At 44.2% G+C, this 144179-nt stretch overlaps 1 protein-coding gene across 1 annotated transcript; it reads right to left on the bottom strand.

Annotated features, from left to right (window-relative positions):
• Positions 1-2244: 2244 nt before the first annotated feature.
• On the bottom strand, positions 2245-117261 carry MRPS5 (mitochondrial ribosomal protein S5). Its single transcript, XM_083176010.1, has 11 exons — positions 117117-117261; positions 95341-95478; positions 73619-73744; positions 73262-73495; positions 58716-58750; positions 25540-25630; positions 9541-9587; positions 9081-9138; positions 7094-7156; positions 4872-5008; positions 2245-2682 (listed from the first exon to the last, which is right to left on the bottom strand). The coding sequence occupies exons 1-11, from the start codon at positions 117163-117165 to the stop codon at positions 2458-2460; spliced, it is 1203 nt and encodes a 400-aa protein (XP_083032136.1). The 5' UTR covers positions 117166-117261; the 3' UTR covers positions 2245-2457.
• Positions 117262-144179: the final 26918 nt, after the last annotated feature.

Genomic DNA, 144179 nt, shown 5'->3' on the forward strand with positions numbered 1-144179 from the left:
CCCATAATATCTCAAATTAAAAGCAGAGGGATGTCACTTTTTCCCTGTAAGAATTGTCACAGCAACGTACCCAGTAGGGTTTGTATGAAGATACTTAAGTGAATATAAAGGAGTGACACCTAAATGCCGGCTCCTCTACAAGGGTTCAGTAATATTTAGCTATAGTCAAATCCCAATGATCAAATTATCAACCTCCATTGACCGATTGGTCAAAATATCGACATGTTCAAAATGCCGTCATTCATAATAGTGAAACTGTCAAAATGTCGACATTTGAAATGTTGACAGGGCAAAAAGTCCTTTTTTTTTGTGTCTATGTCAACATTGACACCGTATAAATGTACCACTGGCAGCTTACAGTGATTGCTGTCCTGTTCCCCCCCAGCAGATGCCTTTATGTGCTCAACACTGGAAGGGCATCCGGCAAACAGATTAGTGCCAGTGCTGCAGCGATGTGGCATGAGAGGCGCAGACTGGGTATTTCTCTGAGTGTCTGCAGCCAATCAGTGAAAAGCAGCCTGCACGATCTCGGTGTATTAGTCACACACTGGCTGTGAAGGCTGCACTGACAGGGGAAAGATGTGGCAGGCAGCTGGCCATGGAGACATGTGAGAAGCAAAGGTGCTGCTGGGACACTGCAGCTGTGCTCACAGACATCAGCTGAGGCAGCTCCCACTGTGGTAAGGAAGATGATAGAGCAGAGGACATAGGCTGTGTGAGAGATTAGGCTAAAGGGACATATTCAGACCTAAACACACGGCTATGAATTTACAAGCAGGGCGATAATTGAACAACTGCGCATGCGTATGGATTGTAGTACGCACGCGTGAGGCCATCCTGTGATAAAATCCTGCTATTATTTTATTTGTTCACAGAACATAAGTTGATTGACAGGAAGCTGGTGTCTGTGGGTGGTGACCAGCCATGCTGGCATCAGCGAAAACGTAGGTGTGCCCAGTAGTTTGAAGGGAAGTCGAGTGATGTCAGCTCTGGCCCCGAACAGCCTGTTTCTATTGCAAGAAGCCTGCTGGGCTCCAAGCTGGGGTTTAGCCAGCATCTGCGGTTGCAGAGCCTGCCACGTGACTCAGGAGAGTACAGTGGCTTCGAGCAGGTAGTCCCTGGGTGCCGTCAGGAACCGGGACAGGGAGAGGCTGCCTCCCCCAGGAGTACCACCCACCCTGCAGCATAGTGTATAACCCAGCAGCCTGCCTGCCCCAATGCCCACATTGCCCTGTCCCAGCCACAGCAGGTGCTGTGCCATGACTCTAACCCAGCAGTCCCAGACCTGGTTCCCCACCCATGTCATGCTAAAAATAGCCTGACCCCAAAAAGGAAAGAAGCAATGCAAGGCAGAGGGGGAGGAAGGTGCCATGCTCACAGTAACACAGCTATGCCTCCCTTACATATACTGCACAGGGTTGTTAATATATGGCTGCATTTCAAAGTGGGAACCTGGCTTTTGTGGGACTAGTAGGTGAGTTTGCAGCCTAGCCATATGGGCATAGGGGTAATCCTATAGAAGGGAGAGGAGAATTTGCATGTGCTCAAAGACCCACCAACTGGGTCACAGCAGCAGGTTTCCCTAGGCTGGCATCCAGCAGCAGAAGGTCCTTCACAGGGCAGGGAATATATAGATACCTTAGAAGCTGTATTGTTCCCTGCCAGTGCTGTGCTGCCAGGCTGGCATGAAGAACCATATTGGTATCCTAGGATAGAGCTAAGGGGTAAATATTGCACCAGAATTACAGTAGTTATAGTAAAGCTCTTTCCCTAACATAATTTTTTTTTAATGCCAATTAGATCTTTTTAGTTGAAAGAAGTTGGTTGCAGAATGATAACTGGATTACAGAAAACTGTAAAAATGTCAGACAGGATCACACCTGAGGAATGGGAGGAGGAGTCGTCGGGACTGGGAAGGGGAGGAGTTGGGACTGGAGTCCCAACTCCTCCCCTTCCCAGTCCCCCCCCCCCCCCCTCCCTAGAAGAAAAGTCTAGATCTACCACTGGGTAAAAGCAGGGTAGTTCAGACTCAGCAGACTGATCGAAGTTTTAGCGTATGTGGTGTAAATGCTGGTTATGGGGGAAATGTTGATAGAGATACAGCATGAACCCATCACCTCCTTTCATGTTAGTTTGAAAACTGCCATTTAGAAGCAGATTGGTTGCCAACTATCTCTCTCCAGGACTTGATACAGCTCCCCCTGTATCTTACAAATCACCACAAGAACTGAAGCAGAACAATGCTGGCAAAGAAAGTATTGTTCTTTATTAGGTCTAATGCTTTATTTCTTGTTACAGGTATATCACACATGTTTGCCAAGTGTGCTATGAAATGGACACACATATCTCAGCTTCATTACATTTGGTAAAAAAAAAAAAAAAAAAGAAAGAAAAAATTGAAGATGGCTTGTATTTGGTATTGTGGTTTCCGTAAGAATTACATGTTTATTCTTGCTTTCACCAAATTGTCCTTTTCACATTGGCCCAGATGGAACGTTTTAATCCCTGGGTTAGTTTCACTTCATCCCAGTCTAGTTTGGTATCTGGTATCTCTCCTTCAGGCTCTGGAACGGTTGAGAGTGCACCATGAGGTGATGCTACAATTTGGGGGAAAGGGCCACGATCTTCTCTGAACTCCACAACATGTAAGCGTTTCCTATTGGCTAGGTCTTCATGAGTTTCCTATTTTAAAAGAAACAAGACAAATTAGAAAAGTATAATATAATTATGCAACATAAATATAATCCCTTGTACAGTATGTGAATGTACATACACGTGGTGCCATTTGAGCTTCTAATGTGATTTTAGTCTCCTTAGGATTGGCATAGTCAGAACAAATATACAGTGGAGGCAAGCCAATTTTGACTGTGACTGTGTACAATCTAGTGTTCTAGAATAGTAAAAATCACCCATAGTCAAGACTGTATGGTTCTGGGCTTTGGGGAGTTCAAGGGAAATCGCATAGTCAAAATCGTCCATAGCCAAAAGCTCACCATGTTCCCCTTTTCTACAAAAACCTAGCGAGGGGGAAACGGCGTGTGCAGGCAGCACTGCTCATGGTCAAAGCTCACAAAAAGCATTGAATACACCCCATTGTATCATTACAGTGTTTTCCAGTAACATAGCGTTTTGAATGCAGATGCAGCTGCAATTGCACATAGGCATGCCACATATCATTTTCACCAGTAAAAGCTTGTGCATCCTATTCCCTCTGCATTGCAAATAGGACACACTGTAATGAAGAAAACTGCATACATAGAAACTCATCGCTACTGAGTCGCACAGAGTTCACGTGTTATGTATGTGCAGACTAGTTACCACACTAGTAGGCGTATACTAGTAACCAGCCCTTCAATATGGCCTAGAGCCTCATATTATATCTGTCGGTTTGCCTTCTTCCCAATGTGGATCCTGGTGCCATCTCTTCTCCGAATAAACAACACACACACCCGGTCATCCACAAGTCATCAAAGAAAATGTGGTTCTTCAGATCAGGTCACCTTGCTCCATTGCCAAAGTACGCATTGTCCAAATATTCCTTTATTACGGGGTGCCGAATGACTGACCGTCAGTTGGGATTACGACAGTCATTACAACGATGTCGGAATCCCGACTGTTAAAACCCCGACAGGCAGTGGCTATTCTCTGGGGGTCCCCAACCCCATAGAGGGAGAATAGAATAGGTGGCGAGTGTAGCGAGCCACTGTGCCCGCAAGGGACTTCATTGCACTCGCCCCACTGTCTGAGTCCGGGCAGTTGGGATTCCGACGTCGGGTAAATGACTGTCGGAATCCCGACCGCCGGTGTGCTATATCACACCCTTATTATGGGCCCCAGAACCCACTCCACAGTGCTCTAAATAGGAGCACTATCATTAGAACAGCATTGTGCAAGTTTATTTACACACACACACGTCGGATATTTTACACACAAAAAAATTAAACCTTGCACTAGGTCATTATACTTCACAATACTACAAAATGTCCAATGGAAAATGGTACATGTCTAGTGCGCTCCATATATGGAAGCGACAGCACCTCATATATTAGCATGGTGAAGATCGGAGTGTATACTGTATGTATAAGAAAATATAAACAAGAGCACCCCTGGGGGCCTATGGACCTCTTTAGAGGATTAATAGATACATTTAAATAATTGGGACCCATTTGTTACTAAAATGGTTGTAAAGGTCTCACATTTGCGATTTGTATTATTAGGCAATAGTGTAAGTAACATAAAAAGTACAAAATGGTGGACAATAATGAAACTTCGCCGCTGGTACCTGTACAGGAAAAGTGTTGTTACCAGCATCAGCTATCTAATGCAATTTACTAAAAATGAAAGGAAACCGTTGACTAATTGGCATGGACCAGAGGACATTTCGGCATGCATATCCTACTGTTGGGGATGCAAGCGTTCACAATTCTGATGCCAGCACCCTGACTACCGCCATCAATGAGGATACTGGTGGGTTAGGAAAGGAGGTAAGGTATAGGCACTGCTGCAGGACTTACAGTGGAGGGGTTTGGGTTAGAGTGAGGGTGCATGGCAGGGGTTAGGTTTAGGCGGTGGGGTACAGTGGTTACACAATAGCAGGGAGGGTTATGAATCGACTACAGAGGGGGGTTAGGGTTAGGCTGCAGGGGTGGTGGCTTAGGGGCAGAGAGAAGGTAAGTATACTTACCTGACCCCTGTCGGAATTCCTTCCATCGGGATGCCGGCATTGGTATTCTGAACGCCAGCATCCCCAACGCCGGTCACCCGTATGTATCGCAACATTCCATGCATCCCATATAAAGCCAAGGGTCATAGTGATGTTGCACTGCTGGGTAAGAGAGTAACAGTGAAAATACACAGTAATTGCCACATACCTGCTGTGCCAGCCCTTGAAACAGCGCTGTTGTGAGGTTAAGCAGATTATGGGAACCACTTAGCTTGGCGTACATATCTTTGATACCAATTAACTTGCAGATGGTAATTATTGCTCTATGACAGTGAAGGCCATAACCTGGGCAAGACAAAAACACACTGTAAACACAAATGTTTTAGAACTTATTTAAAAACATGACATTTTAATGTTTTATCGTTAACGTAATGTTCTTGAAGGTTACGTGTGAAAATGATAATGGAATACATCTTAATCACAGAAGGAAAGTAATCCGACAAAAACTATATGGCCATTATAATTTCAGGTCTTAAAATGTGTACATTAGCATTTTTGCATCCTTTTTAACACCGACCATATAGGTTCAATATTTACACACATGGGAAATCTATACATGATAAATATAATCACTGCTGGGGTACTGCGGACCCATCTATATAAAAATCAATGTTCAACCCTGATTCCCATCACTCTATCCAGTTTGAGTAGAAACATGTGCAAAAGTAACTAATAAACATTGGGGTAGATGTATTAAGCCTGGTAAATTGATAAAGTGGAAGGTGATAATGCACCGGCTAATCAGCTGTGTTTGAAAAATGACAGCTAGGAGTTGATTGGCTGGTGCAATATCACATTCAACTTTATCACCGCTTTATCACTTTACCAGTCTTAATACATCCGCCCCTTTGTGTCAAACAAAAGAACTTCCATGTGACTAGAACATTTTTGCATCAACATCATTTCGTTTTCCCAGCGCAATAATAGGCTATTACATGAGGTAAAATAAACAACACACAAAACACAGCTTGTTTGTTTTTCTCGTACAGCAGTTGACGCTATGTCACCAGAACTGCAATAAAGGAGGCCGTCCGGCACAAAGTGAATGAAAGCAGCTGTCCCTCGGATTTTCAATGTGGCAACCCAAATAGGCAAACTGATTTTATGTCTTGAAAAGCAACGTTGGCATTAAATTATAGTTCAATTTGCAAGAACTCCAAGTTCCCTACCGTACACCAAAAAACTTACAGTACATGAACAATTTCAAAAGAAAAAAAACAAAATGAAAATCCAGCAAGTAAAATTAAAGATTTCAGCCATCGAGAAAATTAAAATGTGATAAATAGCCTATTTAGGATCATTCAGATGAAAATGTGTCTAGAGTGTGTTCCCCCTTGCTGCAGAAGGGAAATCAATATATTCTTTGGCTAGTAACAAATGGTTGTGGTACTTATAGTTTGTTTTTTCAATTATAGTTGAACACTAAAAGAAGAATATTAGTTCAGTAAAGCATGGCTTGCTGTAATAGAATTTCCCCAGCAACCCCACACAGAATTGTTTTACAGCCCAGTGCAATCCATCCAAGCTAATAACGTTTTCGTCTATCTGGCCACTACGGGCCCAAAGAGTCGCATTGTATATGACAATGGAGACAAAACAAGGCACTACATATCTGGGGATAACCATTATATATACCAACATTCTAATGTACCTTCTAGGTCTTTAGGACTCTTACGTCTTTTTGTTTAACTTGTACTTGTTTATGGGTACATTCAAAATCTGTATTTATATTTTAACTCCAATGCAGAGCCTTGTAATTATATGTTTAATCCTATCGACATGATTTGTATATGGAGTAGTCCGAGTTGCTGAAAATGAGAAGCTTTACAAAGAAGCATTGATCATGGTGTTTGGTCAGGTTCCAGTCAACATGTTGCTGAGGTGCTTGGGGGGGGAAGAGGAGCATATCTGAGGAACAGAGGGGTTCTTGGAAATAGGACTACAAAGGTTATTTTACTTGGAAGCACATGGTTGGAGCATTACACTGGTTTAGAGAGGTACAGTACTTCAGAAGTTAATCAATATGGGAAATAATAAAAATTGATGCTGCTGATATGCATCAAATGCATGGCCATGTTTCAGAACTTAATAAAAGTACTGCCAGTTTAAGCACTGCACACATATGCTGTCAGCATGACCAAAGCTGGACATCCCCGGTCTTACTCCATTTCTCCTGTTATGCAGAGCAACCGGCCCGATCCCAAGCTGTCCTGATAGGGCAGGTGCTCCGGGGCCCGCAATTCACAGCTGTCCCACCTAAATTGGATATTTGGGAGGTACATCTACATTATACTGGTCCCCATTACAAATCTAACACTTTATTCACGTAGGGTTTCAGTTGCAGTCATGAAATAAAACCATTCCACTTACCAGCATTTTGTTTCCTCATTTTAATTGTTGTTCTCTTAAACGTTGTTTTGATATCTTGGTATACTAAAGAAAGCAGATATAATGACAAGTTACTTTCAACACTGTATTACAATTAGTGTCTATCGAAAGCGGATTAGTGAAGGGGGCAGGAGGAAAGCACCCTGGAGACCTAAGTTTTTAATGAAGAAAAGAGTGAGGTGATTGGTACGGCTATCGGTGCTGGTCACCCGTCCATGGAACTACGGTACAGCTCTACAGAAGGTTTTCTGCACTTCGATAACATCTGATAACAAGCACGCCTATTAGAGCAACGATAACAGGACTCACATGCTGCAATTTTGCCAGCTGCATATTTGATGTTGATCCTTTTATTGAAAAGGATGGTATTAAATGAAGACATCTGTGCAAACTTATCCAGGATCTTTTCATTTTTGCATGCAGCAAAACATCTTAAAATGTAAAAAAAAAAAAAACAACTACAGGTTGAGTATCCCTTATCCAAAATGCTTGGGACCAGGAGAATTTTGGATAACGGATTATTCCGTATTTCGGAATATTTTAATATTTCAATGATGTATTAAGAAGTGTCTTGCATTTATGCTGTATAAACACATCAACCACATAAAATGCACACAAATATATTTCATTTGTTCAAAAAACAAGGTTCCAAAACATGAAACAAAATTTGTGTATTTTGATTCAGATATTGAATTTGAATGCCAAGTAATCATTTTCTTGTACATATATAGTACGAGTTACATATCATGTCCTCAATAGTGCTGTTACAAATCTCCCCAGTGAGTTTGTAGCCCAAAAAAAAAAAAAAATCACTTTCTGGAATGTATGGTTTTCGGAATAATTCGTATAACGGATATTCGGATACGGGATACTCAACCTGTACTAACAAATTCAACTATGAAGGAAGATAATAACCGTGTCAAATAGCTCTACTCGCGCACCAGGCCCTGTGTGACCCAGCCACTTCAAGCTATTTTTTTTTTTGCTTAAAAATGTTCATATTCTCATAACTGAAACTGGAAGTGACAAATCCCCATTGGGGATGGCGTCTATAGAGGTATTCAATTAGTTCTGTTTTTTCAAATACCCGAAAAAAACTGAAAGAATTTGATGCCCGACCATTCAATTGTGGCCATTTCCACCCATGCCTTTTCACTATTTTTTTTGTAGCGAGAAGTCACGGGTGAAAAATGCCTCAAACAGTTGAGAAGACAGTCACAATTTCGCCTGAAACTTGTTTTTCGAAACGTCAACGTTTTTCACCTAGGCGAAAAAAATCAACACCCCATTTTTATAGGGCAAATCACCATTAAAAAAGGGAGAAAAATGCTGATTGACTACCCTATGTGCAACTGAGACTGAGGGCCATACTCAAAAGCGGCTGGTGAGGTGGTTAAACGGCAAGGATCACCGAAAACAAGCGACCCTCACCGTTTAACCCCCGTGGCGACGGCTCACTGTATTCAATGTTCCGGGGGAATCCTCGCTGTCCTCTGACCAAACGGCGAGGCTTACGGCTATTGCAAGGAGCCCGCTGCATTTAGCCGTGAGCCTCGCTGTTTTGGCAGCTGCACACGCCGTTTCCACATCGCTGTAAAAATTCAGTGAGGTGGAAACGGTATGTAAAGGGGGCGTCAGTTAAATACTGACCGTGCGAGCTGTGACAGCGAGCAGTCAGCACTGCTTGCGGTCACAGCTCGCAAAAAGCATTGAATACTGCCCTTAATCTGTACAAAAAGGGATTTGATGCGAGCAGCTGCGACTTCTCAACCAGGCCAAGTTCTGTTGTACTTCATCTACAACTGTACGTGTGTAATACTAACTACTGCACAGTTAAAGTCACTGACTACCATCTCTAGTACAATGAAAGGGGATTTTCGCTGCACCTGCAATGCGACTAACACACAAAATGCAAAGAAAAATAAGGTACGCTACAAATACATAAATACCAGTAACCCTCCAGTCTTACTTGTGTGATCGTTGTAGCGCTCTATGTAATGTAGGTATTGTACAGCTCTGTTCTTTGCCTGTATGAGGGAAGCACATGATTACTTAGAACTGCACACAAAAGAGCTGTCACATTTTCTAAGAATGAAAAAGAGGATATTTTATTGTCTGACGGCTACCACTAAAACCTATTTTAGCGCAATGCGTCTAAAACAGAAAAATCCATAAAAACACTGGCTATTCCTGTGTATATAGGCTTTGCTTTGACAAAGAATACATGCCCACAATTAATGTGCTTCACCTTCTTTGTGTATTAAAGGTTTTTCATTTCCATTAGGCCACAATTATCAGCTAATTTTCACATCTTTATTCAGGTTTCATTGAAAATTCAGCTTTTATAATGTAATCCCACATTGCCCTTGTAATTAAGCCGGAAATAAAAAAGATAAAGGATAGATGCCTTAAACCTTAAAATGACATACTTTTCGGAGTGCTACCATTCTGTCACTGGCTTTTCCAACAGCAAATCCTGGAAAACAGATAAACAAAAAATCCATTAGATGTAGAATTGTTTAAATTTCCAACTTCAACTTTTTGGGCCCGCCGACGTCACTGTTGTAGGCGGGTCCGGGCCGCCGATGTCACAAAAGGGGCGGGCTGGGGCATGGCATCACGAAAGGGGGCATGCCCAGCCGCAGATGTCACAAAAGGTGGCGGGCCCAGCGGCCGCCAGCACAAAAGTAGGCTGGCCGAACACACTGACATTGCCAAAGAGGGTGGGCATGGCCCCGCCAAAGTCACTGCGGGGGAAGCGCCGGGCATCTACGGTGGCACTGGGCTTCCCCGTGCTTCCAGCGGGGACAGGCAGCAGGCTGTTTTAGCAGGGCGCTGCTAGAGGGGCAGGGTGCATTTTGCCCTTTAAAAATCAGACAGGGCGCAGCACCGCACTAAAACAGCCTAGCGGGAACACTATTAAGTGAGCTGTTGCCGTAACCCTAAAGCTTACTAGCCTTGGGTGTGCAGTTCTTCCTATCCACCAGGATCCCTGAAACATTTCAGTAATGGTTACCTGTACACTCAGCTAACTTACCTACTTAGAAGGTATAGAGCAGGGGTAGCCAACTCCAGTCCTCGAAAGCTACCAACAGTTCACGTTTTCCAGCTCACCTCACAGGCACACAAGTGCACTCATTACTGACTGACACATTTTAAAAGATCCACAGGTGCAGCTAAATACTTCACTTGTGATTCAGTAAGGAGACATGGAAAACGTTAACTGTTGGTAGCTCTCGAGGACTGGAGTTGGCTACCCCTGGTATAGAGAATAATTTGGAATAGAATGCTAATATTTATAGGGATGTAATGTTTCTAGACCACTGGGATACTGGAAGACTCCTGCCCTGCAGCATACCCCTAACCCCGCCTTCTAAGTGCCTAACTCTTGATCCCCGCAGCATGGTGTATGTGATGTTACGCTGGGGTATTGGGGAAGGTTAGGGTTAGGTTGCGGGGATCAAGAGTTAGGCACTTAGAAGGGGGCTTAGTGGGTAGGCTTCAGAGCAGGAGCATTTTTAGGCAGTGGGGAACGAGGGCTAGGTACAAACAGGGAGGGTAGGAGAGGGCGGGAGGAAGATAAGTATACTGGACCCCTGCCGAGATTCCCTCTTTCGGGATGCTGGCATTGGTATTCTGACCACCGCCATCCATATGTATCCCCTTCGACAGTAATGGATTCTGGAGGGCAATACTCTTTCTGGATGCACCATTATCTGCAAATGTGCTTCCTGTCGCTAGCAATGCACAGGTAGGCATTCAAACTGGTGCAGTTGTGTGGTGTACATAAGCTGTCCCCCTGTCTATTCTCTCTACTGTGAGCAGGAACTTTAACAATGTACCGGTAAAGTATGGCAAAAGTTATGCATTGTGAGTGACAGCAAAGTTTTCTTTATAGTTAAACTTTAAGCTAGTAATACTTTATAGCAGTCCATATAATTTTTTTTACTTATAACCTTGAAATGGCGTATCGATAAAAAAAAGTCAGGAACAGCTAACCATATCAATTTTTTATAGAAACCAGTGTTCAAAACTCCAGTGTCAGCTGGAAAGAGGTCCATCATAAAATGTTTAATGCAATTTACAGGCTAACTGCAATCAGAGTAGGTTTTCAGTGTGGAATGAATATTTAAATGTGTCCAATTACCCAGGTTTCTGCAGGGGACGGACAGGAGCACACAGTAACTCACCCTCCTCCATTAAGTTGTCAGCATGGGTGACTTTAATAGATCAAATGTGCCACAGACATATACTGTTTTCAGGATAGAAAGGTTTGTACAGAACTGACAGAACGCAATACAGGTTGGGTATCCCTTATCTGAAATGCTCTGGACATGAGCATTTTGGATAAGGGATTTTGACGGATTCTGGGATTTTTTTTCCATACTTACCTGGTCCACTGTTTGGGCCCCCGAAGGTCTCCCGATGTCCATCATGGCCTTCAGAACCTTGTTCAGCGGCATCTCCAGTCCCAGGGGTGTATTGCGCATAATGCCACCAGCGCACTCACGCAATGCTCCCCTGGGACCTGGAGATGCCGCTGAACAGGATTCCGAAGGCCACCGTGGGACGAGAAAAAACCTGTACTGCCATTCCTGCACTTCCTGAGCATTCTACATACATTATATGTAAATTAAATGATGATGTGGTGCGTACAACTAAAAATTACATATAAACAAAATTAATAACACTGTAAGAAAATACAAGGGGCTGCAAAACGTCTCAGGTGGCCACGTTTTTCTGACATGACCTGTTCAAAAATAAAGTCAGTGGTAGACATGTGCGCCTTCAGTGTAAAACGTGAATTGTGAATATCCTTAGAAGTAAAGTGATATGCCTACCGGAAGAAAAGAAAAAGATCACTCGTAGCAGTGTCTTTCTGTGCCTCCTGATTGGTCCTCCTCATCCACAAATGTAGAACTTGGATGGAATGTATGGGCCAAAGGAGAGGATATATTTTGTTAGAAGCCAAATTGCTTGGGGGCGTGGCTTGGCCAGATCCGTGAATAGACATGTGGTGTGTGGGCTCCGATAACATCCTGCTGATTTATCCTGCCTCGTTGATCGTGAGCCTCCTGCCCCCTCTCACTTACCCTCCGGAGCCTCTCCTGCTTGTCCTGTGTCGCTTGCGGCTGTCCCGTGTGTCCTGCGTGGCCTGCTGCGGCCTCTATCTTCCGGGCGCCATTTTGGATCCCACCCTCCCGACGGCTCTGTCTGCAGCCCTGTCTGGGGCTGGGCGCGCCACTGCTGCGGGACTCTGCGCCTATCGGTGCCCCTGCTGCGGCTGGGAGGTTCATTTCTCCTGCTGGGCCTGCTCCGGCTCCGTCGGGCTGATCTCCGGGCGCCATCTTGGAGTGTGGTGTGAGGTGGAGCACTTCTCCGGCTGTGCCCACTGCATCTCCTGGTGATTTGGATCTGCTCCTTCTCCAACGTGCCAGTCTCCGGGCGCATCCCTGGTGGACTCTGCTTGCTGGCTACTTGCTTGAAGATTGGGCCACCACTGACGCCATCTTGGGATCCTGTAGTGTCCAGAGGGCTGCCTGACCGTTGGATCCGCTTTCAAGGTGTCCCTGACCCTCTGTCAGGCTTAGTATTTCTGGCTGTTGCATTACACTATATCTGCCTGTCCTGCACCTGGACACCTGATAACAAGTGTGGCTCGGTCGCACATCATAAGGGTAGGGAGGAGTCCGCGGCCATCTTAGTCTGTGAGTCTATGCTGTACCAGCAACCATTATCCCCTTATTAACCTTTGCAAAGCTGAGAATACCTGGTCCTTTGTGTATATGTATATATATATGTATATATAGGCACTCACCAGCGTCTCATCATGAAAGATTTATTGGTACATTACCAGTCAAAGAAAAGGGTGTAGGTCTACGTTTCGGCCACCAGGTGGCCTTTCTCAAGACACACAGCAGTTGACGTCTTCACAGCACAAGAGTCAGGATACACTGACACTGTTTCCCCTTGTTCCTTATAAAGCACTGTTCTCTAATTGCATTTGACTCAGCTGCATTCAGCTGGTACGGGTGCCTGTTAGTCTCAATGCTGGGCGCACCATGTGACAGCAGCGTGCCCTGTGATAGGCTATTCGCGGCAGTTCACTAAAAAACAAAATGGCCGTGCGTTCCACCGGGTTTTTCGATGCCAGGAGCTAATTTAAAGATGAGGCAGGCACTTGTATCAAGAAATGTGAATATCGCTAGGCACATAATTAGGAAAAAACGTATATAGCCGCACTTGAGCCCTAAAAACGGAGCTAGAAATCTCCTGATGCACAATTTAAAGATGGCCGTGCGTGTCAGCTGGCTATTTGCGTTCCAGCGGTTTGTATTAATTTATGCAGTGTCTTATATACAAGGAGAAAAGGGGACAGTGTCAGTTGACAATTCCAGGACATACAGTACAATATGCTCATATTATATATATTTCATAATGGCATTATTCATAAAAAATCGTCTTTATAAAAAGACAAAAAAAAAGGGAAAAAGGAAGGTGATAGGGGACTTGTCTATTATAGGTACAAGAAAAAAAGAAAGAAAAAAGTGGATTCTCTATAATCCATACAATGCAACTCTTTCACCTTGGTACATTAGATATATTATCAAGAGGAATTAATTTAATTGGTTGCTCTCGCCTAGATGCAACATAACTCAAACTCGAGTCTATACAAAAAAATTTTCATATAGAAGTGTAAACCAAGAGTATTATCTTAGAGTATAACCACTTATATATCATTGAGAAAAAATTTTTTGAGAATTTTTTTTTGCAGATTAACAATAAGTACATAGAGGTACATAAAAATAGATAAAGCAAATTAGGGGGGATGTACTGACGGTCCGTACCATCCTCCTCATCTCAACACCATTGATCACCAAAAAATATTTTTGAAAATTTTTTTTTTTGAGTATCAGAGAAAACAATTGAGTGGATTATTTTCGTTTAAGCCCCTTGGGGCTACCGTGTCCAGATCAAATATCCATCGTGCTTCCAGTTGTTTTAAGGTCTTTACTCTGTCACCACCCCTTGGGGGTGCAGGGACGTGGTCGATGAGCATTGATTTGATGGTTGCCACCTGATGTCCAAATTCCATACAGTGTTTGGCCACCGGTTTATCTGTTACACCAGTTTCAAGGGCAAGTCGAATGGTATAGCGGTGGTTTGCCATCCGCTCTCGAAAGGGTCGTGTCGTCATCCCCACGTAGTATGATCCGCATGGGCATACCAGAATATAGATTATGAATGCTGACATGCAGGTTAAACAATGTTTAATTTTGTAACGTTTCCCACTGTGTGGGTGCGCCACTGTGTCTCCTGCCAACATTGCATTACACGTAGTGCACCCCTTGCAACGCACACATCCTGGTTTGGCCGAGCGTAGCCACTGTGTGCCCTTTGCTGTTGGTCTCAGAGTTGGGCGCATAAGCATCTGTTGGATGTTCGCATTTTTGCGGTATGCCATCATTGGGGGAGGGTAATTGCGCAATTTGAGCGATGTGTCGCTTTCGAGCATTGGCCAATACTTATCGTAGACTGCCTTGGCCTCATGTGCTGTATGGTCAAAGGTGTTAACATGTACCAATCTTCCATCCTTGCCCTGTATTTTTTTGGGGTTGAGATGGTGGGCTCTGGCTTTATTGAGACATCTCTCGATTATCTGTGGTGAGTACCCACGTTGTAAGAAGCGTTCTTTCATCTCTACAAGTTGTCCTGTAGCCAATTCCTCTGAGGAATTGGTGCGTAATACCCTCAAAAACTGAGAGATGGGCAAGCTCTCCTTGAGTTGGACTGGGTGCTGGCTTCTTGCTTGCAGTAAGGTATTCCTATCGGTCGTCTTACGATATAACGTGAAGCCCAGTGCGTTCCCATCTCTAAAAATAGCCACGTCTAGGAATGTAATGGTTTGGTAATCAATGGTGTGGGTGAAGCGGATAGGCTCTGGTACTAGGTTAAGACCCTGTATCATCCCCAAAAAAGTCTCTCTTGTTCCTGACCAAATCAAAAAAATATCGTCTATGAAACGAAAATAACATAATAATTTATCGCCATGAGGCGAAACAATGTATTTCTTCTCGTAGTTGGCCATATATAAGTTGGCATATGCGGGCGCCAGGTTCGACCCCATGGCGGTGCCGTTGACTTGTAAAAAGTGCTCGGCACCGTACATGAAGTGGTTCTTTGTAAGAACTAATTCTGTTAGTGACATAATAAATTCAATGGGGGACTGTGTATGTTGATTAGCCACCAGATGCTCCCTTATGGCCCGCATCCCATCACTGCGGGGTATCACTGTATAAAGTGATTGTACATCAAGTGTGGCCAACCAGGTTTCAGTATCAGGGAGCTGAATGCTACGAATTTTATCCAGAAAATCTGGTGTGTCCCTGATATAGATTGGTGTCTTGTGAACAAGTGGTTGTAGGAACCGATCAAAATAAATGGCTTGCAACAGTGACCCCCGGGCCGATATAATATGTCGACCGGGGGGACTTTCCAACCGTTTATGCACTTTTGGTAAAGTATAAATGATGGGTGTCACAGGGTGATCAACCACCAGATATTTGGCCATCTTGGCATCGATCCACCCTGCTGATACTCCCATGTTGATTGAACTGTCAATCTGCTGTTTCAGTGACACAGTGGGGTTTTCACCTAATTTGCACCTAATTTGCAAAACTGGGTAGTGGACAACTATCGGTTTGGTAGAAAACTTAGACTACAGGAATTTTTCCCAGAAACACAACCCGTAATGGGCAGAGCTGTACAGCCAAAAAATCTCAAACCGAGTACATTTGACCCACCGTCCACTAATCCCAGTATCAACACCTTTGTAAGAATGACTGAACATGACATGAAATAGAACTTAGTCGTTAAACCTAAATATCAAAATCTAACATTTAAGCAACGGCAAGCATTATCTTCTCTTAACCCCTTCCCGACATTTGACGTACATTTACGTCATGGTCGGGATGTACTTCCCGACGCATGGCATAAATGTACATCATGCATTTAAAGTGTCACCGCGTCTATAGACGCGGTGACAGAGGGGAGATGGCTGCTGTCCCTGCCCCCCCCCCCCATCGGCGAACGCTGCGATTGGCTGTTCAAATGTGAACAGCCAATTGCAGCGTTTTCTGTGTTCTGTGTATAATTTTGTCTCTGCTGCCCCCTAGTGTCCAAAAAAATTAAAAGGAGGTTGAAATAATGATGGCAACATAAAGTAGACATATGGTCTTTGTTAGTTATTAACTATTTTGAGTGGTATGATTATTTGTCTCACAAGCAGAAAATTTAACATTTTGCAAATCGCAAAATTTTCCATTTTTTTTACGACATTTTGGTATTTTTCACAAATAAACACAGACTGTATCGACCAAAATTTACCACTAACTTAAAGTACAATGTGTCACGAGAAAACAATCTCAAAATCACTGGGATAAGTAAAAGCAATAAAAAGTTATCCCCACATAAAGTGATACATGTCAGATTTGAAAAAAAGGGCTCTGTCAGGAAGGCAAAAACAGGCTGCGGCGGTAAGGGGTTAAAGCTAATTCTGAGATAGTAATACGCCCCGCAGATAAGGGCGGGGTGGTCGTTGTACAAGACTGGTCCGACTACGACACCGAAATTAAACGCCAATTGAGTGATACAGAAACGTATTGCAAATTAGGTGAAAACCCCACTGTGTCACTGAAACAGCAGATTGACAGTTCGATCAACATGGGAGTATCAGCAGGGTGGATCGATGCCAAGACGGCCAAATATCTGGTGGTTGATCACCCTGTGACACCCATCATTTATACTTTACCAAAAGTGCATAAACGGTTGGAAAGTCCCCCCGGTCGACCGATTATATCGGCCCGGGGGTCACTGTTGCAACCGTTAGCCATTTATGTTGATCGGTTCCTACAACCACTTGTTCACAAGACACCAAGCTATATCAGGGACACACCAGATTTTCTGGATAAAATTCGTAGCATTCAGCTCCCTGATACTGAAACCTGGTTGGCCACACTTGATGTACAATCACTTTATACAGTGATACCCCACAGTGATGGGATGCGGGCCATAAGGGAGCATCTGGTGGCTAATCAACATACACAGCCCCCCATTGAATTTATTATGTCACTAACAGAATTAGTTCTTACAAAGAACCACTTCATGTACGGTGCCGAGCACTTTTTACAAGTCAACGGCACCACCATGGGGTCGAACCTAGCGCCCGCATATGCCAACTTATATATGGCCAACTACGAGAAGAAATACATTGTTTCGCCTCATGGCGATAAATTATTATGTTATTTTCGTTTCATAGATGATATTTTTTTGATTTGGTCAGGAACAAGAGAGACTTTTTTGGGGATGATACAGGGTCTTAACCTAGTACCAGAGCCTATCCGCTTCACCCACACCATTGATGACTAAACCATTACATTCCTAGACGTGGCTATTTTTAGAGATGGGAACGCACTGGGCTTCACGTTATATCGTAAGACGACCGATAGGAATACCTTACTGCAAGCAAGAAGCCAGCAACCCAGTCCAACTCAAGGAGAGCTTGCCCATCTCTAAGTTTTTGAGGGTATTATGCACCAATTCCTCAGAGGAATTGGCTACAGGACAACTTGTAGAGATGAAAGAACGCTTCTTACAACGTGGGTACTCACCACAGATAATCGAGAGATGTCTCAATAAAGCCAGAGCCCACCATCTCAACCCCAAAAAAATACAGGGCAAGGATGGAAGATTGGTACATGTTAACACCTTTGACCATACAGCACATGAGGCCAAGGCAGTCTACGATAAGTATTGGCCAATGCTCGAAAGCGACACATCGCTCAAATTGCGCAATTACCCTCCCCCAATGATGGCACACCGCAAAAATGCGAACATCCAACAGATGCTTATGCGCCCAACTCTGAGACCAACAGCAAAGGGCACACAGTGGCTACGCTCGGCCAAACCAGGATGTGTGCGTTGCTAAGGGTGCACTACATGTAATGCAATGTTGGCAGGAGACACAGTGGCACACTCACACAGTGGGAAACGTTACAAAATTAAACATCGTTTAACCTGCATGTCAGCATTCATAATCTATATTCTGGTATGCCCATGCGGATCATACTACGTGGGGATGACAACACGACCCTTTCGAGAGCGGATGGCAAACCACCGCTATACCATTCGGCTTGCCCTTGAAACTGGTGTAACAGATAAACCGGTGGCCAAACACTGTATGGAATTTGGACATCAGGTGGCAACCATCAAATCAATGCTCATCGACCACGTCCCTGCACCCCCAAGGGGTGGTGACAGAGTAAAGACCTTAAAACAACTGGAAGCACGATGGATATTTGATCTGGACACGGTAGCCCCAAGGGGCTTAAACGAAAATAATCCACTCAATTGTTTTCTCTGATACTCAAAAAAAAAAAAAAAAATTTTAAATATTTTTGGGTGATCAATGGTGTTGAGATGAGGAGGATGGTACGGACCGTCAGTACATCCCCCCTAATTTGCTTTATCTATTTTTATGTACCTCTATGTACTTATTGTTAATCTGCAAAAAAAATTTCTCAAAAATGTTTTTCTCAATGATATATAAGTGGTTATACTCTAAGATAATACTCTTGGTTTACACTTCTATATGAAATTTTTTTTGTATAGACTCGAGTTTGAGTTATGTTGCATCTAGGCGAGAGCAACCGATTAAATTAATTCCTCTTGATAATATATCTAATGTACCAAGGTGAAAGAGTTGCATTGTACGGATTATAGAGAATCCACTTTTTTCTTTCTTTTTTTCTTGTACCTATAATAGACAAGTCCCCTATCACCTTCCCTTTTCCCTTTTTTTAGTCTTTTTATAAAGACGATTTTTTATGAATAATGCCATTATGAAATATATATAATATGAGCATATTGTACTGTATGTCCTGGAATTGTCAACTGACACTGTCCCCTTTTCTCCTTGTATATAAGACACTGCATAAATTAATACAAACCGCTGGAACGCAAATCGCCAGCTGACACGCACGGCCATCTTTAAATTGTGCATCAGGAGATTTCTAGCTCCGTTTTTAGGGCTCAAGTGCGGCTATATACGTTTTTTCCTAATTATGTGCCTAGCGATATTCACATTTCTTGATACAAGTGCCTGCCTCATCTTTAAATTAGCTCCTGGCATCGAAAAACCCGGTGGAACGCACGGCCATTTTGTTTTTTAGTGAACTGCCGCGAATAGCCTATCACAGGGCACGCTGCTGTCACATGGTGCGCCCAGCATTGAGACTAACAGGCACCCGTACCAGCTGAACGCAGCTGAGTCAAATGCAATTAGAGAACAGTGCTTTATAAGGAAAAAGGGGAAACAGTGTCAGTGTATCCTGACTCTTGTGCTGTGAAGACGTCAACTGCTGTGTGTCTTGAGAAAGGCCACCTGATGGCCGAAACGTAGACCTACACCCTTTTCTTTGACTGGTAATGTACCAATAAATCTTTCATGATGAGACGCTGGTGAGTGCCCTTATTGGATTAACCATATCCTACCCTGCTCTACATTTGGGACACACTGTGTTACCTTAAAGGAGCACCCCGTATTATTTTTCAATGCTGGCTGGGAGTGCGGAATTCCAAAAAAACTATATATATATATATATATATATATATATATATATATATATATATATATATATATATGTGTCTTTAGTCCGGCACACACAAACAAGCGCTACCGCGCTATAGTAATCGGTACTTTACCCGGTGCCCTTACTTGTATTGTAGATATATATATAGGTTGAGTATCCCCTATCCGAAATGCTCGGGACCACGAGCATTCCGGATAGGGGAATTTTTCAGTTTTTGGAATATATTTTTTAAAGCATACTTACCTGTCCCCTGATGGTGTCCGGTGGTCCCTCGGCGTCCACGTAGTCCCCGGGTGTCCACAGCAGGCCTCCGGCATCTTCTCCGGGTCTCCAGCGGTCCCAGGAATGCTTTGCGCGAGCACCGGTGACGTCACCGGCGCGCGCGCACACTCGCGCAATGCATTCCTGGGACCGCTGGAGACCCTGGAGAAGATGCCGGAGGCCTGCTGTGGACGCCCGGGGACTTGGTAAGTATGAAAAGAGGGTTAGGGGGTTAAAAAAAAAAAAAAATTCGAATGATTCCAAAAACCACGGTTTTTGGAATAATTTGGATAAGGGATGTCCGGATACCGGATACTCAACCTGTATATGGAATCATTGCTTATAAAGCTCTGTGTGGCGCCCTGTCCCCGGTTGACTTGGTGGACGGGGGTGAGGTGCGCTGGTTATCTCTCCGGATCCTGTAGCGGGGGAGCAGGAAAGGGTCTCGATAGAGACTCGCTGCCGCAGACCGCACGTGGGGAGCCGGCACGGTCTTGCCCTCCCCGCAGGTTTACTGGACTGTGGCGTTTGCTGTAAACTGCTTTGAATCCTACATTTGTCAGCTGGTACTAGCGTGTCCTGGTGATCCTTATTCCAGACTGTCTTTCAACGCAGCTGTTTAAATATTCCGCAGTGTACTTCTAGCGAGTCTCCTGGTCTATCTATATTTTGGACAACTATGGAATCCTATACTACACAGATTCTACGGGCGATCTATGCCTCCTCTGCCTGAAATTATCGCCAATTGGATGATCTACAGGTGGGCGCCATATCCGACCACTATACTCCTGGAAGATGTGATATACCTGATGGGGAAGATCCTTCTATGCCTAATGGTTACCTGATGTCTCCTGCAAAGGCCCTGAACATTACACTTGACTTGTTCAACTATAACAAATTACAATCCAAGTCTGATGGACATATTATTCTTCAGAATATTGATACTGATTCAGTCTGTTTCCAGCCTCTTCTCCTGTTATCAACATTTATATTTGGCTTCTGGACATTGACCCCTATGGGCTACAGTTACCCCTTCATTTGTTCCCATGTGACTGATTCTTCCAACAAAAAGTATGCTTGGTATTCTCAGGGGACAGAAAATTGGCCAGATTAGGGTCATACCATGGTTTGGAGTAATACCTCTGTGGGTAGTATTTAAAATATCACTAGCACATTTCAGTTATTCACCTTTATCTGACAATAAGTTCTCTAATGGCTAGAATGGTACTTTAATCCTGTATTGTGATGCTGTTTATACTTTTTTATTGTTTTTTTTTTTCATTTTAGGCTTCTACGCCCTACATAAAAAATGTGTACAGATTTGCTATTGAAATTTGTTATCCTATCTTTATATATCCACATAGCTAAATGCGTTATATAATGATATTAGGGGGGTGTGCTGATCTAATATAGCTGGGACTATAGTCATACTGTTTGTTAATAGCCCTCGATATATCCTTTCTTTATTATCCTGTGTTTCATAATTTGGGGATGGGGGGGTTCAGTTTCTATAAGGGTAGTTATGGGTAGATTTAGTGTAGGTAGTGGGATAGAGGTTAGTGGGTTGGGCTCCAGGTATGCCTCAGTTGGGGGTAGGTTATACAGGGTGGGGGGTTATGGGGAGGTTTGCTTTGGGCTCTTTTGGGAATATATTTTGTTAGTGATTAGTAGGCTTATTTTAGTTTTAGTATGGAGTTTCTGGCAGATGCCAATTTACTGCTCACTCATCCTGAACTATGAGACTGAGGTACATTTTCAAATATTTCACCTGTACAAATGTGCTCCTATATTTCCTGTTCTCTTGGTTGCCTAGATGGCGCCTTCGGGCAACCATGATTTATTCATATAGACGAACGGAGTTAGTCCTTTTCATCTATCTGATGTAATTTTGACATTCTGTGTATATGCAAATTACTGCTTGTGCTCACCTGTTATACATTCATTTTGCCAATGTCAGAACCCTAATGTTAGTTGTATTTTCTATGTTCGAAAATTCAATAAAAAACACTCAATTAAAAAAAAAAAAAAGAAGAAGCCAAATTGCTTAATGTGACTGGTAATAAGTGATATTTTACAGTGTGGTCAAAACTTATAATACACCCAGTGTATAGTATTGTTAAGTAAATAATATGACTCACATTAGACAGGGGTCCGATATCGACAGGGACCCCTGTGAACCTTTCCAAGTTGGGTACCCCACCAAAGGGGGGTAAGAAATGGATAGTGTGATAACGTTTAAAAAAGGTTTTAATAAAGATAAAAAGACAAAGGTAATGCACTTGTACAATTTAACAACATATAAAGGCTTATCTAAAATGTGCTTCATGCACTATGGAGAGTGGAGGTTAGTATCCAGAGTGACAAACGCGTTTCATCCCCTTTTTATGTTTGAAACTTCAAAGGTCATAAGGAAGTCCCAAACATAAAAAGGGGATGAAACGCGTTGGTCACTCTGGATACTAACCTCCATTCTCCATTGTGCATGAAGCAGATTTCAGATAAGCCTTTATATGTTATTAAATTGTACAAGTGCATTACCTTTATCTTTATTAAAACCTTTTTTAAACGTTATCACACTATCCATTTCTTACCCCGCTTTGGTGGGAGGATTTTTTTATTTTAGGTACCCAACTTGGAAAGGTTACTGTCGATATCGGACCCCTGTCTAACGTGAGTCATTTATTTCCTTACCAATACTATACACTGGGTGTATAAGTTTTGACCACACGGTGGACGCAAAATATCACTTATCACCAGTCACATTAAGCAATTTGGCTGCTAACAAAATATATCTTCTCCTTTGGCCCATACATTCCATCCGAGTTCTACATTTGCGGATGAGGAGGACCAATCAGGAGGCGGACAAAAGAAAGATACTGCTACGAGTGATCTTTTTCTTTTCTTCCGGAACACATATCACTTTACTTCTAAGGATATTCACAATTCACGTTTTACACTGAAGGCGCACTTGTCTACCACTGACATATAACATATATATATATATATATATATATATATATATATGAAATCTTTGGCACTCTGGGTGAGATGGCAATGTCCGGGGTGCCGTACTGGGGTAGATACACAGCAGATTTTTTGTCCAAGAGGGCAAAGAGAGTCGGCACTCCACGTTCTTTCAAAAGATAATTGTATTAAAAAGACAAATACATTACAAGGTGCTCCAGCAGTGTCATCAACGTTTCATGGCCCCTATGGCCATTTCGTCAGGATGTGGGCTGCGGGGTGAAGTGTACCAGTGCCAGGACGGGCACTGGTACACTTCACCCCGCAGCCCACATCCTGACGAAATGGCCATAGGGGCCATGAAACGTTGATGACACTGCTGGAGCACCTTGTAATGTATTTGTCTTTTTAATACAATTATCTTTTGAAAGAACGTGGAGTGCCGACTCTCTTTGCCCTCTTGGACAAAAAATCTGCTGTATATATATATACACATATACATATATATATATGTGTGTGTGTGTGTGTGTGTATATATATATACACACACACATACAAAGTATATGTACACACACACACACACACACACACACACACACATTTCAGTCAAATGCAACTATGAGAATACAAGTCATGAGCCTACAGAGGTTTCTCCATGCTATAAAAACCATAAACACTGAATTATAATTAGACATGAGTGTTGCCCTATAATTGCACTTTGGTTTCATTTGGCCAGAAGCAAAAAAATCCTGAGATTTTTTATATTTAAAGAAGAAAAAAATGTTTTCAGTAATCAGTTCACCTTTTTTGCAGTAAACATCTAGACAGAAGCCATATGTAATTAACATGGTTGGTTTGGAATTCAATCATTATTCTGATTGTTGCATATTACTATGGAATAATGTCAAAATAAAATCCTATTATGTATGGCTACAGCACATATACTGTAATACAGGTTCAGTATCCCTTATTCAAAATGCTTGGGACCAGAAACATTTTGGATAACTGATTATTCTGCATTTTGGAATATTTTTATATTTGAAATAGGTATCTTGCATTTAAGCACAACAAACACATGAAATAAACAAATATATTTTATTTGTGCATGAAACAAGGTTTTAAAAAATTAAATATTGTGTACTATCTCAGGTACTGAATTTGACTGCTAAGCAATCATGTCCTTGCACATATTTAGTGCCAGTTACATGTAATTTCCTCAGTAGTGCCAGTTACAGATGTACCCAGTAGGTTTTTAGCAAAAAATAAAAAATAAAAGAACATTTTGGAGACTATGGTTTTCAGAATAATTTGGATAACGTATATTTGGATAAGGGATAGTCAACCTGTAATAGCAAAACAGTAGCAGTTGTATATAGTCCCAATTACACGTCAAGGTTTCTTTGTGGGCCACCAGACACTGGAGTTATTCCATAGATTGGAATAGATGCAAGTACCCAAAAAATAATAAAAGAAGTAGGAGTGTGTATTTAAAAGTAATTTCAATATAAAAAAAAAATTACAAAAAGTCTTGAAAACACTTAAGGGAAAAAGGAAATTTATTATAATTTATTTACTCTTTACAATTGGAGGTTGTGAGTGCGGCGTGCGACAGGTGATAATCTTTTTTGTTGCATCCTATTTAGTGTGAGATTAATATGTAGGGTTGTCCTACACATTCCTCTGCAGCTGATCTTCAATTACAGATGGAGCGTCTGTCAGCTACTGTATGCTGAACTATCGCCAGATCGAGCTGGTGCAGGCAGGGGGAGCAGCTGGGAGCCGACAGAGGCGGGCTCCGTCAGAACAGGGCACGCGAGCATCTTGGGCGTGCCTCCATCTGGCGACTGGCGATATAATCACCAGGGGCAGCTCCAATGTGAGCTGCTCCATCTGTACTACACCCAACATGCACAGGCAGCACTTGCAGGTTGCACACTGCTGGTTTTTCAATACACCCATGCAGCAAACATCACAATTATCCTTTTTCTGGAAAAAAATATTGGTACTTGTTTCCTAGCAGGACACCCAGATTTCCTACGTACGCTAACGAATGGCCCATTTTTGTGGCGTGAGATGTGAGATGCGATCTCAGAAAGTTAATATGGTAAAACCTAAAATACCACCACTCTCCACGTCACCCCGAAGCGTGGCGAGCGGCGGCGGCGGAACGCATCCCCCGACCTTTTCATACCCCCACTATCCACGTTGCTTCGGGGTGACGTTGCCAGTGGAGGTGTTTTACCATATGAACGTCTGAGATCGCATCTCACATCTCACGCCACAAAAAAGGGCCATGCGATGCGATGTGATTTCACTCAGGGTGCAGTGAATAAATTAACTAAATTAACTACTGAGATTGCATCACACACATCGCAAGGCACAAAAAGCCATGCGATGTGCGATTCGATTTCACTACGCAGAATAGCCCACTAAGCAAATAGCTAGGAAACAAGTACCAAAATATTCATATTTAAATGATTAGGAAGGACTGCAAAAGAGTAGAAAAATGTTTACACACTTAGAACAAAACGGAATAAAAAGCTTGGTACTTACCAGCAGCCCCCTGGCCATTTCCAACAACCACTAAAGCACTTGAAGTTCTCTTCCTCCCTTCCTTGGCAGTCATATTAAAAACACCTTTTAGCTGTAAAAAAAAAAAAAATACATGTTACTGACAATCACAAAAAAATACAGATTTCGAACCCATGGATTTGTATATGGTAGTCAGACTTGTACAGTATTTAAAAAAAAAACCTAACCGAACTTGGCTGGTGTATGATCTGCCACAAACCAATCAAACACTGCAATAACTCACACATTGGGGGTTAGTCTAGTTCACTCACAAAGGCACAATCACTCTCTAGTGGACAAAACCATGTGCACTGCAGGTGGGGCTGATGTAACACGTGCAAAGAGAGTTAGATTTGGGTGTTTCAAAATTTCTGTGCAGGGTAAATACTGGCTGCTTTATTTTTACACTGCAATATAGATATCCGTTTGAGGTACAAACCCCACCCAAATTTAACTCTCTCTGCACATGTTACATCAGCCCCACCCGAAGTGCACATGGGTTTGTCCATTAGAAAGTGATTGTGCCTTTTTGAGTGAACTAGAATAACCCCCATTGTGTTTAGGAGGATTTTGGTGCATTCCCTGTTTGTCTGCCCCTCTCCTTTAGAATGTAAACTCTCACAAGCAGGGCCCTCTTCCCTCGTTTGATTTTCCTTTCTTTACTTAAACCATCTTTGATGGCACCAAACCCTGAGTTTTTCTGCCTTGCTGATACTTTTCTTTAGTGTCCTCTGCTGATGCAGCTAAATTTATGTACCCTGTACTTGTCCTCTATTGTAATTAACTCTAAAGGCCCCCATACACTACCATTAGTAACTGTGGGGCAGATTTATTAAGCTCGGGGTGAAGTGATAAAGTGTCTGGTTTTTATCACCGGCCAATCAGCTCCTAACTGTGAAGTTACAGGCTTGGTTTGAAAAATGACAGGTAGGAGCTGATTGGCTGGTGATAAAAACCAGACAGACACTTTATCACTTCACTGAGCTTAATAAATCTAAGCCTGTTTTGCTTATTCGTTTACGTACTCTGGGCGCTGCTGATCCCTTGTGGTGTCATATAAAGGATAATAATAATTTAAAGCAGTGATAGTTGTGATGGATGGACCTACGCATAATTACGGATCAGTCAGTGCCAGTGGCTGCCATACCAATTGCATAAGATATGTATTTTCTTCTCATGCAATGCATTGATGTGTGATTCAGAATATCAACCGTATGGGGTATAGTCAATGCAGCCCGCAAGGGTTTTTTTATGGCAAGGATGGCTTGTTTTCTGTGAGGATCGCCGAAAACAAGCCATCCTCGCTGTTTAACCCACTCGCCGGCCGATCTGCCTATTTTATGTTCCGGGGAATCCTCGCGGTCAGAGGATGGCGAGGATTACCGCGAACTGTAAATGTGGACATTATGACTGTCGGTTCTGGTAACTATACCAATCAGATTAGATGTATGAGTCATAGGGTGGACCGTAATTAGATTGACCACTCTTGGTGACAAGGTTGACAAAGAAAAAGGACAACATGAATTAGGTCAATGTGGTCATGGTGTCGACATAATCAATACGTCGACATGGAAAATGACGACATGCTTTTCTTTGTGGACAGGGCATGGTGCCTTGCTATGCTCGGCACACTATTATAATCTCATTATATGCCCATAGCATAGTATGAAAAAAACACTTAAAAAAAATAAATTGAAAGGTTATGATCTATTGCTTTTGTCGACCTTTTAAACATATTGACCTTTTCCATGTGTCATCCTTTTGACTATAAACCAATAGTGGTTGACCTATTGACCACATGCCTCAGATTAGATTAGAACAGTACATTACATAAATTGGAGCAGTTTGAGAAACATTTCATAAAACAGGTGGGAAATGGATATCAAATACACTGTTCATTCTAGCATCCTGCACCTTCCAAAACCCATGCAGTTCCTCTTTCCTGCCTGGGGTGTCGCTCATCCTGGCCGGGGTGTCTTTATCACAGTGGTCAGTATCTCAATACAGACCAAACTGTACCAAAAGCACTAAAGCAGACAGCGACACCCCAGGCAGGAAAGAGGAACTGCACGGGCTTTGAAAGGTGCAGGATGCTAGAAGGAACATGAACAAATAGTAAGAGTAGTTGGAAGTTGTTTATTGTTAACACTTAAAATGTGGACATCATTGTGCCGACGTGGTACTAATGCTAACTTAAGCATCTTTACTGTGTCAGCGGTATAGCTTTAAACAGTAGGCTTTTTGGTCTTTATTTTGCTAAGAAACTGCAGGAAGTGACAGACAGCTTTAAAGGATATACAGTAAAAGTTGCTGGAGGCATCAATACAACTAGCTAGTAGAATATTCACTTTGAAAATCAATTTATGTAGAAAACACTAAATTATAAAAAAGTTAGCCAACCTCATTACAAATAAAATAATTTATACATAAAATAATAGAGGACGTACGGCTTGTATATTGTACACATTGAAGCCGGTTTTCAGAGTTGCAAACAAAGCAAAATAGAGTACGTAAATCTTTACCTTGGCAATACCATGCTACGCTGCATGTGGGGCAGATTTAAATTTGAGAGGGGCGTCCCAACTGAAATTTAAATCTAAATTCCAGTGTAAAAATAAAGTTGTCCAGCATTTGTACACTGCATGCAGAAGCAGACAGTATTTACCCTGCATGTAAATAAATGAATGTATTACACCCCTTACAATGCAGCATGGTTTGTTCCAGATTCAAAGTTACTTGCTTTTTTTTTTTTTGCTTTGCTTCCACGAAATAGGATATGGTCACTAGGTTGACAGGGTTGGAAAGTCGACAAAAGCATTAGGTCGACAATGGGAAAGTCAACATGAGTTTTTCACATTCTTATTAAGCCGACATGTACCGACATGCAGTATTTCATACCCTACCACCCACTATGGCGTGGTGGGAGAATAAAATTGTGTGCCCAAAGCATGGTGAGGCATGCGAGGGGATGTGGTACACTTTTACTATGTCGACATTCGGGACAAAAAAATATATACTGTATATCATAAATAAAAAAACAAAAAACTCTTGACTGTCGACCTTCCCATTGTCGACCTAATTCTTGTGTCGACCTTAGCCAACCTATTTCATGTGTTGACATAAGCCCCGTCGACTTTCATTGGTCCAGAAATTGGGTTGAACCAATGACCCACACCCAGAGAAACAAATGCATGTTATATGTTTTTAGAATATTTGAATTTATTTTTGGAATGGAATGGATCTTGACAGCTTAAATAACGGTCCAGCTTGTCATAGGACACACCCAGTGCCCATCTTTTTAGTCCTGGCTTCCCCTCGTGATCATGATCTCTGATTAATGGTGCACACTGTCACACCTCCAGTTTCTACACTCCTTAATTTTTCTCCCCACATTACAATCTGCCGTCACTTCATTACTATGTTTAACACTCCTCCCGAGTGTCCCCTAAAATCACAACAGTTTAGAAAAAAAATTTAGAAATTTTTTTTATCTTTAGGACCTCTCAAGCCCTTGTTTCTAATACATAGAGAAGTGTGCGAATATAAATAAATAAAAATATAACTAAAAGGGATAACAATACCATGATCGCTATAACAGCAGATTTTGGGTCAGAAACTTGCGGCGTTATCATGGTATACAATGTACAGGTTTCAGCTGGACTTATGAACTCCTGTTTACAGCAAGTCCCAGAAGATGTGGGATTGTCCAATTTCTATCAAAAAAATGTAAATGCTCTGTCCAGCCAATCAAGAGAGATTTTGAAAATACTAAAATCAATTTATATTGTTACACCACAGTCAGAATTATCAATGCATTTGTACGTGAATTGCCCTTTAAAAAACATTAAAAGATGATTATGAGGAAATGATGCCGACGCTGTGGAATATTGTTCACCTGAATGTACAGAATGGGAAGCACATTCCAGTACAGTATATCACTGTAGCTATCCTTTGTAAAAGGGCAGTTTAGCTGCAGGAGGCTCCAGTCTATCTGTGTATTACTTTACAGGGAAGATAATGCTAAGCTGCTGGAATCTATTCAATACACAAAGTGGTTCTTTTATGCCATTGTGAAGTCCCTGGTTCCTCGAAAACCTCACAGTTATTGATCCAGCGCATACAATAGCTGCCTATGCTGCACAGAGCTGAGCAGTTATATTCATGCAACAGCATTCGGTTCTAAAACACCCAAAGAACATAAAAATCTGTACTATACATACAGTATTAAATACCCATCTTATCTCCCGCTACACCACATTCTTATTGATTACATTTTCAATAGCATAATTCTTCACCTATACCAATTGTTCTTTACGGCAATTTTATAGATGCGGATAAATTTTGGGTAAAGTCCCAATTCTCCCAGCAGGTGGCAGCATCGCCCCACACATAGTTATAATTGGTACAACATTAAATAAACCTTTAAATGGCTTTTCTAGCATTTTGGCTCATCCACCGTCACTGCTGCAGGTCTCCTTAGTGCTATACACCAGTTACCAAACCCCCCCTTTCCCACAGCCTTTGTTACTGCAGTACATCTCTTCAAACACATGCTATGGAAGATTTGCTGGGAACAGTATATATTTTATGCCTTTAATGTTAGCCTGTTGTAACTGAAGTGCATGTTTGATTGTGTTTGCTGACAGCATTTGGAACAAGGTAAAAAGGTCAATACAGACGAACTTGCACCCAGCTGATTTATCCATGACCTTTCTTCACCATACAATTTTAAGAGCTTGAAAACATACAATACAGGTAAAAGTAAATTGCTATGGAGCCCACAGCACTGCAACTAAATGGTCTGGAGAGCCCGAATTAATCATTGTTATTTGGTAGAGCAGCAAGAAAATAAAACTAACTCTATGCTGCCCACTTGGTAGTACAGACCATACTGCTGCTCCTATCCCCTTTACAGACTCTCTCTCTATCTAATATACTAGTAAGCCCGCTTGAAGCAAAAGCTTTGAAAGCTAGTCTGCTACCTTCTGTGTTTGTGCATGTGTGAGAAAGAGACGTAGCTTCACTCCAGCAGATGGCAGTTTTTCAAACATATAAAGTTCAATGTTGCAATAAGGGCACTCGCCAATCATTTTCAGCAAACTTAGAGGAGCGCAAGTGAAACGCACATCCATTTTTTTTATTATGGATGTGCATAGGTATTAGCCACTGATGACGTGTTCCCACTTCCTGTTAGCGGTGAAACGCAAGTGGACAGTAATCTAATAGAATGGTTGGTAAAAATAGGTACTAGATAAAAATAAGTATTCTGAGGGTGCTATATATGCCTTGTGGACCATGGTGGTTATGAATAGGTATACACTAAATCGATAAAAATAGTGTACTTTTTGTTCTTTGGAGTCACAGTACAAGACTTCCTGTAATCTAAGCCAGTGATTCAGGTGTTGTGGGACGCTTATAATTGATGCACCATAAATATGGGTTTGTGTGGATGCCAATTCAGTTTGCGGTCTCCTGAGAAGGGTATTGGTCACCATGATTAAGGTCCTGATATGCCTATGAGAATAAAAACCTTTGAAATTTGCTGAAAATGATTGGCGAGTGCCCTTACAACACTGAACTTTTTTCTAAACCACTTGCTGGAGGACTCTACCCAGGGGTATCTAGGGAGCACCCCAGAAGCTGGACTTTAAACGTGAGTGCAATGTACTTTAATATCACACACACACACACACAAAACAACACATGATAAAGGGTGACTATTTTCTTACCTTTGTTAAAACAAAGCTCAATACATAACAGGGCCTACACAGTGCGATTTCAGGGCATTTTTAAAGCGATTTCACCAGATTGATTCGTATGTAGGGGCCAAAGTGTCCCCGTGCATCGCTATCCCCCAGCAATTAAGATCCAGCATGCTGGTTATTAAATCGGTCAGGGCCAGTGTTTTCACCGGGGAACACTGGTCCTGACAGACCGCTCAGCACACATCACCGTGCATCGCTGTGTGCTTAGTGATCTTGCTGCGCGATCTACATTGCTCAGCAACATCTCCCCGTGTGTAGGCCCCTTTAGAAGCACTTTAAAAATCTAAGACAAGAAGGTTTTTCTGCGTGAGTGCCAGAAGATACAGAACAGTACAATAGGAAATCTTTGAGACAAAGACCTCTGATAAGAACGTCTGTAAATAAACAAATGGAGCCACATATCCCAGACTGAACAGAGTGTACTGTAAGGTGTAGCTACAGAGTGTCACAGACGGCAAGTTTCTACTTAATAGCTCAAATAAATTAAATTAAATTAAATATTATAGCCAAGATTTATCATAATAGGCTGAAGCTGAGCAGCTGTTTATATTTCATATTGCCATTAATGAGGAAAAAGGGCTCTGTAGATAATCTAATCTTGGCTTGTTCAACATTTCCAGACAAGTTTTATTCATGCCAGTATAAACGAAAATCCCATTTAAACTTAGCAATTATAAAACATTGGGGGCACCTCATTTTAAACTATTTTTTTGTGGAGTTGGTGGGTCAGACATACAAATCCAGATTAATAAACTTCCATATTGGCTTACCAAAGCCCCTGACTCATAATGTTATTGTGTAAACAATGCACATTTTGCCATGATAGAGCACGGCCAAATCCTTTGGTTGGCATCACACAAACACATTTCTACCCCTTTTACACCGCTGTGAAAACCTGACTTTTTTTCCTTGCGGATCTGGGTCAGCAGCAGTGTAAAAGGGGTTAACCCATGTTCCTTTACATGAGACTTCTAGTCCGCAAATTTGATGGAGGAGGGGGGGGGGGGGGGGGGGGGGGGACGCAGCCTCTGCTGCTGTCTGCTGTACTCTGCAGACAACAGCGGAGGCAGGGAGGAGGAGGTTTATGGATGCCTGTGTGCGGCATCCATTCACCTGGCGGACGGGGGCTGGGGGGTGCATGGGGGGTTGGGGCAGCCCAGCAGCTTATCTTGGGGATGGGCTTGCCCCCAGCATGGTGGTTCGAGGCCCGGCGAAGTCATCTCCAAGCGTTGCCTATGTTTACACTGCGGGCAGGCACCGCAGTGCAAACGGGAAAATTCCTGGATCCGACCTGGCTTGGATTAGTGTTCCAAATGCCGGGTTGGATCCGGGATTTAGGTGTAAAAGGGGTATTACTAAGATGGGAGTTATATTGAAGATGGGATGTTGCCCATAGCATCCAATCAGATTCTACTTCTTATTTATTTAGCACCGTTTAGAACAAACTATGGCCCTCCAGCTGTTGTAAAACTACAAGTCCCATCATGCATTGCCACAGTTTTTCTATTAGGGAATTCTAAAACTATGGCAAGGCATGCTGGGATGCGTAGCTTCACAACAGCTGGAGAACCACAGTTTGGAAATGTCTGTTCTAGAAGTTAAAAGATGGGATCTGATCGGTTGCTCTGGGCAACATCAACACCTTTAATAGAATCTCATCTTAGTAAAAGTACCCCACACTATGGGGTTTATTTACGAAGATGGGAGTTCTTTTGAAGATGGGATGTTGCTATGGGCAACCAGATTCTATCTATTATCTTTTAGGTGCTGAATAAATAAGTAGATTCTGATTAGTTGACCATAGGAACATCCAATCGTCAATGGAACTCCCATCAGTAAATAAACCCCTATGAGTGTTGACTGCAACTGTGCACCAAGAGCCAAGTGATGGATGCAGAACACACAGCTGCTGTGTGTATAGAGCAGTACCAGCTACACAAGATCGGAGTACCAGCTATTCAGGATACATGTTGGGATGAGACTAGGACAACGGGAGCCAGGAAGAGCTGGATGAATGAAGAGCGTCATTGCATGCATCAGCAGATCAGAGAAACAGGCAGCAGGAATCTATTTACACAAGTTGCCTCCTACAGCAACAGAATATTATCACACAGCAGCAGTGTGATCTGTGTCCCTCTCCGAATCAGACCCCTTTAGTACAAAACAATGGTTTGATATACTGTATGTTGTAACCTCACACCTCTTTGTTTATGTAATGGTTACACTAAAAGTGCCTCCACCCAAGTTGAGTTGATTTTATCCAATCAGTGTACTTAGTACAAGTATTAGATATTATTGGTTCCCAAGTATTAACCCCTTCATGACATTTGACGTATATATACGTCATGGCCGGGAAGTACTTCCCGACACATGACGTATATATACGTCATGACTTTAAACTGTCACTGCGTCTCGAGACGCAGTGACAGAGGGACGATGTCTGCTGTCCCTGACAGCAGACATGTCCCTGCGTGCCCAGGGGGGGCTGCGATGCCGCCCCCCCGTCGGCGATCGCTGTGATTGGCTGTTCAGTGTGAACAGCCATTCACAGCGGTTTCCTGTGTTACCAGCGAATCAGATGCTCGGTAACACAGGTGTCAATCACCGCCGGGTGTCAGGGGGCATGAGGGGGTCATCGGTGACAATGACACCTCACCCCACCCTCACCCCACCTGCCCCCAAGGCTGTGATTGGTCCGTGGGACCCACGGACCAATCACAGCCAAGGCGCGACATTTAAACTAACGGTGACTGCGCTGCAGACGCCATTCCGGTCTGGAATAGCGTGCAGAGCGGTCACCGTGCCTATCTGCCGTGATACTGACCTGATCCTTGCTAATACTTACCTGATCCTTGCAAATACCTTACCTGATCACTTGATCACTGCTTGTAGCGTGCTGGACGCTTCCTGGATCTGACTTCCTGAGACTTCCTGCTGCTGCTGCAGTGTGATAGAGAGATAGAGAGAGATAGAGAGATAGTGACAGAGAGAGCTATATTTTGTGTCTGCTACCCCCCCTTTTTGGGGGTGCAGGGTTTTTTTTATATATAAATAACTGTCAGTGCTGCTGCTGCAGTGTCATAGAGTGATAGATAGTGATAGATAGTGATAGATAGTGATAGATAGTGAGAGATAGAGAGATTTGTGTCTGCTACCCCCCCTTTTTGGGGGTGCAGGTTTTTTTTTTATATATATAACTGTCAGTGCTGCTGCTGCAGTGTCATAGAGTGATAGATAGTGATAGATAGTGAGAGATAGAGAGATAGAGAGAGATAGTGACAGAGAGTGATAGAGAGTGTATATTTTGTGTCTGCTACCCCCCCTTTTTGGGGGTGCAGGTTTTTTTTTATACATATAACTGTCAGTGCTGCTGCTGCAGTGTCCTAGAGTGATAGATAGTGATAGATAGTGATAGATAGAGAGAGATAGTGACAGAGAGTGATAGAGAGTGTATATTTTGTGTCTGCTACCCCCGCCTTTTGTGCTGATCACTATATCTGAGGTGATCAGCAACTTTTTGGGGGCGCAGAGGTTTTTTTTTTTATATATACCTGTCAGTTGCTGCCAGTTGCACCAAAGGTTGTGCACCTGCTGCCCCTCACTGGTAATCAGTGTCGCATCACTGATCACCTTCTTTTTTTTTTTGTGGGTGCTGTGTGGTCTTTTTTTAATTTTTTTTTTTACACACATTGTGATTTTGTGGGTGTCCTGTGGCCACTGTGCGCTGATCAGTGACGTACATCACTGATCAGCTTTTTCGGCACAGGGTTGATCTATTTTTTTTTGATCAAATTCCTGTTGCCTTTGAGCGCTGTTCAGTGACGGACGTTACTGACCAACATCTGTGCTCAATTTTTGGCGCAGGACCTTTTTTTTTTTTTTTTAACCCCTTCAATTTTTTTTTTTAACCCCTTCAATTTTTTTTTTTTTGTATAAAGTATTTTTTTTTTCTGCACTACATACACACTACACACTACATACCCCCCGGGTTGAAATAAAGTTTGTACCCCCCCCCTACACTATACACGTGTTGAAACATTTCACTACCAGTAACACAAAAATAAAAATGTCATCCCAAATGTCATCACAAATGTCATCCCAGTCATCCAGAAGAATGTATTCAGTGGAGGAGGCATATGCCATGCTTGCTTCTGATTCTGACACAGCCAGTGAGGCAAGCGGGGAATTTGAAGGATTCGTCTTAAGCTCCTCTTCCTCCTCTGGTGATGAGGGACCCCCTCAAAGACGCCCCCGTAGAGCAGCTGAGACCCCCCCCCCCAATAATTGATCTCGTATGGACCCCACCACCAGACAATTTTGAGCCCCAGGTTCCTGAGTTTTTGGCCATGCCAGGAATCCAATTTGATTCCACAGGTCTCAGAGAAATTGACTTTTTCAAATTATTTTTCTCTGATGATTTTATAAATTTAATAGTGGACCAAACTAATTTATATGCCCAGCAGTTTATTGCTCAAAACCCCACGTCATCATTTGCTAGGTGGACCCCTGTAGATGCAGTAGAGATGATGACGTTTTGGGGTCTGGTGTTTCATATGGGCATAGTAAAAAAAGCCACAAATTAGGCAATATTGGAGTACAGATGTTCTGTACAGCACCCCATTTTACCGTATGGCCATGCCCCGGGCTCGTTTTGAGGCAATCCATAAATTTATACATTACACCGATAATGCACAGTGCCCACCCAGAGATGATCCCACCTTTGACAGGCTATTCAAAGTCAGGCCGGTCATTGATCATTTCAGTGCCAAATTTGCAGAGCTATACATCCCTGATAAATGTATTAGCATCGACGAGTCCCTTATACATTTTAAAGGAAGGGTTAAATTCCGCCAGTACCTTCCCAGTAAGAGGGCAAGGTATGGCATAAAAATGTATAAGCTGTGTGAAAGCACCACAGGGTACACCCACAAGTTTAGGGTATATGAAGGGAAGGATTCAAGAATTGAACCGCCAGAATGCCCCCCCTCCCTCGTAGGTGTTAGTGGAAAAATTGTCTGGGATTTAATGCACCCCTTCCTGGATAAGGGTTATCACCTCCAGTGGCGGATTCAGGGGGGGGGGCACCCGGGCACGTGCCCCCCCTGTCATTACTTTTGTAGATGAGGACAAGAGCTTTCCAACGAGCCCAGCCCCATGTCTCTAGCCCCCCAGGAACCGGAGATATCGCCTGGCAAAGCTGTAACATTTTTTCCCCATAGGATAATATGGGACCCGTCAATTCCGACCCACACCCGGTTCCGACGGCTGCCAGTTCCCCCCCTGGCATCACAGGAGCTTGTGGTTGATGGCATTCAATTCCAAATCGCCGGGCCTTCAATATGATACCAGGATGGTCCATATCGGTCAATCGGTTCCAGAGATATAGGGTGTAAATCAATTTTTTTATTTTTGAAATGTAATTTCATGGCTGTTCTTGTTCTTTGAGGGCAGATTACTCTGGAACCAAACGATCCAGTTTCACTGGACCAAAATCATTCAAAGCCCACTCAAAAGTTCTTCAATATGATACTTGTCTCATGTAAATGGGTCAGTTGGTTCCGAAGATAATGGCGGTTAAATGAGATAACTGGTTAAAGGGGGGAGGGGTGGTTTTCTCTCCCCCTCACACCAGAAAATGCAGGGACTAGGCTGGTGTAAAAGGGGCCAACCTGGGAATGCATTTTCTGGTGTGAAAGGGGTATTATTTCAAATAGCCGGGACCTGCAGTGCTCTGAATACAGCCTGGCTCTGCCACTGTCAGTGGCTATCACTTCTGCCTGGCGGCGGCTGTCCCCCATTCACCATGAGTATGTATTCCCCCTTGGCAATGAGCATGTAATCCCACATGGCAATGAGCATGGAACCTCTGGCAATGAGCATTGAACCCTTGGCAATGAGCATGTAGATAAGCAGCACTTATGTAGCATAATTTTTAATAGGCATTATGGTGTTTGGCATAATACATAATGGACATCATGCCGTGTAACTTAACGTGTAATGGACATTATGGTGTAAATGTTTAATGCGCGCCTTTGGTGGACAATGTCCCTGTTTATGAAGCGTATTGTGAATTTTGGCTCAATCCGTGTGGCATTATGTGAATTCTGGCTCAATCCGTGTGGCATTATGTGAATTTTGGCTCAATCCATGTGGCATTATGTGAATTTTGTCTCAATCCGTGTGGCATTATGTGAATTCTGGCTCAATCCGTGTGGCATTATGTGAATTTTGGCTCAATCCGTGTGGCATTATGTGAATTTTGTCTCAATCTGTGTGGCATTATGTGAATTCTGGCTCAATCCGTGTGGCATTATGTGAATTTTGTCTCAATCCGTGTAGCATTATGTGAATTTTGGCTCAATCCATGTGGCATTATGTGAATTTTGGCTCAATCCATATGGCATCTTATGAATTTGGCTCAATCCGTGTGGCATTATGTGAATTTTGACACAATCCATGTGGCATTATGTGAATTTTGGCTCAATCCGTGTGTTATTATGTAAATTTTGGCTCAGTCCATGTGGCATTATGTGAATTTTGGCACAATCCATGTGGCATTGTTTGAATTTTGGCTCATTCCATTTGGCATCATGTGTAAGGGGCAAGTATAATGGGGTCTAGTATTTTGTAGCATAATGTGTAGAAGTTGTATACGGTGTTGTACACTACACTCAAGGACATGCCCCCTGTTGAGTGGCCACACCCCCTTTTCCAGAGCGCGCCTTCGGCGCGCACAACTACATCCTTCACTTTTGTTGCCATGGTGGGCCTATTTTTAATCCCATTGCCACCCTCTCTCTGCCGCTCTCTTAGCATGTACACTGGCACCACTAACACTGGCCCTCCCCCACCTAAACACTCTTTTATCATGGTGCCCCCCCTGTCATTTTATCCTGGATCCGCCCCTGATCACCTCTATGTGGATAACTTTTACACCAGCATCCCCCTGTTTAAGGCCCTTGGTTCAAGAGGTAAAGCAGCTTGCGGTACTGTGCGTAAGAACCAAAGAGGCCTCCCAAAAACGCACATTGCCCAAGTAATGAGAAGGGGTGAAAGCAGGGGAATATGCACCGAAAATATGTTGTTGGTCAAATATAAGGACAAGAGGGATGTCCTTATACTGACAACAATTCATGGAGACAGTACCACCTCCATCCCTGTACGAGGTACCAGTACCCACACCTCAAAACCAAATTGTATCCTAGATTACAATAAGTACATGGGCGGAGTGGATCTTTCAGATCAGGTACTGAAGCCGTACAGTGCCCTGCGGAAAACAAATATCTGGTACAAGAAGCTGGCCGTGTATATCATCCAGATGGCACTGTATAACGCTTACGTGCTATTCCGTTCCACCGGCCAGAGGGGGACATTTATGCACTTTCAAGAGGAAGTCATAAAGGGCCTAATATTTGGGAACCAGCAGGCAGAGGGCCCCAGTACTTCTAGTACTGGCCCCCGTATTGTACCAGGGCAGCATTTTCCCAACGAAATCCCCTCCACTGCAAGAAAGGGCAGGACACAAAAAAAGGTGCAAAGTTTGCTATAAAAAGGGAATAAGAAAGGAAACTATTTTCCACTGTGAAACTTGCCCCGACAAACCCGGCCTATGTATAAAGGAGTGTTTCAAAATATACCACACATCTATGGATTATTAGGTTCATCATTTCACCGTGCTTCGGGGGTCTTGCTAATGCCACATAGCACCCACCATTCATTCCACCAGAATCTGAGCTGCAAAATCCAAAAATCACTCCTTCCCTTTTGAGTCCTGCAATGCACCCAACTGGTATTTTTTGGTCACATGTGAGGCATTGCCGTACTCTGTAGAAATGGGGGCACAGATTTTGGGGTGCTTTGTCTCCTTCATTCCTTGTGAAAATGAAAAATTTTGAGCCAGAAGTACATTTTTGTGTAAAAAAAATGTAATTTTTCATTTTCACAGCCCAGTTGTACCAAAATTGGTGAAACCCCTGGGGGTTTGAAATGTACACTATACCCCTAGATGAATTCCCTGAGGAGTGTAGTTTGCAAAATGGGGTCACTTGTGGGGGGGTTCCACTGTATTGGTAATGCAACATAGCACCCACCATTCATTCCACCAAAATCTGTGCTCCAAAATCCAAAAATCACTCCTTCCCTTCTGAGTCCTGCCATGCACCCAACTGGTATTTTTTGGTCACATGTGAGGCATTGCCGTACTCTGGAGAAATGGGGGCACAGATTTTGGGGTGCTTTGTCTCCTTCATTCCTTGTGAAAATGAAAAATTTTGAGCCAGAAGTACATTTTTGTGTAAAAAAATGTAATTTTTCATTTTCACAGCCCAGTTGTACCAAAATTGGTGAAACCCCTGGAGGTTTGAAATGTACACTATACCCCTAGATGAATTCCCTGAGGAGTGTAGTTTGCAAAATGGGGTCACTTGTGGGGGGTTCCACTGTATTGGTAATGCAACATGGCACCCACCATTCATTCCACCAAAATCTGTGCTGCCAAATCCAAAAATCACTCCTTCCCTTCTGAGTCCTGCCATGCGCCCAACTGGTATTTTTTGGTCACATGTGAGGCATTGCCGTACTCGGGAGAAATTGGGGCACAGACTTTGGGGTGCTTTGTCTCCTTCATTCCTTGTGAAAATGAAAAATTTTGAGCCAGAACTGCATGTTTGTGTAAAAAAATGTAATTTTCCATTTTCACATCCCAGTTGTACCAAAATTGGTGAAACCCCTGGGGGTTTGAAATGTACACTGTACCCCTAGATGAATTCCCTGAGGGGTGTACTTTGCAAAATGGGGTGACTTGTGGGGGGGTTCCACTGTATTGGTGCTTTGGGAGTCTTGCTAATGCAACATGGCACCCACCATTCATTCCACCAAAATCTGTGCTGCCAAATCCAAAAATCACTCCTTCCCTTCTGAGTCCTGCCATGCGCCCAACTGGTATTTTTTGGTCACATGTGAGGCATTGCCGTACTCGGGAGAAATTGGGGCACAGATTTTGTGGTGCTTTGTCTCCTTCATTCCTTGTGAAAATGAAAAATTTTGAGCCAGAACTGCATTTTTGTGTAAAAAAATGTAATTTTTCATTTTCACTGCCCAGTTGTATCAAAATTGGTGAAACCCCTGGGGGTTTGAAATGTACACTATACCCCTAGATGAATTCCCTGAGGGGTGTACTTTGCAAAATGGGGTGACTTGTGGGGGGGTTCCACTGTATTGGTGCTTTGGGAGTCTTGCTAATGCAACATGGCACCCACCATTCATTCCACCAAAATCTGTGCTGCCAAATCCAAAAATCACTCCTTCCCTTCTGAGTCCTGCCATGCGCCCAACTGGTATTTTTTGGTCACATGTGAGGCATTGCCGTACTCGGGAGAAATTGGGGCACAGATTTTGGGGTGCTTTGTCTCCTTCATTCCTTGTGAAAATGAAAAATTTTGAGCCAGAACTGCATTTTTGTGTAAAAAAATGTAATTTTTCATTTTCACTGCCCAGTTGTATCAAAATTGGTGAAACCCCTGGGGGTTTGAAATGTACACTATACCCCTAGATGAATTCCCTGAGGGGTGTACTTTGCAAAATGGGGTGACTTGTGGGGGGGTTCCACTGTATTGGTGCTTTGGGAGTCTTGCTAATGCAACATGGCACCCACCATTCATTCCACCAAAATCTGTGCTGCCAAATCCAAAAATCACTCCTTCCCTTCTGAGTCCTGCCATGCGCCCAACTGGTATTTTTTGGTCACATGTGAGGCATTGCCGTACTCGGGAGAAATTGGGGCACAGATTTTGGGGTGCTTTGTCTCCTTCATTCCTTGTGAAAATGAAAAATTTTGAGCCAGAACTGCATTTTTGTGTAAAAAAATGTAATTTTTCATTTTCACTGCCCAGTTGTATCAAAATTGGTGAAACCCCTGGGGGTTTGAAATGTACACTATACCCCTAGATGAATTCCCTGAGGGGTGTACTTTGCAAAATGGGGTGACTTGTGGGGGGGTTCCACTGTATTGGTGCAACATAGCACCCACCATTCATTCCACCAAAATCTGTGCTGCAAAATCCAAAAATCACTCCTTCCCTTCTGAGTCCTGCCATGCGCCCAACTGGTATTTTTTGGTCACATGTGAGGCATTGCCGTACTCGGGAGAAATTGGGGCACAGATTTTGGGGTGCTTTGTCTCCTTCATTCCTTGTGAAAATGAAAAATTTTGAGCCAGAACTGCATTTTTGTGTAAAAAAATGTAATTTTTCATTTTCACTGCCCAGTTGTATCAAAATTGGTGAAACCCCTGGGGGTTTGAAATGTACACTATACCCCTAGATGAATTCCCTGAGGGGTGTACTTTGCAAAATGGGGTGACTTGTGGGGGGTTCCACTGTATTGGTGCTTTGGGAGTCTTGCTAATGCAACATGGCACCCACCATTCATTCCACCAAAATCTGTGCTGCAAAATCCAAAAATCACTCCTTCCCTTCTGAGTCCTGCCATGCGCCCAACTGGTATTTTTTGGTCACATGTGAGGCATTGCCGTACTCGGGAGAAATTGGGGCACAGACTTTGGGGTGCTTTGTCTCCTTCATTCCTTGTGAAAATGAAAAATTTTGAGCCAGAACTGCATGTTTGTGTAAAAAAATTTAATTTTCCATTTTCACATCCCAGTTGTACCAAAATTGGTGAAACCCCTGGGGGTTTGAAATGTACACTATACCCCTAGATGAATTCCCTGAGGGGTGTAGATTGCAAAATGGGGTGACTTGTGGGGGAGGTTCCTAACTTTTAGCACTTATGGTGCCTAGAAACCTACATGGTGCCTAAAAAAAAATCTCATAAAAAGGAGGCTCCAAAATCAAGTAGGTGCTCCTTCTATTATGAAGCCTGTGGTTTGGTCAACGTGCACACTAGGGCCACATATAGGATATTTTTGAAAACAAAAGAATTGGGGGAATCAATTTTTAGTCACATTTCTCTAGTAAAATCTACTGTATTCGTTAGAAAAATGTATTAAAATTGAAACTCTGCAAAAAAAAAGAAATTTTGAAATTTCACCTACACTTTGTTTTAATTCCTGTGAAACACCTAAAGGGTTAACAAACTTCCAAAATGCTGTTTTGAATACTGTGAGGGGTGCAGTTTTTGAAATGGCATCATTTATGGGGGTGTCTCACATACAAGTCCCTCAAAGTCACATCAGAACTGAACTGGTCCCTAAAAAAATCAGTGTTTGAAATTTTCTTGAAAATTTGAGAATTTGCTAGTCATATTTGAAGCCTCCTAGTGTCCAAAAAAATGAAAAGGAGGTTGAAATAATGATTGCAACATAAAGTAGACATATGGTCTTTGTTAGTTATTAACTATTTTGAGTGGTATGATTATTTGTCTCACAAGCAGAAAATGTGACATTTTGCATATTGCTAAATTTTCCATTTTTTCACGATATTTTGGTATTTTTCACAAAAAAACACAGACTGTATCGACCAAAATTTACCACTAACTTGAAGTACAATGTGTCACGAGAAAACAATCTCAAAATCACTGGGATAAGTAAAAGCAAAAAAAAGTTATCCCCACTTAAGTGAGACATGTCAGATTTGAAAAAAAGGGCTCTGTCATGAAGGCACAAACTGGCTCTGTCATGAAGGGGTTAAATGGTAGATTGGATAATTGTCACCTCTATGTTCTAACCCTACTTATCTCTCTTTATTTTATCCTATATAGGAGGAGTGGCCCAACCTAAGGAATCAAACAGCCCACCTATAACACGGTAAGTATAATGTTTAATCTACATGTACACATAAACATAAATCATGACAATAAAGTCCAAAACATTACACAATACTATTCACAATATTATATCCTATACAATATATATAGTGCATGCAATACAAAAAATAGATATTAAAAGTTTAACACTTTTATAGTAACTGGCCAGTTGTATTAGTAAAACACATTAAGTAAAATACCTTAAAACATAAGTATACGTATAATTGAGTGTCTCTGATAACCTATCTGGTTGGTGCGCGTTGAGGCCCATATCTCCCTTTTACCGAAATAAATATAACTGTTTGTTCCAGAAATTATCTGGTCTTTGTCATTGTCCTTATGTAACAAACAACTATAAAGGAACACTGCAGAAAGGTTGAACTGTATCAGATGAACAGTCTGAGTAGCGTTTGCTACAAAGGGCAGTATTCAATGAGAAAAATTCGCCATGTTTTATGGCGAGTTTGTGCTTTTCTCACGTTGGACGGAGACTTTTGCTCTCAAAAAGCGAGCAACCCTATTCAACGTGCACTTCTCGCCGTCTTTCTGAGTGATTTTCGCCGTGTCTCTCCGTGTAGCAATTCTCCATCTTTTCATGGAGAAGTGGAATGTGAACTTTTTAAATAAAAGTTTTTTTGTTTTAATTTTGGTGTAAAAAAAAAAAAATCAGGATTTTATTCTGAGAAGGGGCATGCTATTTTTATTCATGTGCTTATAGCACATGAATACATATTTTAATTTAACATATGCATGATCGGGTCCCCTGCTGGCTCTGGGGGGGCAGCTTGTGCTGCCTGGGTCCCGGGGAGCCCACCTCCCCCCACATACGTTCTGGGGCAGGCAGGGAGACTTCAATCTCCCTGCCTGCCACCGTCCCAGGGCTCCCTGCTACTCGCCCCTCCGACATTGAATACGGAGAGAGTGAGTGGCAGCCAGCCCTCCGGAACACAGCGAGTGTGCAGCGAATCCTGAACAGGATTCGCTGCACACGGTGATATTTCTCATTGAATACTGCCCAAAGAAGCAAACCATTAAAGTTTGGCTAAGTTCCCAGTAACTATCCAGTAGGACAGCTACTTCTTATAGCTGCATGTAATTCGGCTGCTTCCCCAGCCCTATAGATAGTATAGTAGCTCTCAGTGGCTCTCCTGAAATGTATAGGTGTATAACAATACAATGGTTTTGTCTCACCACTCCTGTAGCTATCTTTCTTGTAGACTCACTGTCCCTGTCTTTCTCAATATGTGTATAACTATTCCGGATAGGTACTTTCTGTCTGGCTTTTCTGATATTCCAGCAGAGGCTTTAGGCTTTAGTGGAGTTGGTGGGCGGGACGAAGCTTATGTCCATCACTGGCACTATCAACTTCCCTGATAATCAGCTTCAGCAGCTCCCTTTCTTTCCTGCGGCTTTCAGTCACTGCACCAGCGGCTTCTCCTGCTCCCCAGTGGTCAGCCGGCGCCTACGTCATGAGGCGGAGCTTAGGAGGTGGCTTCAGCGTCAGGTAGCCAAACAGCAATGTCAGTGGCCTGCTCCTTCCACCCACTGCTTCCAGCAGCCGCACTTCAGTGGATGGAGTGGCTCTCCAGTCAGCGACAGTATTTTCAAAAGGTACAGCAGCGCTCAGCCTGTGTAGCCTGTCAGCGGCTTCAGTGGCACAGCGGCACTCACTCTTTTAGTGTAGAAAGACATAGCAGTGCTCAGCAATCTCCATGGCTATAGCAGCTCCTATCCTTCCCATCTCCTGCACTCCTACCCACAACTGCCTGTCACGTGATGAGCTGTTTGGTAGACATCTGATGCATGAGAGGCTCTGGAACTTTCCACTGCCACCAATGTTACATTTATATAAAGCACAGTGTTATACTATAATTGCCTCATTAATGTATATAAAGACAACATAACTATACAGTTTACAATACCACATACATAAGTATATATCCATATACCAGTTACAACAATAAACAAGACATAGTTTACTTATGTAAACCTATATTAGGGTAACAATGTAAAAGATCTTTGGTGAATTTACTAGGGCTCTATTTCCCAGGGCAAGCAATGCAACCAGACATGGATAGTATAGTGAAAATCATTTTTTAGTGAGCTTATAGATTTGGCAGACCTCTCCCGATGAACGAAAAATCAATCATGTATTATGCTGGAGCTGGAGATAAATATGGAGAATCTGCTGATCAGAATTATAAAATGATGCTCATCATGTAAAAATGGCTGTCTTCTGTCAAGGATTACCTCTGGTGTACAATCATTACAGCTGCTTGTGAGAACCTGTCAATGACATATGACTCACTACTATCTTTCCTCAGAAGTGGCATGTGATACACAAAGACAAGACGGAGCAAAGCACTTATGACTAGGTCAGTAGAGCGAGGTCTTTTGGCACGAGTTCTATTTCAGGATGTGTTGGAAACTGCTGTTGAACGGTCACCACTTATGTGATCCTTGTTACCTGTGTGAACAATCTTCTGTGCTCAAAGACATTCAATCTGTCTGCAGAGTCCTGCCGATTCTTATATTGTTTTCCTCGTGACAGCAGAAAAAGCACTTTCCTAACGCCAATATGCTGTTTGTCATCAAAGACACCCAAGACAATACTTGAAAGCTTGAATATGTGTAGATAATTAAACATAACTAGATATTTGTAGAAACCACTTAAGTATCTATGTGAGTACTTTGTTGCATCCTTTATTTTCATAATGAAAGATTTATTCTTTGTAATAGCTAAAGCTAACTTTAACTAAAATAGCTTAGACCATGGCTCCAGATGGCCTGTCATTTGGGAAACATGTTACTTCCATATCATATGTATCTGAGGGGAGAATATGGAAAATGCTCATGGGTAAAGGACAGGGGAATGACAGACTATTGCAGGCCTCACATAGTGGGATATTCACTGATCACTGAAATAAATAAATGTCTTCAATTTTGCCATATTATTCTGGGGAGTCCCTGAATACAACACATGCTCTGGAATTCTAAAGGGGCCTACACATGGGGAGATTTTCTGAGCGATGCTAGATCGCTCAGCACACAGCGCTGTGTCAGCCCCGAGTGCTAAGCGGACTGTCAGGGACAGTGTTCTCCGGTGAGATATTACTAGATTTATCCAGCATGCTGGATATTAATCGCCAAGCGATAGCCATGTGCGGGGCAGCGCATGGCTAGTGCTATGGCCCCTACACATGGAGCAATTTAGGGGCATTTTCTAAGTGATCTAGATAGATCATTAAGAAAATGCCCTTAAAGCGCCCTGTGTATAGGGGTGCCGGACGCGATCCCGACAGTCATTTACCTGACGTCGGGATCCCGACTGTCAAAACGGCGACAGACAGGTGCTCGACGGCCACCCGCTATTTTCCCTCGTGGGGGTCCACGACCCCCATAGAGGGAGAATAGAATAGGTGGCGAGCGTAGCGAGCCACCGTGCCCGCAGCGTGGCGAGCCCGCAAGTGGCTTTGTTGCGCTCACCATGCTGTCTGAGTCCGGGCAGTCGGGATCCCGACATCGGGCTAATGACTGTTGGGATCCTGACTGTCGGAACCCTATACCAAACCCGTGTATAGGCCCCATAAGGCGTACAGCCCCTTTAGGCAATACAGACTACACCTAACCACTCAGTTTGCTGAGGTTTAAACAGGATTCGGTCAGCAACAGATTGTGGAAAGTATTTAAACACTAAGCCTATCTCTAACCCTCCCCTCTGACATCCTGACTCTAACCTTCCCCACCTCTCTATCCTAGCCCTAACCTTCCCTACCCACACAGCGTAACCATAAACTTTCCCATCCATGCAGCCTAACCTTCCCCCTAGCGCAGAGCCCCAACCTGGTTACTTACCTGCAGAATCTATCCAGTTCCACGATCAGGATCCTGATTCTTGAGATCCAGTCTCAAGAGTCAGGATCCTGATCGTGGAACTTGATAGGTTCTGCAGGTAAGTAACAGGGTTGGGGCTCTGCGCTAGGGGGAAGGTTAGGCTGCATGGATGGGAAAGGTTATGGTTAAGCTGTGTGGGTAGGGAAGGTTAGGGCTAGGATAGAGAGGTGGGGAAGGATAGGGTCAGGATGTCAGAGGGGAGGGTTAGAGATAGGCTTAGTGTTTAAATACTTTCCACAATCTGTTGCTATTATGTTGGGATGCTGACAGATGGAATTTCTTACCCTATGCAGTTTAAACAGGTCATCACTTTTGAATTATATTCATCTCACAGAATATTTACACTGCATGTAATATCAGAGGATTAGACTAATATGTATGTACATAATCACCATTAAAACAAAACAACTGTAATATACCGCTTTTATGCTTATCTTACAACTTCAGATTGTTCCATAGTATCATGGTACCCCAATCCTAAAACTCAAATTTTGGTGAGACGATCTACTCTCTACCTATACACATCCTATCAAATGAACTACAAATCGAGATGGGTGTGGAATATTTTGTTAGCATTCAGCAAATCAACATTCACAATGCCAAAATGGTAATGTGGTCACAATCATACTGTTGAAATGCTTGAATGTGCACCTACCCAGGATGTTTGTCAGTGGGATGGCTACAAGTACAAAATCCCAGGTAAAGTGACCTGGTATTTTTACCCTGGTCGTCTTTCCCTGGTGAGCTGTACTGGAAACCATCTTACCCAGGATTTTTGACCTGGGAATATCCAAAAAGCAGCCGATTGGTCCCTCCTGGGCTCTGTCAGCTGATGTAATTGTTAATAAAGGTTTTCCAGTGGAAACTGTGTTTACCCGGGAAAAACCTAGGAATGCAGTGCAGGGGAAACAGGGACATTGGAGAGTGAGAATGGACAAAATCAGGAGTATTTGCCGATATGGTTGGTAAGACGGCTCCAGCTGTGTCCTCGGAGCCTGGTGGTCAGGTGATGATGACTTCTGGTGATAAATAGGTCGTATCCTGACTAAGCCTGGTCCTAGTGCTTATCCATAAAATCCCCTCAGAGCACACTAACACTCTTGGTTTAGTGATTTATACTGTATGCTTAAGCACAGGTGACAATTGGTGCCTCCGTCATTTTGATTTAATAATTTGTGCTGAAGACTGGATAATCAGTAAAACCTGCAGTTAGTGCGCCTTGAGGACGGGGCTTGGGAATGCCTGCTCTAATGTGCAACACTAACTCTAATACATTTGATGTCGGTACGTGCTGAAAGTAGACATTTTGAATTGCATTATCATTCCAAATATTGTCATTGTTAACGGGTCGGTATTCTGCATATGTTAACTCTCAACATTGTTTTGATAATGATATTATCACTACAACCTCAACAATAAATCTTATGTTGAATATACATGAATCACTGGCTCACTCACTTCACTGAATGATCAGCCACATGATTAAGTGACAAAAGCCCTTTAGCAGAGAGCACAGCTGCTGTTGTGAGCGATAGATTGAAGAGGTGAGCTCTAGAAGTTGGCATATACGGAGATAGATGGTGCAGAGAAGGAATGCATATGGTTGGGGTGACAGGTTGAAGGGCGAGATGACAAGCAAATTTGGCTTTAAAATAACTGGAGACTGAATTGGGAAGTGTACAAGAAGGTAGATGACGTGTGGGGGATATCTGTGAAATTGGATCACATTTTATTTCAAGTAATGTGAGGGAGGACTCTTGCTCAGATTGTGTCTCTTATTCACAGAAATAAAACGGTACTCTTTACCGAGAACGGCGCCCATCGCGACCATCGAATGCACTAAAAAACGGGTGCGATGCGATGCCCGCGTTGGCCGCGATTTCCCATAGGGATCAATGTTAAAAGTGAGATTGGACGAGATTTTAGTGTTCAATGCCCGCGATTTTTACATAGGAAACAATGTTAAATGGGCCACAGAGCCCAAATAGTCACCGTGAAGTCTGCAATGGCCCCCACAATTGTTAACGCCACCCCACGATCAACGTCAACCCGAAGCGTGGCGTGCGCAGCGAGCCCGCGAGGGGCGGCGGTACGCGTCCGCCGACCTTTTCATACCCCCACTATCCACGTCGGCGTGGATTTGAGAATAGAATAGTGTGGCGAGCGCAGCGAGCCACCGAGCCCGAAGCGTGGCGAGCCCCGCGAGGGGACGCGGATACCTTCACAGTTATACGCGTCCCCTCGCGGGCTTCCCAGGTGTCCATGGCGACGCGGACACCTGTGAAGCCCGCGAAGGGACGTGTTTACCTGTGAAGGTATCCGCGTGCGCTCGCCACGCTTCGGGCTCAGTGGCTCGCTGCGCTCGCCACACTATTCTATTCTCAACTCCACGCCGACGTGGATAGTGGGGGTATGAAAAGGTCGGAGGACGCGTACCGCCGCCGCTCGCCACGCTTCGGGTTGACGTTGATCGTGGGGTGGCGTTCAATTGTGGGGGCCATTTCACAGTTCAAGGGCACTATTAGGGCTCTGTGGCCCATTTAACATTGTTTCCTATGGCCAAATCGTGGGCATTGAGGCATTTAACAGTAAAATCGCGTCCAATCACAGTTTTAACATTGATCCCTATGGGAAAATCGCGGGCATCGCGTCGCACCCGTTTTTTATGTGCCCGCGATGTCCGCGATTTTTTACCCCCGACGCCCGCGATGCCAATCGCGGGCGCCGTTCTAGGTAAAGAGTACCAATAAAACAACTGGGGCAACTACAATGCTGGCTTGCACTCATCAGTCTGATGTGTAACGTGTGTACATCTGTGTGTGAAATGCTCTGTTGCAAGAGGCCGCACCCTTTCCTCATGCCAAGTTCCAATGCACTTAATCTGCAACTTTGCAATTCCTGTGTGGATAAAGTTTTAACCTAGGGTGAGATTTAATAGGATGAGAGTTTCAGAAAGTGAGAGATCACCATTTCTCTCATTTGCACCTCAAAATCAAACTGGTTTTGCAGTGTGAATGATTGGCACTTTAAAAAGCTGAAGATTTCTTACCAAATTTTGGATTCTCTCACCACCAACCCCCCCCCCCCCCCCTGGCCTATGTGAGAATCCCCTTTTACAACCAAGTGCCATGTATTCAGTCAAAAGAACTATATAGATGTGATTGGGATGCGCATGACTTTGCATCACCTATACCTACATGCGCTCATATCTGGAGCATGCACACAGTGAGAATAGGTCATGCTCTACAAGTAGGTGTACTGTCAGCTGAGCAACAGGCCCTATACCATATGCATACACACAAAAAAAAAAGTTCCCCACTTAGTAACAGGTTCCATCTAAAATGTACTGTATTATGTTCCCTTCCTTATGTTTGCTTCAATCTAGAAACCTCATTATCTCCTGTACCGCACATCCCCATCCTAAACAGGTCATTCACAGGTTGGAGATATGTAGGACAAGTACTGAGCACTCATTTATATTATTCTCACGTGATTCTTATAATGAAACGATGGCCTGTTGGGAGAACTTGTGAGAAATGTGGCAAATCTCTTTCATCTAAACATAGGTATGTATCCTATAATGAAGTTCCCCATTCCTTATCACTAATCAGCCATTAGGTCATAAGAGCTGCCAACACAGATTCTTACTTGAAAGTCACCATAGGAGCGAACACAGGAAATGGGCAAATACTGCACAAATGTCTAGAAAACAAGATTTGTGTTATTTCCAATTCCTCTACTAAACTTGAATTTAATGGCCCCATATTTGATAACTACAGTACCATTCTACACTGGATAACCTATATTCTTAGCAGTTTGATAGAAAATATGCTGTCAAAGCACATTGTACTGTACAGAATTTAATGGACAAAATACAGAAAGGAAAATGATTACAGATATGTGCGAGGCATGAAAAGCCCCACATGCATTACTGATACTTCTCAAGTTGCAGCTGATCCCCCTTGCTGTCCTTTGGCATGAGCAAGTGCTACCGGGGGCTGTCCGATCTGACAGATCCTACGTGCATCACTTGCGAACTAGGGGCTTTGATCCAATGCACACGGGAACCCTCATCAGATCGGATCTAAAACAAATGTGATTTGCCCATTGCCCATTTTGGAATCGGGTAATATCGAATAAGTTTATGTACATTCAGTAGGATGATAACCATTTAAAAGAAGAAGGACGGAAGCAGTGTTTTTTCTTATTCAGCAATTTCATTATTCGACAAAGGGGTGGTGGTGGTGGGGGGGGGGATTCAATCCAGTTTCTGACATTATTAGGTTGAATGCCATATATTCAACGTGGGCCAGGTCGGAAACCGGCTACGGATTCAACAATCCAGCGGCCGTTCCCGACAATAAAGATTTGCCTCCATTTCAGCCCGGCGTAAATAGTGGCCAGGATTGAATACCCCCCATTATGTCTTAACTCAATGAGCATGGTACATTAGGTCAACAATGTCTAGGTTGACACCGAAAGGTCAACATGCACAAGGTTGACGGTGACAAAAGGTTGACACATTTTTTTTCACTTTTATGTTTCCACACATATGGAACCCAATAAGTGTGCCATGCTTTGTGCCAGGTGCCTACCACTGCGCTCAGCACCATTTCTAAATCGAAGTCCATGTGGATGGTCAGTATAAATATGTAAAATAAATAACAAAAAAAATCCCCCAAAATCTCATATTAATATTTCGCTTGCGTCGACCTTTTGACCATTACAGATGTAGCCGGCGTCATCCAGCCCCTGCCAACCGCCGGAAGAGGATGCGCGCACATGAGACGCACACGCATCCCCTTCTGACGGAGCCTCACACCACTCCCCGGGGAATTGACAAATATAATCATCGTAGATGAAAGGGTATGGCTCATTCAGTCGACCCAAGAAAGGTCGACACTCCTTAGGTTGACACCGGAAGGTCGACAGGGTCCTTAGGTCAACAACGCAGAAGGTTGATACATACTTTTATTTTTTTTAGGCATCTAGGATCTAGACATCTAGTTCTGGAAACTGTCTAAGTGTACGGCATCCCCTCGCATCGCTCGCTGCACTCGGCACACTATTCTATTCTCCCTCCATGCCCTAGTGGATGGTAGGGCATGAACTACAGCCTGTTCTGGAACCACAGTGGAAAAAAAAAAAAAAAACAGTGTTGATCTCCCGCTGGTCGACCTAAGGACCCTATCGACCTAAGGAGTGTTGTGGCGACCTAAGGACCGCATCCCAGATGAACATTGATGTCATTTGTGTCCAATTACTACAACTGTCAATGTATAACTGCAAGGACAAGAGTTAGTTAGTTTGTGTATTACAAAGGAATACTTATTCACCCATTGCTAAATAAAATGTATATTATTTGCTAAGTTAGTGTTCCATGACCTCCAGAAAGGCACTTTAAAAAAAAAAAAAACATTTTAAACCTCTATATTTTTAATTCAGGTGACATGATGAAGGTATTCCTTGATGGATTTTACAAATACATAATACTCATAATTCTTATACTCTATATAAGATAGCCATTTTTAAACAGGAAATACATTAATGTAATAAAACCATTTACATTCACCTTGGAAATTTATATCTAGGAGTACAATATCAGATAAGAATGTGTATTCTTTCTGCTTCGCAGAGCCAGGCATTTCCTAACACAGAGGCAAGGAACATTTGCATTTCTTTTGAAGTCAATATTCCAATTAATTGAGATCTTAAATTCTAACAGTTCCCTAGTTTGATGTACAAAAGAATCCCATCATTTTGTGGACAGATTGCAAAAGTGTGCCATCCAGAAGAGAGGAATAATAGACATACGGTAGGCTTTTAATATTAACAGTCGCCAACCCCCCTCCCCCAAACCTATAGGGTGCATAGTGTATGCATGCTTAAAGCTGTTTGAAGGTATTACTGGCATTATTATCACAAAAATATTACATCTGTACTTTTTACATTGGCATGCTTATCTTATTATGACAGAAGACGCTGCTGATCAGCAGCATTTACAGGAAACCATAGCTTCTGTTCTGTGTCATTATAACATTATGATTCCATCTTCAATTATGCAGGGGGAGACCGGGAGAATGGAGGCTAGGCCAGGATTCAAGGTTAAAGATACAGCATCAGGAAAGACAAAATTTGAATAAATCATCTTCATCCAGAGGTGTGCTCTGACCACCAATTCTGCAATATTAGCACACACATGAAAAGCAAATACTGGATGTGAGCCGTTCCGAGATTCCTTCCCAGGGGGAACTGCCATGAAGGATTGATAGAGTTATTAATGAATACAATGGCTTATATGGTGCATTTAGGGCCACATACTTTGTAGGATATCCTCTGGAGGGGACATACAAACCATTTCAATATGAAGCAATGTTTTATTTACTTTTATAAATGGTATGGCACCACATCGTTCTGATATTTTACATGACGTCACAGAACAGGAACTGCATTTTCTATTATTCAGGAACCGCAGATCAAACATATGACAAATAGAAATCACTAAAGGTTCCCATACACTAGTGTGATTTGGGCCCTTTTCGCAAGATTTTGACGCATCAGACTAATAATTTGTGTGAAGAGTCAAATTATATGTATTTTACTTCTGATTATATTCCCGTGCGCTTCTAATCGGGTCCGGAGATTGTCAGTAGTGTAACAAGGATTTATCATATCCCCGGCCAGTGAATGGTAACGCATGTGATACGTCATAGTGTATAAATAAAATTAGCCCCATAGTTGTAAGCACAACAGACCCAGACAAGCTGGAGCCTCCTCCACAGCAAACAGGCCAGCATCAGCATGGTACTGAACATGCAGATAGAGGGGACTTGTTGATGCCAATTATCGCAACCTATTTCTGATTTGGTTAATCAGAAAGAGTTTGTGGCTGGGATACTTGCCAACTACAAGGTCAAAAAAGGGCTGGTGGCATCTGGTACAGGGAACCCCTCTCTCTGACAGGTTAACCACCCAGCCAAACCCCCCACCCCCTCCGATTCTATGGTAATGGGTTGACAATGTCTAGGTCTACAGACCACCTGTCGGAAATATCGTCACACATTGAATAGCGCCTAAATATCAGACTTTGCTTCATTATTTGATCTTTTTGTATAAACATATACATACATACACAAACACACACACACACACACACACACACAATAGTAAGCCCACTCAAAGCAAAAGCTTTGAAAACTAGTTGCCTTTGTGTGTGTGTGTGTGTGTGTGTGTGTGAGAGTGTGTGAGAGAGAGCGAGAGAGAAGGAGATGTAGTTTTACTTGCTGCCAACAGATGGCAGAGTTTCGGCGAAACACAGACACTAGACCGGGGATGGGCAATTAGTGGACCTCCAACTGTTGAAGAACTACACATCCCAGCATGCATTGCATCAGTTTCAGCATGGCCAAATAGCAAAATTAGGACCACTTATTGCCCACCCCTGCAGTAGACATATGTATAGATTATATATGCCTTCTATCCACACTAAGCAAGTTCTTCATAGAAATTCGCTTTGTTTGTCATATTGGGTGCTCACATTACGCCACGTCTGTTCCCCCCTAATTTGGGCACTTACATGTGTTGAACATCACACATCCTTTTAGAATTCTTTTTTTTGTGTTATGTGTAACCTACATGTTAATGAAGTTATTTCAATAAAGGCCTCCAATAGTGCCAATAATGACGGGGGTGCATAGCTCCCCTAGCATTTGCCAATATTCACGGTTTCTTACATGAGGGACACGCCGCATCAGAGTACATAACAGGTACGATAACACCTAATAATATACTGTATCTATCCCTAGGTGAGAAGGAAGGCTGGAGGATTGGGGACTTGAAAGCATGACATTTACAGTCTTTTAGATAAAATCAGTTTTCCCATGTTGAAACGCACAAATAAATATACTGTACATTCTCCACTTTAAAATGGCAATCCATTTTCATCTACAGTACTTGAAGACAGACAGAATAAGCACTTAGTAACTCCTGCAGGTTTTCACATACTGAATGCAGCCGCAACCTTCAATTTGACAATGCAATGCACATGAAAGCCAAAAAAACACAAAATAATTATGTCAGTAGGAAAATATTTTGCCTAGCATTATCTGTACAGCTGTGAATAGAACAAGGATAATTTTTTAAAATACCAGCAAATAAAACTGCTGTGTAAATGTTCTTTTGTTATATAACAAACCTAGAATTTTGTAAGCACAGCTATTATGGGGAAATGTATGAATATGAGGGAGAGAATGGCACAGTCAGTGTAAGTGGGAGATCGTTCCAGAGTGGGTGCAGCCTGAAGAACTTATTGCAATTGTTAATGGGAGCGAATAATGAGTGCGGATGAGAGATGCAGACGTAACAAAGAATGTTGAGGTCTCAACAGTGATAGAGATATCAGGTTGATAACTACTATTGGTCGGGGGAAATATAATTAATTCGGTTTTAGAAATGTTCATTTTGAGTTTGCGAGATGACATCAAAAAGGAAATGGCATAAAGGTATTCAGTGACATGGACCAATATAGATGGTGAAAAATCTGGGGAGGATAGAGAATACAACATACTTGCCTACCTGACCCTCTCCATGTGGGAGAAAATGCTCTGCTCCTGGACTTCCCTGGTAATGTATGAGTGCCATCACCTGTGGTGAAACTCCTTTCTTATCAATTACCTAGCTCACCACAGGTGATGGCAATCATACATTACCAGGGAAGTCCAGGAACAGAGCATTTTCTCCCGCATGGAGAGGGTCAGGTAGGAAAGTATGGAATACAATATCCCGGTGGTCAAAAGACTGGCTCCCGATATGGAGAATACCTAAAGGGGCTCCGTAAGTAACCACCCCTCCCCCTTCCTGCTTGCAGCCTGTCACAAATCCCCCCACCCACGCACAACCTGACCCTAAAAGGCCAACAAAATTCTGGCATGTATTAAGAGGGGAATGGAAACTAGGGACTCAAGGGTAATTATGCCACTATATAAAGCATTGGTGAGACCTCACCTAGAGTACGGAGTACAGTTCTGGGCCCCACACTATAAAAAGGACATCATAGAATTAGAAAAAGTCCAAAGGCGAGCAACAAAGCTTATTAGGGGAATGGAGAATTTAAGCTACGGGGAGAGATTAAGCAATTTGGGACTATTTACATTAGAAAAGAGACGTTTAAGGGGGGACATGCTCAACATGTACAAGTATATCAAGGGCCAATATAAGGAACTGTCACACACCCTCTTTTCTACTAGAAAGGAATCTAGGACACGAGGGCATGAGTATAGATTAGAAGAAAAAAGATTTCATTCAGCTAGTAGAAAGAATTTCTTTGCGGTCAGAACAGTCAAACTCTGGAACTCTCTTCCCAGAGAGGTGGTAACGGCTGGCTCATTAAATGCGTTCAAGGCAAAGTTGGACAAACATTTACTGGAGAAAAACATCCATGGGTACAAATAAGAAATATAATTTGTCTGTAAAATACCAGAACCTACCAAATCAGCAATGGATATCTATACCAGGTTGAACTAGATGGACGCAAGTCTTTTTTCAGCCTTACCTACTATGTAACTATGTAACTAACCCTCCCCGCTAGTGCCGAACCCACATACCCTGCTGCCTAAACCTAACTCCCCTCCCCACAGCCTAACCATAACCAGCCCCTCCCTGAGACTAACAGCCTGATCCTAACCTGCCCCAGCAAACTTTCAATTCAGGATGCTGGTCATCAGTATTCTGGCATAGACATCCTGATGTCTTTTTATGTTCATGCAAAACAGTGTTCTAAAGGCAGTCGGCATCCGTAAACTGAACGCTGACGGTATTCCAACAGAGAGGTGGGGAAGAATAAGTGTATTCAGAGAAGCAGACACTGAAAAGGCTGTGATCTGGAGATCCAGGGATTGTAGTGTTTGTATGAGAAAAGAGTGGTCAAAAGCAACAGAGAGATCTAATGCAATAAGAAGGGAGTAGTGGCCTTTGTGCATTGCAATGACCAGATCATTTTCAGCTTTAGCTAGTGCTGTCCCTGCGGAATGTTGGGAACAAAAGCATGACTGAAGTGGGTCCAATAAGTCTGAAAACTTGAGTGAGTTAAGAAAGTCTGTGAGGCAAGTCTCTTGGTGGGACATGGGAGCTGAGAGATGGGATGGTAGTCTGAGATGGAGTATTTTATTCTGGAATGGCATGCTTGAACAGTGAAAGAAAAAGAGAGAGAGAAAATGAGAGACAGAGAATGAGAGAGACAGAGACAGAGAATGAGAGAGACAGAGAATGAGAGAGAGAGAGAGAGAGAGAGAGAGAGAGAGAGAGAGAGAGAGAGACAGACAGAGACACAGACACAGAGACAGACAGAGACAGAGAGAGAATACAGATTTTAGTTAGGGTTGGGATGAGCACGGGCAATAGAGCTTTACTTGTTTTTGAGGCTATGGGATCAAGAAGAACAGTAGAAGAGTAGCAGAAAAAGAAGAGTGTTGATACTTCATATTCATTTGTAGTATCAAATCAAGAGAAAAAGTGACAAAAGTTCAGGTAGGCAATTGAGCAGATTGCTTATTGGGGAAGATCATACCATTTAATCTCAGATTTTATAATTTGTTGCAAAGAGCTAGAAAATTCTTGAAAATCAATTGTATTCATATTTCTTTGGGTTTGAGGAGGATTTAAGGACTTCAGTGAGCTTGAAGTTATGAAGGAGAACAAGCAGGTAGCACTTTATGTACAGATGCATAGACTCCGTTGCACACAGATATACCAGTGTCATGTTTCACACAAATCAGCACAGAATGCATTCTTGTCAGATCGCGTTGCGATTAAGACATATTTTTGTCAAAAACAGATGCCCAATGCTAGAAGATTCTCACAAGGCTTTGTGCGCTGAGAGGGGATAATTGCCACGACTGTAGAAAAGGTCATGGGCCTTATTCAGATCTGATCGCAGTACAAATTTGTTCTCAAAATGGGCAAAACCATGTGCACTGCGGGTGGGGCAGATGTAACATGGCAAAGAGAGTTAAATTTGGCTGGGGTGTGTTGAAACTGAAATTGCAGTGTAAAAATAATGCAGCCAGTATTTACCCTGCACAGAAACAAAATAACTCACACACATATAACTCTCTCAGCACATGTTACATCTGGCCCACCTGCAGTGCACATGGTTTTGCCCAGTTTGAGAACAAATTTGTACTGCGATCAGATCTGAAGAATGGGGCCATAACTGTAGTTACAGCAGACTCTGATTGGTAGCTGTGGTTAAAACCACCACTTTTCATTTTTTAGAAACTAAATCTGCCCTCTAAAGTTATCATTTTATGTGGAGACAATGATTACAGATTATTTGATAAGCATGCTTTATGTATAAGTCAGTAAAACAAAACTACTGGAAAATTCTGATATAAAAGAGCGGTCATGGGCTATTGAACACAAACGGGCACTTAAACTAACTTTTATGTGGCAGACTACTACAAATAACTCAAAACTTTATCCAACTTCATTTTGCCCTTTGCAAAGTCACCAGCAGCTGCCACGGTTGGGTATTATCTATGTAGCTCAGCTGATAAGTCAGCCATTAACATACAGAATGCTCTATCTTGCTGTGCATTGCTGCAGACTTTGCGCATACAGCACAGCCCAACCACCATAAACTTGATGTATGTAAGGAATTGAATGTCACCGCTACATTTAATTTGCTCTCCCATTAGTGGCATACTTGCAAAGAAATAAAAAAATAAAATAAAAAAAAAGTACCTCGATCACTCTGCAGTCGAAATCTTCATATGTCTCTGATGAGAGAAGAAAAAAAAAAATAGTTAGCATATTTCTAAAGTAATGGGAAAGACATTAAATTGAGAATATTGGAGCAGAGATTGAATTGCGGCTGTGTTAAATCCCAAAGCTGGCAAACAGATGTGTACACGAAGGTCCGATGCCTTCAGACTGCTTTATATTTTTCAGAGCTTTTCTTTATTATAGTTTAAATGGATTATTTAAAAGTTAATACCTAATATTACAAAAAAACAAAACATGCACACAACTTTGTGGTGTGATCCTCTTAGCGCTCACAGTTTTTGATACATTAAAAAAAGGGGAAGATAATAAAAAAAGTAAAAATAGGAAGACAGTAGTTACGTGTTCATATGTCTCATACGTTCCAGGTGTGGAATGTGTACCATCTGCAATTCAAGGATGATTCGTACATAAAAAGAAAAAAAGGTACATATAGCGTAATTTGCTTTTTCAAAAGTTCACAATGGGTCAGTATTTCCCAAACGGACACAAATGAGGTTCTCCTCTGTGTGAAGTTGTTATTCTTTATGGGTTCACCTCCTGTGTCAGTAGTAATGGATAGTGCTTACAATAAGCTTACATTCAAACAGGTGGTATAAAACACATCAAGGTATCTTTCAAATTCTCACTTGTATGCTTACATAATCCTCGTAGTGGATCCTCATGTAACGGTTTCTTTTTCAATAAGATCACATCCAGGCAGAAAAAAAATTGTTAAAAAATTTTTTGGGAATTTATTTGGAATAAAATAATAAAAGGAGGGACTTGTTCGATGACAATTACAATTCAAATAGTCTCCTCCAGCATCATAAATCACCAACGCGTTTCAACAGTATCTGTCTTTGTCAAGGTGTAATGTCTATCTGCCTGGAGCTTCTACTTATACCTGAGGGCTATAGGACCACCCTTATGGGAGGTGTGGTTACACATTAACCAAAGTGGGCTGAAATTGCTTGATGGAGGCCAGTAAAAATGTATATACTGCCACATATAGGACAAACGATATGATGACAACAGCAGTGTCCAAAATATAAGCATATAATATGCCAGAAAAGGTCTAAAAAAGTTAATTAGTGGCGTGCGTTCCACGCAGGTGGAACGCACTTCACTTCCGCCGGAAGTGTGTACTGCGGTATTACATACTGATGTGAGTGTTACATGGGCTGATTTACCGCCCTCCTAGTAGAAGGAGACCGTTATCGATTAGGTCCATTTTTAGGGAGAGGTATGATGAGTAACACGGTGTGTTTGCCGTGGCATTTAGGGTTAGCGCTATAACGGAGGTATGTCGCGCTCCCGTCCACTTCCGGTTTCGGAGCGCAGCATACCTAGCCCTATGAAAACTGTGCACAGTAAAGAAGGTTCCTACTGAACAAAGGGGACTGAATGGAACGCAAATGCGTTTCAACTGAAAGGAAGTGCCCCGTTTGGAAGCATATAGATGTCACCTGTAGTGATATTACAGCATACATAATAAATCCTGCATATCTACAGTATTTAAATAGACATATGTATAATTAATTCATGAAATGCCCTGTTTGGAAGCATATCAACATAATTTGCAGCAATCTACCCGGCATACATGGCAAATCCTGCATACATGCATTATTTAAAGCGACACATACACAATTAATTCATGAAATGAAATAGGTATTTAAAATAAATACATAAATAAATAAAGTAGGGATGGAATATAGGAAGAACTTCTATACATATCTCCGAATGGTATAATTTTTTATAATTTTCTATAACTGATGTTAGGCTCTACAGGGGATTTTATTCTATAGAAATCCACATCTAGGGGAGTATATTTCTTTATGTATAATTTTATTGTATATTTTTTATTTGTTCCTATAACTGATGTCAGACTTCACAAGGGATTTCTTTTTCTCTGGAGGGTTTTCATAGGAACCATTTTAGTTCGAACTCCAGATTCAAACTAAAATGGTTCCTATGAAAACCCTCCAGAGAAAAAGAAATCCCTTGTGAAGTCTGACATCAGTTATAGGAACAAATAAAAAATATACAATAAAATTATACATAAAGAAATATACTCCCCTAGATGTGGATTTCTATAGAATAAAATCCCCTGTAGAGCCTAACATCAGTTATAAAAAATTATAAAAAATTATACCATTCGGAGATATGTATAGAAGTTCTTCCTATATTCCATCCCTACTTTATTTATTTATGTATTTATTTTAAATACCTATTTCATTTCATGAATTAATTGTGTATGTGTCGCTTTAAATAATGCATGTATGCAGGATTTGCCATGTATGCCGGGTAGATTGCTGCAAATTATGTTGATATGCTTCCAAACAGGGCATTTCATGAATTAATTATACATATGTCTATTTAAATACTGTAGATATGCAGGATTTATTATGTATGCTGTAATATCACTACAGGTGACATCTATATGCTTCCAAACGGGGCACTTCCTTTCAGTTGAAACGCATTTGCATTCCATTCAGTCCCCTTTGTTCAGTAGGAACCTTCTTTACTGTGCACAGTTTTCATAGGGCTAGGTATGCTGCGCTCCGAAACCGGAAGTGGACGGGAGCGCGACATACCTCCGTTATAGCGCTAACCCTAAATGCCACGGCAAACACACCGTGTTACTCATCATACCTCTCCCTAAAAATGGACCTAATCGATAACGGTCTCCTTCTACTAGGAGGGCGGTAAATCAGCCCATGTAACACTCACATCAGTATGTAATACCGCAGTACACACTTCCGGCGGAAGTGAAGTGCGTTCCACCTGCGTGGAACGCACGCCACTAATTAACTTTTTTAGACCTTTTCTGGCATATTATATGCTTATATTTTGGACACTGCTGTTGTCATCATATCGTTTGTCCTATATGTGGCAGTATATACATTTTTACTGGCCTCCATCAAGCAATTTCAGCCCACTTTGGTTAATGTGTAACCACACCTCCCATAAGGGTGGTCCTATAGCCCTCAGGTATAAGTAGAAGCTCCAGGCAGATAGACATTACACCTTGACAAAGACAGATACTGTTGAAACGCGTTGGTGATTTATGATGCTGGAGGAGACTATTTGAATTGTAATGGTCATCAAACAAGTCCCTCCTTTTATTATTTTATTCCAAATAAATTCCCCAAAAAATTTTTAAATTTTTTTTTTTCTGCCTGGATGTGATCTTATTGAAAAAGAAACCGTTACATGAGGATCCACTACGAGGATTATGTAAGCATACAAGTGAGAATTTGAAAGATACCTTGATGTGTTTTATACCACCTGTTTGAATGTAAGCTTATTGTAAGCACTATCCATTACTACTGACACAGGAGGTGAACCCATAAAGAATAACAACTTCACACAGAGGAGAACCTCATTTGTGTCCGTTTGGGAAATACTGACCCATTGTGAACTTTTGAAAAAGCAAATTACGCTATATGTACCTTTTTTTCTTTTTATGTACGAATCATCCTTGAATGGCGGATGGTACACATTCCACACCTGGAACGTATGAGACATATGAACACGTAACTACTGTCTTCCTATTTTTACTTTTTTTATTATCTTCCCCTTTTTTTAATGTATCAAAAACTGTGAGCGCTAAGAGGATCACACCACATTTTTGTGTTTTGTATCATTTGTGTAGAGGGACCGAACTATCCCTCATTGTGGTTTGTAATCTTCATTGCTGCTCTAGGCGCAGTTGCTACAGTGGAGAAAAAAGTCTTCTGTATGCACACAACTTTATTTCTATAGCTTTAGAGAACAAAATATATACAGAATACATGAGATATGGTCACTAGTTCGATTTTTTTAGGTTGACATGCATTGGGTCAGTCAATGAAGGTTGACAGGGCTTAGGTTGACACCTGAAATAGGTCATTGTGGCTAAGGCAGGCATGTCCAAACTATGGCCCTCCAGCTGTTGTGGAACTACACATGCATGCCACACCATCATGCCTCTACATAGTTTTAGCATTCCCTAATAGCAAAACTGTGGCAAGGCATGATGGGACAAAATAGCTGGAGGGCCATAGTTTGGTCATGCCTTGGCTAAGGTCTAAAGGGTTGGAAGGTCGACAATGGCAAGGTGGATCTGACTTTTTCACATTTTTGTGAGCAGACAGGTTGTATTTCATACCATACCCAGGGTCGCCGAGAGGGGGGGGGGGAGGGAGGGGGGGGGGTGCAGGTACTAATTACCCGGGCCCAGATTTGCTGAAGGGGCCCTGGTCTGACCACCCCCTCCCCTCTGTCCCTCCCGAGCAGCAGCACACAACTATGGGATGTGCTGTGCTGACAGCAGGCTCAGCATGAGCGTCTCACTGACCGCTCCCCTCCCCAACCCCCCTGACTTTAGAGTGTTTTTTCACCCCCCTCTACACATGGTGGTTGTGTGGCCTCCCACGATTAGGCCACGCCCCCAAATATTACCGGCGCCTGGCATACCTCTCGGTGGCCCTGACCCTACCATCCTCTATGGCATTGTGGGCGTATAAAATAGTGTGCCCGAAGCATTGCGAGCCATGTGAGTGGACACGGTACACTTAGATGGTGTCCATGTCGACTTAGTCAACATTTGGGGGGGGGGGGGGGGGGTGTGTGTGTGTGTGTGTGAAAAATGAAAATCTCATGTTGACCTTGCCCTTGTTGACCTGATGCTTATGTCGACCTTTCAACCCTGTCAACCTTAGCCATGTTGAGCTATTTCAGGTGTCAACCTTCAGTGGTCGACCCGATGCATGTCGACCTAAATTGGGTCGGACCAATGACCCATACCATAACATTAACAAAAAACCTTTCCCATGAGCACATTAGTCATTGCAAATATAGTGTTCAGTAGTAGATATTGTAATGATGTAAAAAAATAAAATAAAAAACACATATGGCTTCTTCCTTTGCATCCCCTGATAACTAGATTATTTGTAGAGGTCATAGGTGGATTTGAAGCAGATTAGCAAGAACAATGCAGCTTTTACATTAAAGAAAAGCGGCCTGTACTCTCGGATGTAGAGGTTCATCAGCTCACTGGGACTCTGTGCTCTTTGCACCAACTCACGGCATAAAAAGGCAAAACTTAAATATCACAGAACTACAGTAAATATTTTCTTATTTTGACCTTTTACGAGGAAGGACAGCGAGCATAAGGGCAAGAAGATCCAAGGGAAATAGCACTTGATGGATTGTTTTCTTATTATTTTAGACAGGTGAAAAGGAACTAGATTAGAAAGGGATTCAGATGACTGGATGAAGGTCTTTGATTCCCATATGGTTAATCCTAAATCATGAGCATCACTGCTACCTCTCCTTTCATTGATCAGTAGTAAAAAGGGAAAAGAAACATTTTTGTATTTTTAGCCATAAAAAAGTTTTAAATTTATACCCAATTATTTTTTTCCCCGAAAACACTATTCATGATAGGTGCTAACGCACATGAAACAAGACATGAAATATCATGGTAAGTATGTGTTTACCTTGGTCAATACTCAGGGGAAACCACCACCAGAATTTTTTTCTAAAATTTTTTTTTTTTTTTTAGCTAAGTATATTTACTTTGAGCATGATTTGATTGGATTAATATTACCCTACTCCACCAGTCTGGCCAAAAAAGGGGTGTGGACTAGCTCTTAGACAGTGCCTACAGGTCGACAGTCAGTCATTAGGTCAACATGCACAAGATTGGAGGATTAAAAAGGAAAAATCGAGCTTAAAGTGTGACCCCCAATCTACGCTATATTCCTTGGCCTTGGAAAAGGCCTTAATACGGTACGGGCACATATACATTCGTTGAAGAAGATATTTTTCATTTAACCTTAAATCTGCACCATGTTCTAGTTTTGAGGTTGTGAATTTGGACGAAGGACTACAAAGGAGGAAAACTTTGAATCAAATTATCTCACAATTTACAATTATCTATCCAAATAGGAAGCGCGGGTTTCTACTTCTTTTAGCAACATGCACAAGAGGCTACATGTATGAGGTCAATCTGTACAAGGTAGTATGCATGCAAGACCATACAAACATGGCAGTTTGAATAAAAGACACTTCAAGGCACAGGGCTGAATTGTGATGGGCGGAGCCAAATGAAAAGGTGGATTGGTTTAGCCCCACTCCTTCCCACAGTGAGTACCATACAATGAGGGAGAGCTGCCTCCTCTTTTGGGTCTGTGAGGGACTAACAGAAAAATCAGGATCTTACTGCTGGCAAGTATTGTCTAAATACTTTTGAATCATTTCTGTATTTCTTTTTCAATAACTTGTGGAAAGATTCTGCAATATTTATTTGGATTTCAATGACACTAAACACTATGAATTAGAATTATTTCAAATTCAGAACCAACAAAAACACACATTGGAGGTTTAGTACAATATACATATACACACACACACACACACTTGTGCTCATAAGTTCACATACCCTAGCAGAATTTGTGATTTTCTGCCCATTTGTCAGAGAATATGAATGATAACTCACAAACTTTTCTTTCACTCACTCAACTGTGTTTACTCTTTTTACATCATAATGACAACAGAAACTACCCAAATGACCCTGATCAAAAGTTTACATACCCCAGTTCTTAATACCATGTATTGCCCCCTTTAACAACAATGACAGCTTGAAGTCTTTTGTGGTAGCTGTGGATGAGGCTCTTTATTTTCTCAGCTGGTAAGGCTGCCCATTCTTCTTGGCAAAAAGCCTCCAGTTCCTGTAAATTCTTGGGCTGTCTTGCATGAACTGCACATTTGAGATCTCCCCAGAGTGGCTCACTGATATTGAGGTCAGGAGACTGAGATGGCCACTCCAGAACCTGCACTTTATTCTGCTGTAGCCAATGACAGGTCGACTTGTCCATGTGTTTTTGATCATTGTCATGTTGGAACGTCGAAGTTCGTCCCATGTGCAGCTTCCAGGCTGATGAGTTCAAACTTTACTCCAGTATTTTCTGATAACATGCTGCATTCATCTTGCCATCAATTTTGACCACGTTTCCAGTGCCTTTGAAGCTCACACATCCCCAAAACATTAGCGATCCACCTCCGTGTTTCACAGTAGGAATGGTGTAACTGTCATCATAGGCCTTGTTGACTCCTTTCCAAATGTAACGTTTATGGTTGTGAGCAAAAAGTTAAATTTTGGTCTCATCACGCCAAATGACTTTGTGCCAGAAGTTTTGTGTGGTCCACATCCTGAGGAAGCCGCTGAGTACCCTATTGGGAGGCGGAGAAACGCGTAGATCCGGAGGATAGCGGGGACACTTTTACCAGCAGCCTAACAATCGGAGCTGGCGGGGATACTTTGATAAGGCCGCATACTTTGGACTGCACCAGTGGCCGGAGGTACCCACCAGAGTCTGGAAGCTGGCTACGTCTTTGCCCACCTCTGGAAACACTTGAGTATTTATACTTACACCATGTGCACATAGGTGGGACTAATCCATTGTGACTACCACACTAATATTATCAACCTTGAACTAAAAAGCCCAAGTTGGAAAGAAAGCTAATTGCATGTATGCACTAACTCTATTTGGGGAAGTTGCAGGGAATTAAATTCAATATAAAAGGCTTTTAGAAATTCCTTTTTTTAGGCTGCTTATTATTTAAATGTTTTGTGTGTATATCCTTTTAATATATTAAATGTGATGGATACTCTGCTAAAGCGGTGTTTCCAGTTGTGTGTTTTTTTCGGTTAGATATACTATCAGAATGGCTTTAACAACCTGGAAATACTGATAAACCCGTGGCAGCTCATTTCTTGAAAGAGAGGCATCAGGTTCCAAGCCTTAGATATATGGTGATTGACTGGATCGCCCCCCCCCCCATCCCAGGGGAGGTGACAGAGGACTGGCACTTCTCAGAAAAGAAGCCTTCTGGATACGCTGTTTGGATACTGTATCGCCGAGAGGCTTGAATTAAAAAAAAAAAAAACATTATCTATGTTTACTGATGACTGATGTGACTTTGCGGATTGCCGGGCCTGTATTACGAGACATCATGTTGTAGTAATTAATAGTGGTTTCTTCATTTTTATTGATTAGTAGCACATTTTCATTACTTTCTTGATTTTCTCATTGTTCTTGAGTTAGTATTATGCATTTGTTTATAGGTATTTAGGTGGATGTTCTAATGCACATAATGGTTAATGAGGTGCGACACCGCTAGCGGGTGGGTGCCCCTTGTGGGTTACTTCTCCACTGGCAGGATGAAAACACCTAACTTTTTAATATAAATTGTTTTTGGCATAAAAGTAATGGAAACAGTGACCCGAAGGGCTGCCCTCTGCCCTCGCGCACACTTGCCTCTATATATGTTTTTAATAATGAAACGATTTAGCTAATTTGCTATTGGAACGCAGGAGGGAGTTAATTTCTATCATGTGGAATGCATGGCAGATGTCAACAAGACGTAAGGAAGCCGACGCCCCGAGACATAGATTGGTATTGGTAGGTGGGGCGTGAAGCACAGGCCCCGGCCAGCTGGAATGCATGCTGCTTGGACAGGGTGTGAGCATTAGTAGCGCAGGAGGAAACAGGAAGCATACTGATTCCGCACCAGTGGAATGCACCCCAGTATTGGCGGATCGCACACCAGTATTGGTGCTCTGATGCCGGCATTTACACAAGAACAGGTATGCATGCAAATTTGTTCAGCTGGTAACACCCACATGGGGGAGCAATAGTAGTGCACTGTATAAGGTGAGCCTGAAGGGTCTCTGTATATTGGCTGCTGGAAAATAGATGGATTGTAGGTTTTTGAAAAAGGGTTGTGCTAAGACCCGAAACGTCGACTGACAATCATGTTTGATTTTAAACTGGAGAATTAAAGTTATGAAGTTTTAACCATAAAGAGCCTGGTGAGTGCACTATGTGGAAAGTTTCTACTGTGGATGCATTTTTGGCACACCTGGATGTTAGCTTTGAGGCCTGGGCTAATGGCACCCCAGCACTAATGTTGATGAATTTTGAGAGTGCTGCTTTATACTTTGGGATATATATATACTGTATATATATATATATATATCTAGAATAAACAGGAGAGAGAGGTGCGCCTCATAGTGCAGGTAAATGAGTATTTAATGAAGGACAATAAAACACTCCGGGTATAAACAAAAATGCTCGTACCATAAATAAAAACACTGTGGACTGATTACCACATGATAAAGCACGTTACCCACGGCAAACCGCTCCTCTGGAACCATGAAGTCCTCAGCAGCATGAATCACTGCAGACGCCACAGGAACCACACTCCTCAAATGGTTTGAATGTGGGGTGCCATCCGCAGGTACCCAAACTCAGGTCCCCATACAACAAATCCTTATGTTGGCGGCACTCACTTCCAAATAAATGCTCAGAGGGTCATCAATTCATTAATCGACGTTTCGAAGCTTTATTATATATGCTTCTTCATCAGGACATCCTGATGAAGAAGCATATATAATAAAGCTTCGAAACTTCAATAAATGAATTGATGACCCTCTGAGCATTTATTTAGAAATGAGTGCCGCCAACATAAGGAATTGTGCACGGATTTATAAAAGTCTTGCTACTGTATTAGAGATTGCAACAAATGTTTTTGTAAATTTACTATGACGGTGGTTCCACAAGTAAGGCAAAAACACCCGTCATGTGTTTAATGTTCTTCCACCTCACAACCATTACACTGCATCTCATATCCATCACATCAGCAGCAGTGATAAGATCAGTTCACAGAAAGAGGTATGGGTTTGGTGCACCACCTTTCATAAAGGCAGGATAGATGTTAATGATGAGCATCGATCTGGACAGCTAAGCATGTCCACCAAACCCAAACCTTGTTTCCATGACATGACGCTAACCGCCATACCTCATCAAGTTGACAATGAATGTCAGCTGCTGAGATGCCCTTTAGGTGCAGAATCCTTAATAAAAACCTCAATGTTTGGCCATGGTTCTGCCAGCCCTGCCATCTTACAATTTATGATGGGATAGAGGTGGCAAGTAGTGGATTGGCAGGAAATAAGAATGAGATTATACATGATAGATTTACCTTTTAAAAACACCTTTGCACAAAGCGAAAAAAAAATTGTAGAAATTTCAAATCTGAAGCTGAAGTGTGTTTTTTAAACTGTAGCATTATTTGATAATCTACTTCAATCATGGAAACAAATATTAGGCTGGAAGTATTATAATCTCATCAAAATAACGGACTGTAGTACGTTTTTTCTGGTACTGTAAATATTTTTTTTTAACTGAAATTAATTTTTTCAAGACAAGCTGTTCTCACTTCATCAGGTTGAGCAGCACAAATACAGATTTTTTTTTTTAAATATGCCAAATTGCTTGACGCCAACAGGTTTTAAATGCATTTCCCACATTGAGCATATTCCAAGAACAACTTCTATTTGGCTTAGTTTACCAATTATAATATCCACCCTTGTTATTTTTTTTGTATTGCCTTCATAATTCACTGTTGGATAACCAAAAATATATTTCTCTTTCCAAATTTCCATAATGATAAACACATTTATTTGGCCACAAATACCAGTTTTTTGTTTTTTTTTTTCATTTTTTTTTTCTACATTGCATACCAAATGATAATTGAATAATGGAGTACACCCAGAGGTGTCACTAGGCTCCCTGACACCAGGTGCGCACAGAGGAAAAGGGGTGTGGCCTTACTGGACTGGAGTAACCTTATTGGTAGACACAAGGTCTTGCCTCTTGATCCCCCATTTCCAGCACTACAGGGGTCTGGGAGGTGCAGGCTGCCCGCTGCCCCTACTGGCGTTAGTGCTTCTACACTAAATAAAAACTTGTGCCAAGGAACTGAAACCTCTGTAGATTGGTCTGAAATGAAAAAAAGGTCATCCATTCAGTCCATTACATATAAACTTTAAAAAAAAAAAAGTTGAGGCTTATCTGTGCTGGAAAAAGATTATGTCTTTGAGAACCCTATTCAACAAATGAAGAAAAGAAAAATTATTAAATTGACAAAAAGACCATTTTATCTCCAGAAAACTACTACACAAATCTCTGACTTGACTATTACTGTCATTACTCTCAAGTGGAATGACACAATCACATATCTAATTTAGCAATTTTTCAACTTAATCAGAGCCAAGATGTACCCTTTCTTCAAAAATCCTGAGAGGCTCCTGAAACATCTGCAATGGTGAGTCCCAGAACAGAATAAAGTCTTAGGAGTCAATTTATGAAGCACCAGGCTATAAAGCCCGGCGCATATCATAGTGTTTGTGTAGGGGCCTCAATTGTCTAATTACGCAACCCCAGGACTGGAAGGCTCAATCCCGGGATTCAAAACCTGCCATTTTTAGGCCTAAAGCCCAGGATCCGACCAATCCCGGAATTGGCCTCCTTAGTTACAAATCCACAATATCATAACTGAATATTTTGCCATTGATCTACTGTACATCAGGTATCTCTGCTGTGATACTTTTGGAAAACCATTCAGTAGGAATATCTTGAGAAAACAACGAAATGAAACAATACATCTAGCGCCTCAACATAAAACACGTCAGAACCAAATATACTGCAAAATGAAGTGACAATACTATAAGACTGTTACAAAAATGAATATAAACCAGATGGATTTATTGCTTTTAAATTTAAAACTAAGTCTCAAATAAAAATCTCCGTAATCAAGACTTCAAAAGGTTCCCTAACCTTTGATATCAGACTATTATGTGTAGAACTCTATCAAAACCAATACAAACTTCTACAACCAATCAATGAGGCCGCTCAGTCTACAGGCTAGATCAGTGGTTCCCAACCTTTTTTTCACTCCCGTACCCCTTGATTAGGCTTTTCATTTAGGAGTACCCCTGCCTCTTAATTGAAATATCCACAGTAATTACAAGTGGAGTGTAAGTGAGCGTTATGCGTATCCTTATATGAAGGAGGAGTAGTTTGCGGTCAGGAATCTGGTCCCGTTATGTCTGGCTGCTGGCTGTGTACCGTCTCCAGAATTCCCGCTAATGCAGCTGTATCCTCCACCCATGTCAGCGCAGGGCAGATGATCGCTGAGGTCTGAGTGCAGCGCAGTTACCTCCCAGTGGATTGCCGGTTGGGCAAAAGCATGAGGAGATGCTGCAGATGAACTGCATGTGACGCAACGCGGTTCGACTCCATGGCAATGGAAGACTTCTTCCGCCATCGGGAGACTTCTTCTTCCCCCATTACAAATATTTTTTTTCAAGTGCCCCAACTGATCTGTAGAGTCCCCCAGGGGTACTAGTACCCCAGGTTGGGAACCAATGGGCTACATGGATACACAAAATGTAAATAATTATTACACTGACTTTGAAGTGCCAGGGCAGATGGCATTTCCCATATGGTCATGGCACATAAAAGGGAAGTTTATTTGGTAAACTTGTTATCCCAATAAAAGAATAGAAAATTATTCTGAAATGTTGGTATAAGAAGCCATTGCTGTTGACAGATTAAAACAATGGAGTGCCGTCTCTATTTGCTACAGCTATATAACCAATACAGACCTGAGATGGTCGGTAGCCTGCACACCAAATGACTATTCAAAACCAAAAATGTTAAACAAGCAATCCAGTTTTAATTATATCCATGGTTAAATCAAATTGACTGAGGTACAAATTACATCACCTGTGGCCAAGCAGGAATACACTTAAAGCCTGGATTGTTAATGTGCCTTGAGGACTACATATGGGAACCTCTGATTTAGCCACATACAGGGCCGGATTTTAATGGGGGCACAAGGGGTCAGTACCCCCTGGCCCCCCTCTAGCTAGGGGCCCCTGTGCTTGGCATGTATTTAAAAAAAAATAAAGATTTTGTGAATGGGAGTGGGGTAGTGCTGCAGCTTCACCTATCTGCCAATGTGACAATGATTAATGGTGCTGAGCATCAGGAGCCAAGGCACACTGGGGCAGATGTATTAAGCCTGGTGAAGAGATAAACTGGAGATAAAGTGGAAGGAGATAACGCACCAGCCAATCAGATCCCAACTGTCATATTTCAAACACAGCTGATTGGCTGGTGCGTTAACTCTTCCAAGTTATCTCCACTTTATCTCCAGTTTATCTCTTCTCCAGGCTTAATACATCTGCCCCACTGATTGCACAAGTGTGCAGTGCATTACTGGGACTTGACTAAGTCCCATGACACTTTGCACATGAGGGCAGAGGCTGAGACGTTTGTGCTGAGCTCTGATTGGTGGAGCAGAGGGACAAACACACATATATATATATATATATATATATATATATATATATATATATATATCTTTACTTTACTGTTTTGACAGTGTAATATTCTCCCATGCAGTTTGTGGCCTGTAATGACAAGTGCAAGGGGGCCCCACTGTCTAAAGTGCCCCGGGCCCCCCGAAGGCTTAATCTGGCACTGGCCACATATATCCATATAATCCAGTCATAATGAGAAATATTCTGCCATCGCTGTTACGAAATGCTGACGGCGATGGTTTATAAATACACTTGCATCCTGCCCTGGCTTCAGAAGGGAGCAATTTTCGATTTATATTGATTTGCTATTTTAACCATAGATTTACCTGTAAATGACATTAGTCATTTGAACTAATCGCCATGAATACTCTCACACCATTAGGACATGTATACGCCTCTGATCACCCCCTATCCAGTCCTCTGCTGGTTTTTCCGTCACCTTTTGATTTCCGTACCTATTCTACTGGAGGGTAATATTTCTTTGACTTGCTTCACTGAAATCTTCATTGCTTGGCTCCATTTTGTCAAAGAATAATGTTTCATACACCTAAGCCTTGCTGTTACAAATGCTTTAAATGCGCAAACCACATTAAGTCCATCAAGTGGTTATCAAGTTTAGAAACAGAAATATACCAGGAACATTTTATACTATGTAGAGATTTTTGGCTATTCACTTGGGGGTTGGGATCATTTGGTCTACAGCATGATGGTCAACAGTCATTAGGTTGCCACCATTAGGTCGACATGGGAAAAGATCGACATGGTTCTAGGTCGAAAGGTCATTAGTTCAACACGTCATTAGGTCGACAGTGTCTAGGCCGACAGTCAAAAGGTGGACATGGGGTTTTTCACTGTTTTTTCACCCGAATGTCAGCACAGTCGACATGGACACAGTTTAAAGTGCACCACATCCCCTCGCATCGCTCACGTTTCGGGCACACTATTTTATTCTCCCACCACGCCCTAGTGGATGGTAGGGCATGAAATACCACCTGTTGGCACGTCGGCTCAAAAAACAGTGACAAACCCCATGTCGACCTTTTGACTGTCGACCTAGACACTGTCGAACTAATGACCTTTCGACTTAGAACCCTGTCAACCTAGACCCATGTCGTCCTTTTCCCAATGACTGTCGACCACCATGCTATAGACCAAATGACCGCATCCATCACTTAGTGTGCAGGTTACCAATCATATCTAGTCGAGAAGGGTAATTATTTTCATTACCCTGAACCTTTTTTGATACTGCGTGCAATGTGTAACTGTCTATCCAGACTCACAAATATACAGTGCATGGCTTTCTTACCTCCATTAGGACCTGGGTCTGGATGTCCAATGCTAATGCCTCCCCAGCTTCTACCAGTCCAACCTCTCTCTCTCTTAATTCTGGTCTTTCTTTTCTTGTCCATATTGTCTCTATCCTCAATTATTTTTGCTTGTATGATTTCCATCTGTTGTTTGTCCCTTTGTGCTATAGTTGATGGTTTCCCACTTGCCATTAAAGGTGCATTCAAACCTGGCCAGAGAAATCCAGATTTCCCTAAAGGACAGAGAACCATATATTACCTTAATGGTGAAGGAGTGCTTCAGGATCAACAAAGAGCAAGAAATAAAGGAAAACAATTGTAATCACAAATAAAAGACATCATTAAAAACAACTTGCCTTCTCCAATATACTGTCCAAAGTTGAGATTCTTTTTAATCCTCTTCTTGGTTCTTTTACCTCTTCCCTTCCGAGAGCCAACACCAGTCTCAGCCAACATTCCTTTCCATAGTTCCTCTGCCGTCACTGCAGTTATACAAAGAGGAAATTAATAGTGAAAAGTAAATATGATCTTCACATAGGTTGTTCCACACAAATGGGGGAAAGTTTTAAATTTGGTTGTTGTTGCTTTTTTCACGCATGCACATGACCTGTAGGGCAGATATGCAGTTTAGGTCCTACGTCTAGGGTGGCCAATGCCGGGATCGCCGGGATCCCCGGATATGGCCCCAAAAATCCTGGGATTTCATGATTAGACTGCGCAGGGAGGACAGAAACCTTCTGTGGAGGACAGAAACCTTCTAATGCTGGGTAGCGTCTGAGCACTCACTCAGACACTGCCCAGCTGTTCCCGAACTCGGCGTACGGCCTGCGCAGCGTGAGAGTCACGCTGCACAGGCCACCCCTTCTCCTGCCCGCCTACATGGCCCTTCTCCTGCCTGCCTCTCTTCTCCGGCAGCTAAGGAAGAGGTGCACGCACCCGAAGGCACCGTGCACCTCCAAACCCACTCAACTCCCAGCCACCCGCCAATGTAAGTAAATGTGCGGGTCGGCTGGTGTGGGGGTGGGTACTGGGACGCGCCTGCGAACTCGGGATGCCAATCCCGGGATTGAAAAATGCTCCCAGGATTGGCATCCCTACCTATGTCCTTACATGCATATAGAGGAGGCAGACGTCTTGTGATTGAAAGTTTGCAGCCGGTTGGGGGCTGGTAGAAAACAACAACAATGACCTGCGTTTCACAAAGCAATTTTGAGATCGTGCCAAGGCTAGGGTCTCCATCATCTGGCAGCGAATTCTGACCACTGCCACAGAGCTGCAGCAGCCGGTCTGCATAACCTAAATTATCCAATGCTGCGTCTTTGGATGCAGCAGTGGTCGCACGGGCATGCAGGAGGCATTTATACAATTGTGGTAGTTTTTGGCCAAAGACAACTGTAGTAACCCTGCACCCGCCACTCCCCCACCCCTATACACACCCGCTCCACCCCAACCCGCAATACCATGGCACCCCCGCAACCGCACCTACTGTGCATGAAGTACACTCATGCGCTGATCACCCGTACCCACCCACAGGACAAGACAGGACACACACCCCCATCCCCTCCACAGCAGCCCCGCAACTTCACCACCCCCCCACACACACACACACACACACAGCACTACCAGACACCCTCCCCCACCTGCGGCATCCCGCACCCGCAGTACTAATGCACCCACCCACGGCACACCCGGACCTCCTCAACCCGCAGTACCCCCGCACCCAGCCGGACCAACACTGCACCCGCCCATCACCCTCCCGCAGTACTCACACACCCATACCTCCCCAACCACACCACCATCGGTCCCCCACCCAAATGCAGCACCCTCGCCCCTCACTCACCCACACCAACATACTGCACCCCTGCACTCGCCCCTCCCACACCACCACCGGACGTTTCTGTTACACCAATTTACCAATTGCTGCTCAGAAGCCTAAAGGTGCAACGGACATCCGCTGCATGTTGCAACTTTTTTGCATGCCACTGCAGATTACGGCTGAAGCTGGTGGGCGTTTCAACAGACAGCCCATTGGCTGCAGCATTAGCAGAATTTCTCAGTAGCGGCTGCAACAAAAGTACTAGAACTATAAATACAGAGTCCAAATGTAAACTTTTGACCTATTTGACCTTTTGAACCGTAAAAAAAAAAAAAAAAAAAAGACTTAAAAACCTAACCTCCCAAAATCACAGACTATTGTCGTTTACAACGTATGACAGACTATTTAAGGCTAAAACACACAATTATTGCAAAGTGGTGTTCTAGGAGACAAAATAGCATTAAAGCTTGCTATAATATTAAACGTTCTATAAGAAAGGTATTAATTCCATTACAATTAGCAGACATTTGACAAGTGATACATTTAGACAAACAAATGCAAAATATGAACCGGTTTGTGGATAAGTGGAGCGTGGTTAATGACTACCGTTCAGGCTGCTCTTTATGCGAGATGCAGTCATGTGAGATCCTGTCGTCAAATGTTCATTGGGATGGCAAAAAGAAACCAATCTTCTCAAGGTTAAAGAAGACAAAGGGTGACATTTCAGCGATACATTAAAATTGGCTACATACTGTAGAAATCAAGACTGACAGGAAGCAATAATAAGAAAGATGCAGGGATCTGTGCCAGAACAAACACCTAAGGAATCCATTAGCTTTTCCTGTGTACACTAATATATGAGAATGAGACAGTGCAGCGGTGCGACTATGACCCAACCAGGACTCCAGAAAATGTGGCGGGATTTATCATTTACAAAGAATTCTACTTGTAAATTAGTTTTGTTTTCTATTCTATATTAAAAGACTCACACTCTTGTATCAGTACTTCTGTTACAATTACATTTACACTGTGCATAAGGCGTTTATAATGTGAATTCATATTCACTGAGTTCTTAATGAGGACCCGCTACCAAGTCTTTATTTACAGCTTGCAGGAACATTAAAATGGCAGCCCTATTCCTGTTGGCATTTTATTTTGTCAGAGCAGATGTATTAATGCAGTTTAATAGTAACCAGCTCTTTGGAGTTGTGTCTAGATTGCTTAGAAGTTAAGCACAAATCGCTCCGTGTGTACACCCCACAGCGATGGAGATGCGCAGTCCCGCACGTCTTGGGGCTTAAGCTTCCATTTATTGATTTATTTTTGATGTTACAATTTTGGCACATTTATCACTGCAAATAAATATTGATTATACAGAAAAAAGGTCTCCTAATGCTGTTGGTATTTGATCAACCTAAAACCTGGTCAGAACAGGGACATGAAACTCAGGAGCAATTAAAATGCTTCATCGTGGCCGAACTCCTGTCTAAAGTGAATAGCTCTGTTGGGCGCACTCTAGTGGCTCCCGCCGTGCAATCATTTGAATCCGCCGCTCAGTGTTGAAGGGGTTAAACACTGAAAAATAAATCAAAAAGTGATACTTCATTCTTTCCGAACAGCTGAGAACATGAATGTGTGCACTGTTTTTTTTTGCATGGAATTGCCAACGTCTGGAAATCATTGCTAACTTAGATGAAGAAAATTAAACTTTTATTTCTTTACTTTCTTTCTTTGAAACTCCTATTTTGATGGTGCACGATGTATTAGATGGCAATTTCAAAAGAGGTTTTATCTTTAATGTCTTACCTTGAAATATACTGCCTGGGGTTCGCAAAGACATGGTTACAAGACATGGCTTTCCTTTTCAGTATCCGCAAATACCTATTCAGTGTTTTCTACTGAGAATTCAGGCTGTCTCCATAGGGGGCTGTACATTTATTTTTTTATTGAAGGGAATGTTTAAAGGAATTGCAAAATGAACCTCTTTGCTATAACAGAGGACAGACTGAGAGGACTAACCTTTTCTATGGGTATGATATGAAAAAAACCCACATCTGCACTGTCCAGAGTAAAAATGAAAGGCAGGAGCGTGCAACATGGTTACTGTATTCAGGGACGACAGGGTCTAGGTCGACACAAAAATGCAAACAGACAAAAAGGTAAAAATGAGATTGTATCTTTTTTTGGGGGCCTCACACAACACTATACAGCTATGTCGTCCTCCATCTTTGCTGCTGTCAAACAACCCCTGTTGTTAGGTTGCATGAGAGTCATTTTTTGTAGAAAAATGGATTTTAGTTGCAATGCAATGCAACTACTGTAAGATTAATTTGATAATTAGGGACTTTTTTACAGGTCTCTGGTGGGAATCCAGCTATTTACACACAAGTGACTAGACGGCACTCGATCAGGCAATTTATGTATTTATTTATTAACAGTTTCTTATACAGCGCAAACATATTCCGCAGCACTTTACAGAGAATATTTGAACATTCACATCAGTCCCTGCCCCAGTGGAGCTTACAATCTATATTCCCGACCACATCTACATGCACACACGGACATTCAAGGGTTCATTTTTTTGGAAGCCAATTGACCTACCAGTATATTTTTGGATTGTGGGAGGAAACCGAAGTACCCGGAGGAAACCCACGCAAGTACGGGGAGAATATACAAACTCCGCACAGTTAGAGGCATGGTACTGACATATTTGCTCACAGCCCCCAAGCTGGCAAGCAGAAAATAGTGTAAAGCGACCCAATTAGGCACTTTTCAAACCACGATCTGCACTTTGGTCGGGTCTAGTCATTTTACCACTTATTTTTACATGACTAAAATCCTCCAGCCGCCTGGCACCCTGGGATATCCTGCTCAGAAGCCAGCGACGACGGCAGGGGGGGGGGGGGGGCAAGGGCCAAGCTGAAGCTGCAGTATGGCCGCCGTTAATGTGGATCTCCCTTGTCTGAACATGCAGGACACAGTCGTGAACAGTGCATGGGAGCATGCATCGTTAACAACATTCAGTGAACACACTAGAAGATAAAGTTAAAGATATCTTTCAGAAAGGGCTTTCTGAAGGATATCTTCACTTTATCTTCTAGTGTATAAGGCTTTACAATGTAGTAGCTGCAGCTTGTTCAGATCTGTATACAGACTCAGTCAGGCACACAATACACAAGTGGCATATCAAATGAATAAAGTAGAGTCTTTTTGTGCGTCATAATCTCATTGCAATGCGAGCAAGATGCACATAAAGATGCCCCAAAGTGTTGTATGGGACCTTCCTGCTCATTCAGGTCAGGCATCTCCCGCTGTATGGCGTACTTAGGCTAGATGCATTTGAATTCTGCTGCATACATGATAAAAGTGAGGCCTATGCATATTGATCTTGTGTAAATTCATCCTCCGGCACAGATTTCTGTCAGCTTAGCTGAGAAGTATGCATTTTGTGCAACAGATGTTATTGTATTCTAAAAAACGGGGGGCAGAGTTGAAAGGAAGATAAGGGGAGGAGGGGAACAGATGACAGAGAGAGAGGTGGGCAGAGAAATAAAGACAGAAAAGGGGAGGGGCAAATTTAGGGATGGAGAGGAGTCACAGATGGAAAGGGGTGCTGTACCTCCTCTACATTGAATAAAAAGTGCTGGTTAGACATATTGCAGGTACTGCTGGTTTGCTGATCTCATAAAATATTGTGGATATTGCAATTAAGGTGCAGCTGTGCTAAGCTGATTAAGACTAAAATAATACAATCAGTATTCCCAATGCGGACATGTCCTCTGTTGACATTTTGAACAGATACAAAAGCAGAGTCCTACCCGTTTTAAAGCCAATTCAGAGCCATTTTTTGTGCTGTCTGAATGGCACTGAAATGGTATTTAGTAAAAAATAAAGGTTAGAGCACTGTGATAGGCTGTCCCTTGTCTTGTGTCCCTTCCCTGAACCAGGAAATAAGCTGTGGGTAGAAACGTGTTCAGAGGTTAAACGGCTTGACTGGTGATGTGAATGGTACTTAAACGGTATTTTTAAATGGTAATCTGCTGCATTATGAACACTAGACCCGTTTAAAATACCATTTAAAATTACAGTTTTTCAAAACGTTTCAAAATGTTTTATGTGATGTGAAAGCTACAATAATGACATCACGATAAATAATATTCTGCATGCTGACATATCATACTCAACCTTCACTTCTAGCTTTGCTTTTTTGTTGTGCAAGGCTGTTCAGGGGACAGAGGCTGGGGTGCAAGATTTTTATGAAGGGACACATATGTGACGAGTTTTCGGGGCGGTGGGGGAGTAGGGGGGTAACGTGCAGTGACAGGAATTTAGGATGGTGCCCAGGGCTTTTCTCCTGGAAAGGGAACCAGATGGTGAACCAGACTCTCTTTAGTAGCAAGAGCTCCAGAGAGGGTGAAATACTTATTACAGGGGAGGGGCACATGAAATTTTCTGTTGGAAGTTCACAAGAGGACAAGCAAGGAATCTTCCTATGGAGTGATAAGCTGGTGAAATCATTGTGTGGTGCATTATTTTTAGACCAGGACTAGCATGATATCTCACCAAGGTAGTAATTGTGTCTTGGTCACAGGCTGGTCCACTGTGTTTTATACTTTACTGGGCTTCAGTTGTGTACATATGCGGTTCACTTGTGCTATTTTTCAGATTATACCGCTGTTTGTCACTGTAAGGTATGCAATGGTTACTTGGTATTGTGCACAACTCCAGGCCTAACGGTCAAGGCTCACAAATTTTTATTTACAATTTCCTGGCTTCTAGCTTTTGGAAAAAAAAACAAATCCTTTTACATTACTTAAAATTGAAAAAGAAAGTCGGGATAGCCTCATTGTACTGTGCGTGGTAAATGATTAGAGATAGTAAAACTGTCAGAACAAATTACATATTTAGAAGAAAACCAGTTTCTTAAAGATGGTTCCTAAACTTATAGCAGCAACTGCATCACAAGGAACAAGATCAGACTCTGAGAAGGACGTATTTTTCAGGTCTGTGGCTTCGCTGTTTCAGACGCTATCAATTTCCGAAGCCTTTATGCACTTTATTTATGGCATTCAGACAATAGCAGTAGGACTGGACTTAAAGAGCTAAATACAATGCTGTACACTGCTGTAAAGGCTGCTTAACAGTAAAACCTTCGGCCATGATATAGTTATTGTTACAGAGCCTGTTTAGTTTACCCCAAAGATATTGCAAAAGGACTGTTTTCTAGAAGCTGAACACCCTTGTTAAACCTAGAAGGAGCTGCACAATGACATCATTTGCGGCTGTCAGGAAACATTTTCGGTGAAGTTTAAGTCTAAACCAATGTCCATGAGCTTTCCATGTGATTACATCCCCTGAAGCTTACCACACTTACATACTCAGCAAGGCTGAATACATGTAATTGGGATGAGGGGCCTGATTCTGGTTCACTCGCAAAAGCAAACTCCTTCTTTAATGGACAAATCCATGTTCACTGGAGGTGGGGCAGATGTAACATGTGCAGAGAGACTTACATTTGTTAATATGGTGCGCTCTGCACCTGTCCCCACAACACCACAGCCCGCAGGCTGTTTGTCCCATTGCGCTCCCCTTCTCCCGCAGTGGGCGTCTCCAGCGTGCTGTTACACTCTTGAGTGCCAGTGCGCCCAATTCGTGTCAGTGCTCCCTTTCCAGGAGAGTCTGTCCGCGTGCTTCCTGTGTGAAAGGAGAACAGAGTGACAGCAAGTCCCTTCTCTGAGGTGGTCCAGCACTGTGCACCCTGCCAGTAGGTGACAAAGACTGCAAGGTAGGTGAGAGGGTATGGCACCATTATACAGGGGAGCCTGCCTGAGCCCCAGCAGACATAGCCGCTGGAGATGTCCTGTCAGTCACCGCCCCACAAAGGGTTTCTGAAGATAGCGCTTGCAGCTTTAAGGCTCCAGTCACAAATCCTAGAATGGGACTCTTTAAGGGTTAAAGCTAATAGATCATGCACTTTAACGTAGGTTGAACTTGATGGACGTACGTCTTTATTCAGCCTTAACTACTATGTAACTATGGGAATATTGAGGAATAGGAAAGCAGAACTAGAGTAGATGTACCGCAGTTCAGGACCAATTTGGGAACTTGGACAGGTTTTCTATCGATCTTCCCAGCTTTAAATGCTCCCTAAGAACACAGAGCTGTTTACTAAAACCTACAGTACCTTTCCTCGTCCTTCTTTCTCGTTCTAGCCTTATCACTATCCATGGCAAAACTGCTCCTGTTCTGGTTCCGGTTGCTAGGTTGAAAGTCAATAGGTCGACCACTAGTGGTCGATCTTGCAATAGGTTGACATTGACAAAAGGTTGATGCAAAATGTTGACGTGGTGACTGTCGACGTCTCTTCTCCATTTATGTCGGCATACTGTAGATCGAGAATATAATAGTGTGCTGAGCGCACCAAGCCATGCAAGAGTATGCGTTACACTAAACAGGGGTCCATGACAACATTAAACCTTGAAAAACTTATGTTAATCTTTTCCCTGATCCACCTGGTCATTGATCCCTATAGTAACTTTGCTAAGCTTTGCTCGCCAATGGTATTGATACATGATCACTGTGAACCTTAACCCTTTGAGTGCCAAGTGAATTTGTCAAAATTGGTGTGAAAATTGTCAAGTAAACATTTTTATTCATCATAATGCCCTGTAATGTTTACCTTATATAGAAAATACAAATCTTTTTTTACACAACATTATTCATTTAAATTTATATAACATATGTAGTAGTAGTAGTAGTTTGTTTATTTATTGGGTGCCACAAAGTTGAGGAGACTGAAGATGAAGTAGAGGAAGGGAAGAACAGGACAGGAGCACAGGTGAGGTAAAGAGGTAGGGTGAGTACGTGAGGAAGGAGGGCCCTACTCATAAGAGTTAACAGACTAAAAGGAGGTGGGTGGACGATCGAAAAACAATAGGATAAGTAGGAACGAATGGGAATGGATGGAGGGGTAGAGTAGGCAGGATAGGGGCATGTTTAATAACGTGCAAGGTCCTATAGGAGCCGTGTAAGATGTGATGGCTCATGCAGTTCTGGGTATCTGCGTACTGGAAGCAATATTATCTTTAAATAAGCAATGTTAATACCATAACACCCCACAGACACATCACACAAGGCTACTACAGGACCTTGTCATTAACAGATATAGAGGGGTATTCAATGCAGGGTAACGACTGTCCTGTTCTCGGCCGGCTCTCCACTGAACCGGCAGGTGGGATTTAATGTCCCACCTGCCGAATAGGGGGTGTGGCCGTGAGATACGGCAGTGGATCGTCGAGCTGCGGCCGGGAGCTCGACAATCCACGGCCCTTTTGCGGCAGAACGGGACCAACTGCTTCTAAAGTCAGGCACGTTCTGCCGAGATCCCTGTTCAATGCTTCCACGGCCCTTTTGCGGCAGAACGGGACCAACTGCTTCTAAAGTCAGGCACGTTCTGCCGAGATCCCTGTTCAATGCTGTCGAGAAAGACAGCATTGAATAGGGCCCGGCAGCTATTTTCCCCATCGGGAATAGCGGCGGGAGATTGAATACCCCCCTCTGCCTCCTAAATTCCTTAAAGCCGGCTCCCGCACTAACCATGTAAATGTATGTTCCTTCATAATTGTATTGGTTTAATTGTATTTTCTTAGCTTATAGCACCGTTCAATGTTCGATTGTTTTTTTAACACAAGAATAAGATTTACGGTCATTAGTCGGCCCTATTAAGTTTGACGTGCATTAGGTCAACACTTCAAAGAGGTCAACAGGGTCTGAAGGTTGACACAAGCATTAGGTCGACAATGGGAAGGTTGACAGTCAAAAAGTGATGTTTTTCACAGGTTTTGGTATTTCATGCCCTACCATCCACTGCGGCTTCATGGGAGAACAGAATAGTGTGCCAAGCGCAGCGAGGCAGCGTGCCCAAAGCACGCAAGTGGACACGGTACACTTAGACAGTGTCCATGTCGACTGTGAAAAATGTGTGATAAATGTGAAAAGCTCATGTCGACCTTTTGACCGTTGACCTTCCCATTGTCGACCCAATGCATGTCAACCTAAAGTTGGCCGACCCAATGACCCATAGCCAGGACTAATAGGTCCTATGAAGGAAAGTTCCTTTGCATATGACTAAGGGGGAATATTACTAAACCACACATGAAAACAATCAATCATTCTGATTGATTGGTTCATTTAATCTACCCATGTAGGAAAATAACCAATCAGAGTGCAGCCATTAATTTTAATGTATATGAACAACGTTATGGGACGAGACAAGATCTGCATTATTTATATTGTTTTTATCTTTTGCCCAGCTATATCCTCAGCAATGGATATTGAGTGGTCTGGAGAATATACGCAGTCGACCCAGCCAGGTTAAAGAGCCTGCAAACCTGATTCTCAGTAAATGTTGCCCCAGGTATCTGTAGGCTGTAACTTAGAACTCAGAATGTATGAAACTGATGAAAAGACTGTGAGCGGTCTCCACATACCACTGATCAAACACGATATTAACATTTAAGCGCAGGTTAACTAGCTTACAGCTGCCTGCTTGCTCAGTTTGTCATGCCTCCTCTGACACTGCATCTGTTTGATCAGCTGGCTTCTGGCTGGCAAATACTCTACTTGTAAGACATCCTTGCACAAGGTTGAAATGGATAAAAGTGTTATCCTTCAAACATTAATGTGGGTGCTCGGTTTTCACAGCTTTGGTTTGTTAAAAATACAAAATAAAAGGAGAAAAAAATCCCATCAAACAAAACAACCAGGGAAATAATTCATTGCTGCATCCTAAAGAATAAAATCTATGCTTCGTACTTGAAAAACTAATTTAGTCTAATATCTCCAGATGCTAAACTCTACAAGCAACAGATTGTAACAGCGGGATTTCCAAGAGACTAATGCTGTTTACAAGACAGCCATTAACAGCGTTACTTTGTATATATTATAAAATTAAACAGATAATGTACCTATGTATACCATACGTACAGGGGATACGGTCAGTTGGTCGACCTAAATATGGTCGACAGTCATTAGGTTGACACCACTAGGTCAACATACTGGAATGTCGACAGGGGTCTAGGTCGACACAAGCATTCGGTCAACAGTCAAAAGGTCGGAATTGGGTTTATCACTGCTTTTTAAGCCTACAGGTGGTATTTCATGCCCTACCATCCACTAGGGTGTGGTGGGAGAATGCCCGAAACATGGCGGGTGCAGCAAGCTTAAAAATGGACAAATAAACTGTGTCCATGTCGACTGTGTCGAAATTCGGGTAAAAAAAAACAATGAAAAACCCCATGTCGACCTTTTGACTGTCCAACTAGACCACGTCGACCTAGACCCCTGTCGACCTTCCAGTATGTCAACCTTTAGGTAAACCCAATGATCCCATTCCACTTACAGATATCTACATACATTTATATATCTACACACATACTACTTTGTTTTTGTTTTAAACCCTTTTACACACAGACCTGCGGAAATTGGGAGCCAAATAAACACCCTGAATTATTTGCAAAAATTGCACTTGGTCTGTAACAATGTGTAGGTAGGTGGTAGATGTCAAAGGTACATCCGCACCATCACCTCTAATGGTAGGGGGAAATAGTTCCCCCTCCATCACAGCCCTGCACAGTAATCCCAACAGAAAAGACTGTCCCGGCAGCTTTCTTTTTTGGCACACCGTATATATGATTTCAAGCGTTCACAAGGTATTTTTGCTGTGGGCATTATGTGTTAGGGGCAGTACCACTGTGGGCATTGTGTATAAGCAACGCTACTGTGTTACATACATGTATATGGAGTACTACTGTGTAACGTAACATAAAAAAGTGCACTACTGTGTGTCATAAAGAGAGTAAGGGGCACTATATGTGGTGGAATGTGAATGAGATTGTGGTACTGTGTGAAATCATTTAAATTGGGGTTACAGTTGTATGACCGCTGTCCCTTTATAAAGTATTGGAAGTAGGGCATAACCTTATAGTGCCAAAAATCCTGGCACTGGCCCAGGTTTGCGTAATGGTGGGAGGGAGGGGGGGGGGGTTCGATGGCAGGGGAAAGGAGTTCCATTACCTCTACCTGACCACTTTAAGCCCTGATTAGCAATGTACCTCCTCGCCCTCTCTGTGTAGAAAGTTATATATGGTGAGCTACTCTAATGAAACATCTACTGCTTCTCCTTCTGTGGTACTCAGGAGACAGGATTATTCAATGTTATGCCAAGCTTTGTCTCCCTGTATTGTTCCTTTGTACGGCGCTGCGAAACACTTGTGGCGCCTTATAAATAAAATAATAATAATAAAATAATAATAATAGAGTCATGGGGCTATACAAGTTAGTCAGAATTGCACTGTGTGTACACAGCATTACACTGTTGGGGGAAGGCAAGATGGGCAAATGGTTCTTATCTGCAATTAAATTTAATGTTTCTATTTAGTTCCGAAGGGAACTCAAGCCGAAGTAGTACATCAAGGTGTCATATGTGTGGCCCATTGACTACAAACTCTTTCTCAAGAATAACATTTGGGTTCACTTGAGTGGCGATGTTTCTGCGGGGTAAATCTCCTACACCTACTCAAAATAGGGGACAGAGAACATCCAAAGTTTGAGGTAAGGTTGGCCATGTCTGCAAGCTCAGTAAGGACAACCCAAGCAGAATAAGACAGCCAGGATATTCCAGATACTGGGCAGTATTCATTGAGAATTTTGACGATGTGCAGCGAATCCTGTTTAGGATTCGCTGCACTTTAGCCACTGACCGCCGCGTTCCGGAGCCTCGCCGACCCCAGTATTCAACTCACTGCCCCTGACCGGCGAATTTTAACTCCTGCGGCGATGCCGCAGGAAGCCTGAGGACGGCGGCAGGCAGGGAGATGGAAGTCTCCCTGCCTGCCCCAGAACGTTTGTGAGGGGGAGGTGGGCTCCCCGGGAGCCAGGCAGCAGAGGCTGCCCCCCGGGATAGCCAACAGGGGACCGGGTATTCACTACTCTGTGTAAAAAAAAAAAAAAAAAAAAAAAAAAAAAATATATATATATATATATATATATATTTTTTTTTATTAAATATATATTCATGTGCTTACAGCACATGAATAAAAATAGCATGCCCCTCCTCAGAATAAAATTCCTGATTTTTTGACACCAAATGTAAAAAACAAAAACACTTTATTTTAAGTTCACATTCCACTTCACCATAAAAAGATAGCGATTGCTACTCGGTGAATCATGGCGATAAAAACCTTGGGTACTCTTTACCTAGCACAGCGCCCACGATCTTGATCGTGGGCATCGTGAGGTAAAAAATCGCGTCGGTCGCGTCGTATGCGGGCTAAAGATGCCCGGACGCGACGCGACCGACGCGATGTCCACGATTTCCCATTGAAAACCATGTTAAACATGGACATCGCGTCGCGGCCGGCCATAAATGTGCACACGATGCCCACGATTTGCCATAGGAATCAATGTTAAAAGGCCCGATGGACACGATTTTAATGTTAAATGGCTGAATGGACCCGATTTTAGCATAGGAAACAATGTTAAATGGGCCTTAGAGGCCAAATACTTACCCTGAACTCTGAAATGGCCCCCCCAATTGTTTACGCCACCCCACGATCAACGTCAACCCGAAGCGTGGCGAGCGCAGCGAGCCTGCGAGGGGCGGCGGTACGCGTCCTCCGACCTTTTCATACCCCCACTATCCACGTCGGCGTGGAGTTGAGAATAGAATAGTGTGGCGAGCGTAGCGAGCCACCGAGCCCGAAGCGTGGCGAGCCCCGCGAGGGGACGCGGATACCTTCACAGGTAAACGCGTCCCTTCGCGGGCTTCACAGGTGTCCGCGTCGCCATGGACACCTGTGAAGCCCGCGAGGGGACGCGTATAGCTGTGAAGGTATCCGCGTCCCCTCGCTGCGCTCGCCACGCTTCGGGCTCGGTGGCTCGCTGCGCTCGCCACACTATTCTATTATCAACTCCAAGCCGACGTGGATAGTGGGGGTATGAAAAGGTCGGAGGACGCATACCGCTGCGCTCGCCACGCTTCGGGTTCACGTTGATCGTGGGGTGGCGGTAACAATTGGGGGGGCCATTTCCCAGTCAAGGTTGCCTATTTGGCCTCTGTGGCCCATTTAACATTGTTTCCTATGGCCACATCGGGTCCATTGAGGCATTTAACAGTAAAATCGCGTCGGTCGGGCCATTTAACATTGATTGCTATGGGAAATCGGGTGCATCGCGTCGCGGGCATCGCGGGTACATTTATGGCCGGCCGCGACCGACGCGATTTCCATGTTTAACATGGGTTTCAATGGGAAATCGCGGGCATCGCGTCGGTCGCGTCGCGGCCATACATAAATGTACCCGCGATGGGCGCCGTGATAGGTAAAGAGTACCAAACCTTGAAATGTATTCGCCATCTGGTCATTGAATAGGGTGATTCACCGTTTAAGTAAAAAAAAAAAAAAAAAAAAAATCGCCTTACAGCACGAAATTAGCACAAAATCGCCATAAAACATGGCGAATCAGCCTCGTTGAATACTGCCCATAAAAATAAACGTCCATGGACAGGCCGTGCCATTCTGACCTCTAACAATGACAAACCTATGACCATTAATCACACTCTACTTCCCCCTCCTGGTCTCCCAGCACACAAGCTTCACCTCAAAGTGGGAATTCCAGCAATGTCGCTGCGGAACCTCAACCTTTGCAAGGTCACAAGCAGCAGCCTTGATGACAACAGAAACGTCATCAAGGACACAGTGTTCATAATGTACAAAGACAAGACACAATTCCTATGGGCAGTAGTTGAAGAAGGCAGGTATGGACTTGAGGGAGGACGGCTTCTCGCATTGACAGTTCTACCTGGTTTTGTCCAGAGTGAGTTCACCCATTAGCTTGGAGATCTAGCACCTGAGGGGAGGAACTACCAGAGTTGTTTACACAGCGATCCTTAAGTAGAGAAAAAAGGTTAACGTACGTCTTATAACCCACCTCCAATTTATTTGTATTAGAAATTGTTTACAGATTGTAATTTAATGGGAAGGGACCAAAGAAATGTCGAAAGTCTACCCTGGTGAAACTAGGCACATCAGCTAGATACAAATAAAATGTAGTTAGACACCTAAGAATAAATGCAGCAATCTGGAGAAGTGTGAAAAAAACACACAGGCAATATGATGATAAAGCGGATGATAGAAACCATAACAAAACCCCCAAATTGCTAAAACACTGAAATGATAAGGTGGACTGGTTCCTTTCTGCCTCACACATTGTGTGTATTGTATTGTTACAAGCATGCCCTCCTGAAATAGGGACAGAGGAGAAAGCAATTTATGCAGTAATCCTGTTACAGAAAGTTCTATTTACAATGCCAGTTTCAGCACTTACACCTCAGAGATCTTCATAACTCACGTCTGCAATATCTGCAGAACAATATTATTAACCTGTTATGTGTGCAAAGAGCTACTGCATCCCGGCCCACTAAGGGGCAGCAATGTACTGCAAGACAACAATGCACAGAGATTCCCAAAGTCTGCCTTACCATGCACTCAATAAAAAGGCTATAACATGCAAACAAATCTATCAGACAGGATGAAATAGTAATCATACAAAAAGCTGAATAACTGCAATAAAAATGATTATTGTGTCTGTGCTCTGCATTTACAAGAATAAGAATTCCAGGATTATGTTTCACCAGGGAAATCACATCAAAGCAATGTTGTGATTTCTAGCAAAGAAGCCCATTTCATATGTAAACTGATGCTACATGTTTTACTAGTCACTGTCATTTTCCTTTAAGAGACCCAGCAATTGCTGCCGTGTGATTACACTGGCTTCAGAGAAATTGAACTGCAGCAAATAGAAGCCTTGCTCGTTATATAGACACTTTGTTTTTAAGGACCTTATTCTGGTGCGTTCGCAGGCCCGTGTGCGGTCGCAGGGGGACGATGTTTTTGCATTGTGCGTGCGTCCACGGTGACCGGTAACTGGTCACTGGGTGCATGCACCCATGCTTGAGAATGGAGGGCGGGCTGGCGCATTTCCATATGGGAACACCCGATGTTTCATGGGCGTTCTCAGGCTAATGGAGCCGTGGCGGACATGTGGCGGGCTGCCTGCCCACTCCTTCCCCCTCCCCGAGTGTACACGCATATGTAAGGTTGCTCAGAGTAACCTTACATATGCATGCACCTTCCATATCTTTCGATGGTCGCCAACCATCGAAAGATGTGGGATGGTCACAGTGGCATGCGAACGGATGTTTATGTAAAAGATACATTCACAGCCAGTGCGAACGTACGCGCCTTGCAAATCGTGGGTCGTACCACCATTCGCAAGATGGGATCTGGGTCACTCGCAAGGGTGCAAATTTGCATCAGAGCGAATGAACCAGAATACCCCCCTAAATCCACTACTGCCAATGTATTATTATCATCATCAGCAGTTCTTTACAGAGAATATTTGCCCAGTCACATCAGTCCCTGCCACAGTAGAGCTTACAAAAGTGGAAGCAAGGAAGAGGTAAGCAACTATCGACCAGTGAGCCTTACATCAGTAGTAGGGAAACTGATGGAAACACTCTTAAAACAAAGAGTTGTAGAATATCTCAAAACCAGCAATTTACAGGATCCAAAACAGCATGGGTTTACTGGGGGAAGATCATGTCAAACAAATCTTATTGACTTTTCTGACTGGGTGACTAAAGTAATAGATCAAGGTGGGGCTGTAGATGTAGCTTATCTAGACTTTAGTAAAGCTTTTGACACTGTCCCACATCGCAGACTGTTAAATAAACTTGAAAGCTTGGGATTGGATTCTAAGATAGTTAAATGGATAAGAGCGTGGTTGCAGGACAGAAAACAGAGAGTTGTAGTAAACGGAGTACAGTCAAAGGAGGGAAAGGTTACAAGTGGAGTACCCCAGGGATCTGTACTTGGACCAGTGCTTTTTAATATCTTTATTGGTGATATTGCAAATGGAATTGAGGGTAAAATGTGCCTTTTTGCAGATGACACAAAGGTATGCACCAGGGTAGACACACCAGGAGGGGTAAAACAAATGATTGAGGGTCTAGATAGATTAGAGGAATGGTCAAGAGCATGGCAACTACAGTTTAATGCCAAAAAAATGCAAAATCATGCACTTGGGTCTCAGAAATCCAAGTATAAATGGCACTATAATGGAAACTACTGAGGAAGAGAGGGATCTAGGTGTCACTGTTTCAGGGGACTTAAAAGCAGGTAGGCAATGTAACAAAGCAATGAAGAAGGCAAGTCAGATGCTTGGTTGCATAGGGAGAGGTATCAGCAGTAGAAAGAAAGAAGTAATAATGCCACTGTATAGGTCATTGGTACGACCTCACCTAGAGTATTGTGTTCAGTTCTGGAGGCCATACAGTATCTCCAGAAGGATATAAATACATTAGAGACTGTACAAAGAAGAGCAACTAAAATGGTGCATGGCCTACATCACAAAACGTACCAGGAAAAACTAAAAGATCTTAATATGTATACTTTAGAGCAGAGAAGGGAAAGGGGGGACATGATAGAAACTTTCAAATATATCAAGGGCTTTAACAAGGTACAGGTGGGAGACATTCTTCACAGGAAGAGGAGCAACAGAACACGAGGACATGCACTGAAACTAGAGGGAGGAAGATTCAGGGGAAATGTGAGGAAGAATTTTTTCACAGAAAGAGTAGTATATAAGTGGAATAGCCTCCAAACAGAGGTGGTAGACGCAAATACAGTAGTACAATTTAAACATGCTTGGGATAAGCATATTGATATCTTTACAAAAAAATAAGGATCAAATATGGTTTGAGGTAACAGGTTTAAAAAAAGGGGCAGACTAGATGGGCCAAGTGGTTCTGCCGTCAAATTCTATGTTTCTATGTTTCTATGTTACAATCTTCTGTGTTGATTCAGACCTGATTGCTCCTATCCCAATAAGCTATCACAGCAATGGTTGGGGTTTGCACATGCATGAATACGCACATATGCAAACCCCAGGAGTCCATGCCTGCTTGGGGCTGACATCACATGACTTTAGCGCCCACCCCCCAATTCGACGGATAGCGGGCATCTGAAAAGTATAGACTTAATGTTCAGAGCAAAGGCTGCAAAAATCGATGGTGTGGTACAAAAAATGTTTTTTCCTACGTGTGGCTGCATGGGGGCAGATGTACACATCCGCTCGCATGCTAGTGCAGGGATTCGCTCTGTGAGGGGCATGCATTTGGCAGGGCAGCATTTACCTGCTCACTGGGAAGCAAATATATATGCAGCCTAGCGATCAGGTCTGAATCAGGCCCAATATTCCATACCCCCCCCCCCCCCCACCCACCCACACACACACACACACACAATTACTCTCTCTCAGGGTTCATTTTTTTGGGAGTCAATTAATCCGACCAGTATAATTTTACCTACCAGTACCTGGAGGAAATCCCACAAGTATGGGGAGAATATACAAACTCCACCCAATTAGGGTCATGGTGGGAATCAAACCCAGGACCTCAGTGATGTGAGGCAGCCTCTTTATCAGTTCTAAATCACTTTATCCTGTACAGAGGGCATTTATGATTACATTTCTGCAAAAAAAATGGCAAGATCAAACCATTGCACAAGGTGGCATACTGTACCATTATAATGTAGCATACCATTAACAATTTTGATCTGATCAGGTTTCTGATTTTTTTTTTGTTCTTTTTCTGTTCTGTATAAAATTTAATTTAGACAGTTTGTGATGGGGACTCACATTTCAATCTTATCTACCTTAAGAAAGAAATGTCAACTATACAAAACTGTTCAGTTGAAAAGGTTTCATTACTACTACTCCAGTATTGTGCAATTCAGTCAAATTCTAGCTAATCAAGAATTCCCTCCACCAGAGCTACAAAAATCAGCCTGTACTACGATCAATAGATAGTGCACAAATATTTTATTTAAAATATTTTGCACACCCTAAAAAATGTAATTGACCTCAACAAAAAATTCAATGTGCAACATGCACAATACAGTTACACCACCAATAATGCGGCACCCACAGTTCGGACAGTCCGACCCGGGTTCGGATTATCCATTTTGTCAGATCATGGTTGGCATTGGGCAGCCCCTTGGCAGTGCGTCCCCTTGCATCCACAGTCACCCGCAGTGTGTCTCACCCCCGCAGCAAGACTCCTTTGGACACGCACAGCAGCTCCTACCACACGGCAGCGCTGCTCACCTCCCACACTGCAGCGTGACTACCCCTCTCCCTGCAGCCTCACTAATCCCTACTAGTGGCCCTCTGAAACCTCCCACAGGCTACACCCACCGGCACCTGATGTATCCTTTAATAGAGGTTACGAACAATCAGGTGCCAGAAAATTGGTGGTGTACCTGTACTAGTTTGCAACAGGAAAGATATCTTTGTGAGTAAAACTAAGATTGTGTGCCATAATAGTTAGAACATGTTAATTCTTTAATACAGGCGTGGAAAACAAAAACATCAATGCTCAGCGTTTGGAATGGTAGGGAACGGGATTGAACTAGTTCGACCTCCACCACAACGCCTCACAGTAATTCAAACAGATAAGCCCACCCCACCACACACGTCATTAGTTGATGCAGCGGTGCTAATGTCACTGGATGTTGAAGTCTAGTTCTGTGATTTGCACTCTGTAGCGGGAAACGTGTATCCATATTAAAATACAATTGCCCACAAGCTGCAGGGACTTCTTTTTATCACATTCCCAGGAATGGCAGAGCCTGAGAAGCCCTGCAGTAGGAAGGAGGCTGGGAGCAATAGGTGAGAAAAAGCCCAGGAAACTGATAAAAACAAAAATATGACTGAATGTTTTTATCCATTTTCCTGGATTTTTGAGCAAATTGCTTTTTGTCATTTGCTCCCATACAGTACCAAATTTTCAGTCCAACCAACTAGTTGGATGGTTGCAGGAAAGTTAATCTAGTGTATAACCAGCATTAGACCCTGGAGTAATTATGAAAATGGATAAATGCCTCTGAGTAATATGCAGATCTCCCATCATTGGTGGTTCAGGAAATGGAACAATGTGCTACATGGGAAGAGGCGCAGAGATTTGTGACGTTACAGTTATCATTGTTATCACTCTATGATGCTCGGGGATCCTCCAGCACTGTGAATAGAAGTTGTGCGCATACTATTCACCTGCTGCTTTTCCACTGTGTGCTCCGTCAACTCTCCCTCCACTCCACCCAGCCTCCCACCACGGGACAGTCAGGAATATGGTAATATGTGATCAACAATGGGTAGGGAAACATTATATTTGTAACAAAGATACATGCACGGCACAAAACATAATACACAGGTGATAAACTACTGATAAATAAAAAGTAGAAAAAGAAGGAGGGATAGAAAAATTATATTTGTAGTACCCTTTTTTATCATAGGTCCAAATGTGCTCTACATATACTTTAAAATTAATACAAAGGACTAGTTGTGCAGAAACAATGAATATAATATAAGGGTACAACAGCCATTTTGGGTCTTAAAATCTGAATTCATTGAATCCAAAGATTATTCCTCACACACACACACACACACACACACACTGAGTAGGAGAGTTCATTGCTAAATCATCAGAACCAGTTACTGCTCATTCTACAGAAGAGAGTCCCGGGCGAGGCAGCCATCTTGGGTGCGCTACATAGGTTACAATGTGCAATAAGCAGAACATGAAATTAAAAAGTGACTAACAGGGGGATGCAGTTCAAATCCCAGCGGTCGGAATCCCGGCGTTCAAAATCCAGACGCCGGAATCCCAACCACCAAAACCCCGACACAGCGAGCCCGCAAGAGGGGGGGGGGGGGGGGGGAGGAGATCCACGTTCCCCCTTTGTGTGGATTTCGGTGTCTGGATTTTTGAATGCTGGGATTCCATATCAATCCCCTAACAGGATACCCACTGCAGAATGAGATATATGGTCTAACTCTGTAATCACATTATCCAACGTCTAATTTACAACAAATTTAAAAGTGTGGTGAAGAGATTTCAGTTGGATTGCCCATAATAAGATGGTTTTGGGTTCAGATTTGGACCTACGTATGTTACCCAACATTTGGTTAATTATTTACCCTTGAATGGGGCAATATTTGGTATCACTCCGGAAGGGTCTCTAATAGCACAGGGAGGTTAGGAAGTTACTTATAATATCTGTGGCAGCTAAAAAGTGCATTCTTCAAATGTGGATACAACCTAAAGCACCCCACTATCGCTCTTTTTTTACGAAGATATTCTATATTTTTAGATTGGAGTGGCTTAAGGCATCTTTGCAAAAAGAGAAATTTACTGAAAGGTTTTTCGAGACGAGGAAAAGCTACAAAGACACCTTGTCGGACTCTCAAAAAAATATGCGACTGCTTCAAAAATACCCTGTGGTATGAAACAAGAATATGTATAAGAGATCCCCCAATATTGGTTGCTACCGCATGTCCATAATTATACTGATTTGGCTGACAGTGTGACCATTTTCTGGGGAAGAATAGCGGTATGGGCATGGATCCAGGTGCATATTGGTCTTTAATTTTTCTTTATTATGTTACAGCAGATAGACACATGGATTGCTGACACCTCAGGGGTGAGGTGAGAACTATGGGCCGAGGTAATTGTTCCAGTGACACATTAAGCTGCTTCTGTATCATATCCGCTTCGAGCTCACGTGGTATGTAGTGTTCATTCTAGCACCCGCAATCTTTAAAAAACCCATGCAGTTCCTCTCCCCTGCCTGGGGTGTCGCTGTCTGCTGTAGTGCTTCTAGCACAGTGTGGTCTGTATATCAGCACTGATTTGCAAACCGGACCTGTGCTAGAAACACCACAGCAGACAGTGACACCCCAGGTAGGGAAGAGGAACTGCATGGGTTTTCAAAGATAGCGGGTGCTAGAATGAACACTAGTATGTGTAACGCGAGTTCGCCTACCTGTATGTAACCAAACATAAATTGTGCCTTAAGCTGAAAATTATTTGGGGATTTTTACAACTTTTTACATCCGAATTAAAATATTCTGATGATACAGACTCGATACAAATTTCGAGTGCCAATAATGTCGACCGTACATTTTTATCACTAGTGAATGGAGAGAATTGAAAAACATCCTTATGCACCGGACATATGAAGCATTTCTGTGTATAATTTTGATGGCCAAATAAACATTTAAAAATAGTCAGGTACATGAATTATCACTCCTACTGGCAAATGATTATGCTTCAAACTGTTTTCAATACTGAACAGAAAAACTCACATTTGTTGAAGAAACTGCTTGTGAACCTTGCTTGCTGAACGGTGACACTGTGAATAACAGGTCGGTAACATTCCTCCTGGGTAAGTTTAAGTCTGTTGTATTGACAGCTGCTCCTTACCTCCGTTACAGCGATCCCACCTGCGTAGTTATAAACATATCCGTCATTTATATGGCCTTTCATTCAAAAATAGATTAAAAAAAAATAAAAAATAAATACATTTTACAAACATGACTGGTAATATTCTGTATTAGATGGCAAGCATATACAATGAAAGGTATACCGAAAAGTGTGTCTGATGTTTAGAACGAAAAGGAATCTTATTTACAGCCTAAAAAAAACCAAATAAATCCCATCTTGCACTGTAACAGGCCCATATGCAGACAAATGGATAATGCATTCTAACAGTAGATTATAAGAATTTAACAATTCTCCCAAGCAATTCAAGGATCACAAGCCCAGTTTTCCTGTACAGCGGAAGGGATACACGTAATTGAAAATAAGAATGATCAGTGGACATAGAGCTGTGTGCAGAAGGTTCTGTCTGCAACACAGGGTAAATTGCATGTTTAACTCAACCTCTACAGTGTATAAAACATATTATGTACCTTATTAAGCGCGTTAATGAGCCATATATTGCAGCAATCCTTCTAGCCAAGTCATTCCTTCTGGCTTCACTGACACTATGGCAGCTCATGCAAGCATGTGCTGCTGTGTTCATCAGTGATTTTAGTAAATCCCAGCTTATCATCAGCTCCCAGGCAGTGATGTCACGGTGACATCACTGCCGAAATTGCACCCCATAATTCCATGCGATCAGTTCAAAAAGAGGGAAACTTAGTCCCAGTGAACGATATTTAAATGACATACACAATAACAACCCGTCATAACATTTTCATGTATACCGTCTAGTGTATACGCACTATATCATTAATGCATTCCTGCAGGTCATTCGCAAATGTCCTCTGTCATCTGTACATGTAGCTCAATCTGAGGATATTGTCATTGAAAACTGTATACTCCTTGATGTGGCCACTGATGGTACCAATTTCACTAGGTTGTGTGTGTCCAGGAGTCTAAGAGAGTTCAAGCTAAATCATGAACAACATTGTATTGCATATATTGTCGTCAAATTGGTAACCAGGTTTACACATTTGGAAAGTATTAGTAATGCCAAAGGTGTGGGGTATTTCTTTGGGAGGGATGTTTAAAAACAGAGGGTGATCCTAGGGGTGAGCCACTAGGGTAAAAAGGGGTTATACACCACAAATAGGTTGTATTTATACTAGGGTAGACCGTTCTACACATATATAGTGACAATTGGTGGGGGCTGTTTTACTAATATAGGGGGTAGGCCCTACGGACACTGGGGGGGGGGGGATGGGTTGTGCCATTGGGAATCTAATGATTGGGCTGGGGATTTGTTGTACAAGGTCTTCAAGTGTTGCACAATTGTATTGTAGATTAAAGTCACCGCTTAAAAAGCCTGTCAAAATGAGAGCCTAGTCCAGGCATGTCCAACGTTGGCCCTCCAGATGTTTTGAAACTACACATCCCAGCATGCTTTGCCACAGCTTTGCTATTACAGAATGCTAAAACTATTGCAAAGCATGCTGGGAAGTGTAGTTTCAAAACATCTGGAGGGCCAACGTTGGACATGCCTGGCCTAGTCCCTACCAACTCCTACCTCCAATCTCTGTCTTCCAAGGTTCTTCTCTCCATATCCAGCAAGTTTGAAACAGATCATTTTACTTTTACGGTTATGGAATAATTTGGTCCATCGAGGTTAGCCTTTTATATATAAAGATAGTTCAGAAAAGAACACAAAGTGGTTAATCCTATTAACCATGATGACAGTGCGAAAAATCCGGCGGACAGAATTTGTGCAAAAGTTTATAGCTGGCCTGCCCATAGGGTAGCAAGCACTTTTGAGAGAATTCAGTCGAAATCAGCCTGCAAAAGTTGCAAAATCAGGCACCATTGTCAGATTTTAGAAGCCATTGGAACGGCACATCGCAACCCAAAGTTTGAGCAAACAACAACAACAACAACAAGCAAGGGCAAGACAGAAACCATATCCAGAAAAATGCCAGCACATGGCTTATCCAATATAGCTATTCCAAAAGAGTGGTCAGTACAATTAAAAGGCGGATGTTTGTGGGGTGTGCGCTACATTCTGTGCGGTTATAGAATGATCACATACCAATGAGCAGTGTTAAATAGTACAGCTTCAACCATAGGTTAACTGGCAGGTGTACGCATCATGGGATTAACAGTGTCTAGGATGACAGTCAATAGGTCGACACCAAAATAATGCCATTGACAGAAGGTTGACACACGAAAAGGTTGCTGAGTTTTTCACTTTTTTGTGTCAATTTATACACCTATGCACACAGACACACAATCAGGGTATCGCTTCTCTTGCCATTCCCACTCAGAGTCCACTTGGATTGTAAAAGTACAAAAAAATTGTGAAAATTTTGAGACGTTGGGGCTCAATTAGCCCACAGTAATTAGCCCGCAGTAATTAGCCCGCAGTAAATTACCACAGGCAACTAAATCAACCCCCTCCCTCCCTGCACCAAAAGACAAAAAAAAAATAATAAGAAACTAAACTTAAACTAAAAACAAACCAATGTGTTTTGTAAGATAGTGTGAAAATACTCAGACCATATACTGCATACTATACTGATTTTCTGGATAATCCCAAATAAATTGCTCTCAAGGCTCACTTCTCATATTCTCACTTCTCACACATCATGATTCATTCGGATGATGCTTAGTGCAAATCTCACTATGCCCAGTACAGCTGCTTTTTAAATATGACGGAATATTGCTGTTCAAATGCACTGAATTTTACTAAAGGTCGTTTTAACCTTCAAACTCACCCCAGCTCCCACTGCACAACGGCAGCAGTTTAGAAGTGCTGCACGGATCCCTTGGACATGTGCAGCCTTCTTTATAGGATTTTGTTTAATACAGGAAAAAAAAATAGAAATGTAAAAGAAGATCCTCCATTTTTTTCCACTAGGTTTTATCCTGGGCATGCTGGCACTTGTGGTTTTCCAAGTGTCCAGGTGCCCTGACAGCCATTTGTTAGGCTAGATTACCCGGTTAGTATAGTAAAGCCCGGTGTTTAGTGGAAACCAATCCTTCCACCCTTAATCTGGTTGAATGGAGTGTGAGTGTGTGTGTGTGTGTTAAATTTCCTTATCTAAAAGTTGCATACACACTGAGCAATTTTCGCCTGTCCAAACAATTTTCCAGGGTAATACCAGCAGATGAGCGGCAATGGCCGCAAAGATGCAGGAGCGCGCATTACCGCTCATCGCTGGCCCGTGCACACTGGGAGGGTTTTGAGATGAAGGCAGTTCAAGTGACAAAACTGATCTGCTTTCAGCTCAAAATCACCCAGTGTGTATGGGCCTTTAAGGTGCAATCTTCAGAGTTCACGAGGATAACTGACATGCGGCAATGTATCAGTCGGTTCCCTGTCAGCAAACTAATGAATTAATGTCAATAAGGCATAAACTAGGAAAGAAATGTACCCAAACAAATGTTTCACACACATTTAACACCCACCCCCCCCACCCCACCCCACCAAAAAAAAAGACAAAAAAAAAGAAAAGAAAAATAAATGATTCCATTGAACACAAAACTAAACTGCAACATACTGTCAAATTCTCAGCCGACTTCTGAAGCAAATAAGACAAAAGAATCTATACACAAGACTTATTATGAATTATTGAGTCACCTATGTGACAAAATTACGGTGGCAGCTTTTCTACACTGTACAAAGTCAAAGTGAAGACAGCTCAACTCAGACATCAAGCTTAAATGTTCCACAGCTAACAAGAGACCAAATTACGTAGTGTTCATTCTAGCATCCGCTATCTTTGAAAACCCATGCAGTTCCTCTTCCCTGCCTGGGGTGTCACGGTCTTCTGTAGTGCTTCTAGCACAGTGTGGTCTGTATATCAGCACTGATATGCAAACCTGACCTGTGCTAGAAATACTACAGCAGACAGCGCCACCCCAGGCAGGGAACAGGAACTGCATGGGTTTTCAAAGATAGCGGATGCTAGAATGAACACTATTACCATATATGAGCATGTCATAGAGAGTAAGTATGAAACCTGCCAGAGAACCACTCATTTCTTCATACTGTACTTCACCCACTAGTTACAGACTCACCAGGTCTAATTGTCTACCCTGCAAAAAAAGCTGAATTATTTAGGCATTGTGTGCAAAAAGTAAAATATTGTTGGAAAGTTGATATAAACAGTGGCATGATTTTCAGCACAATCCGCTATAGGACTGATTCAGACCTGATCGCACAGGGCTAAATTCGGCCACTGTGCAATAATGTAGGCACACCCCAACCCCCCCCCCCCCCCCACACACACACACAAGATCGTGCCTTGCGAATAGTTTAGCTAGGGTTGCTAATGGATATGTAGGGGTGCACATTCATTCGTATCCGTGCAGCTAAATCATTCGATTTACACTCAACATCGTATGATTTTTCCTCTGGTCCTTGGTCTTCACAGCCGCTGCGTAGTCCAGGACTTACTCGGCAGCTGCTTCTTCCGGCCTGTTGCTGACATCATCCTCCCTCCCCTAGCAGGCTTTAGCACACCCTCATTTTCCCTGACGCTCCCAGCATTTTGTTGGGCGCACCCTTTTTTGCAGGCACGCCCATGAAATGGCCAGGATCCATCCCACACGACCACTTCCTGTCAATCACCATGCGTTTGGCTTCCAAATTGTAATATTTGCAAAAAGCTGAACGCCAATGCGCAGTAGCCCGATAATGGGCCAGTGTCTGAATTTAGGCCAGAACAATATGGTCTGAAGCATTGTGCTGAAAATCGCAGAGGAAAAAAAAAGGGAAAAGGTGTCTTTTTCCTCAACCTGTTTTTGCACAACTACCCAATTGCTCACATGCGATAATTCTCCATAGGGTTTATCATGAATATCTCTTCACCTACACTGAGCAGATTAAAGTTAGAGTAATCTCTATTTTTTGGGTGAATGCGGCCAAGCTCCTAAACTCCCGGCGGATGTGCCCAAGCTTGTGAATGTGCCCATATACACGATTGAGCAAACGCACCAAACACCCGAATCTATGAGCGCTCCCTAACACCGTGTGCGTGAACATGCCTGAACACCCGAATCCATGAGCCCCCAAACTCCCCAGAGCATCCAAGTGCGGGAACGCGCCAGAAAGCCAGAGTGCGCAAACAAGCCAAAACAACAGAATCCATTCAAGAACGAACTCACCCAAACACGCCCAAAAAACAGATCCTGTGAGCGCGGCCGCAGAACACCCAAACATCCGAATTCCTGAGTGCACAAACATGTCCAAACACCTGAGCATGCGAACGCTCCGGGGTGCACCAACTCCCAAATACCCAACCGTATGTATACAAGTGCCCGAATATCCATGCATCTGAACACGCGCTAGCATGCAAACTCCGGAATAGCCGTCCTCCATAGCTGCATCTTCTGATCAGCTCTGCAGCAGGTATATGATCAAAAGATCCAGCTAAAACAGCTGCGGGAGCGCGCATCAGATCACAATCGTTCGCAAACGATTTGAAGTAAAAATCAGCCGATTAGCAGCCCCTCAAAAAAAAAAAAAAAAAATCACTGTAGTGTGCGGGCACCTTAATACTAAACTGCAGCAAAGAACGGAAAGTCGGAATGCTGAGCACAATATAGGGTGAGGGGAACGCAGTGCAACTCACTCCCTCACTACTTTAACAAATTTCAGCGGCACAAGCTGGACCCAGCGTATTCTAAACAAAACAGCGCATGTGCCGAGAAAACAGCACAGCCATGCACATCAAAGAATCTGTGACTGTACTCACAGAGAATATGCAATGGTTTGTATCCTGAGGAGAAGGAGGGGATGGGGCGGGGATAACTCACTCCCATATCGGATGCAACTGATGATACATGCTGCCGATGGCACATGACAAACCAATGTCGACCTAAGTTAGGTCAACTTTTTTAATGTTTAGACCTATGGCCCGTCAACCAATAGTCAACCCTATGACCCATACCTGTAACACCTTCCTTACCAACACTTATTGATATCAGCAATACCGATACATATCTGCAAGACACCATCAAACAAACATTAAAAGGCCAAATACTGACACCCTATGGCCTATGGTGTTCAATAGCTATGATCTAATAAGTTTTGATTTTTATACTACGAAATGGAGGACACTTTACACTACAGACGAGTGCAATGTAGAGAACACTTAGGGCCTCCTTCATGTTCGTATGCACACGTAATTGCAATTTCTAGGGTATGGCGTTCACATGTGCCATCCCTCTGACTGTCGGCAAAACCCCACCACCCCGGTCCCCGGTGTGAATAAGACATCGACCGATCAACGTAAATCAGGCCCTTAGTGCTATGTGGTCCACTGGACAATAGAAAGTGTCAGAAATATTATATGGCGCTGTGCTGCCCTGTTGTAACAATTCACGTAAGTGTCACCCACACTTAAATTACTATACAAACAAAAAGAGATGTGAAATTGGTATACAATGAGGCGCAGAAGATACTTAGAAATATAGCAAGGTATGGTCTTCCTTTTTGCTAGTAGTATTCTTTTTCAGTGGTCGTGGGGTCGTTTTTGCCTGATGTCAATATTGATCCCCAAAAAAACAAAACAAATAAACAATTTTTACAATGTGTACAGTGTCCCAATAAATTATTCCATTGGAATATATGTGTATACAGTGTTCGCGAAAACCACCCAAAAAAGTGGGTCCCGGGGACCCTTCACTTCTAAAAATTGGGGTCCTACCTGACCTTTTCTGGGTCCCAACGGAATAAAGCCTCCTCTCGCCTTCTCCCCAGCATGGCACATGTGGGTCGGGGGGGGGGGGGGGGGGAGTATGAATTGGCCGACTCGCATAAAGATACATACAGTATACACTAGAAACTATATAAACCCGAAAAAAGGGACAGTGCGCGCCCAAAAAATTTAGGGCATGTTTTTTTACATGCACACACCGTTATGCCCAGTACACATTACAGCACACACCGTTATGCCCAGTACACATTACAGCACACACCGTTATGCCCAGTACACATTACAGCACACACCGTTATGCCCAGCACACGCCGTTATGCCCAGTACACATTACAGCACACGCCGTTATGCCCAGTACACATTACAGCACTACTGACCCCTCTATAGCCACCGCTACACTATGGATCCCTCTATACCCACCTCTACACTACTGACCCTACTATACCCACCGCTACACTATTGACCCTACTATACCCACCACTCCACTACGGACCCCTCTATACCCGCCGCTACACTATGGATCCCTCTATACCCACCTCTACACTACTGACCCTATTATACCCACCACTACACTACGGATCCCTCTATACCCACCACTACACTACGGATCCCTCTATACCCACCACTACACTACTGACCCCCTCTAATAAATCTCCCTATATATAATTTTCACTATCCTCCCAGTTCCCTACAGACAATCCCCTCCCCCTCTTCACCATTTCTGTATGAGACACCTGCAGGCCAGTAACTCACCATAAGCAGCTGTGCCCTCGTCGGCTCCTCAGTATTCTGGTCTTCTCTGCTCCCTGCATGTCCTCCCAGTGTCCTAATTCTGTTATCCGGACAGCGCTGCAGCATCGCCGCCATTTAGAGGTGCGGGATGCCAGGCAGCAACTGCAGGGCTCACTCCAGATGGAGTAGAAAATCAGCGGCTGCACAGTTGTATAGACGGGGGGGTGGGGTGGGGTGGGGGGGTGCGCTAGGGTGCCAGGATGAAGAACCAGGGGCTGCCACTGCTAGAGTCAGACGGAGCAGCGCAGAGGCAGCTGTTGAATGAAAAAGTTAAGAAGGGAAGGTGGAGCTGGGACAGACCTGTGGGAGATTAGGAGAGCGGAATAGTGTATGGCCCCTTGCTGCACCCGCTCTAGTGCCAGCTCCTGCTGCGGGCCAAGGCCAGCTTCGTAAGCGCCTGTCAGCTATTCCAGAGGGCATCCCTCCTCCCCCCTGCGGCGCTGACACGCCGTTCATTTCAAGGAGGTGAGCGGCATGTCAGCGCTGCAGGGGGGAGGAGGGATCTCAGCTGGAATAGCTGACAGCCGCTCACATACAAGGAGGTGAGCGGCATGTCAGCGCTGCAGGGCGGAGGAGGGTTCTCATCTGTAATAGCTAACAGCCGCTCACATACAAGGAGGTGAGCGGCATGTCAGCGCTGCAGGGGGGAGGAGGGATCTCACCTGGAATAGCTGACAGCCGCTCACATACGAGGAGGTGAGCGGCATGTCAGCGTGGCGTGGCAGGGGACGGACGGACTTGCTTTGTGGAATAGCTGACAGCCGCTCAAACCATAGGAGGTGAGCGGCATGTCAGCAGGGGGGGGGGAGACTTGCTCTGTGGAATAGCTGACAGCCGCTCAAACTCATAGGAGGTGAGCGGCATGTCAGACTTAAGGGGCGGGTGAGGGGGGAGTGACTGTCCACACGCTGCCGCGCTAGCAGTTTATACTGTCAGCAGGAGGAGACTTCTAGCGCGGCAGTGGCTAATAACTATGCAGGGCGCAGGGCGGGAATCGGCAGCTATGAAAGGGGCAGGGCGCAGCGCCCTGTGAAAAAAGCCTTGCGTGAACACTAAGAATCTGAATCTGCACAGCGCGTCCTCGGGGACCCCTTTAGTTTTGACAGCTGAGTCCCCGGGGACTGTTTTGGGGTAAAATACGCGCTATAGCGCGTTTTTGCGAACCCTGGTATATAGAGAGCAGAGTGGCGTGTGCGTACCAAACTCACGTTTGTATACGGCAATATAAACTTATAAAGGTATCTTTCTTGGTGATTTTCCGGAAAGTGTTTGCTTGAAGCAGAAGATTTTTTTCTTTCTTATTCAAGGTGTACTCGGAAAAAGGAAACAAAGAAGGTGCAATGTGTAGGTCTGTTGTGTAACAACAGGGTTTTTAAGATTGTGTGTGAGGGGCTTAATTGGCGTACCTCACTCACCCGAAAGTGAAGGAAAAAACATACATAAAGGTTTCTTTAGATAAAAGACGGGCGTACCCCAACTCACGATATTCAAGGTGTTATCCAGGCGCATAAAGGTATCTTTTTCTCCTCCTCAAGAAGTTATACAGGTATTTTTCAATTTATCTCGGAAAAAGGTTTGATAAACCAAATATCAGAATTTAATCATAACTCCACAATCAAAACTTAGAATAAGAAATAGGGTACTCTTTACCTATCACGGCGCCCATCGCGGGCATCGCGGGTACATTTATGTCTGGCCGCGACGCGACCGACGCGATGCCCGCGATTTCCCATTGAAACCCATGTTAAACATGGAAATCGCGTCGGTCGCGGCCGGCCATAAATGTGCACACGATGGCCGCGACGCGATGCCCACGATTTGCCATAGGAATCAATGTTAAAAGGCCCGATGGACACGATTTTCATGTTAAATGGCTGAATGGACCCGATTTTACCATAGCAAATCGTGGGCATCGCGTTGCGGCCATCGTGTGCACATTTATGGCCGGCCGCGACGCGACCGACGCGATGTCCATGTTTAACATGGTTTTCAATGGGAAATCGTGGACACGTCCGGGCATCTTTAGCCCGCATACGACGCGACCGACGCGATTTTTTACCTCACGATGCCCACGATCAAGATCGTGGGCGCCGTGCTAGGTAAAGAGTACCAGAAATAGTAATTGGTAGTGGGCGTACCCAGACTCACACTTCGTGTGTTGGGCAGTCCACTTATAAAGGTTTCTTTCAAATCCACCAAGATATGGGACTATTAGATTTTATCACCGTATGTCGTCCGGGGAACATATAAAGAAAGAGAGGTATATCCCCAATGTAGATATCTCCTTAATACATATAGGTATATATTTAACCAAGAAATCTTGGCGTACCTTACTCACCACTTTAGGTGGTAACGCCAAGCCTGTAGCGGTTTCTTTTTATCTTTCCAAAGTGACAAATGCCAAATAGACGAATATTTTTATAAAAGTATCAAAAAGGTTTTTAATCCAGTATATCCAAAAAAGACAGGAAAGCCCACCATGGGCTCGAAAAAAATAAAAACAATCCAATGTAACAATCCAATATAGCACCAAAGCGGTGTAAAAACACGATTTAAAAACAAAACAGAGCTAAGTCTGATACATACATCCGGGGGGGGGGGTTGTGTGGCTGTTCACTCCTCTCCAATTCATCAACGCGTTTCGGTCGTAAACCTTTCTCAAGATGTCTAATTGCAATTTGTAGGGTATGGCGTTCACATGTGCCATCCCTCTGACTGTCGGCAAAACCCCACCACCCCGGTCCCCGGTGTGAATACGACATCGACCGATCAACGTAAATCAGGCCCTTAGTGCTATGTGGTGACACGTCGTACTATCGATTACTACTAAAGACCGACACAACCAAGAGTTTAGATTGCAGCTGAAAAGCCAGTCCACTACGTTGGGAAGAGCGCAGTCACAGCAGTGCTGTGTAATGAAGCAGGAAATACATCCCTACATAAAGACAACCACAAACCATACTTTGCCTCACCTTCTAAGATGCCTGGCAGATGTTCCCATCACCACACCACTCCCACATGGACCATCCCCTTCAGAATCTACCAGAGGACACCATTCATATGCCATCACGTCTGCTACACACAAAAACTACCATCAAGCAGCGTTCCAGTATTATTACTTAGTGCTTTCTCCTGGGAGTACCCAGAAGTCCAGAAATGTAGAGCTCCATTTTTTTGGCAGCAAACATTCTTTGTAAATAAAAGGGAAAGTCAGCGAACGTTTGTCAATTTGTTTTTGGATCATTTGCAAATGTTTTAATATTCTTTATCAATTATGCAATTAAAAGAAAACAAAAAAAGCATTGAATAAACAACTTTATAGCCCAAGGGAACCTGAAGGCGAGCATGATTTGTGTTTATGGTAATTGCTTTATGTTAATACAGGATGAGCATAGAATTCAGTCTGCGCGCTCTGCAATGAAACACTCCGCAACTCAGGTATTTCATTTGTATATTTTCATAAAATCTATGAGATATAAACTATGTATTTTCTGCTAAGTATAACTTATTAGTGTCAGAGATCATCATTTTTACCATAAACATGGCTGACAGAAAAAAACACTCCACATGTTATGCAGATGGAGCAAATGTATGTGTGACTAGTTAAAAGCCCATCAAAATTACGGCTTCTGCAAAGTACTTTCACTTTGAGCTGTGACAGTTTTTGGTCCGCAAACTCTTCACGGCTCCCTCTCTCCGTATCCAGCAAGTTTGAAACAGATCAGTGTCCCTGCAAAAATTGCTTTTATGTTCTTTTATGACAATTTTACTTGCAACGTCTGATGTACTCCCATCCAAACAGTTGCAAGAAAAAGGTTGTAAATGATTACAATGGGCTGGGTTAAGGGCATACCAAAAAAAGAGGCGTGAGTACAGAACCTAAACAAAAGTGATCCATTTTTTACATGAGTATTGGCTGTGCAGAGAACAGCAGTCTATAAAGACGGAGTACGTGTCTACAGTCAGCCTGCAGGGTGACTATAGACAGATTTGGCAAACTGCTATAAAGACAGGGGAAAGAGTCTATAGTCAGACAGCAGGGTGACTATGGACAGATACGGCAAACTGACTGTAGACACTTTCCCCCGTCTTTATAGCAGTTTGCCGTATCTGTCCATAGTCACCCTGCCGGCTGACTGTAGGCGCTTTCCCCCGTCTTTAGAGCAGCCGGCAGGGTGAGTAGGGACAGATACGGCGACCTGCTATAAAGAGGGGGTGCATGTATTTTATGATTATTTCTTTAAATATACATGGGGAGAGGTGAACATTTCTTGTGCTGTAGGAGAGATCATGCAGCTACGGAACGCCCACATGGGCGTTCCAGCTTTGGCAGTATAATCGCAAGAACGGCCAGCATATCGATCGAACGTACACACTGCACTTTTGTTCCAATATGGGCCCGTCCTGTCGGATTAATATTAAACAGCACTGAACCGTCGACCGACCGAGTATGGACGGACAAGACCATTTTTGGCCGTTTATCGATCGTACAGCGGGAGGCGGGACAGTGTACACACCTATACAATTGAATGGCCGTTCGTCCCAGAACGGAAGAACGGCCCGACGATTGTATATATGTGTACCCAGCTTAAGCCATGTTTTTGGTGTTATCACATAATATGCACCATTATAAATATATAAACACCATTTTAAATCCTCCGAAAGTAACATATACTGTAGTAATTGCTGGAACTTTGCAACGAGCGACTAGCAAAACCTACAAACATTGTTCAGCATGACAAATGGCAACTTTAATTCATTGATTCTTCTTAAGGTTCTTGCTTTAGACATAATGCTTTAAAATCTGCAGTTCATGTTTCTGCATATGGTGTTTGAAAGCGTCCAGCACTGTGGAGACCAGATTAGAGATTTGAGAGCCACTTTTGCTTTACCCCAAAATAGACTACAATCCTAAAATAATTGCTTCATCACTTATCACTGCCACAGTGGCTTGCAAAAGAAGTGTCTTTAGACTTATACACTAATGGTCAAAAGTTGTGTGTTTTAATAAATTACATTTTCTTTTTATGTAAAATCAGTCCAATGTTTTAGAAGACATTTTTTACAGTATAAGTGCTGCTTTTTTTCTTTTTTCTCTTCAACAGAAGTCACGCTACTAAATAGGGCTTTAAAGTCTTACTACGGTATATTTATAATATGCAACTGCTTCTTTCGGTGCCTATTGGATACGGTACAATATGCTTCAGATAGCGAAAACAGTTCGCATTTATGCACGGGGCCTACAAGGTCTATTCCACACTAATAGGCAATATTCTAAAACAATTATTCCAAAAATTAAATAAAAAGTTATATTAAAAAGCGCATAACTTAGTTTAAAAAAAAATGAATAATAGGTCTAGCTTCTGCTACTTCCCTACTCTAAATAAAAATAATGAAACCAATAAAACTAGAGAAAAGGAAAGTATTTTGATCAAGTCAAAATTGATAAGTGATGTCTGGTCATAAAGAACCCGTTTCATTTAGGGGTTAATTAGCAACGCAATATGCAGGATTTAGTGGCGCGTTAAGAAAATAATGAAGTAATTTCTCAGTAAAACCACTGGACAAATCCAGCAGAACATCTGGAAGCGCTAAGGACAAGTTTGCTGCACACAGCCAGAGCCCAGCATAACCACACGTGTGAACAACATGTGCAAGATGCAGACTCTCAAGCAATTAATGAAAACCGTATGTACTTCCAAATTAGGGTCATTCTATTGTAACTGCTTTTGGAGAATAACTTTGTATGCTTCAGTCATTTTAATTTGAAAACTATGGGATGTACAAAAGTAAAGCAAAGGAACTATCATGGACTTTGGAAACCCTAAAATTGCCTCCACATTGATAAAAAAGAGCTGTAACGGACGCAACAGAAAATATCAATACAATCTTTTTTTTAAATGAGGTCACAAGAAATTTTCACTTAATGAATAATTGTCTCTTGTAGGTGTATTTAGCAATCAGATTCAATTATCTTATAGAACCTTGATGACTAACCTTTACACTCTAGCTGTTGTTGAACTACACATCCCAGCATGCTCTGCATCAGATTTAGCATAACTGTAGCAGTGCATGCTGGGATGTGTACTTCAACAACAGCTGGAGTGTCAAGGTAAGCCATCAAGGTTCTAGAACAGCGGTGGCCAACCCGCGGCTCGCGAGCCGCATGCGGCTCGCCTGTCACGGAGCTGCGGCTCCCGAAATCACTCCCCCACCATACAGGGACTGTGTCTGTCAGCAGCTCCCTGCGCACACCGCCCTCTGTCCTCTGTCCTCACCCCAGATTCCCTTAAACCCCCCGCTCCTTGTAGCCCTCACCGCTACCTGCTGTCGCGGTACAGTTTCCAAATCAACCGGCATGCTGCGTCCTGTGCGGCCTGACGTCACGGCGCCTCAGACTCCACGCCGCCATGTTAAGTTGGGCTGTGTTCTCCCTACTATAACTGAGGGTAATTACACGCGCACTGGCCTGGCAGCAGAGAGGGAAATGCTGACTGTGCTGGTGGGGAATGTCAACGTAGTGATGTGAGAAAGAACTATCTGGCCACTAAGGTCAGATATGATAGTCGGGATCTGATGGAGTTTCAGAAGTTCCAGGTAAATTCTAAAAAAGGAGAAGCGAGATCCACCATGTTATAAATTAATTTATAAAGATAGTCCAATAATATATATATATATATATCTATATATCGATAGATAGATAGATAGGATATATATATATATATATATATATATATATATATATATATATATATAGATATATAGATATATAGATATATAGATATATATATATCTATATATAGATATATATTGGGATATTGGGTTGCATAGATAGATAGCATATTTGGCAGGACAACTCAAATGGAGGGAGCGCCGGACATATAAAAATGGGGCGTGGCCATTTTTGCATAGTATCGGCTCTTTGTTTTACCATAAAAAAAAATTTGGCTCATTGCCTCTGATTGGTTGGCCACCCCTGTTCTAGAAGGTACAAAATAATGAGAAGTAGAATCTGATTGGTTGCCCATAGCAACATCCCATCTGAAATATAACTCCCATCTGAGTAAATAAACCCCTTTATATTCAACATTGACAATGGTCTTGTTAAAGTTTTGAAATAATAATAATAATAATAATAATAATAACACATAAATTCAACATTTTTATTATTATCCGATTATTTTTAACTGATGTAAAATTTTCATGAATTGAACCAAAAATACCCCTTTCAGATTGCAATTAATTGCTGGGTTCATGCCGGTTTGATACGGTAATTAGGTACAATCTGAAAGGCTTTACGAAGTCCAACAATCTTGCATTACGAACTGGTAAAAAAGAAGGGATCTTACCGGTTCGTTACCAGGTTGCTGTGCAGTGTGAAAGGGTTAACCGTGTCGCATGGCCCAGTTCCCATTCACGCTGATGGAGGATGCAGTGCTTGGAGCAGCACCAGCCACAAGTGGAGCCTCTGCCCACGCTCAGCCCCCTATGACGCTAGTGAACCGGCAATATTGCCAGGTCACTGGAGGATATGGAGTGAGAAAAATGCAGAGTCACACCGGGGCTGAACTGTTTCGATGTCCCGATGGGACTTCGAAAAATCTTTGCGATCTGAAAGCACTATTAGGGTGAATGCACACATGTATGAAGCCAACATTTTCATTTTGCATATGCCAGGATCCCATTGAAAGAAAATCAAATGAAACAGAATGCAGCTCCAATGGGACTTTAAACAAATATTGCAGAAAAATGGTGCCTACCGTAGCACAAGTTTATACCTGCTCAGCTCGCTCCAGGGTGCTTCAACCAATGCTCTACCATCTAAAATGTACCATGGAAGTGTGCAAGATGTTTGGGGTGTGGACAGAGATGGCTGGGATCCAATGGTCATGAAATACTGTGTGCATGACCTCAGAAGTGTACGCAGTTGCATTCACAGCTACAATTTAGTTTACAGTGTACTTGCAGAAATATACCAGTGATTCAGCTGCCATCTTGTACACAGAGATGCCCACTGATGGCATCTAACATCTGCCCCTGAGTACACAAGCGGAAACATCAGATACACAATGGTCAGGCCATCAGACTTCTGAACAACCCTATGCTGTCACCAATAGAGTACCACCCCCAAGGCGCCGGGCCTCTCCAGCTGTGAGAAAATATGCAATCTGCCCAGAAAAAGGTCCAACACACTTGCCTATTTGTAGCCGTTTCCAATACCTTCCCAAAGGCTGACCACTCATTTCGCAAATTAATCCTTTGTGTGCAAGCTATCGCTATTAAATTGCCATTGCATAGTGGCTTTGGCATATGAACAGTGGCATAAAATCACTCCAATGCATCTGACATTGATATTGCTCGCACTTGTGAATCAGGCCCTAATTAACTACTTGCATAAAGAACTAGTAAGTGAAAATAATAAAATTGTGGTTCCAAAGTTAATAGCTGTACTATCACATATCTCAAGAACCATATAAAAATAAGCTTCAGCTGAAAAATCGGTACTTATGTAGTAGACGGGCGCCCAATTTGCATACGTACGGTAACTTAGGAAAATCGCATTGCATGGGCCATTTTAAGGGCGATGCGATCTGATTTTCCTATGTAATTTATTCACTGCTCTGTTAGCCACGGGGGATCGCATCGCATCTCCCGCAAAATCGCATGCGATTTTAGAGGGTGTACGATGCCATTACATTAGCTATACAATAATATCATTGTATGACATACAATGATGTTTTAGGTACCCCCCCCCCCCCCCACTATCCACGCCACCCCAAAGCGTGGCGAGCACAGCGTGCCCCGCGAGGGGCGGCGGAACGTGTCCTCTGACCTTTTCATACCCCCCACTATACACGTCATCGTGGAGATGAGATGAGATCTCCTATATATTTGGCTACATCTGTCACTCAAAGTGGGTGTCTGTGTCTATAACACTCTGTTCCTGGACTTTCCTCTTAATGTGTGATTGCCTTCATCTGTGCTGAACACCTTTCTGAGAAATTAACCTGTTTAAAACAGGTGATGGCAATCATACATTAAGGGGAAGTCTAGAAACAGAGCATTGTGTGGAGAGGGTCATGTTGGGAGGTATGTGACAGAGAACCAGCCCAGTGAGCCCACAGACAGTGCCAGACACCCACTGCCTTCCCATGTTGCCCAGCACTGCTACTCCACAGCCACCAGGTGAGCGCCCCCCTCCCGCGATTTGCGGCAAAACCTCCTCCACCCGCGCGCCCCCCCCCCCCTCCCGCAATTCGCGGCAAAAACACCCGCTCCCCCACGACCCCCCCTACCGCGATTCGCAGCAAAAACACCCCCGCGACCCCCCCTCCCGCGATTCGCTGCAAAAAGAACCCCCCCACGACCCCTCCCGCAATTCGCGGCATAACCACCACCCCGCAACCCCCCCCCTCCCGCGAATCGCGGCAAACCCTCCCCCGTGACACCCCCCCCCCCCCGATTCGCGGAAAAAAACACCCCCACCGCGACCTCCCTCCCGCGATTCGCGGCACCCCCTTCCCCCTAAATTCGCAGCAGCCCCAGGATTAAATGGCACATGCAAAACACTGACATGGCTATGGTCGACAATGAAAAAGGTTGACATGAGTTTTTGAAGATTTATTTTTAATTTTTTTAATTTTTTCATATTCATTGTCATGTGTCGACATGGACACCAATGAAGTGGCACACTTATGTCAACATTTACATGTGTTGACCTTTCTGTGTTGATTTTTTTCTTGTGGCGATTCGCGTCACACCCCCCGCAACCCCCCCTCCGGCGATTCGCGGCACCCCCCCGCGACCCCCCCCCCTCCCGCAATTCACGGCGACCCCCCACCGGAACCCCCATGAACCCCGCTCTCCCGCGATTCGCGGCACCCACCCCCCGCAACCCCCCCCCCTCCCGCAAATCGCGGCACCCCCCGCGATTCGCGGCAGCCCCAGGATTAAATGGCACATGGAAAACACTGACATGGCTATGGTCGACAATGAAAAAGGTTGACATGAGTTTTTGAATATTTTTTTTTCATTTTTTGAATATTTTCATATTCATTCTCATGTGTCGACATGGACACCAATGAAGTGCCACACTTATATCAACATTTACATGTGTTGACCTTTCTGTGTTGATTTTTTCTTGTGGCGATTTGCGTCACACCCCCCCCACCCCCCCCCCACAACCCCCACTCCCGCGATTCACGGCACACACACACCTCCCCCGCGATTCTCGGCACCCCACCCCGTGACCCCCCCTCCCGTGATTCACGGCACACCCCCGCGACCCCCCCTCCCATGATTCGCCGCAACCCCCGCCCCGTAACCCCCCTCCCGCGATTCGCGGCACCCACCCCCGCGACCCCCCCTCCCGCAATTCGCGGCACCCCCCCGCGATTCGCGGCAGCTCCAGAATTAAATTGCACATGGAAAACACTGACATGGCTATGGTCGACAATGAAAAAGGTTGACATGAGTTTTTGAAGTTTTTTTTTTCATTTTTTTAATGTTTTCATATTCATTCTCATGTGTCGACATGGACACCAATGAAGTGCCACACTTATGTCAACATTTACATGTGTTGACCTTTCTGTGTTGATTTTTTCTTGTGGCGATTCGCGTCACACCCCCCCACCCCCCACTCCCGCGATTCACGGCACACACACACCCCCCCGCGATTCTCGGCACCCCACCCCGTGACCCCCCCTCCCGAGATTCACGGCACACCCCCCGCGACCCCCCCTACCATGATTCGCCGCAACCCCCGCCCCCGTAACCCCCCTCCCGCGATTCTCTGCAATCCCTCCCGCGATTCGCAGCATCCACCCCCCCACAACCCCTCCTCCTGCAATTCGTGGCACCCCCCGCGACCCCCCCTCCTGCAATTCGCGGCACCCTCCGCGACCCCCCCTCCCGCGATTCGCGGACACCTAAGTTGCAATACAGGGCATCTTTCATACAATTCTAACCATATTTCTCATATACAAACGTTCACAAATTAAGGGGGCGCAGCCCCTTACGACGGTGTGAAGAGCGCCCGTAGGGCGCGATGAATCACCTAGTATATATATATATATATATATATATATATATATATATATATATATATATATATAAAATTTTATTGGCAGCGAGCCAAAAGTGTGGCGAGCGCAGCGAGTATGGGTATGAAAAGGGTCGGCGGACACGTTCCGACCGCCGCTCACCACGCTTCGGGGTGGCGTGGATAGTGGGGGGGTGCCTTAAAACCTCATTGTATGTCATACAATGATATTATTGTATAGCAAATGTCATGGCATCCTACACCATATAAAATCGCATGCGATTCTGCGGGAGGTGCAATGCGATCCCCCGGGGCTAAGATAACAGTGAATAAATTACATATGAAAATCGCATTGCGCGGCCCTTAAAATTGCCAATGTGATGCGATGCGATTTTCCTACGCAGAATAGTAAATGATGGGAGTTCGATTTCAGATGGGATGTTGCTATGGGCAATCAGATTATATTATCTTCTAGAAGGTGCTATATAAATATCTATATTCTAATTGATTGCCCATAGCTATCGAAGATAGGATGTTTCCCCTCACAACCGATCAGATTCTACTTCTTATTTATTTAAAATCTTCTAGAAGATAATAGACTGAATCTGATTGGTTACTCTGGGCAACATCCCATATTCAATAGAACTCCCATCTTTTTATTTATTAATACTCCGAATGGAGTGGAGATGCCTGCACACACCTGCATCCTCCCCCATACAGCAGAGTTCAGGGAAACATCCTCTCTGATCCAGAACGGGCTCCTCCATGCAGTCAATGGGGGTGTGTGGCGATAGCTGAGACCTCCCACACTGAAGTGTCTGCTGACGATCACAGTATCCAGAGGAGGACCCACCACTGGATACTCCTCGTTGTAGAAAGTGCCAGTGTCAGCGGAGGAGCAGTCTGGCTACGTGTGGGTCTCCCACAGTAGCAGCAGGAGCTCCATGGTCCCTGTGATTACTGCAATTTATCTCCATGGTTGTGGGATTCCACTGTCATATGGCAGAAAGCTGTCACTGGTGAATATTATCCCCACTTAGCATCGGTGCTGTGCTCACATCTGTACAGGGATCGCATGCTTATAGACGATGGTGTCACTTGTCATTTTCGAGCCGTATAGTGGGCCAGATGTATCAAGCTTCACAAAGTGATAAAATGGAGAGTGATAAACAACTCCTACCGGTCATGTTACAGACTGGGTTTGAAAAATGACAGGTAGGAGCTGATTGTTTATCACTTTCCATTTTATCACTTTGTGAAGCTTGATACATCTGGCCCTATGAGAGATAAAATGGCAAATTTAGGATTTGAAGGTTTTTTTTCGCAATTTCCGTGGAATGACAGTGACATTTGTAAAACCCATTCATAGCAAGCATGACAAAACTACCAGTTGGCCAGGATCGCAAGGGGATCCAAGCAGCTCAGTCACCCAAAAATGTAAAACCCTTGGGGAGCAGCAGCTAATCAGAGAAGAACCTTCACTAACTTCCTCAGCTTGCCTTTCATGCTGAGGTCCATCACAGCCCAAAAGGTCACACTATTAATTTTGCAACACAGCCTTTGCAGTACCAGCTTTGAACTTCACTGAACCCAGACCATCCACAATGAAGATGCAACCTTTGGATGTGTCGCTTAACACCGCAACCAATGTTTGTCATTTTGGGGGCATGTCCAGCACACCACGAGCAGCTTGGTAGACCCTGGCTCCCCCTTCCTGAACTGATATTCTGTGCAATCACCAGCTGCTTTGATCACTGGCTCTTCTCCTGACCCCCCTGTCCCCCACAGGACACTGTGGCCAAACATTGGGATAGCTTCCACTTAATCTGGACAGTTGAGAGGTACGGGAATAGTAACCAATTGTGAACAAAGGGAGCGAGCCACCATGCCCAAAGCGTGGTGCGCGAAGCTAGCCAGTGAGTTAGGGGCAGATTTATTAAGCTTGGAGAAGAGATAAACTGGAGATAAAGCACCAGCCAATCAGCTGTGTTTGAAAAAGACAGTTGGGAGTTGATTGGCTGGTGCTTTATCTCCTTTTACCTTTTCTCCGCTTTATCTCCAGTTTATCTCTTCTCCAAGCTTAATAAATCTGCCCCTGAGGGTCTTGAAGTTCTGAACAAGTTTAATGATGTTCTTTTGCAGATTAGTAACGCTAATCCTTCCCCTTGCCCGGGAACACTTTGGTTTCTAATGGAGATCCCAAATTCAGAATATAGTCTGTCTACTATCTCCATACTTGCCTACCTGAACCTCTCCATGAGGGGACTATGTAAAAACCGGACCGGACTACACTCCGGACAGGACATCAAAATCTGCAGTCCGGAGCTTGTAGGGTCCGGTCCGGGGGGTGTCCTGTCCGGGGGGTGTCTTGTCCGGGGGGGGGGGGTCCCTGTGATAGCTATCACCAGGGACATGGGGGAGGGGAGATTACAGCCTCCCCGTGTGGTCCGGACCATCCGGCTTTTGCTGCATGCCCGGACCATACAGGGAGGCTTTATTCTCCCCCTCCTCCACTACCTGGTGACAGGTGTGACAGGCAGCCCCCGGACCGGATGCTACAAGCTCCAAAATGCAGTTTGATGTCCAGTCCGGGGGTTTTGTCCTGGTCCGGTTTTCACCCATACCCCTCCATGAGTGGGGAAAATGCTCTGTTCCTGGACTTCCCTGGTAATGTATGATTGCCATCACCTGTGGTGAAACACCTTTCTTATCAATGAACTCAATCATACATTACCAGGGAAGTCCAGGAACAGAGCATTTTCTCCCTGGTAGGCAAGTACAGTATGCCTTTCACTGATCCCTGCAGTACTGTCATTCCTATCTTACATCAGTCAATATGGAGGTTTTCATACTAATAAACCAAACTGGTATAATTTAAGATCCATACCACAACTCCAACAAAATAATATATATAATTTAAGATTACGTCTCCCAGGACAATTACAGTAGTCACACGAATAATGTTCGTTACTTGGACAGAAGTCACACCACCTGCGCTATCCCAAAAGCAGGTTATTACAGCGCTGCATACACTATAATGAAAGTCACAGGCAGTACAGCTGGCATAGCTACATGAGCAATACCATGGTACCAGAGAGGAGACGCTCACCTCTGTACACAGAGCGGAGGGCACCACTACACCATCTCAATGCCGCCATCTTCCTATAAGGCTGCCACCTTCACTGCCTTTTTAAAGTTCCATTGTAAACAATCGTTTTACTGTTCTTAGAAGTGTTAAAGCAATAAGCGAGCGATCAACATTATTTTTTGTTTAAAAAAGGCCCAATAAAAAGAGGAAAGTACAGTATTGAAATTTGTATGCAGCACTTTTTAGAAAGGCACATTGTGGGCAGCCGGGACCGGGGTCCTCTTACTGTCAGGACCAACTGATTTTGACAGCGAGATTTAAGCATGGAGCTGCAGTGCTGCCGATACCACGTGAATACATACGGAAGCGCGATGTATTAAAAAGCCGCCATATTTGTTGTTGGCAAATGCCCTGTACTAAATTATAATGTATAAAAGCCGCCATATATGTTATGGGCAAATGCACTCATACTGCATTAATCATCCACATGTATTAAAGGGTGTTATTGTGTACAGGACAGAAAGTGACCCATTTAGAGCTACTAAGCAAAACATTCAAAACAGATGCTTGATTACTGCCATGGTGTACAATTTTAATTTGTGTACAAGGTACACACACATACTTTCTGGTGAGATTTTAAACTACAAAAACACCAGCAGAGTCACTGGGCCTATTTGTATATTATATTGTAAATGTGATACCCTCTTGCCAATGTCCAAAATAGGGATATTGAATAATTAGGGTTACCACCCGTCCGGGATTACTCCGGACAGTCCGGTAATTGACACCGGCGTCCGGAGTCCGGAAGGGTGGCTGTCCCGGACTATACATAGTCCAGGAATTGATCTCCCCCGCCCGCCCGCCCAGCCACGGCACCGCCGATTACACTGCGGGGCGGCACTGTAGTTATTCATCTTGAGTGACACACAGTCACTCCGCCGCGGCCGGAGGAGGGAGGCGGGACACAGTTTGTGTCACTGTGTGACGTGTTGTCCAACTCCTCCCCAGCTCCACCTGCGGGCAGAGGCTGCGGCGTGACACCCGCCCACCCAGTGACACTCGGACGCGCCGGCGGTGGTGAGCGCTCAGCGCTGTGGGCGGCATGATGATGCATCCGCATCAGTAGTATTATTCGGCAGCACTGTAAGTTCGTCAGTGGGGTGGGCAGGCAGCGGGCTGTGGGCACAGGATCAGTAGTAATAATACATTATTCAGTTCAGTATACTGTAAGTTTGGCAGTGGGGTGGGGCGGGCTGTGGGCACAGTTATGTATGTTGTGACAGACTACTGAGTCTGTGATCTGATCTGTCCAGTCCAGTCTGTCTGTCCAGAGTCTATGGCCGGGCAGGCAGAGAGCCAGACCAGCCCAGGCCAGCAGTACTTAGACAACCGCAGGCTGCCTGCAGCTCACAAACCTACAGTACGGTTGCCTGTGTCTGGGCCCGGGGTCCCTTTCGAGTCCCAATCATTATCTGTCCCACTGTCACTAACTAGGGTTACCACCCGTCCGGGATTACTCCGGACAGTCCGGTAATTGAGACCGGCGTCCGGAGTCCGGACGGGTGGCTGACCCGGACTATACAATGTCCGGGAATGCTTCCCCGCCCGCCCCCCTGTCAGTGTGCGTCCATGTGCACCGCCCGCCCGCTCACGGCTTCCCCGCTGTGCACTGTCCGGGACTCGGAGAGGAGGTGCTGTGCTGCTATGGAATAATCATATATCCACTGGACCACTAGCCAATGGGCGCTTGCGGTCCAGCAGCCAATCAACTGGTGGCTGCTGGACCGCGAGCGCCCACTGGCTAGTGGTCCAGCAGCGGGAGATATGAATATTACATAGCAGCACAGTGACAGCACGTCTCTCTCCCGTACATAGCGGGGGAGCCGTGAGCGGGCGGGCGGTGCGCACAGGGGCGATCACCACCTCTAGGAAAAGTCTATATCTGCCCCTGAAGTCTGCACAGCACACAAGTTCCGTGCAGCCTGGAGTGGCCAGCCCCACGCGGCGAGTGTCATTCAGGCAGCCGCAGGACGTCAGCAGCTGGGTGTCAGCAAGGCAGCCACAGCAGACGCTGTCCCGGCAGCCTGTAGCGGCCAGCCCTGCACAGCGGGTGTCAGCCAGGATGCTGCAGCCGTAGCACACAAGATTCCAGCGGCCCGGAGCAGCCAGCCCCGCTCGGTGAGTGTCAGGGGTCTGGTGTCAGCCAGACAGCACACAAGCTCCTGCCCGCAGCTGCCAGTCCTAGTCTCCCGACAGGCGCCAAAATTGGGTGAACATCTATTAACAGAGCAGGGCTCTTGCATAGCTCTGGTTAATTGCTACTGTTATGGAAGGGGTTGGATCTAGACTAAGAAGGGGAAGAGTCGGACTGGGAAGGGGAGGGTTAAAATAAGAGTAAACCGCCCCCCCTAGGAGAAAAGCCTAGATCCGCCCCTGCGCACACTGACAGAGGGGAGGGCTCGTCGGTGTGTCAGCACAGGCAGGAGGGGGGGGGGGGGTTTGCACACGGACGCACACTGGGAGGAGGTGGGGGGGGTGAGGTGAGCGGGCCGGCTAACCATCGGCTGGCCTGGCTAAGTATGGTGTACTCCCACCGACTCTCCCACCCTCCTGCACTCACCCAGCCACCCTCCCACCCCACTGCAGATACCCTCCCTGCTGCACACTACTGGCGGTGCATTGAATTGCAAATAGCGGTGGGGAGCCAGGAGTGGGCCACTGCACAGTTCTGTCCCCCTTGGCAACGAGCAAGTTCAGTCCACCTTGGCATCGAGCATGAAGCCCCTTGGCATTGAGCATGTAGGTAAGTGGCACTTATGTGTCAAATGTGTATGTTGTGTTATTTAGTATGTCATGGGCATTGCTGTGTGTTATATAGTATGTTATGGGCATTGCGGAGTGTTATATGGTATGTCATGGGCATTGCGGAGTGTTATATAGTATGTTATGGGCATTGCAGAGTTTTATATAGTATGTCATGGGCATTGCAGAGTTTTATATAGTATGTCATGGGCATCATGTGTGGGCTTATGTGTAATTGGAATTACAAAGTTCACTAAAAATGTGCAATGGGCATTACGGTGTGTGGCATAACATGTAATGACCATTATGGCATGTGGACAGTGCGCTCCGAAGGCGCGCACCAAAAAATTTACACCATAATGCCTATCACACGTCACACACCCATATTATACCACATGCCATAATGCCCATTAGAGTTATACAAAAAAACTGCTCTGTATAAAGCCCTTACAACGTGCCAGCATTGAGCACAGACATTACACTGTCCCATGAGAAGCAATGCTGATGCCGTTACCATTAGCAATGCCATTAGAATATTGAGGAAGAGGAATAGTACTAGAAGTAACCCAGTACTGGTGGGATAGCCTGACATCCTAATCCCCCAATGTAATCATGTTACTAACAAGGATAATGAAGTAAAACACATCCACAGAAAAAAAGTAAAGAGAGCAAAAAGGACCCACCATCCATAACCTACGAAAGACAGGCTGTGCTTCCTCCTGAACATCGCTCCTGCTGTGTAGCCAGTCCCAGCATCTCTGCACAGGCTCAGGCTGCAGTACACCCAGCACAGGCTGAGGCAGGTAAGAAGGGAGCTCAGTACAGCGACGGTGGTCTGACTGCTGCGCCTGGAGGCCGTGGCGCTATTTTAAAAATCGCGCCTGCCCTGCTCGAGGTCCAGCTGGCAATCAGGAGCCGCCGCACCGTCCTCCTCACACAGTCACAGCACTGCCGGTCTATAGCAGGCTTTCCCCGGCAGCGCTGCAAAGGATCTCCTACCTCCGGTCTCCAGTTCCCGGACATTGTATAGTCCGGGAACGCCACCATACCCTCCAACATTCCCAACTTAAAAAACCGGTACAGGGGTGTGGCCAATGATAGATGGGCGTGGCCATGGGTGAAAGGGGCGTGGCCTTGGCCACTTTACTTTTCGATTACATGGCCAATATCTTTAAGCGTTCCTACCTCATTCCACTGTGTGATGTCTGGCCATAACATCGCCCGCTGTCGGGTTCACCATGCTGCGGCAGATCAATGCTGCACTGATGTCACGCCGCCCAGGAGGTGGTGGCTTGTGCGGCCGGGACTTGTAGTCCCTGCACATCCGTGACATCCTCCACAGTCTCTCCCTGAGCAGGGGGAGCTGAACGTAACACAGCCCTCCGCCGTGCACCCTGGGAGATGTAGTTAAAAAACGGTACTGTACCGGCTAAAACGGTACAGTTGGAGGGTATGCGCCACCCATACGGACTCTGGACACCTGGTCTAATTACCGGACTGTCCGGAGTAATCCCGGACGGGTGGTAACCCTATGTTTACAGTGTATCTTAAATGTGTATAAAAGTTGTCAAATTTAACCATTTACAGTTTTGAACTAGTTACCACACATTGGACAAAATACAGGACTATTGTGTGAGGACTTTATTACCCTTTTCACTTTTATGCTGTTATTATGGACTCCCTTCAGAGCCGCAATATTAGATATCCCCCGTGAAGGGAATAAAATATAAACACTTTACAAATTTAAACATGGCGGGCAGCTGACATCCGGTGATGTCAGATGACTACCCAGGGCACCCACGTCACTGGGTCATTTCCATGGGAACGACCAGCTTTTTCATTTGAGAAGGAATTTGCCTTTGCAAGTAAACCAGAGAAAGGGCCAGTGTGTATACAGCTTGCAATGTAAATGTGCGCCAGAAAAGAATAGACTGTGCAGGAAAGCACATTTTGACTATATTGCGTACAATTCTAGTATAGTTAAAAGTGTCCATATTCAAAATCAAAAGTAAATGTAGTCAGGATTGTATGGTTCTGGGTTCTGGGTAGTTCAAGTGAGATTGCATAGTCAAAATCCTACATAGCCAAAATCTCACAGTGTGTATACACCTTTAGACAGTTTTAGTTTTACACCACAATTTAGATTTAACTTTGAACCCCACCCAAATCCAACCTTTTATTTATTTATTATTTATTAATTTATTTATATTTTTTATATAGCAGATTCCGTTGTGCTTTCCAATTGTAAACAGAGATAAAACAAACTTGGTAACAACAGACAGACTTGGAGGTAGGAGGGCCCTGCTGCAAGCTTACAATCTATAGGGATATAGAAGGGAAACACAAGGACAGGCACCAGTAATAGCATAGCAGTCCCACCAATATTGATAATTACAGCAACCAGAAAGCCTGCTATTAAGCCCACATACCGGCTCTATCTGCTATTATAGTGTGTATACGTTTCTGCAGCCGGGGATGGGACGTTGGGCAGCTGCACTTTCACCCAAAGGTTGGACACTTGAAATATATGCACTATGCTTCCCTGACCTACTGGACCAGAACTCTCTGGGTAAGTCCACGCACACTGTGTAATGGGCATAATGGTGTGTTCCATAATGTGTAATGGGCATAACGGTGTGTTTCATAATGTGTAATGGGCATAATGGTGTGTTCCATAATGTGTAATGGGCATTACGGTGTGTTGCATAATGTGTAATGGGCATACCGGTGCATTGCATAATGTGTAATGCCTCCTTTTTGTGATGCCATGCCTCCTTTCCATGTGGCCATGCCCCCTTTTCGCCGCGCAGCTTCGCCGCGCAAGGGGCCCGCCTGCTGCTGGTGTGCCTGTGTGCTCAAAATGCCAGGGCCGATTTCTGTTCCCAGTCCAGCCCTGATTAAATGGGAGCTAGTGATCCGTGCAGAAGAGAGACGCAGATCTTGTGCAGAGCGAAGTCTCCAAGATGGGAGATATTTTGTGGTATATTATGGTTAACAGCGAGTAGAAGTGTTTTATATTGAATACGGTAAAATACAGACAACCAATGGAGGGACTGGCAGAGCGGATCAGCAGACAATGAGGATCTTGTTAGGAAGATCAGCCTCGCAGCTGCATTTACAATGGATTGCAATGTCGAGAGTCTGTTCTTGGGAAGACCAGTTAGGAGACTATTGCAATAATCAATGCGGGATATAATGAGTGCATGGATAAGAGATTTAGTAGTCTTGTGTGAGATATGGTCATATTTTGGATATGTTTTTTAAATGCATGTAACATGATTTGGAGACAGATTGAATGTGGGGAACAAAGGACAGTTCAGATTCGAGGATGACCCCAAGGCGAGTTTGTGGGGTAGGGCAAAACAGGGGCGTGGCCTCATGTGAAGATGCGAGCATAGGCCACACCCCATTTCCGGATAGCCATGCTCCCTAATTTTCGGGCGCACATGTGTCCCTCTTCATCAAGCTTCAAAGTACGGAGGTATAACTGGTGTACAGTATATCAACTGTATGGTATTGGTGTGAGCTAAGTATAGTAAATAGTGTCATGATGGCTGCTCCGCACAATTTTTGTTATTAACAGATTGTTCAGAGCATTCCCAAAGGTGTGGTAACCATGAAGTACTTCTCACCCCCTCCTGGACTTACCCTTAAAACGCGGACAAAAATGACTCACTTTCAGTATGTATTGTGTACTGTGTGTTTCAGGAAAAGGGGTCAATACTCCTTAGTAAATAATATATCTCAAGGGCATATAACAAATGATAAAGTTCAGTATATATAAAACAGCAGTGGGACTGGCTGGTGGGAATCGGCAGAAACTTTCATCCTTTCAGAAAAATACAATTATAAAATTAAGGTAATATATGGGATATTACCTGAGGTGGAAATGTTACAATAAATGGGCAGAGAGAAATTGAAATGAGGAACAGAATGTCTGTGGAGGACATTTACTGAGTCCTTACATTCTGCTCTGTGACAGGTCTTGCTGTACTATGGAATGTTTGGTGCATATAAAGTGTCCAGTTAATGCTTTAGGATCCTAAAGGCTTGTGTCGACAGACTCCAACAATGTATTATAGGCAGAACAAGAAGTTTACAGGGTGCTGGGCCAGATTTTCTAAGCGTCAAAAGTGATAAAATGGAGAGTGATAAACAGCCAGCCAATCAGCTCCTACCTGCCATGTCAAAGACTGTGTTTGAAAAATGTCAGTCAGGAGCTGATTGGCTGTCAGTTTATCACTCTCCATTTTATCACTTTTGAAGCTCAGAGAATCTGTCCCGCTATGAGCTCAGGCAGCAGTAAAGCAATCTCCTGTGGTAGACTGTGGCTGATATCTCATGACAGATATGGGGGAGGCATATTATCCTGTGCATTATCTCTGCGTTAAGAGGCGTCTTGTATCACTGTATATAGGAGGATGTCTTAGCACTGAAATAAATGGGGCACTAGTAGTACATTTGAGGTAGCGGTACTCTTTACCTAACACGGCGCCCATCGCGGGCATCGCGGGTACATTTATGTGTGCCCGCGACGCGACCGACGCGATGCTCACGATTTCCCATTGAAACCCATGTTAAACATGGACATCGTGTCGGTCGCGTCGCGGCCGGCTATAAATGTGCACACGATGGCCCCGACGCGATGCCCACGATTTGCCATAGGAATTAATGTTAAAAGACCCGATGGACACGATTTTAATGTTAAATGGCTCAATGGACCCGATTTTAGCATAGGAAACAATGTTAAATGGGCCTTAGAGCCCAAATACTTACCCTGAACTCAGAAATGGCCCCCCCCAATTTTTTACGCCACCCCACGATCAACGTGAACCCGAAGCGTGGCGAGGGGCGGAGGTACGCGTCCTCCGACCTTTTCATACCCCCACTATCCACGTCGGCGTGGAGTTGAGAATAGAATAGTGTGGCGAGCGTAGCGAGCCCCGCGAGGGGACGCGGATACCTTCACAGCTAGACGCGTCCCCTCGCGGGCTTCACAGGTGTCCGTGGCGACGCGGACACCTGTGAAGCCCGCGAGGGGACGCGTTTACCTGTGAAGGTATCCGCGGCCCCTCGCGGGGCTCGCTGCGCTCGCCACGCTTCGGGCTCGGTGGCTCGCTGCGCTCGCCACACTATTCTATTCTCAACTCCACGCCGACGTGGATAGTGGGGGTATGAAAAGGTCGGAGGACGCGTACCGCCGCCCCTCGCGGGCTCGCTGCGCTCGCCACGCTTCGGGTTCACGTTGATCGTGGGGTGGCGTACAAAATTGGGGGGGCCATTTCAGAGTTCAGGGTAATTATTTGGGCTCTAAGGCCCATTTAACATTGTTTCCTATGCTAAAATCGGGTCCATTGAGCCATTTAACATTAAAATCGTGTCCATCGGGTCTTTTAACATTAATTCCTATGGCAAATCGTGGGCATCGCGTCGGGGCCATCGTGTGCACATTTATAGCCGGCCGCGACGCGACCGACACGATGTCCATGTTTAACATGGGTTTCAATGGGAAATCGTGAGCATCGCGTCGCGTGCGGGCATGTTTAGCCCGCATACGACGCGACTGACACGATTTTTTACCTCACGATGCCCACGATCAAGATCGTGGGCGCCGTGCTAGGTAAAGAGTACCGAGGTAGCCTGTCCGGCTCTAATTATATCAATAGATTTTCTGTCCCATCCTCACAAACTGAAAACCAATCTAAGATCTAAGCAGTCTCTCTGCGACAGGATGGCATTTTATAACCCATGCAGCATGAGAGACTCAAGGTAACAGAGTACAGCATAAGCCTGCAGCCTGGCAAGTACAGTACCTGACTGGGTAGCTACAAAACTAGGACCAGCCTAATTGAATGAAGGAACCAATCACTTTCTTCTATTCCCTCCAGCGATTCTGTAATGTTAGCAATCTACAGGTATGGGTAAAAACCTGAAACCCGACCGCACCGCAGAACACCGTACCAGACAGGCACAATTCATCAATTTCTGTCATTCTGGAGCTTGTAGTGTCTGGTCTGGTGGATGCATTGCCGGCAGGTGTCCTGGCTGGTGGGGCTGCTGTGACACCTGTCACTGGGGAGAGGAGAAGGGGGAGAATAAAGCCTCCCTGCATGGTCCGTGGGATTAATAAAAACCGGAACGGTCTGGACCATACGAGGAGGCTGTAATCTGACCCTTCCCCAAACTATCACAGGCATCCCCCCGGACAGGACACCTCCCGGATAGGCACCTCCTGGACCGGGCATTACAAGCTCCGGAATACAGAGTTTGATAGTCCGGTTCGGCTTCCGGATTTCACTTAGTCCCTCATTCTACCACTGTAGCCTAATAAAGCCAAAATACTACTTTCCATTGCCAAACTAAAATCCACAGAGTTTCCCCCAGCCCCGAGAGAAATACAGGGGGCTGGGGGAAACTTAATACTTCTATAGTTTTAATAGAACTTTATTTACAGTGGTAAATGAAAAGTCATGGAATCACCAGCTTATATTTGGTAAACTCCCATAAATCTTCATTAATTGTAGCGAAATGTATTAATATTCTAATTTTAATTATCTTTGAGGAAAGATGCCTAGAGACAATATCTATGGTTGTTTGGATGCAAGTGCTGCTTTAAAGCATTCCTATGAGACATTAAATACCTCTTACACTTTCCATTTAATTAAGCTTGTTATCAACTAAAATAAAGGAGAACTTACAATGCTTGATGCCATTGTAGATGTTTTTAAGAAGAAATATGCCAGACAGCAGTAATTCATTCAGACATCGCCTTCAATCCCTGGTGTGCTTGTTTCTTCTATTTATTGGATGTAATGAGATGCAGTTCACTTTCAAGAAGTGATAAACATTGCTGCGTGGATGAAATATACCAAGGTCCCACAGCAAAGGCCAGAGTACCATGGGAAATCATTCTATCTTTGACATTGTGATATAGGCTAATAAAAAACGCTGCTCATACAGTTCACGTAAAAAAAAAAAAAAATGACTGCTTGCATTTATAAACTCTGATCATAAGATCTCGTTTATAGAGCCACACCCAAGATTTTAATCATGTTTTAAGGCTACTTAATTTGGTAAAGCAAGTCTTGTAGCAAATAATCTGATACTGACCAAACAGTGGTTCATTTATAGTAGGCCAGCCTACCGTCCCAGAATGGCCGGGAGGCTCCCAATAATCGTGTCCACCTCCTGGCCCCCCCGGGAAGGTGAGGAAGTCTCCTGCATTGGGCAAGCTTCCCCAGCGCCGTGAGGACTGTGGCAAAAATGATGGGAATTGCATCATTTCGCATCACTTACCACTCTGCCAATATGCGGAACTGCGAACTGCCTCCTTTGCCTGCCATGGAGGCAGGGCTCGTGACACCCACCTAGTCCCGCCCCCTGACATGCTGCTACATGGTCGCCTCTCTGGGATTCTCACGGAGAGGATAAATAAAATGTAGGCAAGTATGGTTTATGGCCTTAATATGATCCTGAGAATGATTACATTACAGGCCATATGTTCCTCACCTCTAAAGGCCCATACACATTGGGCGATTATGAGCTGAAAGCTGCTCACTCAAACCATTTGAGCGGCTTTCAGTACACAGTCGACAAGTGTGTACAATACACGCCAGCGGTGAGTGGTGATGCATGCTCCCGCTCATCACTGGCCACCACTGCTCATCTGCTGGTATCACCTGCAGATGAGCAATGAGGTGGACGGCTTTCCATAGCGTCCTACTATGGAAAGCCGTCCACTCCGGGGAAAGTCGAATGGATGGGCGAAAATTGGTCACTGTGTATGCACTGAGCAATTTTCAGCCGAGCGATATTCCCCATCATTGCTGTGCATACACGCTAGGCAAAAACACCCAGTGTGTATGCATCTTAACCAGTAGCGTCTCTTACCATTTGGGAGAATGGGGGCTACTGCAATGCGCCCCCCCTCTCCTGCTCCCCCCCCCCCCAGCACCGTCCTTTCAGTCCCCGGACGCCGGTCACCAGCACAGGGCCAGCGCATGCGAAGTAACTTCAAACATACTGTGCTTGCTCTGGCCCAAGCCTCCATCTGCTATCTTTGCAGCAGCCCCCAGAGGCTTAATCAGGTTCCCGGGTCTGCACCCAATTTGGGGGCTGCCGCTCATTTGCGCACAGAAAGGCATCCTGGAAGGAGGTAACACATCACAATGGGACTGCCTTGAGTGACTGGCAGGTTCCAATAGGAAGTCACTGCCAGTGACATTGAAGCCAGAGCAGTCTCACAGACTGCATCTGGCTTCACTTTAGGCAGAGACAGAGGCGGATTTTACCTGGGGGGGCTGCAGCCCTGCAGCCCATAGATAAAAACAGCCACAACACATTTCCTTTCGGGTTGTGATAAATATATTTCTGGATGTTTCACTGATCAGCTGGCATAAAATGTAGATATTAAGTTTATGAATTTTGGTATGTTGAATTATGGTACTTACAAACAGCTACTGTATGGTCAGTATATTTTATATGTTAATTTATAGACAAGATTCCTTCTTATCCATCTGAAATGTTGTTAGATAAAGTGTACATTACAGGTGCAACACAGTTTCATTTTTTTTTTTGAAGATTTTATCTTAGATGCACTAAATGGTTATATTTTCTATCAATGCAAAACAAGGTGGATTTCATACTTAGTATGTTTTTGAATTATAAGTGACTCACTATGACCAGGATAATTGTTATGTGTTTCATTGGAAGGAGCAACCCAATTAATCCCATTATCTGCACTATGAGTCCTCATGGACTTTTTAAAAGTTAGTACAGTTCCATACTTCCATCAGAGGTCTGGCTATGTGTTGAAATGATGCCATTCCAGAAATGTAATAGTTAAACTCATCCTCCAGTCAGTATGAGCTAGGATTGCCACCCATCTCGGCTTCCTTCTGACAGTACGGAAATCAGAATAACTGCCCATAATTCAGAGTGCTTTTAATCACGAACAGACAGCCATTGAAAATCTCATGCAGACAGCACAGCCAGCAACAACACTGATACTGTCAATCTGCCTATCTCAAGTATTGTTCACCATCAAAATCTCTTTTAAAGAGGTTTGCTTATTGGCAGATAGTTACATTAACTACAAAGATAAAAGAATGAGTGACATTAATAATCTATAGCCCTGTGTACACGGAGCAATTTAAGCAGGGCTGCTTAACCTGGAATGGCTGGGAAGCTCCCCAAAATTGGGCCCCCCGGAAAGGTGGGCAACCCTCCCAGATACTGGTGCGCCCCCCCCTCCCCCCACCCTGTGTATACCTCCCAACATCTGTGTCTCGCTAATCTGGACACTCATCTGAAAAGGAGGTGTGACCTATTAAAGGGGCGTGGTCTCATGGATGTCCCCCGTTTTTCGCCCCTCTGCATCACTGAATAGATTCGCACAACGTCTATTACCTTCAAGCTGGGGGGACTCCCAACTGTCCCCTCTGTGGGACACTGACGACCCCGGACGTTCCCATGGAAAGCAGCACGTTTCGTGAGCTCGGTGAAGCACCAGCCGGAGTATAATGGAGGATGGGTGCTTTGATGTAGGGCTGTTGCATGAACGACAGAGCGGAGTAAAGCAATTGGATAAAATTAAACCTTTTTTAATGAAGATACTGCGGTACAAATGATATGATGATGGCACAATAATATAACTGTAGATATTGGATGAATAAGACAATAATAATAATTTGTTGAAGAAACTTGAGAATGATGACAAATGAAGAAGTTGTTGGAAGGATTGAAGATATTTGATGATTTGAAGAATAATAATGAAGGATTGAAATAAGATGAAGTCAATAGAAGGGATCTTGCTGATTGAGGTCGTGGCTGCTAGGGTACCAGGGATACTGGCCACGGATGATGACCGTCAGGAACAAAAGGAGGAAGATGACACCTTTGGGGTGTTTAACCTTGTCCTTAGAGGCGGCAATGAAGATTCCGTGGAAGAATATGGTTTGAAGAAGTGGACGACCAGCAGGAGTGGATAAAGAGAAGACTTCACCCAGAGGATTGGAGTCAGCCTGCAGTGGAGACTGCAGGAATGGTACTTGTTTCCTAGCACGGCCACAATCGGTATCGGTCGCGGCTCTTATTTAGTGCACTGTAAGGGCCACGATCAACCCCGACGGACGAGATGCTATTGATTTCCGAAATCGCGGGTATTGTGTACCATGCTTCAATTACCGCGACACGACCGACGCGATAATTGAAGAATTGACCGAAATCGGCGGGATTACCAGCTATCGGTCCCATCGGGAGCACTGAATGTCAGTATTCAATGCCCCCGACGCGATCGACGCGATAATTGAAGAATTGACCGATATCGGCGGCATTACAAACTATCGCTCCCATCGGGAGCACTGAATGTCGGTATTCAATGCCCCCGATGCGAGCAACACGATTTCTTTATTGTAAGCACCCATTTCATGTTTTGACATGGCTGCTTCTAATTGTACCCCACATTTACAGATTTACAGTTTGTACCCTATTTTTAACCACAGATGAAATAATAAATCACACGACACATGACAATAGATTTAACGGGTTTTATTTCCAATTTTTTTTTTTAAACGTTTATTTTTTTTTTTTTCAGCAATAATTTGCCTTTTTTTTTTTTTGGGCAATAAATACAAAGAACATTTTTTTTAAACACTTCTTTTTTTTTTACAGCAATAATTTGCAGTTTTTTATATTTTTTAAATAGAACATTTTTTTTTTTTTTTTTTTTAAATTTTGGGTAAGAATTTTTTTTTATTTTTTAGCAATAATTTGCAGTTCGTAACATTTTTTAAATCGAACATACATCTTTTTTTTTTCTTTTTCTTTTTTTTTCTTTTTTTTTCTTTTTTTTTTTAAAACAAAAATTACAGCTACAACATAGCTTACATAAAATGCAGAAGAAGTTGATCGATCAGTACAAAGAGAATAGATGCCTGGCTATCACAACCAGGCAAATTGAAATGAGGCATGGGAAGATAACGGCACACTAGAAAACTGTGCCCACTAATGCAAACAATCACATGAATCCGGAAGAAAACACAAATATGCAGAACAGTGGTTAGTGAAGGAGCAAAACAAGTACAGCCATCGCAAACTTCAGGAAGACCGCACTGCAACGTTCACCAACCAAAATTGCAGTACATGACTAAAAACTGTTCATTATAGAGAACTCAGAAAGGAAGAGAAACAAGAACATTGCTGCCAAATTATAAATTAAAAGTCAAATTAGCCGAATTAATAATTTAAATAACGCTCTTCGTCTGGGGTGGGGGTCTGCACACTTCTCAAAGCAGAGAAAACAGTCCCAGACAAAGACGAGGGATCACTGGGAGGTGGCATAGGGGGTCCCGGCGCATAGTAAGGGGCAGGCGGAGGAGCAACCGGCGCACTGAACATGGGGGGGTGATGTGGGTGTGGGCATGGTGGCTCTACGTGCGCAGTGCGGCATGACGTTACCTTGCAGTCAGCACACAGGTCATCCTCGGCTGCCCGCAACATAAGGTCATACAGCACACGCTTAAAGTGGTGCACTGTTGGACGCTGCCACTTTCGCATTTCTGCGCACACATGATTTGTAAACATTTTGCAATAATCGGGGGGATTACTTAGTGCTTCCTCCTTGTAGGGGCAGCAGTGTTCTTGGCCGGTAGCAGCAGTTCTTGTCGGCTGTCTCCTCCTACGCCTCCTGGGGGGAGCTGATGACGTGCTCGCCACCACAGGAGCCGCCACCTCCGACACCGACTCAGCCTGCTGCGTTGACTCAGAGGGAACTACCTAAAATGAAAAAAAAAAAAAAAAGTTAAAACATTGCATTTCACTTCCATTTACATGCTGAACATGTTTGAACTAGATACTTACTACGTCCGCACTCTCCTGTGCACTGGATGAAGAGCTTTCATCCGTAGTAGCTCCCTCTGTTTCTCTCCTTCCTTGATCCTCCACAATAAACAGCATACGGTCATAGTACCACAATTTTGGCTGGTACACATCTGCAGGGTCAGTTCCCGAAGCTCGCAACTGCTGGACCCGATTATGCTCCTTCACCAGCACTGTCCGCATATTAGTGAATTTCCTCCGGACCCATTAGGGACACGTCTCATAGCGTAGGCCGAGATCTTCCCAAACGCCTCATTCCGCTTTGCCTGGTTGTGAAAATCAATATGATCTTGTTGCCATAGACATCTATTCTCTTTGTAGAGATCGATCAACTTCTTCATCAGCTGGCGGTCGACGTTACGATCCATTCTGTAAATAAATATTCCAAAATGAAGTTTACCCCATAAAAAAATCCACGCACTCCACTGTTATTCATTAATACGCTACAAAAAGCAACTAATATTTACCTCAGTCGGCAGCAGGTGAAAAATAAATTTATTTTGAAAAATATTAAATAGCCTTTCAGGCACACAAAGGACAATCAAACTGAAATAGAATCCGAGAAAAAAAACAAGGCTTTAATCTGAGATACTCATAGCATATGACATAATAAATGCAATTTACACCACATTTGACAACAGAAGTACTGATATATTTGTGTCCCTCCACTATCCACGCCATCCCGAAGCGTGGCGAGCGCAGCGAGCCCCGCGAGGGGCGGCGGTACGCGTCCTCCGACCTTTTCATACCCCCACTATCCACGTCGGCGTGGAGTTGAGAATAAATTAGTGTGGCGAGCGCAGCGAGCCACCGAGCCCAAAGCGTGGCGAGCGGACGCTGATACCTTCACAGATCCCTGCGTACCCTTGCGGGCCTCACAGGTATCCACGCCCGCTCGTGGGCTTCACAGGTATCAGCGTCCCCTCGCGGGGCTCGCTGCGCTCGCCACGCTTCGGGCTCGGTGGCTCGCTGCGCTCGCCACACTAATTTATTCTCAACTCCACGCCGACATGGATAGTGGGGGTATGAAAAGGTCGGAGGACGCGTACCGCCGCCCCTCGCCACACTTCGGGATGGCGTGACATGGCCGCTGTGATGGGACACAAGTTACCCAAAGTCTACTCCAACAGGTCATCCCAAAAAAAAATGTGAAAAAAACCCCACCTCGCACAATAATACTAAAAGGATACATCATAATACACATTTTGAACAACAAAATGTAGAAAAATGCAATTTTGCATGAAAAACACGCACTCCACTGTTATTCATTAATACGCTACAAAAAGCAACTAATATTTACCTCAGTCGGCAGCAGGTGAAAAATTAATTTATTTTGAAAAATATTAAATAGCCTTTCAGGCACACAAAGGACAATCAAACTGAAATAGAATCCGAGAAAAAAAACAAGGCTTTAATCTGAGATACTCATAGCATATGACAGAATAAATGCAATTAAACCACATTTGACAACAGAAGTACTGATATATTTGTGTCCCTCCACTATCCACGCCATCCCGAAGCGTGGCGAGCGCAGCGAGCCCCGCGAGGTACGCGTCCTCCGACCTTTTCATACCCCCACTATCCACGTCGGCGTGGAGTTGAGAATAAATCAGTGTGGCGAGCGCAGCGAGCCACCGAGCCCGAAGCGTGGCGAGCGCAGCGAGCCCCGCGAGGGGACGCTGATACCTTCACAGATCCCTGCGTACCCTTGCGGGCCTCACAGGTATCCACGCCCGCTCGTGGGCTTCACAGGTATCAGCGTCCCCTCGCGGGACTCGCTGCGCTCGCCACGCTTCGGGCTCGCCACACTAATTTATTCTCAACTCCATGCCGACATGGATAGTAGGGGGAATGAAAAGGTCGGAGGACGCGTACCGCCGCCCCTCGCCACACTTCGGGATGGCGTGACATGGCCGCTGTGATGGGACACAAGTTACCCAAAGTCTACTCCAACAGGTCATCCCAAAAAAAAATGTGAAAAAAACCCCACCTCGCACAATAATACTAAAAGGATACATCATAATACACATTTTGAACAACAAAATGTAGAAAAATGCAATTTTGCATGAAAAACACTACGCACTCCACTGTTATTCATTAATACGCTACAAAAAGCAACTAATATTTACCTCAGTCGGCAGCAGGTGAAAAATTAATTTATTTTGAAAAATATTAAATAGCCTTTCAGGCACACAAAGGACAATCAAACTGAAATAGAATCCGAGAAAAAAACCAAGGCTTTAATCTGAGATACTCATAGCATATGACATAATAAATGCAATTAAACCACATTTGACAACAGAAGTACTGAAATATTTGTGTCCCTCCACTATCCACGCCATCCCGAAGCGTGGCGAGCGCAGCGAGCCCCACGAGGGGCGGCGGTACGCGTCCTCCGACCTTTTCATACCCCCACTATCCACGTCTGCGTGGAGTTGAGAAAAAATTAGTGTGGCGAGCGCAGCGAGTCACCGAGCCTGAAGCGTGGCGAGCGCAGCGAGCCCCGCGAGGGGACGCTGATACCTTCACAGATCCCTGCGTACCCTTGCGGGCCTCACAGGTATCCACGCCCGCTCGTGGGCTTCACAGGTATCAGCGTCCGCTCGCCACGCTTCGGGCTCGGTGGCTCGCTGCGCTCGCCACACTAATTTAGTCTCAACTCCACACCTACGTAGATAGTGGGGGTATGAAAAGGTCGGAGGACGCGTACCGCCGCCCCTCGCCACACTTCGGGATGGCGTGACATGGCCGCTGTCATGAGACACAAACAATACAAACTATACCCCAGCATTTTAACCCACCCCCCCTTCCCCTCCAATAAAAAGTAAAAAAAAAAAAAAACATTTTACATGCACATTACTACAAAGTGGACACAGCATACTGCCTGCTGCACCATTTCAATAACAAGCACATGACACCTCAAACAGCTATATTTTACATATGTGTACCAAGAAACCATTACAGGCTATGTCACCCTGCATTACTATCACAAACAGCAGAGTATTCTGCATGTATTACAACACACAGTACATCATTTCCAGGCACATGATGCCCTCTGCACATAAACAGGTTTTATCCAGATTTTCATTATTAACATGACCCTAAAGCCATACACTTCATAAACTCCTGCACATGATCACTTTCTGGCTCTATAGATAAACAGTACCCCTTGAACATAAACATTATCCACTCTATACACCTAATGGTGTCCCCCTAATCCACAAAAAATGATATATGAAGCACACATGTATATATATCATTAACCACAGTAAGCGCCCCCCCCCCACCCCCTCACCCACTCCCCCCCAAACCCCCACACTCCCCCCAAGCCTGCATATGTTCCTCACAAACCCCAAGGCCCACCTATGCTGAGTAATCCTCAAATTCCACTTACTTTTTTCAGCAGGGGCAGGGAGCCAGACACAGGTGCTGCGTTTTAGCTGTAATTAGCATCAAAATGGCTGCTGTTGTCCTTCCCCAGAGTGCTTTTGGTGCCTTTCTCCCGGCAGAAAAATCGCGTCGGTCGGGCGGTGATGTTACGCTCACGCCAATGCATAAGACCGACCGACCGATATTTCTTTGTAGATGTACGGCGTACCTCGTAATGCGGCGAGGTACTTGGAAATTGATCGATCGCGTCTGTCGCAGCCGTTGTAAAATGCTCCCGACGCGACGGACATGTTAAGAACTGTATTAACACTGTATAGTGCTTATACAAGTACATGTCACGTCGGTCGGCAGCATTGAGCTATAAAGCTCACAGTACATTGCGTCCGACGCGATATGCTAAGAACTGTATTAACACTGTATAGTGCTTATACAAGAACATGTCACGTCGGTCGGCAGCATTGAGCTTTAAAGCTCACAGTACATTGCGTCCGACGCGATATGCTTTTAAACATGACAACATGTGTATCATGTCGACATGTCGACTGAACATGTCAACCTAAAGTTGATCATGTTTAGTATGCTGATAACAGCGGGTCTCTGTGTCCAAACCATGGTGAGGCCCACAAGCCCCAGAAGCCTATGCAAATTAATTATGTTAGTAACCCACGCACCCTTCTTGGGGCTTGTTGCGCTCACCACGCTTTGGACTCAGTGGTCCACTGCACTCACCGCGCTCCAAGAATTATTTGGATAGTGGTGGTGTGACTGCAAAGCATTCATCCATCCCAAATCATTCAGCTGAGGCAAGAAACACAAGTTTTTTAAAACCATTTTTTAAATTTTACTTTTGAAATGAAAAATGCAAAACTGTAGGGAATTCATTGAAAATCAAACATATAACAGCAACAGGAATGGGGGTAAAAGGAATGGGGATAAATTTCAAGAGTCCTTAGGCAACAAAGTCAAGGCATATAATATGCGGGCAAAAGGGTTATCATGTCCAAGGCTCTTCCGCCACATAAACTCTTCTAGGTAGCTTTGAAGCATATGCCTGGCGGTGCCCCTGTGACGTTTATTACGCCATTTGCATGCCCCCCACATACGTTCCACATTTTGGGTGTGAACCCCTGTTGTAGGGTCCACAAAGTTATATCTGTGGTTCACCTGGGCATGCTCATATCCTGCGGCATTGAGCTGGGCCGTACTGTACGCTCTCCAACAATCGGTGTAGACAGTAGACCCAGGCTCCACAAATTGCAGGATAGCTTCCATGAGGGTGTTGGCGTCCCGGGTGGCAACCTTGGTGGCAAAACACTGTCCTGTTTCTCTGCATATGCCACCAAAAACCCATTGCTGAGGTAAAACTCGGCCAACATTTGCCTGCCTCTTCACGAACAAGGTCTCATCCACCTCAACGATCTTGCCGGGACCTCCAATCCGGCACTGCGGCTGCGCCATGAGGTCGAGCAGGCAGGCCTCCCTCATGTACTTATTGTAGAGGACAGCCGTCTTCTTGGAGAGGGACAGATTCTTCTCGCAGTACTCCACACTGGTAAATTCCTGTACCCAGGAAAATATAAAGCGGGCCAGTGTCAGGAATGGCAAACGGCAGCCAGGGAAGAACAGTCCTGCTCTCAGACTCCTCTTCAAGCGGCAGTCCCTCACATTACAGCGCCACATGGTCTCCTTCAGATTCAGCCGCATCGGATGACCATTGGCGCACGTAGCCTCTGCTGGCAGCAGATGATGGCGCTGCAGAAACGCCACTGCCTCCTCCTCACTTGTAGGCAGTGAGAACATATTCACCTCAGCCATCTCAGAGGTCACGGAATCAACCACAGAGCACTCCACAGCACACCAATCCACAGCACAGGACTAAGGATCAGCACGGCACAGGGTCAGGATCAGCAGAAATCAATTGCAGAATAATCAGGATCAGCAATAATCCACAAGATCAGCAGCAATCCGCAGCACAAGGCTCAGGATCAGCAGCAAATAGTATTCAAAGCACAGGATCAATCAGGGAGATATCACCAGCAAAGGATCAATCAGCCAAAAAATCACCAGCAACTGAATACACGTCTCACTCCTACCGAGACAAACCCACAAAGAGAGTAGGGAAAAATAAAACAGAAGGGGATGTCAAAGTAAGGGGCCGGATTATCACAATAAATATTGACATTGATGCTGTAACTGAGCAGATTACAGAGGGCAGATTTAATATTGACATAGAAACACACATTATAACACATTAAAACATATGGTACTAGGGAGATTTTATAGGGGGTTGGACTACAAGGATTAATTGGGCCTATTAAAAAAGGGCCTGAAAAGCGGGAAAATCGTAGGACCAATGGGCCAGATTAACATCTTGTGCATCATGAGCATCGGGGGGTTTTGCTTAAACATGCGACGCGACCGACGCGATTGACGGCAAAGATCGGGAGGAAAGAAGTACATCGGTAGTATTGCGTCGGTCGCGCGTACATACTTAAAAGGAACCCGACGCAATAAACAAGATGACGATGTGAAGACCGACGCCAAAAAATACATCGGGAGTAAAAAACTACATCGGGAGTATCTTAAGGGTCGGGATCATCGTAACCTTACAAAAAAGAGACCGATGCGACGCGATGGTCAAGACTAACAAGATACATATCGGTGTGGCCGTGCTAGGAAACAAGTATTGCCAGGGATGCACGGAGATGCTATCTGGTGGACAACATTGTACTGACTGCTGGTCTGGTCCGGCTAGTCAGTATTTATGTGCTAAACTGCACTGTGATTGGCCGCAGGGTTGACATCGAGGCTGGAGCTGCGAAGTATAGGTTCTGGAAACCAACAAGATGGCCGCCGTCCATTGTGGCAACCAGCCAGCGAGGAATACTATGCGGAGGCGCTGCAGCCGGCGCTTCCCAGCCTGAGGCCTAGAAGGACGCGGACACCATCATGGCGGATCGCGCCTCACGCTACCCGGAGCCAGAACGCCAAGACACTGCGCACCAGAACTGCCACCCGGCGAGGGAACCTGAACCATGGTGGGTGACAGAGTGACAGAGTGCAGCAGGTCAGCGCCGGCATCAGAAGCGGAGGTGAGCGCCAGGGCAGAGAGCATAGCGTCGGGACACTGCAGGTCGGAGACAGCACAGGGAGCAAGGGTAGCTGCAATGGTGGTCATGACAGTATGCATCTGTACACACTATATCACCGTGAACTCTGACCAAGCCAGGTGCTCTATGTGCTCACTGAGGTAATGATGACTGCTAAGAGTAATTTTGCTTAACCCTCTTTAAAGATGTGTATAATTTTGTATGTGAATGATACTGTACATCTGGTGAAAAGGGCACAAATCACATGTGTATAATATGCACAATACCATGCACATTGGATCAGATTTGGAAGTCGGACCTGCTGATGTCCATCCTCCCGGTGTCGGGGAAAAGGGTCGCATGCGATACATTGCATGTGAAAGGACAAGATTCATGATTAATCTAACAACCAATATGCATTTTTTATTTTATGTACTTAGGGAAACAATGTAGCTGATAGTGTAGGGCATGTACACACCCACTCAGCACGGGTCACACCCACTCAGAATTGGTCACACCCACACAGTACTGGCCACAGGCCCTTGAACATTTTCAGCTCCAGGTCCAAGTGACCCTTAATCTAGCCATACAGATGAAGTACCTGTCATTCAGGCAGGGGCTGGCGGTAGATTCGCCAGCCGCCAGCCCCCGCCAGCCGCCGGAAGGGGACGCGCATGCACGCGACGCGTGTGCAACCCCTTACAACAGAGCTTCCCCCGGGTCCCTGCTGCCTCGCTGCTGGTCCCCAACGCGGTCCCCCACCTCCCCGCTCCCCCCCTAACCCCTGCCCATATCCCTGAAGCAGAGTTTGCGTCCCCCACCGACAGGAAACTGGGACGCACGTGTGTGTGGGACGATCGCGCGTCCCAAATATAGCATCCGCTCGCCAGTGGGGGTGGTCTGGCAAGCCCCAGCACTGAATGAGCGGCGCTACATCTGTAAGGTTGTAACCTCTCCAGAATTTACAGGTACTTGAGGGATCACTGAGGCACACAAAGGGGCACATTTTTCGTACCCACAAATAAATAGGTAGCAAAGAGTAAAAATATTACATTTTAATGTACAAATATAAAACAACAGGGACTTAGTGGGGAAATGTATGCTGAGGTTAGCCCATTTACGGATCTAAGCTAGGCAGACAATTCCCCACTGAGTCCCTGGGGCTGAATGAGTCTATGTAGCACAATTACTGTAAAACATGGTGTTGGGCCGAGACTATCAAGCCTAAGGGAGCCCACCCTTATGGAGTTATAGTAAGCTCTGCATATTCTACACAGGTAAAGTAGATGCAAAGGCAGACAGTACATGGCAATGGTGCTTCACATATCCATCTGTGGCACTGGACTGTAGTTTACATTATTGAAGCAGTCGCCACCCAGCTGTGAAGCAGTGTCATTACATGCTTTTGCATGCTTTTGCTGGAGTACACCTTAGTACCCCATAATAGGACATTTCTCATGGCACGACAACAAAGCCAGGATGGCTGGTCAATAGGATAGATGAGCATGGCTACATCTTTATGTCCCTATGGAAGCTGCACCAATGCTTCCTGGAGGAGGGAGCTGGGAGAAGATACAGCACTAATTGGAAGTCTGACCTGCCAGTCACAAAGGCAGTCCCGTTGAGAGGTGTTCCCTCCCTCCGGGACGTTATTGTGCGGGCTGCCGTGCAAAAATGGCGGTACCTGTAACTTATTTCGTACAGGCGCCGGGACCAAGATTGCTTCTATGGGCTGTTGCCCAAGCAGCCCATAGAAGCTGGGCGCATGCGCAATACAGCAGTTTGTACTGCGCATGCGCCAGTCCCGGCGCCTATCATCAAAGCACAGGCGCCGGGGACGGGGGTAGAGGAGGCAGCGACAGGGGGAGGGGGGTGCCTGAATCACGCTACCCCCGCTGGGGCCAGAGGCAGCCCCCCTCCCCCAAAAAGGTATTAGCCGCCACTGAGTATAACTCTAAATAGTGTATAGTACTGTAGGTGATTCATTACATTATTGCATATATTTCTGTTGTCATTCAGTTGTACCAGTTTTTTTTAAGCTTCTCTTTGTTTTCATAAGTAACCATATTAATTCAGTATTCTTAGCATTTTGCAGTAAAAAAATTTTTTTGCAATTCAAACAGTCTGGTTTAAATGTTTAAATTAATTGTTTAAAAAAAAAAAATGGTCTACATTGAATGTTGTACGATGTACTTATTTTAAAGTAGCTCACCAAGAAAAACAGACTCAGCTAGGTAGCTTAACGTTTCAATTTGTGATTAGAATTTTAATCAGAAGCGTGTAACATAAGACAGTAATGCAGATGCGGGAGCATGTGATCTGATGACGTGGGATGCCGGTACCCATCTCCTAGCAACCGGCAGATGCCGGTGATGTCATCAAGGGGCGCCGGACTGTGCACGTGGATGCCAGCGGAAGCAGGAGTTCAGAGCGGATAGCTGTGCACTTCCCTGGATAAGGTATTTATACCCTGTATTTCTTATGTTACACTTGCTTCTGATGAAAATTCGGTACTTGTTTCCTAGCACGGCGCCCATCACATCGTATACCATAAGACTAAATATGGTATGCGATGTGATGCGATGCAACGCGATGTTGTACAATACAAAATTGTATGGCATCGTATGCCAGACTATGGCATACAATGCAATGGTATATGATTTATTATTGTACAACCACCCTGATGGGTCCTTACAATGTTAAATGCCCCCCCCACGCGTGTGGCGGCAGTACGCGACCTCCGACCTTTTCATACCCCCACCCTCCCAACGTTGGCGTGGAGATGATTTTAGACAGTGTGGCGAACGCAGCGAGCCACCAAGCCCAAAGCGTGGTGAGCGCAGCGAGTCCCGCGAGGGGACGCGGAATACATGTAAAGTAATACGCGTCCCCTCGCTTCAGGCTCGGTGGCTCGGTGGCTCGCTGCACTCGCCACACTGTCTAAAATCAACTCCACGCCGACGTGGATAGTGGGGCTAAGAAAAGGACGCGTACCGCTGCGCTCGCCGCGCTTCGGGTTCGCGTTGATAGTGGGAGTGGCGTGGGGGTGCATTTAACATTGTAAGCACCCATTAGGGTGCTTATACAATTTAAAATCGTATTGGGGGTGCATTTAACATTGTAAGCACCCATTAGGGTGCTTATACAATGAAAAATCGTATCGCATCGCATGCATCGTGTGCGGTATTATGGCATGCGATGGCATAAGATGCCATAGATTGGAAATCTTGGGCGCCGTGCTAGGAAACAAGTACCGAAAATTCTAATCACGAATTGAAACGTTAAGCTACCTACAGTAGCTAAGCCTGTTTTTCTTCATTACCCGTGAGTGCCGCCAACTACTCCTGTCTATCTCAACGCATACCTAGGAAGGCACCCGGGACAAAATATTACCAGAAAGGGTGAGTGCCGATTCTTTGGACTTTGTATATATATATATATACTAGGTGATTCATCGCGCCCTACGGGCGCTCTTCACACCGTCGTAAGGGGCTGTGCCCCCTTAATTTGTGAACGTTTGTATATGAGAAATATGGTTAGAATTGTATGAAAGATGCCCTGTATTGCAACTTAGGTGTCCGCGAATCGTGGGAGGGGGGGTCGCGGAGGGTGCCGCGAATTGCAGGAGGGGGGGTCGCGGGGGGTGCCGCGAATTGCAGGAGGGGGGGTTGTGGGGGGGTGGATGCTGCGAATCGCGGGAGGGGAGGGATTGCAGAGAATCGCGGGAGGGGGGTTACGGGGGCGGGGGTTGCGGCGAATCATGGTAGGGGGGGTTGCGGGGGGTGTGCCGTGAATCACGGGAGGGGGGGTCACGGGGTGGGGTGCCGAGAATCGCGGGGGTGTGTGTGTGCCGTGAATCGCGGGAGTGGGGGTTCCGGGGGGTGTGACGCGAATCGCCACAAGAAAAAATCAACACAGAAAGGTCAACACATGTAAATGTTGACAAAGTGTGGCACTTCATTGGTGTCCATGTCGACACATGAGAATGAATATGAAAACATTCAAAAAATGAAAAAAAAAAAACTTCAAAAACTCATGTCAACCTTTTTCATTGTCGACCATAGCCATGTCAGTGTTTTCCATGTGCAATTTAATTCTGGAGCTGCCGCGAATCGCGGGGGGGGTGCCGCGAATTGCGGGAGGGGGGGTCGCGGGGGTGGGTGCCGCGAATCGCGGGAGGGGGGTTACGGGGCGGGGGTTGCAGCGAATCATGGGAGGGGGGGTCACGGGGTGGGGTGCCGAGAATCGCGGGGGGGTGTGTGTGCCGTGAATCGCGGGAGTGGGGGTTCCGGGGGGTGTGACGCGAATCGCCACAAGAAAAAATCAACACAGAAAGGTCAACACATGTAAATGTTGACAAAGTGTGGCACTTCATTGGTGTCCATGTCGACACATGAGAATGAATATGAAAACATTCAAAAAATGAAAAAAAAAAAACTTCAAAAACTCATGTCAACCTTTTTCATTGTCGACCATAGCCATGTCAGTGTTTTCCATGTGCAATTTAATTCTGGAGCTGCCGCGAATCGCGGGGGGGGGTGCCGCGAATTGCGGGAGGGGGGGTCGCGGGGGTGGGTGCCGCGAATCGCGGGAGGGGGGGTTACGGGGCGGGGGTTGCGGCGAATCATGGGAGGGGGGGTCGCGGAGGTGTGCCGTGAATCACGGGAGGGGGGGTCACGGGGTGGGGTGCCGAGAATCGCGGGGGAGGTGTGTGTGTGTGTGCCGTGAATCGCGGGAGTGGGGGTTGTGGGGGGGGGGGTGGGGGGGGGTGTGACGCAAATCGCCACAAGAAAAAATCAACACAGAAAGGTCAACACATGTAAATGTTGACATAAGTGTGGCACTTCATTGGTATCCATGTCAACACATGAGAATGAATATGAAAATATTCAAAAAATGAAAAAAAAAAACTTCAAAAACTCATGTCAACCTTTTTCATTGTCGACCATAGCCATGTCAGTGTTTTCCATGTGCAATTTAATTCTGGAGCTGCCGCGAATCACGGGGGGGGGGTGCCGCGAATTGCGGGAGGGGGGGTCGCGGGGGTGGGTGCCGCGAATCGCGGGAGGGCGGGGTTCACAGGGGTTCCGGTGGGGGGTTGCCGCGAATTGCGGGAGGTGTGGGGTCACGGGGGTTGCCGCGAATCGCGGGAGGGGGGGTTGCGGGGGGGTGTGACGCGAATCGCCACAAGAAAAAATCAACACAGAAAGGTCAACACATGTAAATGTTGACATAAGTGTGCCACTTCATTGGTGTCCATGTCGACACATGACAATGAATATGAAAAAAATTAAAAAAATTAAAAATAAATCTTCAAAAACTCATGTCAACCTTTTTCATTGTCGACCATAGCCATGTCAGTGTTTTGCATGTGCCATTTAATCCTGGGGCTGCCGCGAATCGCGGGAGGGGGGTCGCAGGGCGGGTGCGGCCCCGAATTGCGGGAGGGGTCGTGGGGGGGTTCTTTTTGCAGCGAATCGCGGGAGGGGGGGTCGCGGGGGGTGTTTTTGCTGCGAACCGCGGTAGGGGGGGTCGCGGGGGAGCGGGTGTTTTTGCCGCGAATCGCGGGAGGGGGGGGGGGGGGGCGCGCGGGGGGGAGGTTTTGCCGCAAATCGCGGGAGGGGGGCGCTCACCTGGTGGCTGTGGAGTAGCAGTGCTGGGCAACATGGGAAGGCAGTGGGTGTCTGGCACTGTCTGTGGGCTCACTGGGCTGGTTCTCTGTCACATACCTCCCAACATGACCCTCTCCAGGAGGGACACAATGCTCTGTTTCTAGACTTCCCCTTAATGTATGATTGCCATCACCTGTTTTAAACAGGTTAATTTCTCAGAAAGGTGTTCAGCACAGATGAAGGCAATCACACATTAAGAGGAAAGTCCAGGAACAGAGCGTTATAGACACAGACACCTACTTTGAGTGACAGAT

The sequence above is a fragment of the Crinia signifera genome, chromosome 3 (genome assembly GCF_055691185.1).
Source record: "Crinia signifera chromosome 3, ASM5569118v1, whole genome shotgun sequence".
NCBI lineage: Eukaryota > Metazoa > Chordata > Amphibia > Anura > Myobatrachidae > Crinia > Crinia signifera.

Coding starts and splice junctions, on each gene's coding strand:
- MRPS5 (XM_083176010.1), bottom strand. CDS start 117,165: ATGGCGGCATTGAGATGGTGTAGTGGTGCCCTCCGCTCTGTGTACAGA. Junction 73,745..95,340: donor AAGCAGTTTCTTCAACAAAT/GTGAGTTTTTCT, acceptor GTATAACTGCAG/TGACGGCAGAGGAACTATGG. Junction 25,631..58,715: donor TCGACTGCAGAGTGATCGAG/GTACTTTTTTTT, acceptor TTTTTTTTACAG/CTAAAAGGTGTTTTTAATAT.